The sequence below is a fragment of the Plectrocnemia conspersa genome, unplaced genomic scaffold (assembly GCF_051122295.1).
Source record: "Plectrocnemia conspersa isolate PC_06_02 unplaced genomic scaffold, ASM5112229v1 ptg000002l, whole genome shotgun sequence".
NCBI classification, from domain to species: Eukaryota; Metazoa; Arthropoda; class Insecta; order Trichoptera; family Polycentropodidae; genus Plectrocnemia; species Plectrocnemia conspersa.
The window spans coordinates 17,220,232-17,348,141 of NW_028277166.1; the positions used below are offsets into that span (position 1 = coordinate 17,220,232).

A 127,910-nucleotide genomic window follows, 5' to 3' on the forward strand; every position below is an offset into this window, starting at 1 on the left:
TAACTATACGAATCCAGCTCTGTTAGAATATTTAAGATTATAAGTCCACTTACAAAGTATGTAAACTTTGCGTTGAAAAAATAGTAATTTATTAGTCAAATATGAAAAAATCTGATTTCAACACAGTTTTTTCCGTTGATAATATTCAATATATTTAATATTTAAATTTATTAATTTATTATAAATATTTCGTTGTAATATCACAGGCTCTAGCCTAATGCGTTACAACGGGGTAAACTATTATTACAACTTACAATCAGATATAACTATGAACGATATTTTATTTTTAATAATCATCAATGAAATACGGAAAATCTAGTCTGTGATGATCGAGCTATTAAAAGATTGTTAATTTAATTTATATTCACGTCAAAGGCGATTTTGATTGATGACAGTGGAATTTCGAAACGACGTTATAAAACAATGCAAACTGACCTCAAAGCAGACCACGGACCGAAAACTTTTCTGAGAAGGTACGTCTGGCAACCCTAATCACAAAGCTAAAGGACGACGTATAATTGATTATGAAATTTGCGCAGGGCCGAGCCATTTCCGGCTCTCGGCTAATGAATCTCTCTCGCTGCGCTGGCCAAATCCGCGGAATAAGTTTTTCCGGCCGCCAAGCCAGAATCCCTGATCCGGGTTTTACGATCGGGCTTATCCCCGGGGCCGTTCGATTTACTCCGCGACGCCCATCAAGTGCACATGATTTCTCCTTAAGGTACCTGGCACAGATCCAAAGCCGACAATGCTCCGGCCGACTCTCGGCGGGTGCTTTTTCCATTATTTATGTACGAAAGGTCCCGGAATCAGTCCTTATGCTGAAGCAGCGTTAGATAAATTATTATCTAGTGGGTGATTGATGTTGTTGACGCGCTGCCGCTAAGCGAGATGTGATGCAAATGTTTTTATCTCTCGATTTATGCACGGACTTTCGACAAGGGATTTTAGAGTAATGTTGCGATTTTTTGTGTATCTGGTCAAATATAAGAATATAATATGTAATTTAAGCTTTTATTTTTATTTTCTTATTTCTGATAAAAAAATCTTGGGAAGTTTTGCTTTGACTATATTTTATAATTTTTAAATGAAATAAATAATAATTTTCATCGTTTCTGGTTTATCGGCGTAGACTAGTGACTGTTTGCTGCGCATTGTGGTCAGGCGGCGTCGTTGGGCATTACTTTTATGAAAACGATGAAGGTCGGACTATAACAAGCAACGGTGAGCGCTATAAGCATAGAGTAAAGAATATCATATAATATAGAGCGGCCTATAGGAAGAAATTTAGCGTGCTTTAAAATATTATTCGCCTCGTCTCTAGATCATTCACCCCGAACGCGTGATCGGTGGTGCCCGTCTCCGCACATTCGACAAACTTAATAAAATATGGCTTCCTGTTCGGTATTATCGTGTAAAAATAGTGCAAAACAGCAGAGGAATTGCAATTTATCATTTCACAGGTTACATTTTGCAATTACTAATGTTATTTTAGGATTTTTCATAAAAACACGTCATTATACACGTACCAACTAGGGCTGCGCATTCCATTCTTCGAGGTTATATTTAATTTATTTTTAAATTAAATATAAATGATAAAAATAATATATTTCATTAGTGAATATTTTTGTCACATATAAGGGTTAGTAATATTATACACCTTTTTTAGATTTCCTTTAGAACCAAAATTGCAGAAAATATGGCATGAACATATTTTAAGTCCTTCATGGAAGCCATCCGTGAGAAGTGTCATCTTTTCTGACCATTTTACTCAGATTCCTTTTTTTCATAAAAGGTGGGTTTAAGCGATTAAAACCCAACTCAGTTCCTTTACAAAACCAACCATCGTCTCCACTCCCGTCAACGTCAATATCGCATTCTGATGCTTGCAATTCTCCTAGAAAAATAAATTTATTACGAAAATTAAATCATGTTAGGATAATTTCAAAAAAATGTGAAAAATGATACACGCATCAAGGCAAAAACTTTATCGTAGAAACAAAAAATAATTAATTTGGAAAATATAGTTAAGTCAGTAACAGACAAAGGACTTTTAAGTGAGAAAAACGGTTTGTCACTATTAGAAAATTTTGATTCTGATTCAAAAAAGTTGTTAGCTTTTCTAAAAAGAAAAAATAATTCAAAAGTAGCCAAGTGTTCAGCCCGAGGCGATCGTTTGCATTAACTTTAAGTTTTTATTCTCTCAAAGCTTATCAATATGTTCGACAGACCTTAAATTTTACCCTGCCACATCTAAGAACCATCGGTAAATGGTATCAGAACTTGAATGGAGATCCAGGGTTTACGTTTGAAGTATTAAAAATAAAATCTCAATCGAAAAATTATAAACTAGTTTGCAATTTAGTTATAGATGAAATCGCGATTAGGAAACTTACCGAGTGTAATAATATAATAATTATTGGTGATAAAAGTTAACTAAAAAAGAAAAATATTAATTAAGAAATTACAAATGTGACAACCCTATTCGTTTGTCAAACGTCACAAGGTCATTTTGTCCGTCGGCGTTACAAACACTACCGACCGAGATCAAAACTTGGCATGATTTTGGCCTGTGTCGCCGTCTCTATTATATATATTCTTTACTCTATGGCTATAGACGCATGATAACCGATTATTTTTGACATGTGGTGTCAATAAGACGACACAGCTTACCACACATTGGATGCTATTCGTGATAAGTTCCCGTGTCGCATTATTTCACGTTTTGGTGACGTCAACTGGCCGCCAAGATCATGCGGTTTAACGCCGTGAGTTTATTGCAGGGTCACGCTAATAGTCATGTCTACGCCTACAAACCCGAAACGTTTGAGTACCTAAAAACCAAAACCCGTAAAGTTATAGTTGAGATACCGCCTGAAATGTACAAAAAAGTAATCCAAAATTGCTTCGAAAGGATTGGTTTCTGAGGCGACCTTTCAATTGATATTGAATCATAATTAATGAAATACATCAAATGTTCGATTAAAAAAAATCCGAAAATATCGTTAAATTTGTGGGATTTTTTTGTTAAAAAAGAATCTGATTTGTGGCCCATCCTATGCAAATTAAAAAACACTCACACATTGTTGTGTCGAATTCTGATCCACGCAAATTTAATATAACCAAACGATGTTTTAACAGTATAAACGGCACGCATTAACCTTTGTGTGAGCAATGTGGGGTGGAAAGCTCGTGTGTTACAATTTTCACAAAGGGGAAAATTTTCATTCAAAGTCATGTCCGACCGTGGGCGTCTGTTCGTGACTGTTCTAAAGAGCGACACTTGTGTTTTAATATTGCAAGCGCTAATTCCGAACAATTTTGCGAATACTTACACATATACACACTCTACACGTGCCGTAGTAATATGGTAACAAAACTGTAGACATACAAAATCCGACCAAAATTCATACCTAGAAATATCGACCATTATATATGTACATACATATATACAAAAATTCATATTATTTTATCTCAAGTAACATATTTGAGTCAAGATATCTCTTAAGGATTTAGTCAAACACATTAAGATCGGATCACACAGATTAATTAAAGTTATTATTAATTATTAAATATAACTAAAATACATATTAAATGATACAAATAGTTCATTGGAGTCGAACTTGAACCGTAGGAAATAAACACATACCTATTGTTAGTGTGGTCCCCTTACATTATATGAATATTAAATATGCCCGCTAACCAAAAAATTCGTTAAATATTTCGCTGCGCGGTTACATAATATTCTATGAATTCCTAAATAGTATTTTGTTGTATTTTAAATATTGAAATAACGTGGCATTCCACCCAATGCAATTACATCGCCCAAATGTTTGACATGCCTAGTATAAACCTATAAATAGTTTCAGTGTTATTTCAACCTCGGAAAAAAGGGAATATTTTTCTTTCCGCTGTGCATAGGGATGGGGGATTAGGGTGGTTGCAGATCCTATAAAAATCCTGCGTCAGCCCTTGTGAAGGGTACGCGAAAAGTCGATGGCATAAATCGTTTTCGCGAAGCGAATGGTAGAATAAATGCGTGTTTTAGTTTGTATATTGTACAGTTTTTAATATAATATGAATATTAAAAAAAATGTGTATGCTCGTAATAATATAATATATCTTTCGTTCTTAAGCCTGGGAATTTACGTACAAAACGATCCAGTTATAATCGTTTCAAACGCTTTAATCGCTGGTCCGGATGATTATTATTGTTATTATGATTGTTAAAAGTAATAAAGATTAGAACGTTGTTGTTTATTATCACTTTCGAGAATGTTCAAAATTTAAAAATGGCATTTAAGTATTAAAATAATAATATTTAGACATATTAATTTTAGCTGTTGGCATATATTATAGATAGTAGGTTATATAGTTTTTTTATTTGCACGTTAGTTAAATTTAAATTTAACTACAAAGTTATTTTTTTAAGTTTGAAGTATTCTTAATATACTCTCTGTAACTCCAGCTTTTAGGTTGATTGATAAACTTATTGACATTTCATAAAATAATTATTATTATTACGAGCCAGTTATGATTCGGATGAAGATCAATATTATCAGTGTCCTGATGGATCGTATAGTATGGTACACTATATAGTATTGTCTCCCATAACAAAGGATACTTCCATATTTATAACGTTATAATAATATTCATCATTCTATGATTAACCACTGAGTGTATTTTTATAATAAAAATATACATTTTATATTGTTATTTTTATCTTTTGTTAAGGTCCTAAAAATATTTTTACCTCGGGCATCATATTAACTAGGAGATTCTTGGTAATAAGTTGGTGACCAGACATCATCTTTTGAGGAAGATTGTAGCATTTTCTCCTCAAAAAATTGATGGGCTTTGAACAAAAATTTCTGAAATAACCTTTTATAGCAATAATTATTTTTTTATTTTTAAAATACTTTTTTGATATTTAAAAAATCTAGTCACCTTATTGGTACATAGTTATAATGATGGTGTGATGCTTCACATAACAAAAACATTGTCACATCCCACAACAATTATTTCATCACAAACATAACAAAAGCGGAACCAGTGGGTCGTTGACTCTCACAATTCGATCAAACTCGGGCCCTGTACAACGTTGACCGCTCGCTTTTACACCCATCGAAAACTTCTTCATCTCCGCCATCAATCTGTGCGTTCGGATCGGTAAAAGGGTCATCGTGGTCGATCGAGAGCCGCAGGTTGTGTCCGTCGTTGGCTGGCTGCGTCGCTTGCAGTCCCACAATTTCAGGTCAAATTACATTCTCCGCTGACTGCGGACAGGTTTGTGCCATGATGTTGTTGTCAGTCGCTCTCGTGGCGGGCCACGTCTCGGTCGTGCTGCTGCAGTTCTTGTTCTGTCCTGTTCTTACTCTAGTTCTCTTAATCACAACAACGCCGAAACGTCAGTGGAAAGACTATTTAATAACACCCTTCGTGTGTACGTGTATATACCGTACGTATACACTGATCGTAATTCAAAAATAACAATCGAGTGGTTCCAAGATATTCGAATAACTTTTTTGTTTTGTTTTGATTACAAAAAATGTATAACAGTGCCTCCGAGTGAGTGAGCCTTATAAGTTTCGATCGCATCCAGGAGGAGCAACACCGAGTTTGGCGGTGAGTGTTTGTTTTGAAACGATCCGGGTATATTGCGCAATCTCGTTGAGGTTAATTCGAAAAATGTAACATAACCTCAAATATATGCGCAAAATGGAAACAAATGCAAACATTCAACTTTTATGACTGCTACGTAAATTTTGTGATTTGAGAGACTATACTTTTTTATTATAACATATTCTCAGTCTCAACTACATATTAATTTATAGTTTATATCAATTATACTTATTTATTGTTGTTTCGTTACCGATAATATATTCATGTTTTGTTTCTTATTTTATAGTACATATATTGTAATTTATAATCCTTTTTATATTGAGTTTACATATTCTAAATATGTGCAATAACACGGAATCACCGATTTCGGCACGTGCTTGTGGATTCTCAAAGTTCTTTTTATTAATTTTATGTGTGCGGATATACGATTTTCTTTAAGTCACTATAAACTAAAACTATTTATTAGTTTGCTAAGAAAATAATTGCAACTTAATAATATAAATACACTAAAATTAACACATCTGTACTAATTAACTATGGGGTTAATAAAATATCGCAATGCATTTTTTGACAGTAGTTGTTGTTATAATCTGTGCTAGCTGTTGTTATAACTTTACAATTTGAATCTAATGAAATTTATATAATATATATAATGATAATTATTCCTAAAAAAATCATTAAAATCTACTTTTAACCAATTAAAAATATAAATATACTTTGACATAGTATTTATTTTTATATAAGCAAAGCTCTTAAGCAATATATTATTATTGGTACTTGTTAGTTAGCATGGCGCCTCGCTCAAAAACCACCAGTTGTTACTCCCCACTGCGTTTCTAGTGCTGTTCAAACCCAAACCTAACCTAAAAAAATTAGATGTTATACCGTTAATGTCTTCGTTTAGGTAAGGTTTTGATCTGAACAGCAAATTGACGATTCGCAACTGTCAAATTTGAATGTAACGCCGTGCGAACTAACAAGTAACCTTATTCTTTTTTGTGCGCTCGTTATAGAGCGTTCCCACTGCGAAGGCGCCGACACGATTTTATTGCTTTTGACGTGAATTTTTGACTTCTGAGAAAGGATAATTGTTTTTGCGCTCTCATATTGATCAAAATTCGGTTTGAATGTACTTTGTTCAGCCCTTTTATATTAATAGTTCATAGTAATATCGATACGGATAGCTTACATGTTTTATCCAAATGCAGACAAACTATGAAGTAACATGCGAAATGTCTGTACTTCTTCCGCTTATTTTTCCTTAAGAGATCAACTGGCTTAGTTTGTATTTTGAACTTGACCCAATGAAAGTTACAAAAATATAATTAGGTTAGGTTTGGGTTTGAACAGCTCGGACATTTCACAACTGTCAAATTAAGTTTCATAGATTTTTTGGACCAGCATATAATCAGTTATAATCAAATAATGATAAGTATGTAAATGTATGTATTACTACTACACACAGAAATGTTTAAAACGTATAATTTTACTAGCACATGCCAGATAATTTATTTTTTCACTAATAAAAATATATATTTACTGGTGAAAATGTATTCCGATATAATTTTACTGAAATTACATATTTCAAAAAATATTTTTGGGATAGATTTTCTTAAAATAAGTTCATGAAACTGAATGTATTATTAATTTATTTTGCTGCATTAAATCTAGTTGTCAAATTACCGATTATACAATCTATAAAAACATTAAAATTATATAATTCAGCTGGTGCTGTTGTTGCTTTTTCGTTATTTCTTTGCTTCTTCCTTAGGTATTCGATCTGAAAATTCAGCTCGAATACCTAAATCTACTGCTACTTTTACTGTTGAATATTTTCTCTCATGTGTAATATTTTTAAACGTTTAAATAGCAATAAAGTTAACGATAATTTGCAAAAAAATTTCAACACAAACGAAGCCGCGTCAAAAACTACAATCTGTCCCTTTGAATAATACTTTTTATTGTGAAAGTACTACATAGAAAGTGTGTGCTTTTGAAAGCAATGTTCCGCTTCTTTTTTATTGTATAATATGTATAAAAAAGGATTAAAGGAACTTATACTTGAAATATATCAGTATATAGACACATCTCAAGCAACTGTAGTTTAGATCAGATTCATTATTTAAGGTCGGTTTTACTTTTTTTTATAAAAATATTTTCGCTATGATTTTTTCCCTCCTGCATGTCGATGAGTCGTAGATACTAATAGCATTTTGTGTATTGCGCTTTTAACGCTTTTTTCATCAATAATGCGGCAATAAGTGTTTTAATCTGTCTGATGGTCGCCACAGTATTATTGAAAAATGATATACAATTGTAAGAGTTACCTGTTATTTTTATCTCCTATTTTTTTCATGTTTATATGACTAATACAATAGAGTATAAAATATTACATTTTTTTATGATTTTTGTGACAATGAAGTTGGCAAAATTTATTAAGAAGCTTTGTTGTGATATCTAGCTATTTTGGAATAATAGATTTATATAGGGAACAGAATAGTGAGAACAAAGTTTTTTTACCCAAAAATCAAGCAGATTATGTATCATATTTAAAATTTATATTTATTAAAGCTTTAGTGAAGTTTAAAATAGCAGTTTTTAAACAATTTTGGAGGTTAACTTACGTTTACGACTCGCAACCACCTAGTTGTAATACAAATACGAAGTTATTTTATTGCAATTTTTGCTGATGATCTGTTTAGGCCATCAGCTAGAATCAGTAATTATGATATACATATGTACTAGCTATGATATAGTATCGTAGATGTTCTTTTTAACCCTAATTTTATATTATTACGTATATATTTATACGTGTCGCAGTCAAGTTAACTGACATGATTTTTGTGCTTTGTTTGCCCAATAATACGCTTTCTCATTGCGTTACTATTCGCTTCACTTTTAGAACGATTTGAGCCGTTTGTAATGTTTTAAGCTATTATATAAAAACAACGTAGATCGTTTTTAGCTATGCTAATTTTCACTGGTTTTTGTTAATTTCCACCGAATTAAACACAGATTTTTATCACATGTAGTTAATGTAAGAGATGAGAGTACCGATACTTTACCGTTTTTTGAATTCGTTTTCCTGGCGATGAAGAAGAAGCCTGTTCGAAACGATAAGTCCATTTTAAGAATAATTGAATTAGTGCCGTTGCACTTTATGCGCCGTGGTTCAGCGTTCATTCAATTAGTTGCAGCCGAGCCGTTCGCCATTGTGCATCGCCCCGTTTTCGAAACGACACTGTTTAAAATTGTTTTCATACCAGATAAACATCACTTCGGTTTCTGCCTTTGCTATTGCGAACCGACACGATTCTAATAAGACGTGAAAGGATCAAAGGCCGTGGACCGATCGCATGTCTGGAATGCGCCGAAGAGCTTATTTTTAAACTGCACGGTATGCTGATTGTCTTCACTTTTACCCATATTGTTGCGATTTAATTAGTCGGTTGCACATGACGTTACGGTTTCACTCTCCATTGTTTTGTTGTGACTGATGCACGCGCTTTTTTCCAGTTTCGTTCATAAACTCACCACCGTGACCTATGGGCTAACGCTGACCACGCGCCGATAAACGGACAGCATCTCTCGTTATGATTTTTTTCTCTGCAATCGAATTGTTGCACAATGAATGGAATGATCGCGATTGCATAATGCCATTTTACTCTTGTGAGAAAAGTCGGGAATTGCAAATGAAAATGCGTCTTTAAAGCGATATAATGATACGTTTGGTCGCTCGGTGTTAGTTTTTTTTTGTTATTAGCAATAAGAAGTTAAGTAATACTATGCTATAATATTTAATTGTATACTACACAATACTGTACAAATGTTGTTTTCCGTTACTGTGATTTTTTTTATTCAAATATTCCCCCATTGACTTAAAATAGTTTTTGTCGTATAAAAGATTATTGTAATTATGTTTTAATTAAATTAAAATAATATACGGTAATTAATAATAATATATAATACCCACAGGTTGAGGGTTTTACTCATTTGTATTTTTTGTCAATGAAGGTCACCGCTGTTCCAGAATGCTTACGCAGTTTTTTTCACCGGATGTTTATAAAGTTATTACGACCAAGGGTGCCACAACATTTTCAATGTTTTTATTATTTAAATTCCAGATTTTAATCGTATTAGATATATAGAATCGTTATCGAATATTACTACAAAATAAATATGAAAATATATACATTTATATTGGCTTAATTGAATTTTTAAAACAGATTGTTTTGGATGTCAAGCTTAGTTTTTAGCAAACGTATTTTTATAATATGAACTTTTATGTTATGAACTATTTGTATGCATATATACATACATATGTATGTATAACTTATATACTATCGAAGGAATTAGGATTTTATCAAACGTGATAAACAAAAAAAAGAACAAGGAATATATATTATTTTTATCTTAAATACAAGGGTAAATCGAAAACTTTATCATTTGATTTCTATACGTTACAGTACTAAGGGTCGGCAAACTTTTTTTCTAAAGAGCCAGTATGTAAATATTTTAGACTCAGCGGACCTTTTTTACAAAATTGTCGATATTTTTGAGACAAATTCTTTTTCAAAATTATTGTGGAAATATAAATTATATATGTATGTATATTTGACAGAAATATTAATATTTCTGTTTGTATCAACATTCGTGAATCACCTTTATAACGTGAAATCTTACGGGTCAAACGAAATTCTTCTAACCGCAGCGATGCGAGAAAATCGTGTCGAATTTCACTAGTGTGTCGTATTAGTGTTAATAAGATGTATGATATGTTTCGGTCGTATCAACGAAACATTGAATTTTTTAGCCTTTATATAAATAAATAAATCATGTCTGGCCTACTATAATAGCTAGCCCAAAATGCAAACCGGTGTAACGAGTCAATGGCCGCGGGTCGGGTCCAGTATTTCGGTTCTGCACCATCTCTGGCCGATGAGAGATTCGTGTGTGAATGTCAAGGGGCTCGTTAACTGCTTTTCGTTTTTATAACTGTTCGTTTATATACATATACTACTATATATGTATATAGTATAAGCGCGGCTGGAGGTGATGTCACTCACGTTTGTTCCACTTATCGTTCGATAGACGTAAAAGATGTTCTCTCGACGGACGTTTCCTCTTCTCCTCTTCTGCTACATATTCCACTTCCATTATGGCGTCATTCGACACACTCTTTTTGCATGTGTCTATATGAAATTGAAAGCCGTCGATGATGGCTTTCATTTTTTTGATTGTCGAACCGATTTGCTCTAGTGGGGCAGAATAAAACATGGTTTCCGAAAGTTCCGGGATTCTGAGATTTGAGGGCTAATTTGATTTTTTCTTTCTCTTATGCCTTAAAATCGGCTCATTATCATACAGAGATTCGTATTTTTAGGACTCATGTACAATTTTAATTTTAATATTTAATAGAAACATTTATTTTGCTATGCAACCTAAAATTTACATTATGGCGTAAGCGTATTTGGCCGCACAGATTATTTTTTATATATTAAATTATAAATTGCCATTTCATAAGAATAAACGTTAAGATTAATTTGGTCGCATAGTGTGAATTTTATAATATTTAACAAATAAATACTAGTCGGGATTTGAGACCGAAGGGGAGTGACTTTGCAGCCAAAATAAACGCTGGAAAACTTGGAAAATAAGTATATATTAAATACCACATATGTATATGTAAATATAGCTTTCAAGTTAAATTATCGTCGTCTGTGATTTATCGTGATGAAGTTAAAAGATCCGCAATATATCTCATGCTGTGATTCCTTTGCGTATCTGGTGTAGTCTCTGGATCATCTGTCTATCTGCCCCTCTGCTCCCTGTGACCAAGTGTCCCATATTTTATATTGCTGGTTGGAGACAACTCTGAAGAATCGCAGATGAGGATGTTGCCGGGCCAATTGCATTGCTTCTTGGACACACCCGTAAAATATGTTTATGCCTTAAAATTGTTACTGCCAGATCGTGAACAAAAGAGTAAATTTTTTGTGAAGTATCGCGCATCCTTTCCAAACAATAAGTAGTTTTTAACGGGCGTTTACGTGATAGTAGGTAGTCTGAGAAATATTAATAATTATTAACGTCACAAGTCCCAAGATCACGCTTCCATTGTTAGTCCTTGCTTTCGAGACGACTTAGATATTTTTCACACTTTTGTGTTGAAAACTCCCACACTTCTAAACAAAAATTAGATCACCCAATAGAGGGATAAACCGTCAGGTCTTAAAAGTTTCAGTTCAAATATTAGCCTATTAAATCATAAACACAAAACCAGTTTCGGCATGTGGTATATAAAACGGGGTTTAAATGTCTAAGTAAAAAAATGGGCTTCTTTGTTCAACTAGGATACCACCGTGAGAAAACTTTCTGCAGATTAAGTCTATATACTTGCAATGTATCAGAAATATTAAAAGTCCCCGTCGCAAATGCCTTGAGAAAGAATAAAAGGTGTATTCGAGATTGCCACCAGAACGACCGTTCGTAATCTGTTCTAGTTGCTAACGGAAATTTGTTCCAAAGCTTGCGACCCTTTTGTAATTGGCCGTATCACTGAAGGGGCTATATTTATAAATACGGAAACACGGGAAACCAATGATTACTTCTTCAAATTCGCATTCAAATATCACTTCGGAGTTTAAGGCAACAGAACTTTAAGAACTCTCTTACTTCGACTTTACAAACTTTAACCAAAAAAATTAGGCTGACCCAATTTCGAGACCATCGAATATCGTAAGGTCGCCGCTTCTCCCTTCGATGCACCAATAGAAACATCAACTTTACGTATAACTAACTTACATAAATTGTACGTGACGATCTAAATTGTTACACAAAAATGAAATAACAATAAACATTTGTCTTAAGAAATAAAAAATGGTCAGGACCAAGTATTATATTATTTTCTTAAGAATGTGAATCATATTTTAACTAAGAATATTTCTGATTTAGCATTCATTTTTGCATTTTTAAACTAATATAAAAAAACACCAATATAACAATGCAGAGTTTGGTGAAAGAAAATATAGGTTTTAGAAAGGCTGTCTTTGTAATTGTGGCAAATGCAATTCGACCCATAATGGTCACTTTACTAAGCTTTTTTAAGTACATACATTATGAACAAATCGTATACTATCGCTTGTTATATAAATATTGAATACATATACATTTGTATTAAAAAATATTGCATCTCTGACAGCTCAAATATTTTGTAAGCTTTGTTAACTTACGCGTAAAATTGATTGATAGCACTCTCATTCTTAACCATATTTAAAAAAAATAAAGAAATGGTTCTATATATCATAAACGTAGAAATTTTTAATTTATTATTGCGTACCCACTCACGTGGAAACAGTTTTCCATAGTCGATGAATGGAATGCTCAATAATTAATAATACTGTCAGATGTTTATACTATAATGATGTATAGTGTGGTTTTAAATATTTTGTATAAATTAATTTAGTTTTCTGGAACAAATATTCATGAAACAGGCGATATAATGTAAAGAACGAATAAATGGTAAGAAAGTGTTTTGATTGTTTTATAATTATATCAATAATTTTTATCTCATATTATGTTGGTCATAAAAGTAAAGTGCCTTTATTAAAGTAAACGCTTAAAGAACACCTGCCTTTATTATTTCTATTCTCGACGAACACATTGATTTTTAGCCAGACAGAAAAAGTTTTCTTCTTTCAGAATACAGTTCATGAACTCTTTGTAATAAATCTTGTAACAAAAGTGTAATATCCATACATTTACAAATGCCATGAATTCCAAAATCCTTTCATTCATACCTCTTGAGTCTTGAACTGGGTGCATTCGAATATCGGAGATTGTTGAAAACCTTGCACTCTCCACAGCGACTATGGGAGACAAAATTCCATAATCCGGACCTTTCGGAGGTCACTGCCGCCGTGACCTTGAATTTTGGCGTTGCTTAACGAAATGTGTAAGTGGCACGAATTGTCCGACCATTGTCCGAACTGACTTTGGTGCCGGCGGAGCGAAAAAAGAGCCAAAAAGCAAAGCAGACACGCGAGCATGCCGGCACGCCATGTCCCGTTTTATCCGGATCGGATGCTGTTTCCATCGCCAGATTTGCGCGTAATTATTGTCGAGATGAGAAGAAAGTGGCGAAAGATTTTACGCTCAATAGTCGGCTAAATTTTTTGGCGAAATCTTCTAATCTAAATTATTGAGGCATTTTTTTGCAATTAAGCCAATCGATTGCAATTCGAAACGGCGAATTAAGAGAATAAACGACCGTGATCTTAATTTCGCGATTATTGAAAGCGATCGTCGTGAAATCTCCAAGAAAGTTCTATAATGCACATTTGTGGTTAAGTTTCTTGCTTGAATGTACAAGATATGGACTTTAAATTTCATTCATACCGGTTCACGTTAGAAAACCTCACCTATATAAAAAACAATCAACTTTGCGGTGCATATTTTACAATATATGAACATAAATATTAATAATAAATAACGTATGTTAGTATCAATAAATTCATTGAAAATTTATGAGCTACTTGAAGTATTATCATTATATATCATATTTATATTAATAATCTACCACTGAAATACACAAAATGTTAGCCCAAAGCGTTTTAGCGTTGTAAAAATGCTCAGACAAACAATCAAGTCTGGCAATTTTAGATTAGTCAGTTATTTAATAATTGTAAACTATTTATATGTTATATTAATATATTTCTAATATTTATTCGATTTTTCTGCTGAAAGTAGAACATCTTAATACACGTTACAAACTTAGAACTTTAGTGAACACTGCAATGCTTCGCTATTGTTCAATTTGAGTATACTATATGTATATTAATTAAATAAACACAATTGAAATTCGATATCAATTTAGTTATTCAATTAAAATGACAATTATTGAATTGTGTTAAATACTTATTTATTTTTTAGTTTCATTTCTGTCATCTGGATAAATTACAAAATCAATTGAATATACAATATTAATTTTATTTACCACTCTAAACACTCCCGGCACTAATAGGAATAAACTGTAAAACTATTAGTAAAATTGGTTCAGTAGTTTTTGACTTTCGAGTCCACACACATACCAACATTGCCTTTTATTTATATAGATTATTTCACATATTGACTAGCCAGTAAACTTTTCAAGATCCATGTGCTAAAAATGTAATTCAATTTTAGTTTTGTTGTGTGCTTTAAATCAAAGTATAAAATGTCGAGGTTAAACTATTTAACGGTACACTGCGATAGTTTTGGATACATAGTGATTTTGAAGTCGAAAAAAGGTTATATTATCTACTAGATTGAGCTTCGTGTGCTTCTTCAAATTAATTATCGCCTTTTTTGAAAGAGTTATTATGCATATCGCAAAAGTTTATGATAAATCATTGAGAATGCTCGGCTTTCTAACGCGGAGCGCGTGTCACTTAAACAATTTGTTGGAAAATCGCGCTTTGTACGATACGCTAGTTCGTAGCGTCCATCATTGGGTAAACCTGCAAAGTCATGATGGTCAAATTTGTAATAATAAATAAATAAATATGTAAAACCGGCAAATGAAAACTATGTCTTATGACATTATGCGTTATCTCAAAACAGTCTTTTTCGCATTCATTGTTTGGTAGATAGATTCGTATAACTTAGACTCACATTGCTCGAAGATCGCCAGATGTAGAACTAGTAAATTAAAAATATATTAAGTGCACTTTTCTATGGTAGATAATTGCATAATTGATGATAGGGGTGTGTTAAATATTAAATTGTATGGCTAATATTAGCTTCTGTGAATTCGCGCGTGCTTATCAAAACATATTTCGGGAGGAGAAAAAAAAGTCTGTGATAGAATTAAGTAAGTCATTATCAATATATTTAATTATATTTGAGGTTATGTTATGCACGCTCTGATAAAAATATTGGCTCAAACGTATAATGGCCTCTTAGCTAACACGTTCTTACCTTGGGGGGTTTTCGATTAATTTACAATTTAGTATAAAGCTATCTATAAAAAATATTGGCGTAATGTAATTCGTGGAATACCGTGCTAATGACCGAAAGATACTAGGTTCGATTCCCAGCAGCAGAATTACATTTATTCGAGTCATTTAATTATTTCTTTAAATACCGATCTTGAGCGGTCTAAAATATTTATCACGCACTTAAAAATGTGCTCTGTTTTAAATTGAAAATCCTCGGGGTAGGAAAATTCTATAAATTATTCAGTAAAACCTATCGGATTACCAAAAAATATTCAATCTCAATTTATCCACGACCATGTCGGCGCTTAACCGCCGAAACGCGGAAGGTACGACAATTAATCTAGCAGAGCTGCAATAACTGTTTTTGCTCAACGCGAACACACATGCGCATCGTGTAATGTAACCCGCACATAAATTAAAGTCGAAATTTCATCAGAGCAACTAATTTACGAGCGGCCGGTTTTCACTCGGTACCGCAACGGTTAACTTTAACTCTTTCGGCGGAATTCGAACCGCACGCACACGCACTCGAGAGCGTTACAATTAGTAACAATTAGACGCGCAGTTTAGCCGCTTCTTATAATTAGGCTGCTATTATTATTGCTATTATTTTGAGAACACAATGGACTCTTGATGACTTCGATTTAGCTAAAAAACGCACCCGTTATATTGTGTCTAAACTCGATTTGGGCACAATCGGTGACGCGGGAAAGGCATTCGAACTAGTTAACTTGAACTTGGCACGTTTACCGTAAATTATCTTTTTACGTTATTTTTAAGATTTATAGAACGTCACTTAGACTAGATTATATATTTTATGAATACAATGAAGGCTAATGACAATAATTATAGCCTTCGTGGGAGTCTTCTCAACATTTTTAAATATTAATCATCGCAACTGTTTTATTAATTACACAGTTTTACAGCTTTGCATTTTTGGATCAAAATATTTAAAAAAAGTTCGTTTTGAATGTAATGATTTAAGATTATTAAGGACACATTTTAAATGTTCTAGTTTAACATATTAAGGACGGAAAAGCGCAGTATGTAACGTTTCAGACTAGTAACTCTGGAGTTGCAAGCTCGAGCCCCGGCAGCGGCAATCGAATATTTATTTATTAAAATGCGCTTATATTAAAAACTGACTCCAGCTGCAGTGACACCTATTAATAATAAATTATATTACACATAATGATTTATAATTAATAATATGTATGTTACCGATTCCCAGACTTTTCGTCTGGTGGTTAATACTTACTTATGTATTCATCATGTCTAATTGACATACTCAATTGGTACAGGTTTATCCTGTTGTAACGCATTGGGCTTACGCCTGTCAGGTTACAATGGAAGTTTAAATAAATATTTTTATAAGCAAGTTTTATTTTTTATATTGCTTATTCAGGTTTAATATATACAATTTTTTCAGTATAAATATTTTTTGAATAAAAACAGTTTTTCAATTCACGTAAAATTTGTGCAATTATTATTATGTATACATGATAATTCCTGCCGTAGACTACGTTTCGTAGTTTTTTAGTAGTCGCCGAAGATCGGGCCAAGTTCTTGGATTCCTAACTACTTTGCTGGAGAAGGTCTGACGTGAAGTGAAAATCGGTCTTTTTAGATTAGTCCTGATCGATACTCGGCGTAACGTTCCAAGTTGGAAGCGAAGTGGTAGAAAAATCTAATCTGACATATCTTGTAGAAATTAATTAAGGTAGTGTATTTTTTGTAAAAGTGACTTCAGTACGCTGTGTTCCAAGTTTATATACTTTTTTAGATTTAGAGAAGGTCTTTCGCTCTTCATACTCTTAATTAGAGATTAAGAATCATATCTGTCGTACAGTTCATCGTATTAAATATACATACATATATTCCTTGGTATTGTCACCGACTGTATGGCCAGGTCCCTTTTGGCAAAGTTCATTTCTGCGAGTGTTTCTAATCCGCTCCACTACACAATTAGCACGCGCGCTTGTTTAATGCAAAGGAAAAAATATTTTTAGAAAGCCACAAATTGTGTAAAATTCATAATTTTGTAACATTTTTGCTTTGATTAAATATTTACTAACTTAAAATTGGATCATCACTAATGATCCAATTTTATAAATTAAAGGATTGATGTATTATATTTTTTCACTTACTGTCAAAGGTATAAATAATATTTTTTGAATAGTTAAAATGACGCAAATATGCGTCACCCGCGTTCACACGAGAAACTAAAATGACACAAATATACATTACTCGGCGCTATTTTAAAATATTTTTCGCTTATTTATTATTTAGTAACATAATTCACTTGTAATATTTTGCACTGACTTTTTAATGTCTAGTTCTTCATTATCGACCATTAAATTTTTATATAATTTTAATATCGAAAATTACCTAATTAAAACGACGCATGTCCTTTTCTAACATCTGTGGTCGAATCTCATATAAATCCTAATGTTTTTAATGTCAATCGTGTTTTCCTAGCTTTTCCTAATCTCACGGATAAATATCGTGTAAAAATGTGTGTGAAATATGTCTAATTATGTCTCTTAAAAGAATGTCACATATGTATGTGCATGTTCATATAATAAGATATACATGTTAGGAAAAAACTAATTTTACAAATAAATATATTTGCTGAATATTGGCAAATGGTAGTAAAAAAATCAGGTTTGTTTTAAAGGAAATAATGCATTCTAACGAGCCACAAAATCATAAAGACGATAACAAAAAACCTATAACTTATTATAGCACTATGATATATTTGTATTATAAATAAATATGTAAAATATTTAGAAATATTTTTTATAGCGATTAAAACACAGCCTAAATGAGTTCAATATTTTTTCACATATGTATATATTTCTATAAAAATGTTTGAAAATGCAAAAAATGTGATTCTAACTAAACCTTTATTAGAGTTTCGAATTTTACATAGAGGCAAACAAATTTGCTGTACGATATAATTGTTTGCTTCTAGTTTTACAACAATATGTAGATTAAGAAAATTGTTACTACCCTAAGGATTTCTTGCGTTTATAATTCAGCCACTCAAGCTCATGTATTTATTCTCTCAATTATGAAATACATTATGGAAATCAACGAAGTTGTTATCAAAATTAGGCGGTATTTGAGGGACGTTGTTAAAATATATATCCTAACGTAATAGTATATTATTATCAATAAAATATTCATCCTACAATATCATTTAACGTAATCGAGTGAAACTTTTCTCTTTAACTATCGATTGACATCTAGAGATAGCAAACGTTTAGTTAAGTATGCGTTTAGATCGTTGAGCACGTTTATTTTAATTGCACCCCGTAGTTATTTGTGGGTCAGTGAATTTCTACTGCACATTTTCATCATTTACGTGATACAATTAAAATTAGTGAGCGAGTGTAACTGTCGTTAGATTGTGTAACTATGCATATGTTAATATTAACCCTATAAAGGTACGGTCAATTTAAATTATTCTATAAGTAAAAACAGTCATCTTAATGGTTGTGAGTCAACAAACACCATGATTCATTCATATTCAATAAAATAAATCAAAGCAGAATACATTATTATAAAATATTTTATAGACGTGAAATTAACATATATCTTTTTTGAAAAGCATCTTGTTTTATTATTATTTTATAAACATACACCTCCAACGCACTTATTTAAAATTACAAGCGTTGAAGATAGTATTTCGCTATAACAAACGATTCACCCACGCATCGTAATGGCTTTATTTAAGTTTATTCAGCATCTTTTCCATTGAGTGTTTTATGAAGTTTTCATGACGGGAGCTCAAGTGAAGTGTACGATCGAATTGTTGTTACCTTATATGGTGTCAAAATATACCATGTGCGATCGCGACCTTAAAGACTTCGTGTTGTCACTGTGGATGGATAAAAGCTTTCTGAGCACTTGCAACCTTCCTTTCTAACTTGCAAGTTCGTCGGATAATTATATGAGGTCAGAAATTTTTGTGATAAAAGGAAGATGGAGGTCATTAGAGCGGCGCCGCGAGGATAAAAGTTTTAGATTGGATTTTCGAAAGAATCTCGTTTGTTTGAACGAGTTTTGTTATAATACGTTTATGAGGATTAGGGTAATATTCTTAAGTTACATCGTAACATTAACTACTAGTTAATTAGTTAATTATTACAAATTCAAATATTTTCTTCATAAATCTTCACTAAAATTTAAATGAACGTAGACTGAAAATTTGATTTAATTGAAAAAAAAAAAATGATATCGCACAATGTTATTTTTTGGGTATTTTAACTTTACCAATACACTGCTATTTGCATTAAAAAATACCGTAGAGCGCAAAGCACTTTCGGTATCTATTTCCATGATGCATGTATGCATCCATAGGCGTGCATTAATGCACGCAACTCAGGTAGTAAGTAGTATACTGTATCCAAAACAAATGCTTATCATTAGATAATTGCACATAACTAGAGTAATAAATATTTTTTGGACTGAAAGCAGGTCATCTGATTTTGAACATCTATCAAACGCCAATGAACTCTTTGTATCTCGTCTCGCCATTGTGAACATATTTCGTGTGAAATATATATGGGTTGCTTTTATTGAAAAGACAAGTGCAGCTGGTCTTACATAGCCATTGTTGTTCTCTACACACAAACGTAGATGGTTCCAAAATAAAATAAAAATGTAGACAGACATAAAACGCCTACGTACGGTACTCGGATGAAGTACAAAACGCCTTCTATCTTGCGATTGTCTGATTTTTTATTTATCGTCTTTCGATCCCGATTATGGATCATTGATTAATGTTTTAGGGTATTCTTCTTTTTTCAGTTGTCGTTTATCTATAAACAGAAAATACATTACATTGAATAATTAAATTAATTCTCAGTTTTTATTTCATATTAATTATATCAGTATATCGATCTGGGTATATAGGGATTTTTATATTATTAAGTACAGCTAGTCTCTCACAATGATATTTATATTATTATTTTTTATATCACACTATAAATCTTTGCATATTTGCATAATGATAATATTTTATCTCAGACGCCTACGAGGTGAACAATCTAAGAATCGGCGTTTTTATTTGCTAATTTTACCCATGAAGTAATTAAGTTCGGTTCAGTTAGTCAGTAAAAAAATTACCAGCGATAGATCAGCGTTTTTTACAGCAATTTGTTACATTGTTTCATGCCGAGCTTATTGCATTTTAATCGCAATTTTTTTGCATCATGTGAAAGTTTTTTACAATTCAACCCTGAACTGCACAAAAAATCGACAACGCAACACAATGTTATGCCTATGAACACAATTAATCAATTATTGCAGAATGTTTTTCAATTTGTATTTATAAAGTAAAAGAAAGTCGAGAAAACTGGTTTAGAAAACACTAGTAGTTAACGAACTATCCGTATATTTATTCATAATTTTAGCCATTTGTATTTTTAGTGTCTGAATGAAAAATTGTCATGACTTATAGCGCCACGACTAATAAATCTTTGAAATCGAATTACAAACGAGTTATTGTCGGATGGAAAAATGTTATAAAAGAATCTCACGTGTATGTTGTTCATCATCGACACTTATGGCATGTGCAGTGTCATTCTATGGACATGAGAATTTTATTGTGCACATTCGACGCGTTTCAATGCTTCAATGTGGAGTTTGATTCATCTCTTGAGTAATTGTTATGAAATTTATTGCGTCTCTTATGTATTGTGTACGTTAGAAATTACAAAATAATATTGATCCCTAGATTGAAAGAGAAACGACTTGATAGCAAATATTCTAAGAAAATTAATATTTATTATGATACTCTTCATTTTTTCCATTAAGAATTAGAAAATATAGAAAAACTGAACGATATTTTCAATAAGTAAATCTTACAAACCTTTCATGGCATTGAAGGTTCTCGATAATAAAATCAAAATATATGCTTCGAATCCCACATTGTCGTGTTACTTATTTTAACGGCTATCTAGTTAACCGAAGTTGACGCAATTTTAGTTATTCTATAATTAACACAAATAAAAAAAACCTCACGCGTTACAGAGCACATTATCTAGGGGTAGAGACCCTCGGTAACGCGCCATCTAGCGGGAAGTTTAAGTGTTGTCTGGGTTAATTCAGCTTAGCTCTGCTTGGTACGAGCTTGACTGAACTCGTTTATTACAAGTCGGAAGTGTGGTAGTTCTGGATAAAGGAAGTAATTCAATATGGCAGTGTTTTGACTTATTGAGAACTGTGGGAAAGTCCAACGTCTCTTTCAATCCCTGGTCTTTGACTAATGTTAATTATTCGAGGCATTGTTATTGTCTGATACATTTATTATTAGACTGTAAAACTGTGTAACGGTAGATTTAAAATCAGTGATATTGGCACGCCGTCGTCCTATAAAATTCGTAATATAGAGATGTTGTATTTGTGTACCTGTTAAGCACCACATTCCTTCGCTTTTGGCATCGACCTTTTAGTACATACACTTGTTTGCGGAGATATTTAGGCACTTTGATTTAATTGAGGTCCACTGTTTTTACGCAAGTACTTAAAACTGTTGATGGTTTGCGTTCATTAGACGTACGCTCGGATACGCAATATCGTTTGTTTGAGCAAAAAAAAAAAATTTTGCTTCAAAATAAATCATCAAAAGACACAAATACGTTAGTTTAATGCGACTTTTTAAATATGGTCTATGGTTATTATGAAAGTTTTTAGTAATGGTTAATATATACCTACCGTTTAATTGACGTCAACTCGGAAAAGCAATTTGGTTTGTTTGCGCCGATAAGAAAAAGCTTTCTTAGAAAATCCAAGTGACACACAGCAATTAGTTTTGAGTCTCGCGACTAATTACGTCGAAACGACTATGGGTGGTTTTCTCAAAAGTAATAACCCTGTGTGCGAATATTATACACATATACATATGTATATGTAGTATATTATACGTTACTTTCAGGATTTTATACACATATCATATTGTGGTGACTACCATTTTGATCTGGAAGCGAGGAATAAAACATTTTCGCATGTTTAATCACGTCGGGGTCACCAATGTAGGTTTTTAATAACTATTAAATGGTATAAATTTACGTTATATATTTACAATTATTTATATTTACGTGACAAAGCTTTATTTCAATAATCTCCCGTAGTTCTTCAGAGAAGTTCACGGATTGTGCTGGATGGCCAAAATATCAGCTGTTCGGCCCGCGTTCCAAAACGGTCGGTCTTCGCTCTCCTTCTGGTATGGTTGACGTCCAGGGGTTTTGCGACAGAACGAAGTTCCAGGCAGGCGTCCCGGAAGTCTTCACTGGCGTAGGGTTGACTTCGGTGAAGTTGCCTGCTCTTGTCCCGATGACGGAAGTGATGTAATTTTATATGGGAACTTCAACCTATTATATAATGGATTTTTGTCAATAATATTGTGGGGTATTCGCGTTCAATAATATTGAATGCGATTTCTATTTTTGCTTTTTATTGATACCATTCTCGAGAATATTTGTTCACAAAGATAGGTTGATTGGAATGGCAGCAATCTTTTAATAACTCTTTCACTCAATTCCGTATATTCCTCATTATCACCCATTTCGATCCAAAATACATCCAAAGATTCGTTCTCAAATTTTTTTTCAAAAATTTAACTTGCACGATAATTCAATCAATGCATTTTCCTGAGATAACGTCCTGAGATACATCGTTGTCTCGTTTGTTGGTGAAGCGGCAATGTTAGTTTTAATGTTTTTCGTCTGGATCACATCCATCCGGCTATAAATGTAAATATTTCGACCCATTTCGCACAAAATAAATAAAAAAATAATATCTAAAATCGCAGTAGCTGGTTGTCTACTTCTAACATACGATTGTATTAGTTTAGTGTACGTGCTTTTTGGATAAAAAGTGGAAGCTATGGTGTTCGCTGCCTAGATTTTATTTTTTAAAGTTTTTGCGAATAGTGCTACTTTATAAAATAGGCACAATTTTATTTTACATAATATTATATAAAAAAATATATTAATCATCAGTAGATCTCTACGTAATCATATGTTTCGATAAAAAAAATGTGATCTATTATAATGTCAATTATTTAAATACTCCATACGTTAATTTGGTCGATTTAATTATTTATTTATTTTTATATACAATTGACCTTATTGTTTCTTATTTTTTCAATATTGATTACAATAAAATTAATTTACAAAAATAATATCATTTTGGATCCATAAACCACAAAGAGGTAAAATGCCAAATAAAATTAATAACACCAGTAAACCATATATGTAAGTAAATAATTGCAGACCTATTATTTTACTTAAAATAATGATTACGTGTATCTAAATAGCTACTGACGATCAAATTACTACTTGTAATTAAGTCTATTACTAGCAATCTATTTAACAACTGTTACACATATACGGAAATGTTGATCAAATTGATGTTGACATTTTTCAATCAGATTTTTACAGTTACTGAGTAATTATAAACTACATTTTTCAACATCCTATAATTAATCACATTTGTAACTATTAATGTTTATGATAATTGAAAAAATATCAGTAAGTTCAAGTTTTACACTTAAGATTAATTATATAAAAATAATTAAAGGGTCAATACATCCAATCGAGCGTAACCATTGTTTTCTCAATGATCATTGTAAGTTGAACAAACTTTATTTATATATCCATATAAACACACGACAGTTAAGACGCATCTCTAATAGGAACCCAGTGGGAGGTCTTATTGGTCATCATTATTCCAATGATTTATGTATGTTCTCCATGCTTTTGATGAACACTTCTCCAGTGTCCGAGAAGGGTTCTAGGGACAGTGGGCGATCTTAAAATATTAAAGAATGAACGGTCACTGGAACGCTGCGAATGTGTGTTGTGTTGTCTTCTTGTCCCGTTATACGGCCCAAGTCGGCCCACATCTGCCCGTTGTCCGCTGACTCCTCTGGTCATCATCAGGGCTTACATTATTGGCCACTCAGACCACTATTATAGATGGAGGTAACCTCGTGATCGATCCGCCATCTTATCGGTGAAATACCAGTGTAGTTCTTCACACTTCTTATGCTTCGTGATTACCTATACATAAATATACATATATAGAGAAGATCAATGTTTCAACCTTTTATATATTTTGGTTTATAACGATACTCTTTTCTTCATTTTTAATAAACTAGTTTTAACGATTGTTTTTAAAAGCACATACTCACAATTATATAATTTAGTAATAAGAATAAAGAATCACTTTTGACAGTTATTAATAATCAAGATCAAAACAGGTGCTAATTAAACACACTTGTTATTTGTTAGAGCGGAAGAAATTAAAAGTTCCGTTGACTAATCCTGATTTGTGAATTAAAACGAAAGCTACATAAAAAAATAGTTGGATTGCGCTTGGTTATTTTCGTGAAAATCAGGTCACTTATGTGTAAATTAGCCGAGTCGATGTTGTTTTATGATATAAATATATATAATTGACATTTTGACAATTAATTATTTTCGACAAAATCGAAAGATTTTTCTGTAAAATGGTTGAAGTTATAATATGTCGTACAGGAAAATTATTTTCTGATTGTTTAACTCATAGATTAAACTTTACTCTTTTTAAATTTTCTTAGTAGTATAGACTTTTTGAATATTAACGTAGCAATTCGGCCCATAACTGTCGCTGTCCAATGTTTTCTTGGGACGAACTACATATGGTCGATTCGCCCAGACAAACGATGAAGTTTTTTCTTCTCATTGTGATGGAGAAATGGACTGATAAATAATGAGAAAAATAATATTCTGCAAACATTCGAATTGCAGAGTATACTTTCGATCGCTTTGTATGTCATATAAACTTAGTAACAAGCACTAATGATATACTTATGGATATTGTCAAATAACAGTAATTTATTCTAAGGACACAATCTAACCAGCGAATTTAGTTGTACGATTACTAATTCATGAATCATTGATTAGAGCAGTGCTGACATTATGGTTCAGAAAGTTGAATACTTATCAAGGCTGCCGAGCGCTCACTTAACATATTCGACAGAAAAAATATTCCATGAGATCTATGCGACAATAAAAGGGGGCATTGATTGGTAGAACCAATCATGGAGAGTCTTCATGTGGGCAGAGTATATTGCTAGATCAGAGTATAAGCTTCGGTGGTTTGGATGATGCGACGAGGGAGATATTGGAGCACATTTTTAGCTATTGTGCCACTCTTAATAATGAAGAATATATGTACATGTACAAGTGTCCTGAATTTGAATTAAAATGTCCTATGTACATCCTTAAAATTCATCCATTACGTACGTTCTGAACTTTACATAGGCTTTTAAATAAATGGCTCTGAACATTTTGATTCATTGGATGTTGGCAGATTTCTATCTACGATAATTCTCGATCATAACCTTGAAGCGTGTGGATATCGAAAGTGGTCTGGTGCATCGTTATCGACAATTACCACTTTACTTATCCGTGTCAGATTCATACACACATATCTGTATTGGATTCGCGGATCGACACTTTCGAGAAAATTCAAATCCTAAGACCGTTCCCGTCAGATGGAGGGTCGTCAAGAAGACGATGTATGTATACGTTATGCATGTTGAGAGTCGTTGAGAAAACGATACGTGCTCTCTCGCTACACAGAACGGCGCTTCTCTTGGATTGCTCACGCCCTCCGACCATTTGAAGGGAATGGAGGAAGGTTCAATTTTATTGCTCTATAAGGGAAAAAATCCCATTTGATCTAATTTATGAAGCGCCACTCAAGGGAGAACGTACGCTAAGATATACAAACAAAACGGTCCGTTCGACAACACAATAGGCGAGTAGCCATTTTTGATATTTTTCATGAATGTAGATATTATAGATTCTGAAATATTTCATTTCTATTACATAACGATATGCTGTTTAACTATATACGAGGGATATTCGAAAAGTTATTTTATTCAGGGATTGACTTATAATATATTGAGAACAAACACCACCAAACATTTGTGTATACTTTAATACATTTAGGGTGTTCCAATAATTATTATCAACACAGTAATTAAATTATGGACCAAGCAATACTATTATAATTTAGCATAGTTTCCTAGCATTTGAACGACCTTCTTCGAAATAAATCGACCCTTAAATTCTTTTTGATTGCAACAAATTTGTTGTAGCCTTTGTTTTAGGACTCATCTTGAGCAATTTTTATAATATTTTATTGATCATAAAAAACACTAATTAAATGTGGTATATGGGACACAGCTTCGAAGCAAATTATTCGAGGGGCGCAGACCCTCAAAGTGGGGATTCTCTAAGGAGGACTCTCTCCGTGGATGCAACATAAAAGTGCATTCTTCGATACTGCGATGGAGGCCTTTCTCAGGTGGATGCTTTATTTAAAGCAGTCTTTGATGGAGACGATCGGCCAAGACTTTCCGCTTTTGTGCTTTTGGCTTGCAATGGCAGCCCAATATACTTTGGCGTCAGACGAATACAAATGAGAGTGAGCTGTCTTTCCTGCTCTGGCCGACGACTCAAGATCAATTGTCTGGCGAAACACTAAAAAATGTGTGATAATCTAACGATTTCTATTTTTCTCGAAAAGTGGTTCCGAGAAACGTTGTATTGTTTGCCGAATGGTCGCCACAGAACATTAAACGAACCTCGCACGTGACGATATTAGAAGCACACAACCATATCAATCACTTCAATTATCAATAGATTCGCGAGAATATTTTTTTTTAAAATGCATTTTTTGGAACAATTACTGTGCCTATTTTAATGCTATTATGGCATCTGTTTTATACATATTTTTAGAGTAAATAAATTTAACTTTTATAGCAAATGCAAGATTTTATCGATTTTGTATAACGTGAATTAAAAATGTTCTGTATACATATGTTATATAAATTTGAGTTCGCTGGATAGATTATCTAAAACTGTGTATCCGCAAACAACGAAATTACATTAGCAAGGATTCGTATTATTTTATTTAATATTATTACCACATGACGGTCATGATTTTTATGACAAACCATACCCAAAAATATATTATTTAATATTGCGTTTAAAGTATCTATTATGTGTTGAATTTAACAAATGTAATAAATTATGCAGATTTTTAGCACTTTGTGCAGTTTTTTTTTAATAATAACATATAATTTTATAGATTTATTATTATTGAATTATATTATTAAAAAAAATCTGATACGTCCATATATCAAAATTTATCCGTTTTATGACCCTTTGTTGCGTTGGCGTATTTCGCACAGGGTGTTCCGCTAAAACAAAGCATTTATTTTTACGTCACTTTTTTTATGCCTTTTCAATGAAGCGAATTTAATTTACGATTGTTGATGTATTTTTTTTATGTTTGTTTTGAAACACGAATCTAAAGCCTCGGGCTTCAAAAGCGAATTTTGCGATCGCATATAGATCCAAAATGAGTTTCCTATTGGCTATGTGGAACGACGTCGGTTTCTAATGGTGGAAGTCATCAGGGACGACCTACTCTAAGATATGTATTATACATTAATTTCAGTTATGGAATTTAAGATGCTTAACCACAAAACGACATGCAGCTACGTAAATTTCATTTATAATCAATAATAATCGACGATAATATTTTCAGTATTGGAAAAGAGCTTTCGATTTCAATACAATATGCATCAATATAAACATTTAATTTTTTATGTTCATTTCCTATAATTCAGAATGTCATATTAAATAAAAAAAACTCGTTCGTACACAAATGGTTAACTACCTTAATTGCAGCAATTAATAGAAAATAGCTCATAAAATCTTTCTAATGATTCGACCTTGTGTATCTATGTAGATTATAAATATAAATAAGTATACTTACATTTCTTTTGCTATTAGTGCAATTTATATTCAAGTAAATTCATATACAGATAGTGTAATGCGTTCTAATATTCTTCTGACGTTGAAGGAATGTTTTATTAGTATCAGAGTGTAACAAATGTTTGATAGTAATTAAGCTAATTGAGTTTGTCATGATACACTTTTTTCGTATCTATATGATAAATGTATAAAGTCTGTGAGAATCTTACTTGACATATTCAAGGTTATTCATATTGTGTGGGTTTCGAAAGATGAGATAATTTGTGGCAATATCTCAACGTTTGTCGCTGGGCAATCAGGAATCTATAGAGACTTGAACAAACTTTGCTTTTGCTTTATATGTATATGCATATCTTTCCTAGTTATCGAATGATCCTAGTTTTACTTGTATGTATTATATTACAATATAAAACGTATCGATTATCCGGGCTCAGTGGCGTAGCCAGGATTTTGTCAAGAAAAAAGGCAAGATAATCTTTGTAATTTATATTTAATTAACATAAAATGCCGCCAAGTGGGGGTCAGACTGTCCAGGCTAATGTATTTAAGACACGGATAATATATTTATAATACATATCATATTTTTTCTTTATTAGGAAAATCTGTGATTTTTTTTAATAAATTTCAAATATCAGTACGAATCCTTTTTAATTGACGTAATCTAGTATAGTTTCAACTTAATTCAATGCCATCTTGTGACTAATGTAATTGTACATTTTTAGCATTCTTAAATCAAGAGAAAAGCTTAGAATGTACAGCATTTTATTGCATTTTCTCGAACTTGCTTTAATCTCGTTTGCATTTGATTGTGCGTGCCTCGCATAAGCCGGCGCAAATTATTGCCTCTTCTCGTTTTCCAGAAATCCAATGCTTTCGAGCTGGTAGAAAGTCACCATGAAAATTAACAGAGGTCACTGTGATGGACGAGGAGAGCTTCGTCTCTCGAGAAAAGGGTTCGAATCTGAAGTAGCAAATTTTATACGTTTCGAATGCTGTGTGTATTTCACTTTCTCGCCGACTGGTTTCTTTCGTCTTTGTCCGAGAAATCGCATTCTTCAGGGTTCTTCACTTTATCATTGCGCGTATGCTCGAAATGTTACGGAAAAAGAGCAGTGACATTTGTTTTGGTACTTTTAGATCTCAGCCGCAGTCTTCTATTTGCTTTAGATCGATTAAAATATACGTATACGATTCTCAGCTGCATGCCTTTGTCGCTAAAGTTCTTTTTCTAATTCGAAAATAGTGTTCAGAATCTGAAATTCTATTGAGTAACGGTATCACAAAGTCATGCCTATTTTAAAGCTATTAGAAAGGCATATTAAATTTTTACGATATTACCAACATTATTTTATATTATTTTTCCTTATGCTATTTAGATTTTATGTATAAATATTGTTTATATGTGTACAGAGAACTACTCAGTTCAAGATGACAAAAAATGCCAACTAAATATATATTTGTGAATTAAATATACGCACCAAATGTATAAATATTTATCTGTGACTGCAAGAATTATATTATTTATTTAATAAAAAATATAAAGTACCGATGTTTAATTATAGTGAAAAATATAAAGTTGATTTAAAGTAAATAGTCACACACTTTTTAAATTGATCGTCAATCGTTGCAAAAAATAAAAACATCGTTTCGAAATGAAAAAGTATAAGATAATATTTTTTTATTCTATTCACACCTTTTTTAGCATAAAATGATGACACAATTATTCATTTATGGTATTTTTAATGGCGATTTAATGTAAACATGAATTAATACCGTTGTTCATCAGCGTCGATCAACCATAAAATAACCATTAAATCAGACACAATCTGATGTGCTCATTACAGTACCACTAGCTTATGATATCAGGTGATTTGAAAATCATGTGTTAAAAATGCAATTATTTCACAGATGAGAAATAATGCTCGATATCTCAACACTATTGTATATCTGATTTCACACACTGTATCTTTATTTATTATATGAATTATATATACCCGTACATTGATTGTACATAATTCATAATTATCTACTCTATTTATGTTATTACTTAACGTTTAACGTCTTAAACGTTGGATATATGTATATAATATATCTGATTTAACATAAAATTGATCGTAAATTTTTGTTCAATGTAATTGATACTTTTATTGTTAATGGCGTTTCTGTTATTTTAATATAATTAAAATAATAATATATATATAATTAAAATAGTCTTAGAAATTATAATACATACTTTTTTGTTATTATTATTATTTTATTAATTTATTTAGCTTAATAGCTAATCTTTACATTTAACGAATTTAGTAAACATACATAAAAAATATATAAAAAATACATAACAGAAAGAAAAAATAAAAATATACAATAATAAAGACTTGATATTAAAAATTAATTTCTATATGTACGAAGGTGTTTTTTTATTCCATTTATGAAACCCGTTATATTTTTGCTGTTTCGGATTTCTCTTGGAAGACTATTATATAAATCAAAACCTCCGTACATAACTCCCCTAGCCGTACTCGTTTTCTTATACTTAATTATCTTTAAATTTTCTCTATTTCTAGTATTATATTTATGTACATCTTTATTTCTTATTAAATACTTATTAAAATATTCTGGTAACATATTATTTTCTAACTTATATATAAATACTAAAACATTCATACTCAATATTTCTTGAACATTCAACCATTCTAATCTATCAATTATACTTTTACAATTAGTTAATCTATTTTTATTTAAGATTACTCTCATTGCCCTATTTTATAATTTTTGCAACATTTGTTTGTCTAATTTATTTAACATATTTAATAGTGTTGCACAATAATTAAAATGGGGCAATATTATACTATTGTAAATTATTTTTTTTGTATTTATACTTAATATATTTCTTAATCTAGATAATAAACCTATTTTTCTACTAATTTTTATTAATATGTACTTACAATGTTCTTTAAAATTTAATTTTGTATCAACAATTACTCCTAAATATTTTATATTATCCACTATTTCTATACTAGAGTTATTTATTACTATTTTGGTACTATTATCTAACACATTTTTATAATTAATAAACATACATTTAGTTTTATTCTCATTTAATTTAAGTACATTATTCTTTAACCATATTTCTAATATACTTAATTCATTATTTAAATTATTTACAATTTCTTTAATGTTATCACCTATGCAATACATTAATGTGTCATCCGCAAATAGATGAATTTTACATTTTTTTACGTTATTAACTATATCATTAATATACAAAACAAATAACAATGGTCCTAATTTAGACCCTTGTGGTACTCCATAAGACACTAATTTCTCTTCAGAATATACATTATTTATTTTAACTTTTTGTTTTCTTTTATATAAGTAATTATTAAACCATCTTAAAACTATATCTCTTATACCTATACTCTCCAATTTCTTTAACATTATTTTTCTGTCTATTGTTTCGAAGGCTCTCTTGATATCCAAGAAAACTGCTCTAATGATTTTGTTTGTATCCTTAGCCAACAGCCAATCATTTATCACTACTTGTAATGCAGTTTCAGTGGAATGCTTTTCTCTGAATCCCGATTGTTGTTCACATATTATGTTTTGAGAAGTAATAAATTCCTTTAATTGTTTGATTACTACTTCTTCTATTATTTTTTCTATACACGGTAGCATGTTGATTGGTCTCATTTCTTCAACTTTTTTACTATTTTTTATTTTAGGTATAGGTACAATAGTAGCAATCTTTAAATTTTCAGGCATTTCTCCTAAGGAGAGTGCTTTATTTATTAAATAATTTAATTTATTTCCTATTATTTTCCATGTTTCTTTAATTATATTTATATCTAGTTCATCATTTGTTACAATTAAATACTTTTTGCCTTAATATATGTATGTACAAAATTACCTAATTTTAATTATTTCTCACGATCCTCATCCTTGAGATTTTGAAAATCTGGGAAAATCTCTTTTATGTTAATACATCGGAATTACAATTATAATATCGTGGACTTCCTTCTTTTGTCTTTAGTATTGACCTTCAAGGACTTTAATTGTAGGTAATGTATTTTTCTACGTTGATTTCAGTCTTACGTGTGTTTGCTATAAAATATTGAATTTTATGGAAATTAATAAAAAATAAATGTTGAGCACACCACTAATTTAAGGCTTTGTATATTTATTTATTTCTTTGTACGGTTAACGATCGTACTTTTTTTTACTAAGAACGCAAGGAAAGCGCTCGTGACTCCAAGCCCTTATTTTGACTCATTTTCCTCGCGTGCTGCATGATCTATTTTTCCATCGATTTATTATAACTTCAATTATATTCACGCAACGTCGTTATTTATCGATTGAATATCGAACGTGTGAGTTAATATTTTTTTAAACGAGTTTTCACCACTGCGTAAATCATACGGCATAATTGCATACGATCGAGACGCACAGGGAATGTCTCTGATTTCGTGTTTGCTGGAAAATTTCTACAAAGTTGCTTTCCAAGCCACGTGCATATTTAACGTATTGAATTATTTATCATCGTGGATATTGTAAATATACCAGTGTATATGGTATATCCACATATTTGTGTGTCTAGCGAGTTAGACAAGTTAAAGTGTGCCTTGTGTGGCATGACTGACCTTTCGGCGATGATCTGACGGCTCCTCTCTGTTGACTCATCAAACAATCGACTCGTAGCCATTGAGATCATCCGGAGTCGATATCGAGATGAATCAGAACGGAGGCCTACATAAAATCAATAGCTTAGGATATTTTCAATCGGCGGATTGTAAGTGGTATTTATTGCGTTTTTATTGAACGCTTAACTTGGCGATGATGTACGATTTCGACCCGCTGCTAAATAGATCAACGAGAAAATTAATGTGCGCAATGAAGTGTTGAATCAATAAATTAATTTGGTTTGGAATGCAATATATTTACATACTATTATGTCATTCAATTAGTATTGTTATTTCAGTTGAATTTTTGATGACGATTTTCCTTACAATTTAATATGGGAATGTGTTATTGTATTAGAAGGAAAAATAAAAATGTTAGCTTTGTTGTCTGTGATATGTGATCAATGATATCATATTTGTAAATCAATTGATTTATTTTTTAAATCAAAATACAGTGAAATTTCGGTTTACGAGCATAATTTGTTCAAAATGTGTGCTCGTATATCAAAGCAAATTTCCCCATTAAAAATAATGGATAGTTGATTCGTTCCAAAATTAAAAAATATTTATATTGAAATTTATATTAAAATCACTACTTTCAATCACTGATAAATTAAATATTTTACAGATATTTTTAATATCATTTCTTATTCTCATTTCGAACGAGATCTCCTCTGTAGTCTCGTGCTGTTGCTTTCGATGCAGATCTATTAGTTCCTCAATGGTGAGCTTCCATGTTTCTCCACCAACACTTGAATATTTTCCTTATTCACTTCCAGTCCCATGGTCTTCCCCAAGAACATAATTTTATCGACAATTGGCGGCTCCCGTTCATGAGCAAGCCTGTCAATGCAATTAGGCCACAGTTTTCTCTAATCAGAATCGAGATTTTTGTTGGTAACCCCAACCCAAACTAAATTGACAATCTTGAAATAGCTCACGAGGGTAAGATTTGTTCCTTCGGTAATGCCTGCACTACACTCTCTGGAAGTTGACCAAGGTTGGCCAAGGATGGAGAATATAGTGGGTTACTTCGGTCGAGTTCGGTTCTGCCCGCTCTAAAATCTCTCGGAAGTTGTCCAAGGTTACCGAGAACGGGAGGTAAAATGGGGGTAATTCAGTCGACTAGGCCAGCTTCGGGCGCTTCCGAACATTGTCAGCAAAAGGATCGGTCCCTTCGAAGTCGAAGGGACCGATTTAGAGCGCGAGCGGTGAGATACTTCCGCTTTCGCTCTTTCGCGTGTTAAGTGACGAGAGAGAGATAGATAATGATATGGTGTTTCGCAAACTGAGATAGAACGAGTAACTCGGTTCAATTTCAGTATTCGCGTAGGCGTCCTATGGTTAACACGCACGTCGAGCGCTGCATCGTGGTCACGTGGTCAAGTTATAATACCACATGCTTATCGGGGATTTCAACAGATTCTTACTGACATCTTTGAATATTTTAGGGCATCAAAAGGGATTAATTATATTTTTGATAGTATATTCTTCTAACAGATATCGTTATTATATTTTTTTTCATATAAAATTAAATAATTAAAAAATAATTAGTGGTACTAGATTTTGTTAAAAAAAATCGTTTCGAATCCTTATGTATTTTCCTAGATTGGTTTATATAAATGTCACACCATAACGAATTTTTATTTAGAATCGAAGGCGACAAATTCTAGGATAGTCACAGATGTGGTGTCCGTATTCTGAAGTATCATTTTTATGCCTTATGGCATTTTGCAAAAGCCGACAAAGATTTTGCGTAAATTGAATATTTACGACCGAAAAGTTTTCACTGATATTGTTTTGGCGAGTGCCCACACAAACTTTTATAATTATCACTAGCGTAATTTTAATAATATGACAATATAAAAATTGCGATTATTTGGCACATTTTTCGATCGCGCGCAAATATGCCGGCTGTATGTGACGGAAGCCGCCGTCCGAACGGCATTTGAAATTTGCAACAGTGTGGTCGCTTACTCGAAGTCGTAGGTCTCGGCCGACTTCAGTTGTAACTTCGGTTCGGACAGCTTCCAGAGAGTGTAGTGCAGTCATAATACGTTATATTTAATTTTGTATCTAATAAATATAATGATAAAATTCTAAAAAATGATAAAGTATAAAAATAAAGGTATAAAAATCGTCAGAGAAGTGACACTGATGTATGGATCACATTTCGGCAGTTTTTTACAACCATTTGTGTTTACGTGTGTCTAAAATTATGGATGCTGTAGCTACACAGAAACTATTTAAATAACCATCGCTGTTATTAAAAATACTTTTTAACAAACCCAATTTTGTTTTGCAAAATATAATAATTGTGGGATTAATTATAATAGTACACATGTTATGATTAAACTAAGCTGACGGTATAATTAGCTTCTTGTTATTGATCTTATCGCAAATATTGATAGTCAGAAGCAGAATAATGTGCTTGTGTCATTTGCCGTCATTCGCTGTCTTCCATCACCTTGATTGACGGCGTATTACTTATTACTGGTGTTTATAAGACGTTCGTCGATACATTCGGCCATCGTGCCATTAAAGCGCGTAATCTGTGGGATGAGCTCAGATTTAAATCTTCTCTGTGACATTTGCCGCTGATGACCGTTTTTGCCGACCTACCGCATTCGGGTCACTGTGCTGGGTCAGAGGTGGCGATTTTTTTCTTTCTCCGCTTTTTAAAAAGATATTTTGTGGTTCTTTTTCTCTCTTTTTTGCCTCACCGTCGTGAGGCTTTCTGGCGAATTAAAACCGAAGGTTCGAATCCGGGTATGTCGTCTCCTTTTACTCGCGAAAATTATCAACGTTTCAACTTTCACGAAAATTGTCTCTTTTTTAAGATTGCTTTCTGTCCAAGACGAAATGTTTAAGAGTGCGGTTTTGGAGTTGAAAATAATTATGAGAAATTAAAATGCTGTTTTAATGGTTTAATCACACATTAAAATGTGATTTATGTTAATATCGACCTGTTGAATATTAAAGCTTAAATTAAATTAATGAATTATTTAATTTATAGATAGTCATTAATTAGTAAGAGGGATTAGTTTTGATAATCACAAAGCTTAATATTAATTACAAATTTTAATCAGTATGTGCTAATTTATTAAAGTGATTTATTTTTATATTTACAATATACATATTAGCCACATTTCAAAATTTCTAAAAAAAATTTTTTAATGTAACATGAAAAAATATTAAATATTGTTTATTAAAAATTATTGTTTATTTAGTATATTATCATATTAATAATTTTAAATAAATTATGTATCATTTTATATAATCAAAAATAGTTCTTAAACAGTGCTCACAAACATTGTAACTTTAATGAAATTTTTGTAACATTTCTTCACATAAAGTATTTGTCTGAAAATAATACTAAAATGATTAAAAATATTATATTTTAATAAAAACAATAATACAAAAAATCTAGAATTTGGGATTCTAACTCTGTGAGGTGTGACTAGTGAGAATTTTATTAGATTATATTACATTTTGCGACAGACTTTAATGTGCGAGATGTTTTCTCCCGATTTTGTCGGTGGTAGATCCTCAGAGATCTTGTTGGTGGGGCAGCGGCGGTACTGCAGAGGTTGCTCCTTCTCTGTTGAGGTGCTCGTATGGTGGGGTTGATCCCTCTGGTGCGAGCGTTCATGACCGTATGTTGTCTGCGAGTGGACTTGCGTCTGCTGGTCTCTTCGAGTGTCTGCCAGGTGACTGCATGTGTCTGTCCTTATGTATTCAGGGCTGCAAAGCTTGCTCACCAATCACTGTCATGCAGTGATCATCCAGCCAATTGCTGCACTTCCTTCTTAGATCACCGAAATAGGTATACGCCTTTAGAAAGTGACATTTGCTTGATGAATATCTCCGAGGTGAATTAGGTAACGAAAATATTGTAGCTTTATGGTGCTATTTCTTTTGTTGTGATATATTGACCGTTTCAGAACAAATAAATATTCATTCAATGCACCGGAGAATCCTTGCGTGTTATTTATGAGGAGACCCTTTAGTTCTAGTTGTAATGAGAGCCTTTGTGTAATCGCACTATTTTTAAATAATCACTTTTGGTCACAGTAATTACACGAATTTCAAGAATAAAGGTCCCCCCATAAAGGAGAGCCTGTGTTGTTCCCACATAAAAACCAGCCGCGTAATGTATATATTTAAACTATATAATTGAGCATATGACACATGTTGTTTTTATTTAAATATGAATATGTTGTAATTATTTTTATTTTTGTATGATTTTATTTGTGTATCATTTGCATTTGAAGAACTGTTATAAAATGTGTACAGAGTGCAAACGTTATTATTTTTTTAAATTAATAACCTGTGAAAGAGCTCTAAACAAGCTTTCTTTTCAACGAAATATTCTAAAGTACAATTTTTTGTTGTGTTTTTTTTACAACCATACAAAAAAAATGCTCATTAAAACGAATAAAATAATTTTTATTTGTATATTGTTTTTATAACAATCTGTTTAATTCTAGCTATTTATATAATATAATTTGACAAATAATCGTTTGTGACGCGACGGTAGTATAATTCAATAATAGGGATTACCTTGCTAATTATTTTATTTGAGTACAGGAAACATTATAGAAGTAATATTAATATTCATTTAATTTTAATTATCAAATAATTAATGTATGTTTTTCAAATTTGCATTACAATTATCCCAAAAGTAGTTGCTCTTATCGATCAGCGAAAGATTTAAATAACAAATCAGTGAAAGTAACTTAGGTTCTTAACAATAAACAATCTTGATTACTTACGTATAAATTAAGTGAGTATTGCGTTACAACGGGAAGACATTAACAATCAACGAGCTGATATTGTAACATCAGTAAAGTAATAAATTAATTTTAATAATTTAAAATGCGTTTATATGCAATATTATTATTGCAATTTATAATCTAATTTTATATTTTTTGCAAGATATGCATTTGGTGGACCTGCGTTTCTTGATTTCAATGTCAAAAAAATCTTCACTGCTCCCTTTTTCAGCACCCAACGCGCGACGAGTTTTCGATAGTGTAATTTTTCAGTAATCGTTCCGTAAATACAGTTTGTGGCTATTTTAAATACAACAATGGTGAAACTGACATTTTTCTACAGAAAAACGGTAGTATTGTCATTCAAATAAAATAAAAGTATTCAGTTTCTTGATTCTAAAATCATAAAAATTTGCACCTGTTCATATTTTCAGCACCCAGCGCGCGATGAGCTTTCGATAGTCTTGACACTTATTTTCAAGTTGGTAATCAATAATTATTGCAACAGTTTCTTTCGTACAAAATAAATAAATATCACTTCAAGGGATTACTAATTAATCTTGAACATTCACTGTAAAATCACAACAATAATGTAACTAAAGTTTTATTGTGTAACGGCAGTATTGCTAACAAACTAAAATACTATTATTCGAAAATCATAAAATTTTCGTGCCTGTTTTTTTTTTGGCACTCAACGCACGCATAAACAGGTTTTTTCTTCAGTTGTATGATTGAGTTTATAAGTAACAACCGATGGTCTTTCACTTATTTCTTCATAACGTAATCCACTGCTGTTTGATTCAAATAAATGACACCTCTTTTGCCTCAAGTTTTCAGCAGCAGATTCTCTTTCCGTAACGATCATTAAGCGAACCTTCGTTTAACACATTACAGGATTAAGAATTGAGACGACTTTGCTACGTAATGCTGATAGTTTTGTCAATCAAATGAAATAATATTATTTATTTTTTTTAATCAAACGTCATCTAGTCTCACGTCTGCTTCCTTTTTAAACACCCAACGCGCGCAGTTTATGATAATCGTTGCATAAATAGTTGTGGATACTTTTTGCGATTGTTCATAAAACATGGCTTATAAAAACGAGTTTATCAGTGACAACGGATGACCTTGTTGGAAAAGTTTTCTTGTTCATCACGTTATTTCCACTTTAACGCAAAAGAAAATACGTTCATGAATGAATCTCGCAATTGGTGGAACTAGAAATTAATACAGGCACACAACACATATAATACATTTCTACTTTGATTAGTCATATATTATTTATATATTATTAATAAAAATATGTAATTCATATATATTTATTAATTAATACTTAGTGCACAATGCGTTGTATTTACTAAATACTTATAATCACGTAACTTTCACATTTTTAAATAGTGGGAGTTTAATATTATTCTGTTTTATTTGCAAATATTTTAATATTTAAGTTTTAGACCCCTGAATACACAAAATTCCGTATGCAACACAAAAGCCAGTGTTCATCATACGTCTTGCTCAACAACTAAGCATTTGTTCCACATCCATTCATTCTTTTCCATTCATTCCTCGGGCAGTGTGTTGACACACATGCACACTGCTGGATTATGTCACAGCACGCGAACCGCTTTTTGGCGATACCTGCGGTTATGTGACCTTTCAACGACAGGTGAGCTAGCTTTGTGCGCGATACATCCGAGCAATTCCATTTTTCCTTCCCGCGATTAAGATAAGATAAGCGAAACGAAATAGGTAATTATTATTCGGTCGAAATTATATTTTACGACTTCATTCCCGTGTGGGTGTTTTGTATCCAATTTAAAGTACCGCTCTTTCTATTGTTGCCGCTTTATGGTTAATTCCGTGAGACGTTCGATTCGCACGTTTTTTCGGATGTTGCATTCTCTCATCTTTATGCAACATTGTCGATACGTTCTCAGGTTCTCAAAGCGTTTTTTTTTAATTTTACACGGTCATGCTATTTTGAAGCGTGGGTGTACTTTTTGGGAGTTCAGTTCCTTCATTATTCTTGTCTTAATTTGAATGTAGTCTCATATGGGTTATCTTATCTATGGGGACGAGGAGGCGTGCCTACAGTCGTTCAAATGCTGAATACACATACATAGTATAAGTAAAAAATAGAAATAATATAGAATTTGCGCAAGAAATGTGCGTCAATCTCTGTCGAGTTAGTATTCGTCAGTAGGATAGAGGTGACAAATATTGGGGGACTCCTTTCGGTGATGTTACTCTTTTTATATTATTACTTATTTTTTATAATGGCTATACTTAATATAATATTTTATTGCTATTCCTTATTAATGTAAAATAATAAGACAAAACCAAATAATATATTTTAATACTGGATTTTTCTAGGTTATACCTTAAATAAGAGGAATCTGATTTTTTGGATTTTCGGCGACAACAAAAATTGTCACGAACCGTATATTTATAACTTTTATTTTTTAAACAAACTTTTACTTTTTGTATGCTGCGCATATATACGTTCAATAAACACACTTGCATTATTAATTTCTTAAGTAGCATATATGATTTCATCTATGTGTGTGTTCAAAAATTAACTTTTGATAGTATTCATTTCACTCAATGACTTTCCTTTATATATATGGTCGAAAAATCTGCGGGAACAGGAAAATGTCACAGACTATTTGGGGAATTAGGTATCTGCGGCTTTGTGTGACTGTGTCGTTTTTAATAAAAACTTCACGATTAAGTAGTGCGTTATCCTAGTGCAAAATTAAAAAAAAATTGAAAAAAAATTTTGGTCGTTTTCTTCGATTTGTTTCATGCAAACGGAGTAAAACTGCAAAATAATACTTATTTTTGCTAGCCCGACTTAAAAATAAAAAATCGTGATGCACTATACTGTTAAAATCGAAGGAGAACTTTCACATTCGATCGAATTTGACGTACTTTTTTGGTCTTCGTTATTCAAAGTTTGGACCATACTCATACGTTACCTATTATTATGCGTTGTAGCAATCTTAATTTGTCAGCGACCTTATTCAACAATTAATCAGCTATTTATTTACGATGTTGTTTTTGTTAAAAAATATAACCTGGAATATTTTAGCTGCTATTACTTGGTAAAAGATGCCAACTTCTTTAGGAATTTTTATAATCGTGATTTGGCGATTATTAAGCACATTGTTCTTAATTTCATTAGTGTTAGCTTGTCAGTGTCGACGTCTTTCAACCTTTTTGGAAACAGTCATAACTGTTTATTTTAGAAAGAAAACATTTGCACCACTTCACTGCATCTTATTTGATCGCTAACCCAGAATGTACTGCATTTATAGAATAAAATTCTTTGTCAATACTTTGACGTCAAACACAAACTACGCGTTCATTGTGGTTGGTAGTACAAAATCTGTCACAGTTTAATTTTCAAATGTCGTTACTGTTTGAAACATAAGATTCATTCATTTTACAGATGCATGTTAAATGTTAAATCATCCGATTTAAATTCAGAAACAGGTTTTGCTTTCGAGTTCATAACTTTACTGCAGTGAAATCCACAATATCTCTTTGAACTATTAGGTTGCAAAAGTATTTAGTAACCCTTGAAATTTGCAATGATTTTATTAAATTTATTTCGTTAATGACTTTATATTATTGTCTATTTTAAAAGTAGAAATTTTGATATAGAGTATATTTAGCTAATGTAAAAAAAATATTGGCGATAAACGTCCTTTTGTAAAAATAAATTATTATCTTTATTGCCAATTTAAATTATTTGCAGATTTTTTTTTTAAAAATACGAGAGATTTTGTAAAATTAAACATTCACTGGCGTTTATGCTAGAATATTCCTAAATTACGAGTTCGTTAAATAATTTATCTTTCCGTGCGAAAGAAAAAACTGCAGATGTAGCAGAAAATGTGTAAAATGACGAAAAGAAGTGTAAAACAAAATCGTTTCAATAAGCTGTAAAATATTTTAAATTTAAAACAATTTTAGAAGTTTATTTAACTGTTATTAAAAAATTAGGCTTTCGAAATATTGTCGCGCGTTGGGTGCCGAAAAATGCGTGAGCTCTCTATTTAATCGGATTTAAGACATTCGTTTTTAGGCATTATGTACATCAAGCTCCATAGTGCCTATGTTAAAAAATAGACCAAATCTTGCAAGTACATATATTTACATGTATCAAAATATTTTTTTATGTAATTTATTATCCGAATATTTTATTTAACAAAATAAATTACAACTTATTCTTCTGATCACTAATTCAGATTTCCCAGAAACAATAGTAATTGAAAAAACTAAGTCTTTGAGCTATTAGTTACCGATTTTTATATCATTAATCGATTGTGCTGATCATAAACATACTTATTTATGACATAGTATGGATACAGAATCTAAGTTTAAATGATTTATTAGGGAAAAACCCGATAGCCTTAAGTGTAAATTGTAAATTTTATAGGGAAGGTTATCATGTAAGAAGAGTAAGATGTACTGAATTCTTCTCCCATATTTTAAACAAATATTTTTTCATCACTTCATTCGCATTCAATTTTTTGGGCAGAGTTTTTTAGACACTGCATTGTTGCTTTTAATGATTATGGAGTCGTTAAACTTGTTTTAGAGATATGAGATATTCATAGCATGTATCAAATTTATGGGAACAAAATAATGCATATTAAGTAATCTTAATCCAAAAGGCATTATTTATTACATTTTCATCAACTTACAAGGATGACTTATTACCTTTTTCTTTCCTTTTTTTTTGTTGCTAACAAAAATAAAATAAATACTTTCTCGAAAAAACTTGATACCATTCACAATTTTTGTTGAAAAAATATTGCATAAATTAAAATATGTATTTTGCTTTTTATGCCATAGTTTTTTTTAAATGTGCATTAAAAAATAATGAGTTATTTGAGTTTGTAGTAACAAGACAGGACATCCATATTAGGACTTAGTTGTGCTTATCATTTCAGGCCTTGTAACTATTTTTTAAACGTTTAATTGCATGCATGTGCCATTCATTTTGTCCACATGCAAAATTATAATATATTTGACATGCAAAAATCGACCCTGGCCGAACAAACACAGATGTTCGCTGCAACGTAAAAAAAGATCAGATAAAAAATTTATCAACCTCAGAGCCATTTATCATTCTTACACCTCTATCCAGCTGATAACAATTTTCTTAAGTTTTTTTAAAAGAGGGTCAGATGCAAAGTTGAAAAACTGGATTGTTGCATCTCTTCGCAGAAGAGCCTTGAAACGAGATTATTATGTACAGTTAGTCACTTTGCCGAAAAGCGTATTACGTTATATTATTATTATGTATTCAAAATGTATTTTTTTTCATCTGACCGAGATTTCGACATACTATATAATTTTGCATTCTTTAAAATGCGAACACGAAGAAGGACGGATGCTGGAAATAAATTGAAAATTAGACACGGAGCGTCAGATGATTTTCACATAAATTGATTTATCGGTTAATATCACTATTGATAAATAGTTTTTATGGCAATATTAACTTTTAATCATTTTATGAATAAAATTATATTTATAACTCAATCATTTTATAGTTCAACGGTTCATATTGCATAATATTTGAGATTACATTTTCATGGTTCATAATTTTAATTTATAAAAAGTCTCGATTGTCGACGTATTCATTCACACATGTCACACATACTTTAACCATTTTTACGACCTTGCACGCGTACAGAACGCGCAATAAAAATATGGCATATTAAATTGCAATTCGTAATTCGATACCATAAGGCGCATACGCAACATTACCGACGCAATGCTGTAATCAAATAATTAAAAATAAAACACAATGCATTGCGATGATGCGTTTCAGTTTCACAAGCGATTTCAATCGCTAACTTTTATCCTTCGAATCAAATATGTGTACTATTTATGTAATATATGTTATAAACTAACTGACAATTTATCTTACTTCTATTAAAAAAACAGTTACTGAATATATTTTATATTTTTCAATATCCAAGTAGATACTTGGATATTAATAATTGCATTGCCCTATAATTTCAGAGCAGAACGTTCTATAAATAAATCATATTATTTAAGTATCAGTATTTAAAGAAAAAACGACCCCCTAACAATAATAATCCTTACCTAACCAAACATTTTTTTTAATAATAATAAGTATACAAACACTAGCGAACACTTTGACGCAATATGTTTTTATGCACATCGATTTTAAATGTTCTAGCGTGTACAGAAAACTATCGTTTAGTTTATGTACAGATATTCTCTACGCATATAGTAACATAACATTTGTATAAACAACATAATAAATTATTTTCAAGCATATGTTTATAATACATATTTTTAAATTGCAATTACTGTTGTACTATATATTAAACGATGTGCGCGTTTTAACCCTTTATAAACCATAAATTTTATTATTTCCGTTATGTTCTGTAAAAGTTCATTAAAATCTCATTATCATTATTATTGGTTAAAGGGCCTTTTCGCCGTTAACGTTTATTATATATATATATATATATACATAACTGCATTTAGGGCAATTCAGGAAGCCGAAAAATTGAACTCACGCGTTGAACGTGTCGTCAAACACTTGATCGTGTGCCAAAGTGTTTACACAAGAGATGCAAATTTGTTTATTCATGGAAACTACAACTCTGCATAAAGCGATGCCGAAAGGTCACAATTTGGAGTGTTGCCCAGGGTGCCAAAAATCGTGTAAACAGCGATCCACGTCGGATATTGTAGCCAATTTCGGAGAAACAATTTTATTTTAGATATATAAAACTCTTTTTGATCGAAACTGTGCAAGGATGCGAGAAGAAGCAAAAATGGGAGGTTAAATTCACACCAACAACGATTTGTCAATTTTTCCTACCAATAAATTGCTATAATGTTGTAATTTACAATCTTTTTGTATCAAAAATTAATCTCCATAAATGTTTTAATTAACCAATTAATTTAAAAAATATATGAATTTTCAGTCTGGTATTTTTAAAACTTTTTGTGTCTAATGGATTTACCCAGTTGTTACTGATTAACCCCGTTGTAATGCATTGGGCTTACGACTAACAGTTAATAAACAATACTGATAAGCTTTTTTATTAAATTCTGCTTTATAGTATTATCTTATTCTTAATTTTTTCCTTTGTGACTATTCCCACGGATATATTCAGATTGTTTAACCTGCATCAATAACTGTCTATAATATAATGCATTAACATCTTGGATATTGCTTCTTTTCTCGAAAAAATAATTCTGTAAAAATTTAGTGCTAATTACAGTTTTTAGATATTCGTGATATTCAACGATAAAATATTCAAATACTGGAATATATTCGTAGAGTTGAATTTTCAAACACAGCTAATAAAAAAATATATAAAAAATATCAAACTTCAAGTACTTTTGAAATCAAGATCTTTCATAGTGCCCATCACCTCATCTTATTGTGTCAATATGTTGAATAAAATAGTTCATATTTTAGAAATTAGATAATTGCAATACATAAATAATTAAAAACAAGTTGTTACAATTTACCATTACGTATATACGAGTCTAATTGCGAGCAAAGTTTTTAATGTAATTTTTATAAATAAGTTGTTGATTCATTTAATTTCTGCGTTTATACAAAATAACTGCAATGTCCAATGTATTTACTTGTTTTTTCAGCACTTGTATTATATTATTTCCTGAATTTTTTTGACTACGCATATTATTATTATTTCGTAATAAAATTCGTGTTTTTTCAATTTAATATCACTGAAGTACACTGTGAACACATCACCGAAGCTCGCGGACTTGTTTTGCAACATAAGTAAAAGGTTAACATAATTAAAAATATTTTGACTGCTTTCCTATGTATTTTGAAATAAAAGTTTAATATTTATTTTGCAATCAAATGATAAATTCAAATCAAATAAGCCTTTTCTTGAGAAATGCTTGTTAAACAATTATTTTCAAGAAACATTAGTTCTTGATTTTGGACATTTATTCTACACATGTCAACTTGTTTTTGTGTCTATTGCTTCTGCGAATGTACTAGTTGTGGAATATGTATTAATTTCTGAAATGCACACAAAAGAAAATAAATGTATGCTAAGATTACGGTACTCAATTAATTTAATAAAATCAAAGTTGACAAAACAAGGTTTTCCCATTTTCACATTATATTGAAAAAGTCAAATATGTATGTATATGGCTTTATATAATACATACTTTCAAGTTTTACTAGTCAGTAGCAGACACGTAAATAACCACCAAAAATATACTTGCTTGTCATTTTATTAATTTCTTGCCTATTTTCGTGAGCGCCGTGCTAAAAGTAATTTATAACAAATTTTTCTAACATAAAGAATTGCGTATAATAAATTATTAATGATTTTTCTCTATTATGTACAATACTTATTTGAAAAGTATACGAAGTCCAAAATATATTTTATTTCAGGATTGCAATAATTTTATTTCATGATTCAAATTCAGAAAGATTATTAGACGCATATCAAAACGTTTTTTTTGCCAAGTTCATCAATGACAATAAACGGCCCTTGACTTCATCCTATTCTTTATGAAGTCACATCTTCCAGATTTTATTTCACGACAGTACTTTGCAAGTTTATAACACCTTTGCCAGGAACATAAACAAGCTATCGATTTTTTCCGAATAATAAATATTAAATATTATGAACATTTTGCCTGTTCGTGACGTCATTGTCATAAACTTAAAGAAGCTGGCGATGTATTTTTAATTTATTATTTAATTATAAGCCAATATAATATTATTAAATATTTAGCTTAAAAACATTATATTTTAGTACTTAAAAATTAATTATATATATATTTTTAATCAATAAATTAAAATAAATCGCACAGTTATACATGAAAAACCCAAATCCGTGTGAAAAGTTCTGAAGTTAGCCACGAGTAAACAAATTTACATATGTTTTATTAATGGTTTTCAATTCTACTAAATTTCTTTATCAACTTTTTAGTATTTATTTATGTTCATAGATGTCTACATTTATGTATGTAAGAAAAATAATTATTATGTGTGTATACTATTATATTATATATACATACTGCTTTTATTTTATAAATTCACAAATATTTTAAATTAGTTTCAACATTTTTAATTGAATAATGTATTAAAAATTAATTCCATTTATAATAAGTCATAAATATAGAAAACGTATATTATTTTTTTCAACGGATATGATGTTAGTCATTATTTTTCCTGCATTAAATATACATTTGGTCAATACTATAAATGTTAAATTATGTTGCTAAAACAACAACCAAAACGAAAAATGTGCCTATCTATTGTTGTCAATCTAGGATCGAAATTAAAAATAGATTTTTATCAAAGTGAAATTTCAACTGTTTTAATTATTGAATCAACGGAGCGAATTTCTCTTTGTAAATAATTGTGCAGATGAAACGATAGTTATACAACCGCAATTTTAAACCAGAACATTCATAAGTTGACCACCGAATTGCTCATTAAATATAATAATTCACATAATATGAAATTCTACAAAAAATATTTAAACAGAGTACTATTTTTTTAATAGATTTTTTGTGATAAATATAATATTTATTCATGTGATTTATTCCCAAAAATGAATCTCATCATTCCCATCGCGTATTTATCGTGTGAATATGTTCTTGATTGACTCGTACTTTTTTTGATACGTGTATTGCGTACATGAAATATGCATAAAGCTACCCAAAATACATAATAGTTAACAACCGTTTGTTGTGCCATAGTTCGTGACTAATATTTGCAATGATGACGAGACATGTTATCGTCGTCTGTCGTGATGCAAAACTATAGTCGCTGATTGTCAACAATTGGTCCAACGTCATTAATTATACTCATTTTTTTTCTTTTGATTTGAGCATGTTTACAATTGCTTGATATCATATGTCAACTAAATATAAGTGATTAACTGTATATAATAAATTAATTATTATATATTGAATCAGCAATTCATGAAATGAAATAATTTAATTTTTTGCTTAAGTAAATCCATATACATATGTATATATATAGTTCGTACCTTTGTTTTTGTCGTATGCATTATTCATAGGTACATATGTTATTATTAAGAATCTATAAAAAAATAATTCGATACTCAAATATCAATAAAATGCGATAAATAAAACAAAATTAGTATAATTGTGTTTTGATCGTAACTTAAGATCTTATGCAGGGCTTTTTTTGTCATGTAACGCGGTGGAACGGCGTTCAGGTACCTTTTTTTACGGTACTTTTGATGTTTAAAAATTGATTGACAATTTGCTTAATATTTTATTTCTTTATTTTTATGTAAATATGATGTCATAAGATAAGAAAATACAATTTAAATGATGAATTTTACGATTTTCAATGAGTGAGAATCAAATGAAGCACAACTAAAATTTTGTCCAATAGGAGAGCGAAAAAAAAATTATCTCTTCTCAGAACTAAAAAAATTACGTCAAAAGCAATAAAATCGTGTCGGCGTCGTCTCACTGCGACACGATTTTATTGCTTTTGACGTGAATTTTTGACTTCTGAATATTGATAATTGTTTTTTCACCCTTCTATTGCCCAAAATTTGGTTTAGTTAGGTTAGGTTTGGGTTTGAGCAGCAAATAGATGTTTCGCGACTGTCAAATTAAGTTTTGTATACATTATGGAGCAGCATATAATTTCACCGGTGGCCATCAGTTGAATTATATTTTCACTAGTAGAAATATATATTTACTGGTGAAAATGTATTTGCACTTCGCTAGTGAAAATATAATTTGCCAGATAAAATATGTGTATTTTCACTGGTAAAACTACTATATATTTATCTATTTTTGGGATACTTTATTTTTTAGATTTTCTTTTACGTCCTTTGTTTCAGGGGCGGGGGGGAGGAGCATTAAAAAAATTAAAAAACCAACCACATTCCTTTTTTTATTTTTTATTTTGATTTTATTAAGATTCAAAGCATCTTATCAAATACCATGCGTTTTTCTAGGGGGGATACCTGACCACCCAAAATGATATCCCTGTATCTTACACCCATTACTAGTATTTTTAACGAGAATTATTTCTCGATAAAAATGTCAAATCGAGAATTCTCATTTCTCGACAATTTTTTTATTATATAAAATTAAATTTGTACGAATATTTTTAAAATGTTTATAACCACTGCCTTTTTAAAACGCTGCATAAGTAAAGGTGGGTTTATGCCTCATATGCATACTTCTTGAAAGATTTTAATATGGGTCTGGAAATGACGAAAAATTGTTTACAAATTTTTAATACTTATTTTTGCATAAGTAATAAAAAAAGTCACCCAGATAATAAACCGAAGGTGATCGTGGCAGATGTTTAAAAAAATGAATAGTTTCTCGGAAGATTGAAAGTATTTAAATGACTTTTTATTACTCTAACCGGCCGGCGGATTTATCTTTGCTTTGGTGCTCTAAGAATCCGCTCTGATAAAAAGAAATTACGCATGAGAATCGGCAGAATGCAAAACGATTTAGGTCAGATTTATGAATAAATATCTCATAAAAATTTAGTTTTAATTTTTTATGCAGTTCGTGGCATAGGAAAAGCTACTTTAAATGATATTTGAATATAATTTTTTTTAGTAAAATGCTTGACAAGATGTTCCGACACTTTTTGTCTGAAAAAAGCCTTGGTTGTATGCATAGGTTTATCCTAACGGTATACATTAAATGATTTAGGATCTATAAACAAATATACAGTTTATATATAATATTAATTTGTAGTATACACAGTTTTATTCTAAAGTATAAAAGTTAATATTATTGTCAGTCAATAATTAACCATAAAATTAAATACGTTTATAACACATTAAATTAAATTTAGTAACCATATTTAAATAGTTCTGAATTATTATTATTTTTATTTTATTTTATGATATTATATTGATTTAATAGTTCATTACTACTGTTCAATCGTCATATGTTTGTCTTAATTGTGTGTACAACTGCACAGAACGAACGACAATATTTTCGTCTTTCATTATACGTTATTAATATATTAACATTATACTTTTTACAAGCGTTAATAAAACCCAATATTATATTTACATTTAGCGTAACGTGTCAATCATTGCCGATGTTCGTATCGCGTGTTGTAATATGTTTTTGTGTGATATAATAATAATAATACATCGAATTCGGAACTGATCTCATTATACGGACCGTGCAATGGGAACGAGTGAAAAAATGTTGAGAACACCTGACCTTGTACGATCTCACGGAAGCGATGTCTCGTTTTTAATTTTCGCCGTAGATGATTCACCATTGTGTACATATACCGATTTTAATCTTGAATTTCGGTTTGGCATTGAAATGAAATTAAAGGTTAAAGCATTTAATAGAGAAGTTAGGTGAACTTTTGAATAAAGAAAAGTTTTTATATTATATTTGATACGATAAATTGTTGATCGGTATATGATATGTTATTCTTTTAAAAGTTCACAAAGTCTACCATATGTGCAATTTGCAAATAATATTATATCATCAAGTCGCAGATCGAACAATTTAAGCGTAATGCTTATATTATACCGGATTAATTTTTTTGTGTGTAGAAATGTTTTTATGCATAAAAAAGTCACCGTTATTGATGTTTAGTTCAATCGTTAGATTTTACGATATATTTTAATAATATATGTAATGGAAACGAGCGAGTTGCCGAGAAAGATAGGTGTGGTAGATAAAGTTTGAGATATTGGGCCTGTTAGATGGTAGATAGTTCAGAGAAATAAATCAAAATTATGCAGTTAGAAAATAAATGATCTTTAAAGTGTCAAGTAATTCGTTCTTTGGTATAAAAGTGATTTTATATTATTTAAATGTTTGTATGAAAGGGGATATTTTTTTGGAATTCTATTGACTTTAAATACAGATTCTATAAGTTTTTAATTAGGAAAAGGTATAGTTATTTGATTGGAAAATATAATTGTAAAAAAGTAAAATTTGTTAGCATACACCTAGAAGTGATATAATTTTACGTATTTTTTCTATAATTATTTACTATTATTAGTAAATTTTCAAGAAAAATCAGTAGATCTCAACGTTCAATTGCTTTAATTTTATTTACAATATTTGTGTATTATTATGTTTTATTAATCTATATTACCAATTTTTATTATTAACATTCGCTAATTTATTTTGTTTATTTTTCTTGATTATTTGGCTTTTGAGGTATTTTTTATACCATTTCTGAGGCTCTCAATATGCTTTATAACATGAACAAACCATTACAAAATATAAATTTATCTATTTTTAATTTATTGTGTATCTTCATCAGATACATATGCTTTAACTTCTAAATCAATGGTCACTGTTTTGTTTTATTCTGGATATAAATTACATGAAATATAAAATACTCTCTCACTGACTACTTAACTAGGTTCTATCGTTTTCAAGGCATGAAATAATAAAAACCAATTTGTCTTGTTTTTCACCCTTTGGTTGCCCATACAAGATTTATCGGATCTCGCTACTTTGGTGAAAATTGAATCATATTCATTCTTTAATGAGCTGTAGGTTAAGGGCATGCACATTTACCCGATAAATGTATTATTGATAAATCAGTAAATTTGAAGTTAACCTCATTTCCCCCCTAATTAGCCGGTATTTTTCAATAGTATAAAACTGCAAATTAAAAAATACATATCCATGAAGTTGTTATTTATTACAAAAAAAATATTTAAAGTAATTATATTCCAAAAGAAAGCTAATAAAAAACGTAACATGGATCTAAGCTTAGAGCAGATCACTTTTTCAACCGCCTTATGCATACGAACGAACGTGAAACGCGTGTCTATTACAGGCAAAATACTGCTAACCCATATCGCATCCCGTACGCATTGGGACGAAACAAAATCGATAATAAAAATACCCTAGACGTATTTTTTTCGCCGTAGATCAAAACAGCCTAGACAACTATTTTGATATTAGCTACTTAAAATGTATTTTTAGTAGCTAATGTTTTGTAAAATCATTTTTTTCTTTAAAACCATAAGTCAAACTCTGGCAAGCATCAAGCGCGTACGCTGAGATACATTCCCTTTCGCTCGCTCGCGTGTTAAGTGACGAGAGTTAGTGAGAGATAAAGACGTGCGTTATATGCGTTCCGCGTGCCATTATCACTCACAATTTCTAGAATTAAAATTTTTCACAAATTTCACGAATTTCTAGACTAAAATTTTTTTATTTTTTAGTTAACATATAAATTTAATATTCACAAGTTCATCCAAAAAAATTGAGAAAAATCAATGGTATTATATTTGATAAACTGAAAATAATTATTATACGTTTCTCCATATATTAACACTATACAGGCCGATGGAATAACATGTGTGCCATGGCCTGGACAATGGTTCTCGGACGATGTCACAGCATATGTTCGCTGTACCACGTTTTTATCAGGCATTATTAGCCTGCAGGAATCTTTAATTTTTTTTGACATTTCAATCAATTAATAAAATAAGCCTGTTGTATAGTGCTTAGTAAGCTTTCATTCCATATACTCAATAATATGTCTAAAGTAAATTATCATATATTTAATTTATGTACAAATTTTATTTTCAAGCAATGTAATGTAAGTGAATATAGCGAATATTTTTAAATATTCTTGATTCAATTACTTAAAAATAATAATTTTAGTATATAAAAGCAATTTTTTAAATTCCAATACCGTTTTTCAATCAACAAAATTATAAAAAAAATGTTTTTTGTAAATAAGTCTTAAAACTAAACTAAAAGCAAAAAAATAAGCACTAAAAATTCAGTATAGTATTAAACATAAAATGCATTTTAATAATAATGAATAATAGACTTCTTTTTTGGTTGGAAATTGATTAGTTTTATTTAACACAACAAAATATTAATAAACATAATTTGATTGAAAAATATTTTAGGTACAAAATTTCTGATAGTTTTGTCATAAAGTGCAATTTGAATCTATTAATAAATTAAGTTCACGACTTGATGAACTGCATAATAGTGAGAAAATTAAAAAAAGAAAATTTTATACTAATTTTACTAATACTTAATAAATAATTGCATATTAGCCTTCAAATACCAATAATTTCATCTTTGTACCATAAGATGTACCACACTAACCCACTAATCTCGTGTATCGGTGACTATAATAAAAATAACTGTAAATTTAAATATAAATACCAGCAAAAAATGCCAAAGCACTTTGCTTTAGAAGCTTAAGACAACACAAATGGTTTCAGATCTTCAGTGAAATGTACTCAAACTATCATATTTTTTAAATTTTTTATTACTGAAATTGTGAAAGGCTTAAAAAAATTAAAACCACTGACTGATTTTATATTCTTATTTTTTTTTTATAAAATTGTAGATAATAACAAATATTGTAAGCATGAGAACGGTTATAAATCAGTAACGTGTATTCTTATTTAAATAAAAAATATTTCTTAATGACTATTTAGTTGCACAGCGCGTTTTTTAACCTAAAAAAAATATACTCATTCAGCCGCGCAGTCTGAAAATTGTCAACATTCGAATTTACTGTATTTTAGCAAGACCCATAATAATTTTGGCATATTAAGGTAAACTGACATTTAATTTCATATGTATAAACAAAAATATGTTTTTGGTGTAATATTATTACATATAACACAAATTTCAAAAAATACTTATTTGGGTGCAAAGTTTTAAATATTTTTTTTGATAACAATCGTAAATTCAATTTCACTTTTTAATAAATAAATTATATTAACAATACTAAATTAAAATTATTTTTTTTTAATTTAAATTACTGCATATTTACTGCTCAAATATTTTTTAAATAACGTAATCGTATTTTATATAAAAATACCACCGTAAAATTTAGATAATTTATCGTTTAAAAAATAAATTATCAAATACATGTAAATTTATAATACTCTAATTTCCAAATTAAGTTTTTAAAAAAATTCCGGGTTTCTAACCTCGTTTAAAACTTAATCAGATTCTTGCATTTTTGATCTAAACTGAGTTTTTAATTCAATAATTTGCAAAAAATAAATTTGAAAATAATAATTATCACATTTTATTTTCTAAAGTTTGTAATTAATTTATCAATAGTAAAGTAGTGAAATTTTTTGCTATTTTGTGGTAAATTAATTTATATATTAATATTATTTAAGAAAACGTTTCTATAGACATCTGTTGTGGAACGTCGAAACTAATATATTTTATTAAATATTTACAAAATATTATTTCAACACACTTTTACATTAGGAAATATTTTTTTAATTTAATTATTTTACAGGCGCGTTTTTAATTTAGTACAATAGCCACATTCCTGCGTATCACTTCGTTAAACTTGACCTTATATTATTATAAGTTGTTACACAACAAAACCCGTCAATCATTCTCGCTCTTGGACACGAATCGATTATCGGAATCGTTGCGTATTTCTGACGTTCAAAAAAACCAGTATTATGACTAGACGTGAAAAGAAGAGTGATCTTTCGTTATTATCACAATAGTATTCGTGGCGAATCAATTTCGTACGGTGAATATACCGCGTAGTCACAGTCATTTAGGTTCATTATGCTCATATAGAGACGTATTATAAATATTTTTTTATCGTTGTTTCAGACGCGAATTCCGATGATGATGGCATCGGCTGGATAACCAACTCGAGAACACTCCAAGATCCTGTTCATAATTTATAATGGCGGCGACGACCAGAGAAAATGCCGCGAACGAAGACTTTGTCACAATAGTTTCTGTCGGCAATACCACGTCGGAAGGCGAGACTAACAAAGTGAACAAACCAGCTTCGGACTTGCCTTTCGTGACGGTGTTATCGATCGGTCAACAGGGCGCTGAAGAAGAAGTCACCGTCTACAGATTACCAGGCGAAAAACTGGGCTTTGGTTTAAAATTCGAAGGCGGGGTCCAATCTGCAGAATGCGTCCGAAGACTATTCATACAATCGTGCGCTCCTGAAAGTCCAGCTGGGAGAACAAGAGCAGCTTGGGGACCTTTAGAGCCGGGTGATGAAATCTTGTGCATCGATAGAGTTCCAGTCTCATCCCTCACGCGATTAGAATGCGTCAGATGCTTGAAAGACTCGAATCTAGCAGTTAAATTATTGGTGCGACACACGCCAGAAGGTAAACTGCATCTGAACGACGGAAATCGTCCTCGTGTTGAACACGATAGTCAAGAGTCTGAAAAATCATTGCTACCTCCGCCAGTACCACCACGGAAGATCCATAAAAAGAAGGAGCTTATAAACGGCGATTCAAATAAAACTGTCTTTATTAATGGAACCAAAGCATACGAAAATACGACGATAGAAAGAAAAGTGCCTCTGGGAAAGCAGTCACCTGGAAGGCCAAGAAGACCGGCGCCTATTCATTCTGCCACACCTCCAGAAGCTCAAGTATATACAGATCTATTCTGTCGTGAGAAAGAAAACGGATTTCATATAGCCGAATCTGAATCTGATGATACAGGTAGTTCCATATCTACCGTAATCGATAGATTGAGTGCTTATTCAAGCTTTCCAGGATCAGTAGATAATAGTATACCTTCTACGCCGACTTTAGGTCCGAAACATTTGAACGTCAACGTTCAAAGTGCCAAGATCTTAGAAGAAAGGTTTTTATCGGAGCTTCCGGCACGTATGCTCGAGGAATTCAATAAGGAAGTAAACGTAGCCGTGAGAGCCAACGATGCTCAGATGACAAATGGCGATAGTCGGCCCACTCAAGGGGACGTGTCTATCGTTGTGTCGTCCTTTGAAAGTGGTGCTCCAGTCAAGAGCGATTGCAGCGACGCTAACAACAACACAAACACTATAAAGATTGTGGGGAAAGTCAACGAAGATGTCAAGGAAATTCCCAAACCTCTTCCGAGGAATTTGAACAAAAGGAACGTGGATTCAGCGCTGAACGATTTCAACAGAGTGAATCGTCCCTATGACGATAATCTGTCTCCGACTAAGCTTCAGAATATTGAGACGTGGCTGCAAGACGCTATAGATTGCAACATGCGCACTTTCGATGATGTGGATCATCACGATTACGATCGCGAAATGAAACCAGAAGCCCTGCCCAGATTGATAGACTTTGTGCCAAAGCAGAAAAATGAAAGTCCAGTGCCGACTGAGAGGAAAGAAGTGGATTATAGCGTCAAGCTAGCTATCAATGTGGAAAAGGAGCCTGAAGTTTCAGACGGGATGAGCTCAGACTACGATGGCTCACCTCATCTGGAGACTATTGGCGAAGACGACGAAGACTCGCCTAACTGTCAGACATTACCAATGTGAGTTTATTTTTATTATTTAATTTAATAACTATGTTATAAAGTAACGTGTCTCACGAATTTAATAGTAAATGTAATATATAGTTATTATATCATCAACTAATTTTTAGCAATTTTACAGATTTATATTTCAAGTACATATATCTATAGTTTTATAATATAATTATGTTCTATAGATAGTATGCGCGTACGGTGAGATACATTCCTTTCTTCTCACTCACTCTCGTCACTTAACACGCGAGCGAGCGAAAGGGAATGTATCTCACCGTACGCGTCTGATAGATGGTATGTATTTTTAAATGATTAATTTAAATTTTATGAACAACCCCTTTATATTATACAAATATGTTTTTTTTTTTACTTTTCTTAACTAGTATTATATTAACAATCCTAATTTATTTGCTCTCGCATTAATAATTATATTATATATTTGAACTTCTCGACAATGTGTAATATTCCACTATCTAAGAATTGAAAGTAATAATGCTATATATAATAATATAATCTATTATTGATATTGCAATAAAATTAGAAATTTTGCGATAAAGTAGTTTTGACTTTTATCAAACAGAAAGCTCGTGTATTAGTAATTAAATAAATATCTCAATAATCATCCAATGACTAAGCATATTTGTTCTGCATTAAGATTTTATCTTAGCACCAAATAAAAGTGTTTATATAAATAATATTAATGTTTGCGAAAAATTATACGTTATTAAAACAACGTACTAATTTTTTTAAGATTATTGAATAATATGTTCAAATTACAAATTAAAATATGTAGTTTTCAATTAAAGTTCGCTCAAATATATATTGCTAAAACGTCGCTAAATAAATAGAGTTGTCAGAGAAAATATATATTCTATAATATATACATATATAATATTACAACATATAAATAAATGGTAGTGATATGAAAAGACAATTAAACAAATTAAATTTCGTGATTATCTGATCCGTTTTTATATTTAACTCAAATTTGCTTAAAATTAAAGTTCGTCTCCTTACAAATTTGTTGGTGTGACTAACTGCTTTAGAATCATATGATTAATTAATATTTTTGAACAATGATTTTAAAATATCTTTGTAACGACCTAAAGGTACTAAGATACCGTATTTTATGTCTGGAATTTTTAGGTCCGCAATATTTCGCAATAATCCACTTTTTTAATTAATATGTGACTTCGCATTTGTATTCATTGGTGGCAAATGAAGTTTATCTTAGGTTATTTTTATATAGCATTGAAGAGAAGAAAACACACGTTTTAAAATACTTTTCAAGAGCTCCATATGCAAATTTGCGAACGAATATAATTCGTTTCGCTCGCGAACGTGATCTGATAAAATTAATGGCGACTCCGAAAACGGTCGGTGATATATGGTTTTACCTTATACAAATCGTACATCGCCATACATCTTCAATGTTTTGTATCGTAAAACCGTAAATTAACGTTAATCGCATAATTCATTGTCAGTCAATTCATTTTTCGCATTCTTGTTCTACATTTTTTCGTAAGTCTGCCTCGGGCGGTGTTTAACAGCTCCATAGTTAATCAATTATGACAATATATAATTTAACTAATTTATAAGCAATATAGCAATATTAGGCTGTGGCGTGGTATACATATAATATATAAAAATATTTAAATAATTTTAGTAATAAAAGAAAAACAAGATTGCTTGAAAAAAAATATTTATAAATAAAAACCTAAAATATACACGTTTAATCTCATTCTTTACATAAAATTTAAAACGTTTATTATATCTTATCATTTCATTTGTTTTTACAAAAAAATTGTAGTCACCATTTTGATCATTCGAAGAGAATAGTAGAACTAATGTATGTATATTAAATCTTTGCTAGTTTGTAGATTACCAGCGGTAACTTTTTATTTTGTGACGCGTAAGGATTTTTTTAAAAATAAATATAATTATAATATATTAAAAATAAATGTAATTTAAAAGAGATAATTTCGAATTAAGTTGTGAATTGAAAATCTTGAAAAATATTGAAAATCTATGTAACTATTATATAGTTTATATAATAAAAAAATATTATCTCATTCATAGTTATGCATGTTTTCCAATTAACGTTAACAACGGCTAAAAGTTCCAATTACAGTAATTTGTATGAAACAATGCTCGTTGCTCTAAAACTGGGTTAACCGATTTAATTAAAACGCGTGTTTGTATACGTTATATTTTTATCGGAAAAACTGTTAAAATTTACGGGATTTTGGGAGTAACTGGTGCATCATATATTCATGAATAAATTGAAAGCGATTAATGTGAGCGATTTCAATATCAGGGATAGAGTTAATGGCTTTTCAGCGCTCCCAAAAAACCACCGTCCATTTCCTGTGGTTTAGTGTTGATTGATAGTTTTAGTGATTTGCGGTCGATTCAAGTGATTTTTTTTCTGTATTTTATTTCCAGCATCAAAGTGACGCAGCAGTCTCCAAATTCTAATGGCGAAGTTCAATTTCCCGTCGAAGTCACGATACAAAACGAATACAAACAGCCAGAGCAGCCTAAAGCAGAAGTCGCGCTGCCCAAGAAGGAAAAAGGTAGATTTTTATATTATATTTTACTAGCGGATATATAGATTTTAGTGTTTCAAAGCGACGAGAATCTGTGACATTTTTATTGCCATATTATATTTATACTTATTTTAAATTTGTTGAACCAACCATTACTTGCTTGAAACTTCTTTTATCTAGTCTTCCAATCTTCATGCAAACTAAGAGCATTAGCTTGAATAATTGAAAAACTCAGGGGGACATCGTTTTGACGTTGCTCATCAATCCACGATGACAAAGATCTTTCCATTTCATCCATCACTATGGCGTGTCTTTTGGAAACAATCTTTAAAGATATATTTCCACAATTTTTAACGTATTCCTTAATTTTATTCTTGTTTTTCAAAATTAAATATATGCATGGAAGCGCATTTTTTGCATTATCGACAATTTTTTCTTAAAAATGCGATATAGCGAATTGTGAAGAAGTAGAGGGCCGCTTGTATTATTATGGACTTATAATATGAAAGTATATTCAAATTGAATGTTGGTCAATAGGAGAGCGCAAAAACAATTATCACTTCTCAGAAGTCAAAATTCACGTCAAAAGCAATAAAATCGTGTCGGCGCCGTTGCAGTGGGAACGCTCGGTAACGAGCGTTCCCACTGCAACGGCGACGGCACGATTTTATTGCTTTTGACGTGGATTTTTGACTTCTGAGAAGGGATAATTGTTTTTTACGTTCTCATATTGATCAAAACTCGGTCTAGATATGCTTTATTTGACTCATTTCAATTATAAAAACTCTTAATATGAACGCTAGATAACCGCGCGTTTAAACTGCGACGGGAAAATTTTATTGCTTTTGATTCTAAACAGAGATGTTATTTGAGGGGGGGAAGGGAGAGGTAGGGATTTATGTAATAAATAATAATTAATGATAAAGAACATCTGATAAACATAGTAATTAGGAATTCATTTGTAATTTTAAAAACTTGATCTATCGTTTTTCGATAATATCTCAAGAAAATTATTTTGTCCAGTATATGTGCACAATAGAAAATATTTATTCATCATATACTTTAATTAACAAGATTTGTTATCACGAAGATAATATGATTCGATTTTTATATTTTTTTCTGTAGTAGACTTAATTTTTTTGCCATTTATTATTTTATTTAAAAAAATGCTTATCGATAATTTTGCTTTATTAAGATGATTTTCCCTAAAACCATTTTAAGCACAATAATATATGAATTTTAATTTATGTTAGAACTCCTTATGAAGCTATGAAATTAAACAGTAGCTTTTTGTATAAATGTTCTTATTTCAAAATTTTTTGGTTATTGTAGTAATGCTTAGGATCAATGGCTGAAATTTTTTTTTTTGCATATATGCTAGATTTTTTATGGTTGCGTATGATGCGTAGTTCGCATGCCTTATTAGTAAGCGTGTAATTTTACGTATTAATCTAGTTGTTTTGTTATGTATCAGATAGTGAAAAAATATTCTGTAAGGGCCAACGATTGACAACTACTGACGTTTAAATAGCTTAAATATTATATCGGTGATAAAGTTAAAATGTGCTGATGAAGAAATTCTCTTGAATCAAACTGTTTTTTTCATTTACGTGCAAAGTAAAGATTAAGACCATGGATTGGGGGAGTTAGGTGGGAAAATTTTGCTTATAAATGAATGTCTTCCTATGTACAATTCAAGCAAAAAAAAACAAAATATTGGCGAAAAATAAACCGAGCCAATATTCTTTTTCCGAAATTCAAAATCTAAATCACATGATGACTTTAAACAATCATCTAATTTTTGATTAACGATAGACTAAAACTGGTCGGTCGCGCGAATGGTTAATCTTCTTGTCGACCGACCCTGAGAGTCAGCTGATATCTGGTCTATAAAGACCGTCGATTTGGCAGCAATTTTAATGTCCATTTGATCCATACATCGCCAAAAAGAACAATTCTGCGATTAGCAACAAATTTGTACGTCGGTTATTATAAAACATATGTGGCAATGAAATTATATTTAACTGATGCAACGGATCTTTGTCCGAGTACATAATGTAATCGAAATAAATATGTATTGTTATGGATCAATTAGTAAAAATATGATTTTATAAAATGAAACAATTGTCAATCTATGGCTAAAGATGTCAAAATGACAAATAATTTCACAAGATTTTGCTGGCCCAGTTATGCCTTTGATAGAAATGATTATTTTTACATTGGTGTGACGTACGACGATTAATTTAGCTAATTTTTCTACACCTAATATTAGGTAGTACATCTTTTTTATTAGCTCTTGTCTTATTATAGTATGTGGTAAACGAAAACACGTTTAGGTTTTTTCGCGATAGGCACGTTTTAAATCAAAACGTGTCCGGATAGGGTGGGAAATGCGTTCGCACCTGTCGTAAAATTTTATAATATACATAAATATATGAAATATGACCCAACAACGCCCGTCAAAACTAAATGTGGTTATGGGACGTTTTGAAATAAGATTATTGCTTGTGTTGCTTGTTGTTTATTTATGCGTGCCGTTTCTTATTATTGTGCCTGTTAAAAAATAACTTTTGCTAAAATGGTCGATCGCATAAATAATGCGTTATGGCCGTTGTTGTTGTTGCTCAACTTGAATGGTGAATTTATATATGGCGTAAAAGGTTAAGACTTTATACGTGACGGTTAAACTTTGGAAATTGCGCGAAAGTTATTTGTTGAGCCAGAGGGCAACGAAAGGAATAGTGTTTGTTCGGAAACGGAATTGTACCACACATGGATAGAGGAAAAGGAATGGTGTTATGGTTTTGATATAGTGTCTTCTGGCTTACACAATGTAACAGTGCTTACTAACTTGTGATTCATTCGCGATTTATCTTTTAGCACAATAAACTTGTACTGTTATAAAAATAAGGAGTAGAAAGCTAGCATTTTTATTAATACTCAAATAGTGTTTAAGCAATGATATACCTATATTTTAGCAACAATGACCCATATAATCGAGAGTGATATGATAAGAAATATATTATATATTTTTTATCATACTGTATGTACTAGGTTTTATCGTATTTTTAATATGTACAGTATACACCCATACCTCGCTTTACGGCCTAGATACGTTCCACGAAACTTGGCCGCTAAGCGAAAAGCCGTATAACGAATCAATTATTCTAATACAAATTCATACAAATTCAATGGGATCGGTTCCAAATTTGTTAAATATGTAACATGGTTTATCATTTAAAATGTATTTTATCTTTTTATTTCATTTAAATAAAAAATACATACATAACAAGTACATACATTTGTACATAAAATAATAACAGACTCCAAAAACCAACAATAATCCATAAACAAAAATGAAACAACTTCATGTTACATAAAATATGTGTATGAATACATACATAATTTTTTTTAAAATGGCTTTAATCTGAAGACGATGAAGAAATGGTAACCTGCAGATCACTGTCGTTCTCATTTTTCGCTGGTAAGGATGGGCCTGGCTTAAAAAAATTGTCCAACGTTGTTTGTCTTGCCTTTTTGTCTCTTTTGTTCTTCAGTGATTTATAACAGCTAATGACTGAGTTAATTTCTCCAGAAACTTTAGCACTACGTTCGACGTCAGGATCGTTTTCAAGGAAGATGTTTATTCCTTGTTCGAAATAGGAAAAAGCTTTTGACAATTTTTTCGATGTTAGCTGTTTGGATACAACAGGCTCTGTCTCTTCATCAAATGCCGGTTCTGCTTGCAACTGAATGAGTTCCTTATATGAAAGGGGTTCCCTATCAGCTTCAAGTAGACCAAGCACATCACGTTCGTTCAAACCTTCAAAGCCGAGATCATGTGCTAGATCCAAAATGTTTTGCCTAATTTCAGGAAGGCAATTAACTTCTGCATCAGTACTTTTTACACATTCTGGCCATATTTTTTTCCAAACATGGTTCATTGTTGTTAATTTTAATTCCTTCCATGATTCACTGATGCTGTCAACAGCGTCCTTGATGTATAGCTTTTCCAAAATGTTTTAATTGAAGATTTACCATCGGTTTCCCTTATAAGTGGTCGGAAAGTTCGGCGTAGGTAATATGCCTTAAAAGTGGCTATTGCACCCTGATCCATTGGTTGGATCAGAGCTGTTGTATTTTTCGGAAGGTACTCAATCATGACATCTTCAGATAGTTCGGATAAATTAGTAGGATGCCCTGGTGCATTATCCAAAATTAGCAAAGCCTTGTTGCTTAAGTTATTGTCTCGCAAATATTTTTTCTTTTCTGTGCAAAAGTGATTTTTGAACCATTCCTCTAAAGTAGCTATAGTCATCCAAGCTTTCTTGTTGGATCTCCATATGACGGGTAATTGATTTTTATTTAGTCCTTTAAGAGGCCTTGGATTTTCGGACAAATATATTAAAAGTGGTTTTAGATTAAAATCACCCGCGGCATTTGCACCAAGTAGCAAAGTCAATCGTTCTTTAGACACCTTATAACCAGGCGCAGATTTTTCGCTTTTTGAAATGTACGTGCAATCAGGCATTCTCTTCCAATAAAGCCCTGTTTCGTCTACGTTAAACACTTGTTCAGGTTTATGACCACCTCTTTCAATAATTCCCTTTAAAATGTTGGGATATTCCTTAGATGCAGCCTCATCAGGGCTAGCTGCTTCACCTTTCATTTTAAAATTATGCAAATTAAATCTATTTTTAAATTTTTTTTAAAATCGACATCGAAAAAAAGTTTTTTTTCCGTTATAGCGAAACATTTTAGGCCGTAAATCGAAAACGTGCCTTAATTGAAGAGGGCCGTTATAGCGAAAGGCCGTATAAAGAGCGGCCGTATAGCGAGGTATGGGTGTACTCTATTATCTGGGTTAATATTGTGGAGAAAGGGCACGGATAATCCGAATTAATAATTTTGATTTGGTTTTAAAATATGTATAATATATTTTTTATTAATTTATTTATATATTAAAAAAAAAAACTGTGATTCTCGTTTGACTTCGGGAATCTCTCAATAATTTCCGAATCCCGGTACGAATTTTTGTAAGAGGTATTATATCGTTATATTCGAATCGACTTTGCTCTATGTAGTCCAGTAAGGTTTCAACATAAGTCAGTACCGTATTGTGACTAATGTAATTATTAGTATTTTCTTCGCTTGTATTATTTTAATTTAATTCCTAATAAATATTCTGACATACTTTTCCTCCCTAAGAATGCTATATTGACCACTTAGGGACCATATTATCATTAATTTATTGAAAACAAATACTTTTTGTGCTCTTTGTTGATTTTAAGTATGAAAGTATTTAATGTGGACAGATGTTTGCATTGTTCGTAAACTTTTTATAAACACCACTTGAATTTAACAACTTTGTAACTTAAGATAAGCAAATCTTGCTAATGATAGTAAATCGAATATTATTCAAGTGTTTTTACCTACCCATTTTAAAATCGATTATGATAAAAAAAACTGATCTCATTTTACAGTACAAATCGAAGCCTCTTATTATCATTATTTATCGAACACGAGTTATTCGCTGTATTCTATTTTAAGTGTTTGCCTGAACGACCTCGACCGCACTCGCCATACTTTGCGCTTATGGTGCTTCTTGACGTACTTTAAGCGCAATTGGAATTTATCGGATGACAGCTGTGTTTTGTTACATATATTATCGTTACGATATTTTTCTATGACACATTTAACTCGCTCAGTTTCGCATCTCACCTGAAAGGGCGCACAATGCGCCCAGTCCCCGATGGGTTCACAAGGTTAAGTATCAAGTTTACAAGAATGCCAAGCTCTCGGTGGGTTCAGCTCGAGAGTCGTGAATAGAAGTTGTTGATGGCCGGGGCAAATCTATAAATAAGGCCATTTGAAGCGGGGTATGAAAGGATGCTGACCAGCACAGGATGTTCGGTTGCAAACACTTGAACTTTTCGACTGCTTGGACTGTGTGCTTTGTGCTGTTACTGCTGAATGCTTTAAAGCACTCGTCGAGGATGAATTTGTAACTCAAACAAGCCGGTGTGTATAGTGATTTAATTGTGTTCTAAATTAAGAGGATGCGACTACTTATAGTTAAAGCTTTTGGTCGAGAGTTCGATTCTATGTAAAAGTAAATATGAGAGAAAGAAGTCAATACATTAGGTTAGCGATCAGAATCAGCGGTCTTCCTTCTATTCAACCCTTCATATCATACATGATTTTATTTGGGTAGTTTTAATAAATGAAAAAAATATTACATTGTTTTACATATCCCATGGAGAAGTAAAACAACGAACACAGATGAACTGGCATATCACGTATAATTTTTTTGCATTGCACAATTTATGCCAAATGTATTATCATATCTTTTGATCCTTAAACTTATTTTTATAATATTTATTTTAAAATATAAGGAATGTAAATCATACATGAAACAGAAAAATGTTTATATAGCCGTTACTAGCTATTTTTAAGCAACCAAAGGTTGCATGCTATTTATGTATATATGTAATAAAAATAATATTCGTCTTAATTTAGTACCTTATAAATATGCTTTTTTATACAAATAATGTTTGTATTATATATATTGTATAACCAAATACTGAACCAGATGTAGCTATTATTACTGATTTAGTTATTAAAATTGTTCTATTTTTCATAAGGACTTTTCAAATCTAAAAATAACGCTTCAGATTTTGCTTAATTGTTTAATGAGTTGTATCTGTAGAATGCCTCTTTCAAAACCCTGAAATCTTAGTTTTAAATTTATGGTAACACATGCAAAATTACATTTTGTAACTAAAAACCAAAAAATTATGCGTTACCAGTATTTTTTTTTTTGATTTATGATTTAATTTGATTTATTTTTCACAAATTTGTTACTCTTACAAAATTATTAAATATACTTCAAGTCACCCCCATAATAATTAAGTCAATCTCGTAGGTAAAAATATAATTTATTGATTTAACCTGTGTTGATTTGTTTGCATTTTATTTTATGTTTTAATTTTAACTTGTTCATAAATACTGATATAAATTTAGAAATTACCGTAAACTATGAAAGTTTACCGTAGTAGTCATATACTGCATATATATTTTAACATAATATTATAAATTGACGAATCTCGTTGAAGCTCATCGGTGCAACCGATTTTATGTTGCTATGAATCGTGTGGTAGTAAAGGTTTCGAGAAGGGTCTGTTTTCAATTAAACTCGGTGACTCTTCTCAACTTCTATGTTTAAAGTTTATCACTGAAGTTTTCGATAAGGGTTTGATGTATTCTAATTATACTCTCGCTAACTCCAGCTTCTAAGTTTATTGGTAAACTTATGGACACGACATAAAATAATTAACCAGCACGAGTGTTTTAAATCGCTGACTATTGACCTGAAAGACATGGGCTCGAATTCCATATGGACATTGATGTTTTTTAATTTTTCAATCGTTTCTAGAAAATCGGAATTAGTAATAATTATATAATTATAATTCTGATTGATCATCACAGGTTAGGTTTATCTAAATTTTCCAAAGATAATGTTAATGTTAGTGATATTTAATCAAAATCAAGTGAGGTCGTACATATTATGTATTAAAAAGTCTCTACTAATGAGCTATTTTAGCTTATATAGAATATATTATATTTATTCAAAAACACAAAAATGTTATCGATACGAACTAACTGCGATTCGTGTAAAAATCGATATTATCAGTGTCCTGATGGACTGTATGGTACGAAAATATATATAATTTTGCCCCAAAAAACTATTCATAATTTTATGTTAATTAAAAATGTAGAGAAATCAAGAAGATCATGTCATTTCTTATGCCTGCACTACACTCTCTGGAAGTTGACCAAGGTTGGCCAAGGACGGAGAATATAGTGAGTTACTTCGGTTGAGTTCGGTTCTGCCTGCTCTAAAATCTCTCGGAAGTTGTTTGAGGTTACCGAGAACGGGAGGTAAAGTGGGGGTAATTCAGTCGATTTGGCCACCTTCGAGCGCTTCCGAATATTGTCGGCATATTTTTCGAGTCAAAGGGACCGAAGTCGGAGCTGCTCTTTCGAGCGCGAACAGTGAGATACTTCCCCTTTCGCTCTCTCGCTTGTTAAGTGACGAGAGTGAGAGAGATAATGATATGGTGGTTCGCAAATTGATATAGAACGAGTAACTCGCTTCAATTTCAGTATGCGCGTAGGCGTCCTATGGTTAACACGCATGACGAGCGCTGCATCGTGGTCACGTGGTCAATTTATAATATCACATGCTACAGTGGGACGCATGTTAACATGCTTTTATGTATTAAACCTTATCTCGATGATCTGCATTTTACATATTGTGAATCAAATCTATGTTTTCTTCAGTGGTAGCAGTTGCCAGACCTTTCACTGCGAGGATCGTCTTTATTGCTTTCCATCCCGAATTAAAATTTGGCTGCACCATTTGACCTTTGTGTATGAAAGATATGTTTACCATGTCTGTAAATTTCATTCAGTTTTTGTTGGATCACGTCGGGGTCCACTACGGGGTCCGTCACTCCTAGATCGGTAATTAAAAGATAGAAGAACAATAGTATTATGCGCATCGTAGAATGTATTGTATTGCGCGCGTCTTTTTTAAACAAAATTTTTTTTTTCGGCGATACAAAAAGGTGATTAATGTCTTGAGACGTATGTGGAATATTTCGTATTATTAACGTAAATGCTTGGTTACGAGATCTCTCTTCCATTGTTATGAAAAATCCTTTTGTAACCTTACTTTAGAGACGTATTTTTGTTTGTTTGAAATGGTTGTTAAAATGAATTGTGTTTTTTTTTCTATTTTTTTTAAGTTGCTCCACAACTCAAAAAAATATAGCTAGCAAATTAACAGATATTAACTAATCGCGTAACCTAGTTCCTATTCCTGTCAGGTCGCAAATTATATTACTAGAATAATTTGTAGGTTAAACATTTAATTTATCGAAAAAATATTTATTATTTCAAACAAATGGTAAATTTTGGCATGCTTCCTAATACAAAAGTTCATTTTTAAATCGCATTAAAATGCTACATCATATGCATAAATTTGATTTTATCAACGAAGAATACAAATATCGCAAATCTTCAGAAAGGTCATTGTCACACAACTGAATCATAAACTCCACACAATCTTTCGTGTGATCCGATTTCAACTCGTTTCTACCAAAATGACAAAGACCTCTCTTCTTTCAAGGCGAGCTTTCAGAATCTTGATTTGGCATTAATACATGTTACAGTCTATATTTAGGATTGATGCATAAGATTTTTTTTCACTTTGGATCACAACGCTAGTCAATCGGATAAAAGTGAAATAATAATACGTGTTTTTTTATCTCAAGCACGCTCTTATTGGAGTCGAATCAAACTCATGATGTCGTGCAAAAGTATGAGATAATAGTACATTTCGTCTGGTGAAAGTGAACGTAGACAATCGAACGCTTGTGGAGTGGAATGCTTAAGCAAGATGACAGAATCGCTCATTTGAATGCCACACACAAAAGAAGAGCAATCACCGAACCCGGTGGTGGGTTACGAAAGCTTCTTATTTTTGCTTCGATACCAAAGATTCAAAGCACACAAACAGTTCTCACGTTCGGCTCTCGTTCTATAATACGTATGAAAAAATGCAATTGAATCACACCGTGTAACCAAATGACAGGCGCTTTAGATGACGATCACGCACATTGTCAAGTGTTGTATAACGTTGAATCATCGACAGGCATTTGCATAATTTCGCGACTATTGTAGCGATAGAGACGCCAGTTTGTTTAAATGGAACGTATACGATAGGTAATATTATTTCAGTGAATGGGATTTTAAACTGAATATAAAACGAACTATTAGATACAAAAATAAATAGATTTTAAATACAGATATATGTAGATATTTCATCACTGAAAAACACGGGAAAATTTTTGTTTCAGTAATTTTATTTTAACGAATAATATATAATTTATTTTAGTTTTATCTCTCTACAGCCTTTACGATGATCTTTCAGGATCAATGCATGAAATTATTTTAGTAATTTTCAACGTTTGAAAAAGTTTTTTTTTCAATACATAATATGCTGAAGTGCTGTAAAGTCAAGTTCCCAGTAACACAAGCGAAAACTAAGTATCTATTGTAATAAAATACTTTTGTGTTACCTTTGTCTATTTTGATTTTCTGTGAGTATTTTCCAAATTTAAATAAAAGTTGAGAAAATCAAGGGGTGCTAAAAAGTGCTTGGTTAATGCTGAATAATTTTTCAGTCTAATAAGCTTTTTTCACATGTCGAGAGGTAATAATAGCACGGCCCTGCCGAGAATGCCAAACGAATCCTCCCGTCCTTCCGGGAAAGGACCGGTTGGCCGGCCGAGAAATAACTTTGCGGGAAGTATGCGCGGACTCTTTTGTCCCGAGAAAGGAATCCTGTGGGAGGACCAGGGAATGCGGTCCCAGATTGTGGCAGCGGGGTAACCCATTCACCCTCGGTGCTGACGCAAAACTCTAATTAGTTCTGCAGTTGTTCTGCGTCTCATCGACCACCGCTGAGAGACTATACGACGAAAAAGAACAGGTTCAAATTTAATTACGAACGTGTTCGACATCGTCAAGAAGAAGAAAAAAAATGGCGCGTTAAACTCATTAATTATTCTTCGTCTACATTCCGACACTTGTATCTCTGTCTTGTATAGGATGGATGGGCAAATTCATCTCGTCGTTTGCTGTATATTGCCATAGTTCTTGCGTAATTTTGATTGATCGGAACTGTTTAATTTTATATTGCTGCAATTACATGAACTAACGAGGGGCTAGGTGGTAATTAATGATTTGCCATATAATCACTCTTCACTTAAGATTTTAAATTAAACGTAAAAAATATGAATGTCCTAATTAGTATAATCTATCAACTAGAATATTTTTTTAAATTATACAATAATTAAATATTTTATAACGAAAAATTACAAATTGTATATTTTATTAAAGAATACCAGACTAAAGTCATTGATATATATTTTGATTATTATAAACTATTATTACAGCTAACAATAAATATGTCACTATGCACAATCTAGCTCGATTTTTTTAAATTATTTATCACGATATTCATCCGTAAGATTAGAAAAATCTAGAAAAACCCAATCTGCAACGATTGTTTGAAATTATAATTATATAATAATTACTAATTCTGAACCCCCAGATACGATTGAAGTCTATATGAGATTTGAACCCATATCTTTTATTAGGATTTGTCACCGACTGGTCTATCATGCTTGTAATTTAATGTAAAAATAAACAAAGACTCCATAATTTTGAGACAAGTGCTCCAAATACGATATACTCCCTTACAGCATAGAAAACTAATCATTGAATTTCCCAAAATCAACCGAATTAAAACAGAAACAATTATTTTTACAAAACGTAGACAAGTTTTGCCACCACCTCTCCTAAATAAAAATGCGTTAAATACATGGGCTTACACTTTGACTTCAAGTAATTTAATAAACACATTTTCGCTCTTGCCGCCATTGCGGCCGTTATACCGATATTTAATAGAAAAAGCGCGCTAATTAAAAAAATAAAATTTAAATCTATAAACAATTAATTAGACATATTTCAACATACGCATGTTGTTAGGTGTGGAGTAACACCAGTAATACTATTTTACGAAAATATGCGTGAAATTGGTAATTCAGTTCTAATGACACACATTGCCTGTAAGACAATAGTTTGGATAGTTAACAATTTTTTTAATATATAATGGTTTTGATTTATCCAGAAATAATTTTTTTGTACTGCGTTACTCAAAAAGTCATTATAATCTTAAACAATATTATTTTAAAAAAAAATTGATGCAGTAGTAATATATCACACCTAGGAATTCCACTTGTTTTAAATGAACATATTTTTAATAGTTGTCTTTTCGAATACACCTTACTCTTTATAGCTTGATTTTAATATTTTTTAGATAAATTAGATTGAATTATGCTTTTCATAATGAGATGTGATTTTTCCTATACAGTCTTTGTAAAATTCAAAAATATTTTGCCTGTTTCCAAAAAGTATCAACACTTCTTTTGCAATCAGCCAAAAAAATTGAATATTGTTACTGAATAATATAGGAGAGTATAGCTTAGATATAAAAAATAAATTATATATAAAAAATTAGTCCATGTATCTCTAGATTTTTTCGAGAAATAGTGATTGAGATGAAACTATTGTATAACTATGGTAAAAACGCTATGGTAAATGTATTACTAAATATAAAAGTCGAATTTTTTAGATGTAAACTAATAAAATGATCTCTTGAAAGTCTTTTTCAGTCAACCAGTGTTTTTAAAGCTATTTTATAACCGATTTTTTTTTAATTGTCTCATTTCCTGTAATAATACAATATAACAATTGTAAATTTTGTCATAAAGATATGCGAAATAACACTGATTTTACTTTTGCTTTGATATAATATTCAATTACGTAACATATTTATAATTACTATGTGTTGTTCTACTAAAAAATAATTTAAACCTGATTTTTTTACTCTTAATTTAAATTAAAAATTCCTAAAATATAAATAAGACTCAAATTTAAATGATTAGTAATAGCTACTTTTTAAAATATTTTTATGTTAAAAGGGTTGTACTTTAAAACGATGCACTAAATGCAGTTATAAAGACCAGTTTTTAATTTATGTACTTAAACCTAAAATAAAAACTTTTCAATATGACGTAACAAATAAAATTGGTACTTTCTGTAGGCAATTTTAATTTACTTAAAAAAGTTTAGTGGCACTCAAATATATAATGAAATTAGAGTACAATTTCTAAATACAGTCATACCTCGATTTGCACGGTAGATAGGTTCTGCAAAATTACGCGTTAATTGAATTCGAAAAAATCGAGACATAGAACAAATACAAAAATGGAAAATAAATTACAAAAAATAAAAATTGGGAGATAGGTTACAAAAAAATCGCGTAAAACGAATACATACATTTGTGAATGTACATTCTCGTGTATCAATATAATAAAGGCAATGTGGTAAAAAAAAAATTTATTTACTTTTTAATAACAATATGTACTTAAAAATATTACTTTATAATATTTATACATAATGGGATAACAATTTAAATATTCCTCTTTGTCGCTACTGTATTCTAATCTAAACTGTTGCTTCATTAGAATTGGTTTAAAATCATTATTATCAGTCATATCTAGCCACATATTATTCTGGATTTACTCTTATTAAATAATCTTTTACTAATTTTTGCGTTTTATGTTTTTCAAATCCATAAATTTATATTAAGCAAAATAAATTAATAAATCCTAGCATAACAACGAAGCACCCAAACTAATATCAATTCTTACTCCAAACCATCATCATACACGGTGTAACATTATCCGCGTAATTAGCTATAACGCTAATCTTGTTCGAGTGGTCGCTCTTTTCAATGGACGAATATTAATTTTGGTCAACAGCTAGAGCGGTTTGGCGGCGAACTGGTTTGCGTACGAAAAAGACGGAAAGGAGAAGAGGCTTTGGATGTTGGTGAAAAAAATGCGGTGGGTCAATGCCACTTTTCTGTCACGCGTTGCATAATTGAAATAATAAATTGTCTGCCGCTGCCCGAGCATTTTTTCCATTCAGGTTTGTTTTGGATGATGATGATGTTTTTTTCTTCCACTTCTTCGGAGCGATAAAATGTGTGCGATAATTTCGTTTACTCTAGAAACGCCCGATCGGTTATTGGCGATTGTGAAATGATAAATCTATTTCGCTGATTGAACAGTTCGTTAGTGAAAAACATCGCTAACGATCTCTATATTTATAAGCGTATGAAATGCTAGACCGTTATTGTGAAAATTGCTCAATTATTAATACAAATACAGTTTTTTGTTGTATAAATATATTTAAGATTCATCTTAATTATTAACACAAAAAATAGCATCAAACTGAAGTTATTCAATACATTTTTGTTATTTAAAAAATATATTTAATATTCTTTGTGCAGTAACATTAAACTTTTGGTGACAATGAGGAGCGTTTGCAGTAAATGCAAGATCGTGACTGAAAGTAGTAATAAAAAAATGTAACGTGTCTTTGAAAAATAAGACTGTCCACCAAAATACCGGTCGATCTTGATTAAATAGCCTTTTTAAAAAGTATTCTTTTCTCGCAAAGATTCGTTTCGCTTTTAGGAAGAGGTTAATGATTAAGAAGCGCGCAGTCGCGAACGGCATTGTTCTTTTCCGACCGCTTAATAAATGTTTAATCGAGAATCTGCTGCCTTCCGTAGCCTACTTGGTAAATACTTTAATGAATTTAAATTTAATAAATTTAAACTAAATTTTGCATTACTACATAAAACATGTTTATTATGTTGAATGCAATCCTTTTCAATTTTTTCTTATTCGCATTTTAGTACCTTATAAAATATATAGATTGTATACCTCGTACATCTCTCTCTTCGTTCACTACAACATATAAACATTAGATTAAACGAACTGTCTATATTATATATGTATGTTACAGTGAATGTGTATTTTTTAAAAGTTATATTTTCACTAGTATTATTATAATTTAGATTTTTACTGATAATTATATAATACATTTCTACCAGCGAAAACATAATTTAACTGCGCTAGTGAAATTATATGTTGCTTTAAAGTATCTATTTGGATTGAAACAGCAAATTAACATTTTGCAACTATTACGGTAAATGTGTATTTTTCAGTGAAGTTATATTTACCATAATATAAACATAATTTCACTAACTAGGCCAATGAAAATGTAACAAACAATTCATTTATAATTTCACTGCTCGATATCAGTAAAACTGTATTTGTTTACTGCGCAGATAATTCGGTACACGTTCTTTTGAAATATTTGGCATTAAAAAATACAAAAACAAGACTCATAAATTTAATTGTGTAAACTTATGCATTTAAATATTTAGCTTGATTATTATTACTATCAGAAATATTATAATGATATCCATAAATTGATTTCATAAATGCCATACTAAAATTATGTATTTTCATTGAAGATAAATGGTCCATTAACTTTTTTAACATGGAAATGCCGCATGAACACATTAACTTTCACACAATGTTAAGTGATTGTAAAATAGTGATTTGTGAAAAGACCTTTGATGATTTTCCTTTGAGTTTAATATATTATGTGAAATGATTTATCAGCTCATAAACGTGTTTATATGTATAATAAATAATACAATAATGTTACAGTTAATAAATAATTGCTAAGTTTAATTTTAAATGATGATTTTAGAATTGGTAATTTATTTTGCTAATATAGACATTTAATTTAGTATTCAATAGTTGTTTTATAGATTTTATTTCAATAAGAATTTATAAACCAATTAATTATCAATTTATTCAGACATCTTCAAGAAACATAATACATCACTGTAAATCAAGTATATAAAAATCAAGTTTTTCTCCTCAAACATCTGGTTTCATTGTTGTGAAAATTTGCATTAAAAATCTTAAATTCTAGCATGATATTAACACTTTACTTGAATGCATATTTGTAGACATAATGACACTAACGCGAATATCGAACTTTGCGAAAACATTATAGCCACCGTATTAATAGTATAAAAACCGGTCAGCATTATCGAAAATGCGATAATACTCTGATCTCATCAAGATTGCCACTTTGAAGAAAGACATTCGATCGCTCGAATTAACTTTATTGAAGCGATAAAAAACGACGCTCCAAATTACACACAGGACTGTGTGAAAGTAAGTTGGCAAAATTTTTCACACGTCCGATGAGCGGTCACTTTTAACCGCTTAGTCATCGTAAATTTCTCGGTATTTAGGACCTCAATGTCCGTTTCGAAATTGCCGCAATTTTCCGCATTATTCACAATAAATCTATTTACATAACATATGACAGATTTTTCGTGTGGTTATTTTTATCGATTTGACAGGCAAATCTCGATACCGTCACGTACCGTTGTGATATATATTTATTTTGTCAACTACAGCGTGTTTGTCAAGTGTATGCGCTTATTTATTTATTTTTTATTTCGTTCTTAATTGACCTAAATTCCCGATTTCACGGGTCGAGATTACGCAAACAGGTTTTTGGTAAATATCTTTTTAAAATATATATTTACACGTCGGAACGAAAAGTGACGTTGAGTCAGCGATGCACTGACAGCTCACCTCTGTTGTAAAATGTATGCAATATTAATATTTTTTTTATATAATTATTAATAATAATGAATAAGTGTAGAAAAAATATTAAAGAATTTTATTTTGCATATGATTTTTAATAAATACTTTAAGAGCATCCTTTTGCTTAATCTTCAACAATCATCACGAATCTCAACGAGCTTCTATTAAGTAGTCTATTGAGTACAGTGCTTAATAGACTTATATTTGAATAACCATTTTATGAACCAGGGGACAAAATTGGTTCTTATTTACGAGCCTTTGGTCTTTCTTTTCTAATATCCATATATAGCTTATTATATTTTACTATATTTTTAACTTTATGCGTCTGGATTTTTTTCTCAAACTGCAAATCGATTCGCACGTTTTGGCGGCGATTTTTCTTTGTTACATCTCGTAATGAATGCAGGGTCGAACATACAGCTTATCTTAAGCCATCGTGTTCAACTGTTGATTTATGAAGTTATGTTGATCTATCTGTCATGTAATATTACGTGTCTAATACTTTTAACTATGTTTGTACTTCGTAGAAACGAAGATATACGGTTTACATGTTGAATCAAGAATTAAATTAACCTTAAGTATCATATATATAATTTTATTATTTTGAGTTTGACATTTTTTTGTGGAAGGATTTTGCTAATCTGATGATATATCACGATTTTCTTGTTTAAATTGCGGATATCAAATTATTGTTTCGTGTTGTAAAAATCTTTTCTTGTTGCGCGTCAAAAATATAATTGTTCTGTTTCACTAAAATGAAATACCTGTTTATGAGTATTTTGGTTAAGCGAAATTAGATTCGTAGAATCTATATAGATCCTTAGAAAAACTCAAAAGCCTATAATTATTAGGTAACTAACGTGTAAGCAGTTTGGATTTTCGATTTTTTCATTTCTCGAGAAATGATAATTCTCATTTCAACATTTTGATTTTCTTGAAAATTTTCGAAAAATTTAGATAAATGATAAAGTATATGTAATATATAGTATGTGATGGTAATAATACAATGTATTATTGTAGATATCTTTATATTTGTAAAATATTTTTTGCAATAAATTTTTACAATATTTAAGCATGTATATATTATAATTAATATTATTCATACTAATTAAAATATAAATGATGTTACATATTACTAGGTAGATTATAATACCATATTGGTTATAACGCGAATAATCGAATGATTAAAAGTAACCAATCTATGATACTTCTATTGATTACAGAGCGTCAATATGGGCTCCCGTCAAAATGGCTGTTGCTATTTTACATTTTTTTAACAAAATAAAAATAAGAACATTTTTGTATTACTGATTTATGTTTGTGGACAGGTAATTTCTTTAGCGTTTTATGTAAAGCCCCCATACATTTTTAAATTCTGCTTATTTTCACGCGGAGCGGCTTCTTATCTGATTATTAATGTAGTTCTTAAATTACAAAAGAAAAGTCAAAGCCGATATAAGTAGTTACGAAAATTGTTAACAACTTTTTGCAATTTAAAAGCTTTCATGAAAGCATGCGTATTTTAAAACATCTGGCACGGACTTACACTTGTGTATGCGGTGGTTCAAAAAAATACAGCGTTGTAATTCATTTACAAATATTACAAAAATTATTTAAAAATATTAGATTTTTTGATTTGGCATTTTTCTCGAGAATTAATTATTAAGAAAAACACTACTAACGTCTAACATTTATGCATTCTCTTGTAGTTCTGAATAAACTGGCGCATTCAGTTGATCGTTATCAACTGAAAAAATACGTTCGAGACATTCTTAATCTAGAACCCCAAAAAAAAAAATGGGCATATAACAGGCCTGTAAGTCATGGCTCCTCACTAAAAAATCGGCAGGTGTATAACTTTACCACCTTACACAAAAAAAAAGCATGGTGCAAATTTGCACATCTGTTTTAAAATACGATACAAACAATAGGAAAGGACGGATCATTCTGACCGTTTCTGTTGTTTGTTTTGTGTATAAATCGTATTTTAACAAATATTATAAGGCAGAAAGGGTCTTTAAAAATGTCGGTTGTAGACAAGCACTCTTCATAAAGATAATCTGTCCACCCAGAAAATTGTAATACAGTGAATGAACGTAGGGTGTTTTTTTTTAGAGACATAGAACTTTAAAATGAAATAAAATACATAAAAATCGTTGTAATGGCTATGGTATTGGCTTTATTGGAAACATAATTTTATGTCATTAGTGATTTGGGTATATGGGCGCCGTGGCTGAATCGAATAAATAGCATTCTAGAAGTCCAATTCTCGACCACTTTTTCGAGCCACTGGGGCCGTATATCGGTAATAACGCGGCGAATGTTGGCTCTCAAGTCGTCGGCGTAGACTAGTGACTTCACGTATCCCCATTCGAAATAAATTTGCACAATTTGCAAGTTTTTTTTTTACTTTAGTCTATTCATGGTGAAATGGCAAACCAAACTGAGCACAAATTCGCTGTCGCTGGAAAAAGTTTTGCCAATTCGAAAAACTAACTTCTAAAAAAACATCATTTATACAACTAAAAACTTCTCTTTACTATATGTAAAATAAAATAAAATAAAATAAAAATCCCACAAGTTTTACCAGCTCCCTGTAGCTATCGCGGAAAACATCCTTGTGCATGGCAAGACCTTTTATAAACTAGGTAGCAAGTGTTTGAGGGACGTTCTCGAGCACTGTCATTCTGGCGTAAGGACACTAATTTAATAATTTAACTGTGTCTTCGACATTTTTATATTACAACCAATATTACCAGCGATTTTTTTTATGAATCATAATTATAATTTTTGTGTTTTTTTTTTAAAAAATTATAATTATAATAATATAATAATTGTTTTATGTTTTTTTAGATGATTGTAATAATTAAAAAAAAAACATAATAATAAATTATTTCTGTATAAAAAAAGGATGTAGATCAAGAAGAACCGTTCAAGTGGACTCGAATTCTAAATAGAAAAAAATATAAAGGAATGATGGGTCTCAAGCACCATTGATGCACCTCACTCTCTTGAAGGACCTGTCTTCAGTTTCACATCTCCAGCATTGATTTTTTGGAGCTACCATTGCACCGTACGTTCTTTAATAGTACCCACCCCAAAAGCAGTTTTATTTTACGAGTTGTTTTACCATCTGTTTTGAACTCAAACGAAAACTTGCTCTTATTTGTTTATTTATCATCTTCAATACAGTAGCGTATTTTGAATGAAAATATATAATAAAACTGATTTCGATGTTAACAAAATACACGAAAAAATAGCTCGCTACGCTGCCAAAGCAATCATGATTTTTTTAGTAGCTTGTCATACGATCTTAATCATTGAAGTAGCTCCTTTGCCTAATGAGTTTGAAGACCACTTACGTAGGCGAACATTTAAGAATAATGAAGAGGTATTTGCATTTATTTCTGTATCAATATTTGTGCATAACTTTTTACATAACAATATATCGACGCCACATACCTTAAGTGGTTTGTGGAGGCCGGGCCGATTCTGGGAAAAGTTTTTTTGGGTTTCGGAGATGCACCTCCGTTATCTCGGCGTCCTTCAGCAGTTGCAGTCGGTAGACGGATGAGTAGGAGGAGAGGAGGGCATGTCGCGCAAGGGTTAATAACGGTCGCAGTCTCACAGTGGAGGCTGTGTCGGGGGCCTCGGCCAAGGGCGTTCACTCGGCCCCCGCGGCCCCCTCGCCTCCCCCCACCCCGCGCCACTCTTTGTCTCGCGACTGAAAATAAAACTGGTCAGTCCCCGGCCGACCGCGACTCGCGAATCGCCTCCTCGCGCATGGCCACCTAGTGCACGCCGAGAGATGGCCATCAACCCCGTCAGAGGTATTGAGAACCGTTCCAATGAGCCAAAGTCGACCAAAACAACAAAAAAAGAACACAACAATCGGAGATGTTAAAACAGTGATCTGCAATAAAAACGAGCGTTCGATTATGCGAGATGGAGTATTGTTCTGCGAGAAATGCACAAAAGCGATTTTGCTATTCCGTTACGTTTTAATGGCATTTTTGTGCTATTAGATCGAGGCGGCAATCGTGCGTGTGTGTGTTAGATTATACAAAACAAACGAGTTCGATGATAATACTAATATTTGTGTGTGAATCAAACGAAATTATAATGCATCAGAATTGCAGTGTTTGCGAAAACAAATGAATTCAATGACAGTAATAATAATAATTGTGTATGTATCAAATAATCACTGAAGAATCTTTGCTATTAAATCAAACTACTATCGTGCGTTTTTCTATAATAGTTCATAAAACAAATGAGTTCGAAGATGATAATAATAATAACTGTGCGTGAATCATACAAAACAAATCGATTTATTGAAGTGTTTATAGCAGGGCTGTGGAGTCGGAGTCGGAGTTGGAGTTGGAGTCGTGGAGTCGTGGTGTTTTGGCCGGAGTTGGAGTCGGAGTCGGAGTCGTGAAAAATGAGCGACTCCGAGCATTTTTTAAATTATGAAATTTATGAATTTTTAATTGCGTAATAATGAATGTGTATAGCGCATGAATATTAAACGTGTAGAAAAACACCAAAAATACCTGATAAAATCAAACTTTTTTGAGTCGGAGTCGGAGTCGGAGTGGAGTCGTGTTGTTGGTAAATATCGGAATCGGAGTCGGAGTCGTGTTTTTTTTTAACGACTCCACAGCCCTGGTTTATAGTATTAATAATAATTACAGAATCATCGCTTTTAGATCAAGTGGAATTGTATTAATGTGTGCGTTTATCGATAATATAATAATTATAATTGTGTGTGAATCAAACAAAATTAATGCGCTCCTTAGTCAGATGCAAAAATCGCATTCTTTCACGCATTTAGATTTGAAAAACAAAGCACAGATATAAAAGCAAATGCAGCACTGTTTCATGTTTATGCAATTAATTAAAATAAATAATTATCAGCACGATATAACATTGGTATAGTCAATGACTAATACCCGAAAGACCTGGGTTCGAATCCCATATGAACGTTTGTGTTTTTCAAATAATTTTCTATCGTGTTTGGGATCGATCATTACAGATTAGGTTTTCTTAGATTTACCTAAACATACTGTTTTTATTTTATTTTTTTGTTTTACTTTATTTCAATAATATAAATATTTTTACAAACATACTAATTATATATACTATACATTTTACTGATTCATGACAAATAATAATATAAAATAAAACGTTGGTTATAATTTAATGAAGTAATAATTTGAGTATATGTCACTGAAGATCTAGAACCATTGATATGTTGTCTTTATCATTCGAAGCAACATGTGCTTGTTTTTAAATTTAAAGTTGTTCTTTATCATTGTCACCGATACACGAGATAAGTGGGTTAGTGTGGTTTCGCGAAATATTTTTATAATATTTTCTGGTATAAAATTGACAGTGTTTCTAAATTGTTTCAATTTTAAAAATCTTTTTAAGATTAGTATAAAAATGTGTATGCATATGCTCCTTACTTATTTATAGATTAAAAAAAATAAGTTTTATAGTAAACGCGCTGTTTCTATTAAATATAGGTCTAAAGGCCGCAATAACGTCAAGATTGTTTTCCATTTTACGTTACTGCCCTGTTCATTTTTGAGAAGTGGTGGTAAATTTTTGTAAAAATAAAAATCTCACTGAAAAATATCGTGATGAATAATTTAAATCGAGCTCGTACATATTAGTTAAACGAACAACTTCAGCTCATATAAAATATAATATATGTATAGAATTATAATTAAATCCATATTTAAACACATTTCTACTTATGTAATAAATATGGCGAGTGCTGCTTTTATTACTATCACATATGGATATTGTTATTTTTCATGATTATTGTATAATTAATAATGTTGTTTTTTATGGTATAATTACCCCGCTGCGACGCATTAGTAAGCTTTATTCTAGAATGTATTAATATGTTTTACATTTACAATGGTATAGTGCTGTTTTTGTTTAGTCTTATCATTATTCAAAGTGATTTTTAATAATTTTGTACAAAAAAATTATACATGTATTCAACAGATGCGTATAGTGAGATACATTCCCTTTCGCTCGCTCGCGTGTTAAGTGACGAGAGTGAGTGAAAGATAAGAGCGTACGTTACATGCGTTTCGCACCCCACTTCTCACTCATTCTCTTCGTTTAACACGCGAGCGAACGAAAGGGTATGTACATATCTCACCATACGTATTTAAATATACCAGTGATTTAGTCAGTGACTAATACCTGAAATATCTGGGTTCGAATTCCATACGAACCCCAGTGTTTTTAAATTTCCATCGTTGATGGGAAATCGGAATGAGTGATTATTATATAATTATAATTTCCATCGATCATAACAAATTAGGGTTTCCTATATTTTCCTGATATCACAGATGAATATTGAATTAATAATAAAAATAAAATTGAGTGATTTCGTGCAAAGTAAGCGGTAATAATAGTACTGATTTTAGTCCATTATCTCACAGCTTACTTGTATATGTTGATTTTGCTTACCCCATTGTAACGCATTGGGCTGTCATAATAAAATGGAAAATTTGCAGTTTTTTCTCCTTCCTATTATTTTGCTTATTTATACTTTAGGCTATTGATATTTTTGATCATTATTCAAAATTGACTACAATTAAATAATCAAAAATATTTTTGTCCTAATGAATAAATATTTGAAAGAATAAGTTGAAGAATTCAAGTATTTTTAAGTCTCATTCGGATTCATATGTGAACACAAATTAAATAGGAACCGATTATTTTTATATTAAATTATTGAATTTTTATTTCAAAATTCTAATACCATTTTATTTCATCTTTATTTTATCTCATCTCATTACATTTCGAATTGAAAGTATTTTAAAAAAATATTTGCAATTATTGATCTATTTAATCAATGCAGGATTCTATTATATATTATAATAATATGTTTCTTGTGTTGTATTATTATAAGATTTGCTTTTTTTTACTTTTGCATTTTATTTCCAAATTTTTCGAGATTTTATAGCACGTGGGCCTTTATTATAAAAATATGCAAAACCCCATAAATGCCTATAATAATTTATAAGCCACAATCAGGATGTATAATAAACGTAAATGCGAACAAAACCGGCCGGCGTCTTTCATTCGCTCTTATCTCTCCTTCTTGCATATTTGTCGCCGAATCGCGTTTTATATGTAAATTTCTACAAAAAAAATCGCTTATATAAATAAACAATAAAAAAGCATAATAATAATAATAATACAGTTAAATCGTTGAAACCATCCATTATATATTACGAATTCAGCCGCCGCGGTCTCGGTTCTATTTTTAACATAATGAAACCAGTTTTCCTCCAGTACCCGGCAGTCCCTGGATATATCGACGCCCGCAACAACAATTCTTCGTTTGTGCACATTTTCATACTTCTAAAGAAGTTGAATCACTTTTTATTGATCTATTTATTTATCGCATTATCGCTGGATTCCCAAGCGTGTCATCATCGAAGGTGTTACGCAAAAATGACGAAGCGCACGCAAATACCGCTATCGGTGCTTAACTTTACATGGAAAAAAAAATATAAATAAAAAAAAGGATTCATTCGGTCCATGAACCGCAATGAATCCGGTTTGAGGGTTGCATATTTGTGATGTCACACGAGGTCGCGTGCATCTCTCTTCTCCCGCGGTGCTACGATTGTGCGAAAAATGCATCCGTCTGTTGTTGGGGTGACCGCGCGTTCATGTCTCTCCGATGGTCCACTTCTTGCGCAGAAGTGAAAATTGATTTCGCTGGAATTGTATGTAATTCGGTTGATGTGACGAAGCAGAAATTGACGTACGCAAATAGATTGTTCTCGTTTTTGCTTAATTGATTCGCTCCGGCTGTGCATTGTCGGTTGTTAATTGATAAAAAAAAAATGATTCACACTGTGTGTGAGTATATGTACCACTAGCGTTGTATATATCTTTAATTACTTCTTTAAATCAAATCGATGAATATTTGATAGTTCAATAGCATGGTTTTTATTCAACGAAAAATTTCAATATATAAATAATGGTATTTTTTAATTGAATAAGTCTACTAATATTAATAACACATCACGGTCCGTTCACGCATTTTCGCGCGATAACAAAACTTCACGGTTTACGAGTTTTGGTAGCATGAAAAAAATGTCATCTTTTATCAAAACATAAATATATTCATTTAAATCGTAATCTGTTTTAATAACTAATCAGTCCGTACCAAATTTTGCCTAAAAATAAAATTAATCATAGTTCAGTTATTAATCAAAAAAGCCATTCATGTTATTATTTGCATACAAACATAATCAAAAAGATCATATAGAAAGCATATACAAAAATATAACGCGTCACTGCATTGCAACAATGATGAACAAATAAATATAAAAAATCTTTTGCCACTTTGACGATGAATGTAGTGCAACCCATCTGATCCGTATAAATTAATTTTATTCATAAGAAGTGCCACTGTTTCTCAATCAAAAACAGCTTTTGTGTTGATTGTCCCATTTGATGCATTGTAACTTTGAAAGTCATATGACTAAGGGTAGTCCATATTTATATTTTTATCAAATGTTTTGCTAATGCATGAATATCACGTAAATAAATTCGTAGTATCAATTGATCTTCACCAAGGGTAGATATTTTTACTCTTAACCCGATTTATTGCACCTATTTCGATTTTTTAAGGACTGAACTGATTGACTAATACATAATAATATCTATTTATGAATATATAAGAAATGTTTTCTTTACGAAATCTAACGGTAATTTAGCTAGGTAGGCACTTAAAAACAGTTCCGAGAAATCCAACCAAGGATTACTCATATGTATTAGAAAATCCTTATGATTTCAAGAAATGATACGATTTTTGATTTTTCTTTGGATCAAATGAGATTTACATCAAAAGAGGGTGTCTAAGTACCTATGTATTAAGCAGGGTCCTAAAGTGTAACTATACCAAATTTTATTTTAAACAGTCAAATTTTAAAATATCAAGTAAAGTCAAAAACACAACTTTTAAGTATGTAGTAACGTGCTTCTTCATACATTTAGGTGTTTTTTTTTTCTAATAAAATAAAATATTTTATTAGGACATAAACAATTATGCTTCCACAATGACAGGGTTAGTTTTCAGCTATTTTCGTTAATTAAGAAGTTTGAGAGCATTGTGTACTTTTTATAATCATCTTAATGCGATATATTTGATGGCTCATCTTTTGCATGATTATAAATTAATACAACTGAATATTATATGATAAAGAAAGTTCAAAAACATCTTCTAATACCAATATCTTATATTAAGGGATTCATTATTATTTTCTTCGAAATTCTTCTATACTCTATTTGCGTTAACATAGTCAGTACGAGAGCTATCCATTTCATCATTAGTCATAATTTAGAATGAGATAGCAAGTTTGGATTTATGGCCCTACTATTAGCTTTAAAGTACACAATACGGATATACGTTCGATATACTTATATATATCATATATAATAACACATTTATAGATTTTTTTTTCTTATAAAAAACTTTTATATACAAAAATCTAACTAATTCTTGCCGTCTTTTCCAGATGATTTTTTTTTAATGTAGTGAGATGAGATGACTGGTTATATAGTGTTATTTTGTTTGTCAGTAAAAACATAGTAGTATCGGTCAATTTATTTGAGGCAAAAATTTAAAAAATGTGATTTGATGATAATAATCTATGATACTATTTAAGTTTTGACAATTGTTTTTATATGTTTATCTAACGAAAATAGTACTGATAAAATATATATTTACGTTGGATGTCTTAATATTTACTGTCAAATATTTTTTTTTCTATAATTAGAAATATGTCAATTAAATACAGTTTTTAATGTTTTATTTAAACAATTTTCTTATTGTATTTTTGTATTATTTGCAGAACCTGAGGAGTGCGGCGTCGTTACTAGAGGCGCTCGTTCGCCTCCAGATGGCCGAGAAAATCCGATGACCCATCAAGAGTCGGCTCCGATATTTACCAACATCGCTCCCACGAAAATACCACCGATGCAAGATACTTTCATGAAGCAAAAACCGAACAATTACATCAAAGAAGCCGCTTTCGCTGAACCCATTCAGCGCTCAATCTCATACGACCCACCCACGTTCAAAAGCAACACAATTTCGACCAAATATGGCGGCAGAGGAAAGGACGCGAAGAGTGAAGGCAGCGTCAAAGACAAGATCGCTATGTTCTCTTCTAACAAAACACCTGAAAAAGTACCCGAGAGGAAATCCTCTCTGCCGACCAAACCGCTCGACACTAGACCGCCACAGAATCGCTATTCGGGCCTATACGCCGATTCTCTATCTAAATCTTACGAGAGCTTACTAGACGCCAGTAAGACGATTAGCAAATCAAAGGTGACAAAATCTAATCAAGACTGGAACGTCAACGGCTCGTCGATCAAAAGTCGCGATACGCCTAGCGAAACAGTCACGGCTTTACCTTACGCAAACATTAGCTACGATAGCAGAAACGCATCGGAAGTTGACAGAGCAAAGGACGTGAAAATCACGCCTTTCGAGATAAGGAGCGATAAGAGCAAAGGTGATTCGCATAGATCTACGATCGACTGGCTCATCGAGCAGCGGCGCAAATCTATGACGAAACTAAGATGCTTAGTCATTCCCGATTCACCGTGTCTCCAACATCATATATCCAACCTTCCAGAGATTAAAAGCAAAGATTCACTGAAAAAGTTTGACGCTAATCCAATAATCGATAAGGCGAACCACACGGATAGATTCTCGTCCAAAAAACAAACGATTGCTATGACGCCAATGTGGGACACGCAACCCTATTCCAGCAACGTTCCGAAATACTCACCAGCCTTCAAACGCAAGCCTCTACAAGTCTACGGACCTAAAGTAACAAACGGCGTCGATAAAACAATAACCAAAACACCAGCTCCTTCAAAACCGCCAAGAATCAGCATCGATACAAAACGAATTTACGATAGAGTGGATGCCACCAAAAAGGTTAGCACTCTACCGATGGATTTCAGGAGTTCAAGATTCTCTCCTTCGTCTGAAATTAAACGCAGAGACGCGTTCTCTTTAGATAGTGTCGACAGCGCTAACATCAAAATGATGAAGGCTTTTTCAGACGCTGCTGATAGTGATAACGATTCTGCTTTGAGTTCCACTCAATCTTCTTACTTATCTACTGTATCATCTCCAACGCCGTCCTTAAACGCAGTAGATAATTCTGAATCGGATTGTTCTAGCAGATCTACGCCGAAGAGTAGATTCGAAAATGGTTATATGAAAGCAGATGTGTGTAGATCTCTGTCGTCCGATACGAGCGCTTCTGGTTCTTCGAATAGTTCAACGTTGACTTCTGGATCTCAAGCTAGTTGTAGCTCGGCCGGTAGCTCGAATACCGATAGTCATCGAGTGTTAAAGCCTAGAAGTATCGAGGCAATCAATAGGAAGAATATATTGGCGTCCGCCAAGTGCAGGAGCGGTAAGGATAATAAATTTGGTTCGCCGCTGATCGAGCGTAAATTTTCGGATGTTGATAGTGCTGATGATGAGTGTGAGAGAAAAGTTGTTGCTAAATCGGAGATAGTGAGGTATAATACAGTGACGTCAAGACCGTCTTCTCTGGCTGCCGATTCGGTGTTGAAGGTGGCTTATGCCACGCTGGTGGAAGACGAGCGTTGCTCGGATAGTGCTTGTTCTGAAAGTGAGGGTCATGAAGAGGTAGTCACGGTGGATGAGTTTGAGCCTAGGAGACCCGTGGCTAACGGAGTGTCAAGGGACGCGAAAGAGGTAGAGGCCGTTCAGGGCAAGGTGGACACGAGAAAGGAATGCGAATCGAGCGAAGAGGAGGACTTTGAGAGGTTCGAGGTGCGCTTATCTAGAGGCGGCGGAGGCAGCGTGGGCGTCATCCTGGCGGGCGGAGTCGACTGCGAGGCCAAGGAAGTCACCGTGAGTCCTTTCGTTTTTGCGCTGAATACCCGCGGCGAAATCTGGGCGGTGCTTTAAGTCGGGCTTATTAAAGCACGCTTGACGGGGTCGCGAATTTCGCTAATTGTAGATGGCATACTTGTAGATTCGTTCTCAAGCTTTTTGATACAAAAACATATCCGCGTAATGATTTGACATCGGGTTTTACAGTTTCGTTGTATTCTTTAGACATCAATATGTTATTAGCTTTAATTTATACCACTTTTTTATTTTACACGTAATTTAAAATAATCGATATAATAGCCATGATCTCAAATCTATATAATATTTTTGTAGCATGTTAATTGATCTTACACCATTATTTTATTATATGATTTATCATATATTATAATTTGATATATTGGATATAGACTTCAGATTGTGTTTTTGGTTTAGAAGTATTTCTAATTTATTTAAAGCATTACTATTTTATAGGTTTACCAATGCGTCATATTAGGTTATATACACACAGATTGCTCTTAAAAATCCGCGTTAAAGCTTAGGAGGAAAGGCACAGATTATTAAAAAAAAACATGGATATTCCGAACTTTTTTTATTTTAAAATATGTATATGTATTTACAATACAGATTATAAATTTATTTATTTACTTGGAAAATCTGTGATTTTAGTTTGCTTTTGAGAATCTCAATAATTTTAAAATATCAGTGCGATTATTTTTCAAGATATTTTATGTCGTAAAGTTTTAACAAAAGTAAGTGCCATCTTGTGACTAATATAATTGATAGTATCTTCTTTACTTGTATTCTCATTATCACTCCTATCCTTTTTTGTTTGAGTGACAATATAAACAATATTTTCATTATTCAAGCACTTATTTGAATCGCGATCAAACCACTCCAATAAGTTTTCCCGAACGACATTTTCAAAGCATTTCAAATTTTCCACGAATCTGCATTTTTTTATTTATATCACTTCTCTCAGTTGCTTCAGAATCCAATACATATATTATCACGTTAGGAATAATATTTCTCTGCGATCGAACAAGTGTTACTGATTTTACAGTAGTGCATACAGGCTTGGCAAAATAATGGGGTTCCCCAATAAATGGGTTACAACTTAAAAAAATCGTGAAATTTTAAGCTTATGTAGGCTCACCCTTAGCTGTAATTACAGCTGCAACCCTTTTTGGCATATTGGTAATTAATGACTTGCAGTGGACGGAGACAATTTTTTTTTATTGCATTTGCATATTTTCTCGCAGCTCAATTTTGGATATGTGTTGGGCAACTTATCCTTTTAATTTTTCCCATAAATTCTCTATAGAGCTTAGGTCTGGTGACTTTAGGCCATTCTAAAAGCGTCCCTTTGACGAAAACTAACCTCTGTATTTTAGCGAAATATGGCACGGAGCATTTTCTTGCTGGAATCAGATGGTAGTGTGATCTGGGTTAAAAAATATTTTCCAGTAGGAATCCATTAAAGTGGATTCCAACATTAAAATGTAAATGGTTTCCTACATCTGGTGCTGTCATGCAACCCCAGACGCTTCCGCCACAATATTTGACTTTAGGTACTACGTAATCAGCTAAATATTGTTTTCCGACTCTTCGACGCACGTGTACTACACCAGGGTCTTAAAACTTAAAAAAAAATGGTAAAAAGTATGATTATTTAAAAAAAAAATTTGGAATAAATATTTTTTAAATTAAACAATTTTAGTTTAAAATTACCTCAAAGTTAAATTCATCGGACCAAATGACTTTCGCCTAATCTTTGCGTTTTCGAGCCCACTCTAACCTACGAGTCTTATTTATTTCTGCTGCCACGGTTTGTTGAGAGGCCCGGCTTACAACCTCTGAGTCTCACATCGTTGACATTCTTCTCACCGTACGCGATAAAATGGATGGACCTCTGCTTACAGAAACTTAGAAAAAAGGACTCGCAGACCAAAATCTAATCTTTCTGAGCAGTTGTCTTTCGTTTTCTTCCAGTTCTTGGTTTTGATTTGTAAGAACCACATTAATTGAACAGCGTGTCGATTTTTTCGCGGAAAAAATCGACGATAACCTAAGTCAACGAAAACCGAGGTACCACTGTATATTATTAATAACAAAAAAACGAAAAATTTTTTTTTTGTATTTTTACTTTTATGAAGGTCATAAAATTATGGAATCTCCCTTTACATTTACATGAATTTTTTTTATTTTCTTACGGTTAATATACTTGATTATAAATTAATTTATTTCTAAAATCAGGAAAATAACAGCAATAGCTAATGTGTTGAACGTTGATTTAAATAATATTGTACTAACCAGTTTTATTTTTATTAAAGTGTTAGAAGATAAAAATAAATTTACGGTGTTAGATAAAAACAAACAAATTATATCAAATTATGCTAAGTCTTTTTCCCATGTTAGCAATTTGTAATCATCATAAATTACCATATCAATCGAAATTTGATAATCTGACTGGTCCTTAAGAATTTATATAACGGAGTAAGAAAATGTCAATAAAACTCGATTTCATTTTATTATTATTCTTTTAGTGGAATGCAGTTGATTTTTTATTACTTTCCTAAGAATGTAATCAAATTTCCACTGTTACGTTTAACTTACATTGACGTACATATTTGTTTTTCTTGATCGAAACGGATGCAAAAACACTTGTTAAGTGTAATTTCATTATATGGTTCGTATGGTATCAATAATACAGTACTAACAGTCTTGAAATGCTCAAAGAAAAATCTATGTATGATATGTTCCTGTAGATTATATTATTAACAAGCTTTTAAAGGATCGTCCGCTCTTAGTTAAGAAAAATATTTTGTTGTAAAGCCGTTGTTGCAGAACTGGGATGATACCAGTGCACAAATGGAATCCGCATATAGTAGATTAGCACCGTATACCGAGTCATATTCCTGTTTTAGAGTCACATAAGAGCACGCCCGCGCCGCTCCAAATGTTCGACATAAACAATTTCCCGCAGAGAAGTCGAGAAGTAACAATGTTGTAAGTGAGGCTGCGTACAAGTCTAGTGTCCCTTGGTGTACCACGGACCACCTGGCACAGAGAATGGCATGTGTCTTATACGACAGAGAGACCACCGGCAGGAGTCGAATTTATGGAAACCGGCCGGGCTATTAATCGGGTTCGAATCCGCGTAAACTAGAGCCGCGGTTTGCATACCGCCGGGTCTAATCGGTATTACCATAACCGCATTTATATTCCGCGAAAAGGCCGGCGCATGCACCTCGTACAACATAGTATCCATTTGAGTATGTGCACGTAGTATATGTGTCGATGTGGAGCAGAGGTACAGAACTAAAAATAATCTTCTATTTGTTTTTGATATAATTGGCTCAGAAGCCGGATCTTGCTCTTAGCAAATACTTCATTTTGCAGGCGATTACTGTAAGTTCGACTTTTTGCTTTTATATACAAAGTTTTGTGGGTGCTTACTAGGCACTTCTCAATGCTTTTCCTTCAGTTTTAAAATCGTGTCTAATCTGTATCGCATTGTATCCAATTGTCTTATTTAAAGATCGGGCTTAAGTCTTGAATTTCAGACTTCATAACTAGAATAGGTTTGACGCGAAATGGAAAGCGGCTGCTTCCTTGGACTTCTTAGAGTAGCTTTGTTCAGTACTCGACATAGTTGCGCTAGGTGCAAGTTCTGATGAACTCTCGTGTATCCCAAGTAGGAAGCAAAGTAATTGAAAAGTCAAGTTTTGACTTATGAATGTTCGAATAAAGAATCCGAATGAAAGTATAATTCAAAATGTGATGGCGATGTTTACTCTGATAAGGTGTGAGGGCGACATATTTTCTGGCGACCGCGCGTGCCACCCCACATCACCCCTCAGAAATACCTGACGTACGGAAAAATTTCTTTCAAAACATTGAGTGAATTTCTGGGTTGTGTGAGATGTAGCCCCATCCTGGTGGAACGACAAGTCTCTAAATTCCTCTTCTTAAACAATCTTTCGTTCCGGGCTGCAGACAATTTTCCAACATTAAATTTACCGTCACAGTCACGCATTACTCAAATAAGTATCACGTCAAATTGTGATACAGCACACCACATTGTTAGCTTAAGGGAATGTAGCGGTCTTTCGTGAATAATTCAGGAGTTATTTTCAGCCCAGTAGCGAAAGTTTTGCTTATTCACAGCCCCATTAAGGTGAAATAAGATTTTGGCGGTTGGCGTAGTCTGCTCGGCTCAATTCTTGAGACATCATTATTTTAAAGGGAAAGTTCAAATCGAAATGCAGAATCCTCCTTTAACTGCGGTCTGACATATCCAAGGTTACATAATGATCGAGCAGAACGTCTTGGCGATCGCTCGATAGCTGCTCTCACCAGCTTCACATTCTCTGATGTTCTGATGAATCTGCGTCGGCCATGTGTATCTTTTCTTAGTGTGCTACCAGTTTTCTCCAACTGTCTAACCCAGGACCGAATTGTGTTCGCATTAGGTTCTCAAAGGTTTTTCATATAAAGACTGAAGATAATCCAACTAAAAATTTTAGCGTATTTTGATCATGTTCTTAAACATTATTTTCCTGATAATTTTACGAGTAATTACTAGAAACGCGATATGATCATACTTAGAAGTTAATACATATTTTAATTCATTAGTTTAACCTCTGCCCTTTCGATTTTCAATGTGTATGTTTAGGAGCAGTTAGCTTGTTTTTGCTTAATGCAGATTTAAGCTCAACGCATTTCTGCAATGCGTATTTCTAAAAAAACATCGGCTGAGCACACTGACAAAATGTTTTGACAGCTAATTTTTAGTGGTTCAAAACATTTATGATTTCTGATATTGTCACCCAATTATTTTTATTAAACTACTGCATTTTTATACACTATATTTTAAGAATATAAATTGATCCAGCATACTATAAAGATTATTCCATATAGTTTCAATGTCTAAAATAATAAAAAAAAAATTTGTAGATGCGCATCGTTTTTAGTTGGTAATCTTTTAAATATTGTCACAAATTTTAGATAAAAAAATATCTTTAGTTACACTGAATTATTGATAATTTTCATCTTTTCTGTTTCTCCATATGATTTGAAGGTTCAAAATTCTCCGCCTATTCTTCTATTTCACCAAACCCATTTAGAGATGGGTAGTGAGAGCCGTGTATAGAAGGGACAGCAAATATCTCTTTAACAGTCCGAAAGTGTTGTTTCATAATGTAAGTTTTATGACACATTTCAGTAGTATTTGCTCAAAGTACACACGGCATACTCGGGGGACGGTCGTACACAAAAAAACGACATTCAAGTATATTGTTATTATTTACTGTTAGTGATTTATGTTCATTAAGAGTCTCGATCGTTCGTTATTCATTCGTTGATGTTTAGCTCTCTGGCAAGAGATGTAAACATCAACCAATTTTTTTTTTTTTAATAAAACAGTTTTTTTTAATACTGCAATAAATTTTTTTATTGATATTACTACTAACTTCTGATATGAGAATATTGGTCAAAGTATATTCAAATCGAATTTTGGTCAATAGGAGAGCGCAAAAACAATTATCATTTCTCAGAAGTCAAAAATCCACGTCAAAAGCAATAAAATCGTGTGAACGCTCGTAACAAGCGTTCCCACTGCGACGGCGCTGACATGATTTTATTGCTTTTGACATGGATTTTTGACTTCTGAGAAGGGATAATTGTTTATTGCGCTCTCCTGTTGATCAAAATTTCGTTTAGATATGCTTCAATCGATTCGCTAGACAAACATGCGTTTTCACCCACCCCCCCTCGAATTTGGCCAAAAAAATACATGTTATTTAATGAAATACTATGAATCTTAAGAAAATAGAAATATTAAAAAACACATACTGACCGACTGGCCTACTTCCCCCCCCCCCTGAAAAACTGGAATGTCGTCCCTGTGTGTGTGCATGAATATATATAAATAAAATAATAACAATTATTCATTTGTTATATTATAATTTTCTATTCAAACATTTTTAAATACTGTTTGAGCAAAACACGAAAATCGAATATTTTAGTTTATAATTTAAATTATTACGGTGTATAATAGTTGACAAAAATTAACCGGAACCGAATCGGTTACCCGGTTAATTTAAGGAAAAATATACGAGGACCGGTTAATGCTTTTGGCCGGGTATTTGGATGCCCTAAGTATACTTCTTTTGAGCTTTTTTTTTCAGAACATGATTTTAAAATTAGAGTTGGAAACTTTTTGTGAAGCACTTCAGAAAATTTCTGACCGATTCATAAATGGTGTTCTGGCGTGAAAAGTTTTTCATCGCCTACCATGACAGTTGCACTGTCTGTTATAATATAAAATGAAATACGGTACTTTTTTTAAGCGTTGCTTCAATTATTTTATATAAATATCGAACTTTTTATTGACAAATAAAAATCGTTGCATATAATTTTATTAGATTATGTATAGTTTACTTATCACGGGATTCATAACTATCGTAAATCGTCTATGATCCTGGAATTGTATACCTTAGGTTCGACAGTATTAAATCGAATTTACTTATAGAAACCCCAATGACAGTTCTTATAACCTCAAAAAAATAATGCGTAGGATTGAATTCTTAAAGTTGTGTGATTAGTGTAACTCTCCAATATCTTATAAAGTCTTTTAGTAGCACTCCTTTACGCCTTGGCTGTCAAAAAGGCTCTCTACCCCTGACCTAGACAAATCTTGCGGAGGATGGCGTTGTCTACGCCATTTGAATACGATTTGAATTCAGAGCGAGCGTGGCGCGGGATAGATCCGCGTTTGATTTTTTTTACTCAGCATCGTTATTCCATCTGAAAGCTCTGCAATTGTCGATGTATGTATGTATGTATGTAGATTGCGTCTGGTTCGGCGCGTAACGGTCCACCGCGAACCAAACATTGCCGATATTGCTTATGGTTAATGGTGACCATTTTTCTTTTGCGCCAACATGGGACATGAGAGCATTCTTTCATATCTGATTGTAATGATATGCGATTCATAACCCACTTAGCCATTATATATTTTGACCAGTTATTTCAAAAATTCAGCGTGCAAATGCCTAAAAACTAAAATACTTTATTAAAAAATTGATCTAGATTATACATTTATAAATTAAAGTAGCACTAGCGACCGTTTTTTATTAAATTAACTTTAAATCTTCTTGAGCTTCCTAATCAGAGATAAAACAAACATGTATTTTAACAAAAAACAATGCGTCATTGCCAGCATTAGTTTTTTTTATCGATGTATCGTATAACTTGTTTATTTCATATACCTATTTAAGAAATTCAAGGAAAACTACAATGCTCTATATATTATTGCAATTGTGTAAAAAAACTCTTAAAGCAGCCATAGGTGGTCCACCAAGTGATTTCTGTAGCCTATCAACTATAACATAATAAGATAATAACCCTATTCAAGCGGCCCCTGAAAAGCTTAAGACTTCGTCACAATTCAAACGATGATGAATTTTTTTGCGCTTAAATCAAACTTTTCAATAAGTGTTTTTTTTACCTTAATTTTATGAACTCATGAAACAGATATATTATTTATATTGTTTGCATAAACCATGTACACATATAAGTTAAATTTCAGAAAAAATATTTGTGCTGCGTAATCCTAAATTAAACATTTAACTCTTTGAATGCTAAACAACGATATATCGTTGTTCGTCATTATGTAAAATAAATGTTAACAAAGATTGCTGTTGAAGTCATGAAGCACTTCTTACCCAGTTAATATGACAATGGCATGAGTTTTATAAAGCTTTAAATTAATTTAATTAAAATAATGTATATGAAGAACCAATGAATTTGTGGATTTTTTTTTAAATAATGTAGCATCCAAAGGGTTAAATAAAATAACATATTGGAACTTTTTGCGCCACAAAATACAACTTAAATGGCAATTCATAAAAAAAAAGTATCGAGTTTCTGGAGTTTTTTTAAATAACAGTCAATTTATAAATAGAAATAAAATACAAAAAAACTTCTCTCAACAAAATAAATTATCCCATCATAAAAGTAAACATTTTATTTAACCTTATAATTTTCTCGTCTATAAAATAAGTCAATCTGAATTATTAACTTTATCGAATGTCATGTGTCATATTTAAGATTTAGATAAAAATCATTTGATTAAGAAATTTATCTTAAAATTAATCTAGGAATGTAGTGATATTTTTTTATTTTAATATTAGTTTTAAATTTAACTTGCTTATAATCGAATTTCATTCTTTATGTCAACGCACAGTATATAAAATAGAGTGAATGTCGCATAAATAATTTTCCAAAATTTACATTCATTACATTTGAACGGTTATGTTTGCCATAAAAATTATAAATATTGAGCTTTTGACGTTCGGAACGTGGGACATAAATATAAAATTTTGCACGGTGCCCACAAATTGGAATTTATGGACATCTTACACTGTCGCTTATTTAGACATCAGCCAAATAAATATGTCAAACGCTTATAATATGGATCGAAGGCTGTTTAAAATATACGCGACGTCTTAAAAACCTTATACGTTTGAATATAACTTATTTGAAACATAATATTATTTATAAATTTATACTGAAAAAATTATTCCGAAGACCTTTGAGACAAGAAGACGGATTTAATAGCAACCGGTTTTTTAGCAATGCGACTGTCGAAAACGACTAATTAACAGTACGATTATTACTGACGGAATAATTAACGTCTTGCAACGCTTTCTTTCAGGATCTTAACTTGAGACGAAAACGAAAGTCACATGTCTCGTTTGGAGATGACTAAAAGGAACTTTCAATCGAGCAATTATTATTATTGATGCTTTGATGGTTAACGACGATTTAAAAATGTTACGTGTTAAGGAAAAGTGTAATAAGCAATTAGTCATAATGTGTCATACTTGCGAAATATGTATATAGATTGTAAATTATCTTATGGCATTTGAATGTCATTCTTTACGTAAGACTTAAGTTTAAAAGGGTTTTTTGCAATACATATGTATGTATCATATATAAGAAGATATATAGCAATTATATATTAAAATCTTATAAAAATTTGAGGTTACTTTGGGATCTTTTGAAGACTCACAATAGGCGAAGTTGTATAATAAATACTTTATCAAATATAAACCTTAATACTTCAAATTCACTTTGAAACACAATTGTTAATTACGTTTTTAAAACTTATGCTATTTAATTAGATAAAGGATAAAAAAGTTTGGTAACTTCTAGATTTGTCTGGTTCTTTTAAATCTTATTCTTTTTACGGACAAAATTTTAATCAGTATATACATATAATACATATATATTCTTTTCTGTTATTTTCGGTTCTGAACGTACACATTTTTCAGCGTTGCTTTCAGAAGAGGTGTCAAATTTTATTTTTGAAATAGACTTGCAGGACTAAATATTTAAAGATTTTCTTAGCGTATGTATTAGAATGGAAAAAGCAATGTGGCGTTATTTTTTTTTATGTAAAAAACAGTGTAAAAAAATATTAAGTCTGTTTTTTGGGCCATGCTATTTAAAAATAGTGAAAAAAAAAATTGGGCTTATTTTATTATTTTGCCCCAATATTAGTATTAATTAATACGAATTTATTTTTAAAGCTTATATCGATAATTATATTTTTCTGGTTTTGTTAAAGAGCATGCGATATGACGAGCTCATTATATGGTGGGTTTCGCGCTGAAAGGGTTAACTGAAAGTTAAAAAAAATTTTGAGTGCGAAACGCGATAATATATGCGTAAGGAGTTCAAAGTTCAAAATTACCGGCGCTATGTATTTTTTTATGTTTATTCTACGTACAAAAAATATATACTTAAAAATTAAAAAAATCTATACAAATATGTGTTATGGTGTATATTTTCTTGTTCTGCGTTTGAAGAATCCATTCGTCTTCAAAAATCGGGATTTTGGATGTCATAGCTGGACCAGGGTTGACGTGAAGAGAGAAGCGGCTACTTTCTCAATCTTCTTAGTCTCTCTTTTTTTTGGGACGTTTGTATAGCAAACTACAAAGTGCCCATATGAACCTCTCAGCTTGTTTCTAACACTTCTAGTGCATTTGTAAAGTTCTTCTTCGATGTACTCTCTGTCGATAGTCGGCATAGCTATCAAAGATATCAGATTTTAAATGCAAGTGAATGATATGCGCTTATATACGCTAGATCTAACTAAAAGAGGTTTTCTTTATCGCCCTCTTTAGACGCGTCGGACAATTATTAAGATTTAAAGATTGAATTGTATTTGTTTATTTTCCTCGTTTTTTTGATTAAAATATTTGCTTAACCATAAGAGTTAAAACAAATAAAGATTAGGCATTTTGTATTTGTATTCTTGCGCTTGTCAATTTAATACAATAGAATTTGTATTTTTAAAGGCCCTGAACGTCCGTTTGGGATGCCCTCACTTGTCGGCGGGTCGTAAAGACTAATGGCATTTTGTTTATTGCTCTTTTAACGCGTATTTTAATGCCTGGTCGATGATCACCACACCACAGTATGATTCTCACGCATTTTAATTAAATACAACAATTTTGCAAACAATAATATAATATATTATATTTAGGATAAGATTAGTTATTCTTTTTTATGAAACATTGGTTAATTTATACTACTTTAATGTACTTTATATTAATTTTTCAACATACTAGTAAAATAAAATTTGTAAAACATTATCGATTAACTGTATCAATATTTTATTGTAGATAATGCGTTAATCTTAAATTCTATAATAGCGTTGTATTATCGTATATTTTAATTTTTGTTTCTATTGTATATGATTACCCTCGAGTTCTTGCTCTATATATTTATTATTGTTTATATTTATCCACTTTATAGTGCATTGGCCTACGTTTATACACAACAATCGCTCGAGAAATCTCGCCATACGTAATAAAATGTGCTTTTATTCAGCAAGCGGTATTATCGTGCCATACGCGGAGATGACTTCACCGTCCAAGAATTTACCTTCGTTTCTCACACGAGCTGCACTATAACTATACGTATATAATAAATATACAATATAAGACCGCTCTCGTTTATGACCGCTCCGGATTCGATTAATCTCGTTCGGTTTTCACATAATGGAAAACGTTGTGTGTTTGTGCGCCCGCTCGTGTGGGAAATCGTAGCTCTCTCGGTTTGGTTTTTGCGCGGTGCCGAATTATATTAGCAGAAGAAGTAGAAAATTGACCATAATCAGAGCAGATGGCCGGCAGAGAAACGAGTCACGAAATTCTAGAGCGTTTTAGATATATTTTATAGAGGGAGAGAGAGAGAGAACAGGTGGGCGAGAAGTGCACAAGAATTCCACGGTGGCAGCTGAAGATGGCTCAACTGTAAAATTTTTGCACTACCCCGGCTTGAATAATCCGCTTTTTGCGCTTTACGGTCAATACGCACGCGTGTTTGAGGTTTATGTACCGTGAAAATGGTCTTAATTTTTAAGGTATCTGGCAGAGTTGTAAAAAACGCAAGAAGAACGAACGGGTCTTCTCGTACGTTGGCGGCGAGGGTTGCGTTCGAAAGTTAAACCAGAAGTGCTTTTATATGTTTATTGTCCATTAAATTATAAAAATTTACGGTGGCAGATTTTTATTCTGTTACTTTTTTTCAAAAATTCTGAAAGCTTTAACTCGTATCTTCTCGGAAAAGTGAAATGAATTATTTTAATGAGATCATTAAAACCTTTTTATATGAATTGCATTCATAGCAAATGTCATGGTTGCAATTTAAAAATACCATTAAAATGTTGCTGTCCTTAAAATAATTTAAAAAAATCAAAAAAAAATTTTTGGGTTCATTTAATAAAAATAATTCACATGACACATTGTCATGTGAATTATTTTATTGCCAATATGTATTTTAATAATGCATGTGATTTATTTATAATGTAATAAACATATAAATAATTAAAAGCTTATATTTATTAGGACAGTAATTTAAAGTTGAAATGGCCTAATCTGTAAGAACTGGTAATCCAGAAGTCGCGGGTTCGAGCCACGGCAACAGATTCAAATTTTTATTTATAAAAATACGCTAATCTAACCTCAAATTTTATATGGTAGTCCCCCCTATAACGTAGTATTTCTATAACGAAGTCCAAATCTCGGGGTTGACTGTATTTTTAAAATAGTTATAAAAAAGTTTTAGTATTTAACCCGCTACAAAAAAAAAAGTTATTACATTTTCAAAAATAATATTTTTTTATTATACTAAAAGTTTTCATATCTATTTTTATGCATGCTTTTACTTACTTAACCTAACCTAATTAATAAATTATTGTGCACAATTGTCTTGCGACACTTTTTCTTTAAAAAATATAGTCATTTTTATTTTTTATATTCATTGACTGATTACTTATAGTAATAAATACTTATATATTATATATTTGATCAATTTAGATCTGATTTTTATGTTTAAGATTATAATTATGAATTAAGAAAAATACTTATATAATATAAAATATTTTTAATATCTTTCGTACTGCAATACAAAAAAAAAACAAACTATAAAGATACAGCTAAAACACACGTAATTCAATTTATCTCATATTTGTGGCAAAAAGATTATTGCACAGTTTGATTATAGCGATATATACTATGAACATAGATAAAGAAGTCAAGTAACGTTTATTGTTATATACCTTTATACTGTAATGTTCAATTTTTTGATTAACTCATTAACCGGTTAACCGAAGCAAAATTGCCAATCATCCAATAGTTTTATATTGACAGTACAGTTAACTACTGTATTGTTAACTTTAAATACCGAATAAAGCAGTAAAAATATTTAAATCTCAGATTTTTATCATGTTAAATTATTTTGAAATTTTATAAAAATTAGGTTTTCATTAATATTTTTACATCAATGAATAATATAAAAATATGTATTTATCTTTGCAGTTGCAGAATTTTTATTTATATAAGTTAAAAATACATAAATAATGCATGTATTGAATTACCATTGTTATATATTTTTAATCCATTTATATACAAAGCATAAAACAATACCATACAATAATTCATATAACTTTACGTTTCTGCCATTGACTTCCGTGATTTACAAGCTCATATAAATATACATTTATTGTTTTATATATTGCTTTTGTAATCAATAACCATCATCATATTAAAGCTTATTGGTTTTAGATTATTATATGCATTTCCTAATTGAAGTCATATATTAAGACGATATTTCTAAACTATATATTTTTATTGTAAAAGGTGTTTACTACAGATTTTAATAGTTTAAAATAATAAGTGATAGTTGAATTGAGCCGTTAAAGTTTAACTGCACGGCGATTAATTTACTATAAATACTTCAATTTATTTCAACTATAAATGATCGTCGAGCATAGGATTGTAATACCTATTACGGTTTTATTGTACACTAGAATCAGAGATGCTTAATATGGTCTGAAAATACTTGCTCGAGTTTATAAATAAAATTGGGCATATGTGTTAACTTAGAAATCTTCAACTATTATAAATATTGAATAAATTATAACTGTTCATAACTTTGATCACCTATTGCGCTAATTTAGCCAAACTATTGTTTTCTTATTAGCGTTTATAATCGCAGCTATGCTTGTTTAAATGTGTTTCAGCTGAAATTATTTGTATTCCCTTTTATTAATTAAATATTAAAAATACATTTTGACAGTGTATCAAAATTAGCATAAACATTTACTTAAATAACGGTTTGTTAATATATTTATTTTATAATATGTTTTTTTGTATGCCTCATATGCGTAATCATTAAACAAAATAAGAGAATTATTCTTCCAAGATCGTATGGAAATCTCGCAGCCTTATAAAAAATGTTACAGCATGGTCAAGGTAAACCATTTATCGAAGCCCATCTCCACAATGAATCAAAATAATCTTAATAATTAATTATTTTATATATCTGAGTGAACCATTGCTGTGTTAACGTCATATAACGTCACGTTAATAGAATAAACAGCAGTGTGCCAAAATTTGATCTTTAGTGTCTCGAATAATAAATGCTTATTTTTTTATATATCTTACATTTGCATTTTTCTTACACACTATTTAGCGATTTTTATGGACACCGGAAGCTTTCAAATACCTGTGACAATTTGCACTAGAAGTTTTGCGGAAAATGTGGTCAAAAAATATCATCATCTTTCGCAAACACAAAGCGGCGTGCATCTCAAAGAGCAGGAAAATCTCTGCGTCTCTGGTAGTCGGCGCATAAAACAAACGGCGGAATTCGACCTATCGACGCAAAAAATCATTGTGATGATGATGATGATTCTTTCTTCTTATTCGCTCAAGATTCTCTCGAAGGGTTCATTGTTCGTTTTTCCCGCAGCTGCGGAGTCCGATCGAGCGTGGCCGAGAGCTCAGCGTCCGCAGATAAATCACACAATGCATCTTGAGAGCGAAGTTGCATTGCAGTCGTGTCATACGAACGCGTACCCCTCGGGGTGGGTCGGCATTCCGCAATTACAACTTGTTCAATAAACCGACCGTGATACAACCATAAACGTTTCCATTAGTTTATTGCGCACTCTGGACGATGCGAGCGCGAGGTATTATCTTGGAAAATGTGCCCGACGAAAACCGTGACCCAATTATCTGAGAAAAATTGACCCATCTTCTTAATATGTGTAATGTTCGATTCCATTAACTTGATAAATTCCTCTTGAGTTTATTATCGATGTGAATAATCATTCTATCCAATGAATTCAGTTTTCATGTTATCAGTACAGTGGTTTCGACTTTTCTTCTGTTATTAAAATTGTTCTAAAAGTAATGTGAATTAATTAATTAATACACGAGTCTTCATCTAGATTTAGCGAATCCATGAGGTATTTGATTCGCTGTATTGTAAACATAAGCATTAAATTTCCTTCTAAAATTAGCATCTGATGATGATGGTGATTCACGTCACATTATTTACGTTTACCGCTGCAAAATTTAATTAATTACTTTCGTACGCTGATCGCTTTTGTATAACACTAGTTACATATTGGAACACAAATATACGTATGAAATTACACCTTGTATCTATCAGATTTATCTTTAGTTTTTTTTTTAGAACATTGTCAAACTTCTTAAAAAATCGTACTATAATATTGTTTTTATCTAAAATTCACAATGTCACATTGTTTTTATCTAATTTTTCATAAAATTAATTGTTTTTATAATCGTGTTGTAAAAAATCTACTGCAATTATTCATTTATTCGTTATTTTTTCTAAATTATTTACGGCTGAGTGTGAGACGTAACTATATGCTATAAATTCGCTTGAAGTGATTTTTTTAGTCTAATGTGTGGCGTGCCGAGTGAGACGCAATTCAAGCCTTGAAATTCAACAAATTTATTATGTTTACGTTACATTTTTATGAACTGGTATTGGTCACTAAAAGGCGCTCAAACAGCGTCGGTTTTCCGGGACTCAAACTCTATAAGAAACTTGCAGTCTGCTAGCGCCGGTGAGGGCCCTTTTACGGAGCTAAAGGCCTTATGTGGGAGGTCTAACTAGTCAATGACGCAGCCCCGCTTTTTACCTGATGGAGCCTAGTACCAGCTTTTCTGTTTGTTGTCTTCTGTGGGGCCTTCGACCAGCCAAGGGCAGAGCCCTGGTGGCAGGCACTATGCCTACGTTCGTCCTTAAGAGATTTTTTCTTCAAAAAGATTTCACCAACCGTCGCTGGTTGATGATCGTGCGGGATTTACTAAAACTAAAACTGCTTATTCACATTTCTTCTTGCCACTTGACCATGGTCAGCTCTGGCTTTTTCCTTTCTTCGCACATTGTAAATTTCCTGTCTCTAAAAAGCGAGCAGGTCGATGGGTGGAATAGGGCCTGAAGAAATGACGCATATTCGTCTGAAACCTGAACGGCCGGTTCAGCGGCTTCAATATCTATCAACATTATACTACAGGCCGGTATTCCGGCCTGCAAAGAAACATCTGGGAGGATACTTTTGACTCACCAAATGACGTGATTTTCCAATACCCAAGAAAACAGTGTAATGGTGTAAATTATGCTAGGTGTCCCAATTATCATTTTCAATTGAGTTTAGATTTGAAAACCATTTTGAGATTGAATTGTAGCAATAAATTGATTTTTATTGTTTTAACCTTTTATATGCAATAAATATTTTTGCATGAAATAATTTTTTTTATCGTATTTATAAATTGCGTTTTTAGGCAAACAATTTGTCCAAAGTTACTTAGGAGCTCTGAGCTTAAAGGGCTAAGGGCTACTCATCTGCAAATGTCTGCCCAGATCACCAGTTATTCATTTAAACTTAAAAAGTCTTCACGAGAGGGTCGTATTCGTATTTGTATCGTAATGATTTTTTACTAGGAGCGTTAAGATATAATTCATTGCATTTTCGACGTAGCATCTACTTAATGAAATATAAAGTTGCTAAAGGGTGGTGTCGACAATCGCGTTCTTTATTCTTGCCCGTCACGGTCAAAACGTGTGCTTGGAAACGTTCCTCTTTCACGGGCCATCCAGCTTCTCAACGAGCTTGTATAACACAATGATGTTTTCGGCTATAAATAGCTATGGGAAACTGTAAAAAATATGTGGGATGGTGCTCATCTATTTTAGCTGTGCACCATAATTGTTTTTTTTTATTATTTAGTACCATTTAACATTTTGTGTGAATCTTTAATAATATATCGATTAAGCAGTGTGTGTGTGGATACGTATGTATTCTATTATATATGTATGTATGTGAAATGTCGAATAAAAGTGATTTGTTTAAAGGCTATCATGATGCATTAAGGAAACATGTCAAGTCATGATGGTTAGATTTGTAAATAAAATACAATGACAGGCGTGAGCCCAATGCGTTACAACGGGGTAATCAATCAACGTATATGATACATTAGATTAGTGGGTTAGTGTGGTTACGTTAAATATTTTTAGAGTCTTCCAGTATGAAAAGTTGTTGGTATTATCAAGTTTTTTAGGCATAATATAATACGGTGTGTAATATTATATTTATTTAATTGTATTGCTGTTGCTACTCCACCCCGAGCAAGCATATATTAAAACGAATTATATGTTTTTTTCTTCGGTCCCGTGAGCTTCGGTATACTCAATGTATATATGTAGATTTATAAATCTAGAATAGCTAATACATGACAAAATAAACCACACAGGTAGCAATGGGGTGTAATGATTTTCTGGAAATGATCTAAACAAGCTTATGATTAATACATAATAAAAAATAACAACATTAGATCGTGTCCAGTAAAAAGCTAAGATTGCACTGAGAAAAATAATATTTTATAAATATTGATTTAAAACCTCTTACTTAGTGATTTATCAGATGTTGAAGACGAGAAGCAGGAGGGAAAAAAGGACGATCCGGCGTTTACAACTATATCGAACCTAACGCTCGGCAGCATTCCAGGCAACTTGTGATGGTCAGTGAAACAGGAAAAATTGCTCGATCGTCACTCTCGCGTACAGACCGCATGCCAGGGTAATCAGGACGGGGCAATGTCGAATTCCAGGGCACTTTTGAGCCATTTATGGAACTCCGCGAGACGCGACTGCATTTTTGCAAAGAGCGACAATTAAAAGCGGCTTTTAATAAAATTTATGGCCTTGCGGTAAAAAAGGCGACCGATTAAAAATGCGATATAAATGCTTTATGAATGAGCCGAGCAAATTTATCGTTCGGTATTCACAGAAGACGCTTAATATTTTATTTATATGTGCAGTGGACGCATAAAACTCCTGTTGCGATTGGGAGAGAATAATTAAATTTATCTCTTCCCGTTCACAGGATATTTTCACGTATTTGAATACGTATAAAGTATACATTTCATTTACCGTTACGTCTTTACAGACCGTATACAAAATATAACTTATGTATGTATATATATTATTATGCTGCATATGCGAGAAGTTAAAATTACGGTACGAGTCATACGAATGTAAAGAAACAATGATAATTAGTATCACTGCCGTTTCCGATATGCTCTGCGTTTACCAGGCCCCATTCTCAGCAACATTATTATGATAGGGATGGCTGGCGAAATATAACCAAAACCGATATTATTTGTACATTTATATCTCCAATCAGACATTTATCCAAATAGTCGTTGAATATTAGTCATAAATATGTCTCAATAATTATATTTAAATAAAAAATGTGTTTTAAAAAATGCGCGATTTTTTTTTCAATAATAAGAATTATTTTTATTCAAACAAATTATTAATTTTCTACGCACTCCTTTCTCGTAAGGTTCTTTTGGATAATCGCAACTGATAAAAAATAATGAGTAATATATTTTATTGGAATAAATTAGCGAGTGGTGCTCTGGCTCCTGGTATAAACATTTTGGAGGCATCCAGAAGCTGTCGATCAAAGACAATGTCCTAGATTTATTGTTCCAAAACTACCAAAACCGGTACTCGAACTATTTTTTGGTCAATTAATTAAAATAATGATAATAATGTCAATACCGGTATTAAAAATTCCGGTATTACTGCAATCCCTAGTCCATACACTCATGATTTGTCACCTGTTCTGACGCGTTGAAGAAATTCTGTGTCATCAGCGACTTTATTCAACAATTGCTCAATATTATTTTTACGGTGCTGTTTTTGTTAAATATTTAAGATTATTAGAACACATTTTATTGCTACTCGTTTTATGCCTAAATTTCAGTTGAAACTACTTAGCATGAATCTACGAGGCATCAGCTTCTTAAGCAATCTTTCTAATAGTCATTCAGCAATTATAAAAGCACAGCACCCTTAATCCCTCAACGCTTTCCTCGGTGCTTGTTGTGCTAGACCGTCTTATCAATAAACCCTTAATTTATCTTAAAGCATATTTTAACATTTGAATCACTTCACTGCAATTTATTAAATTATTAACATCAAATTTAATGCATAAATCGCTGAGCGTGAGAAAATACGTTGGCAATACTTAATTGGCAAATACAAACTACGAATGCAATATGACTAACAGTTGACATGTGTAATACAGGCAGTGGTATAAACGTGAACAATTATGAGCTCAATGCAAATCGAAAACTTGTCTGTTTTTTACATCATATATGTATGCTAATATAGTAGTAGTTTAGTAGTTTTATATTTCTCCTCTTTTATCCAGTGATTTGCCATTTTAAAATAACCCTCTATTACTTTCCCAAAAAGCATATCCTATTAGAATTTTGTGAACTGCAGTGCGGCTAGGGGAGGAGTCAAGTAGTGCGTGGTTAATAATAAGACATAATACACTCAGTAAATATAATTTCTAGTACATAATAATTTAATAGATTTTAATTATTAAGTACCTATCTTATAAAAATAAACTATAAGTATAAATATTCTTAAAGATTCCAAGATAGAAAACCGCAACATTCATACACTATAACTTTAATCTTATTAAAAAAAGTTATTAAGAAGATCAAAGTATATGTTTTCGTTTTGTTTTTTTTTGATTTCTTGTGACTTTTATTTGTTTTTTAAGAATATATTTGATTATTTTTAGTGTAATAGTCACCAATTCGCCACTGGTCAGCAACTAACCGACCATGGGAAAACCTCTTAAGATCGCGCTCATTGTCGGAGGTTGTGTCAAGGAAGCTGCGATATCTCTCGAGTTTATCTCGAGCCAGATCGGGTACGGATCTGGTTCTTCTGCTCGGTATCGCATCTGTATAATAATAAAATAATACTTCTAAAACCAGAGTGTTTCTGCGTATACATACACTATATTCTTCCGATGCTGTTGGGCATTCCTATTGCGTTCATCGAACCTCGCCGATGTACAAAACCATACAATTAACCCATTCGATATTTTTTTGCAGTCTCCGTCAAACTGGTCCGTTCGTAGTGTGTGGGTACTTTGATGATGTTGCAATAACGTACACACATACGTATACAACATTGTGTGTAAAAGAGTTAACAAAAAAATGTATGTATGTGTGTGTTTGTGTGTAAGGAACAACATCTCACGGAACCGATCTAGATCTAGATCAATTTTTTCTCCGACACGAAAAGATCTTCCACCTGTGATTTACTCTTTTGCGAGGCGTTTTCGATCATTTTCCGCCTCAAAATTGTCGATAAATAATAATAAGTCACGGTATTATCGACCGTTTTCGATCTAAATTGCGTCTAAAGTCTATCAAGTGTCGGCAATAATGGGCTGCTAGCTCTAATGTAATTTTATTGAGTGCTAATCTGTATCGAGCAAAGTATCTATGTGTTCAAGTTAATTTGTTAAAGTGAAAGATTAGTGCTAGCATTAAAAAAGCATATTCTCGAATATCAATCTATTAATAAAAAAAGATTTCTAATTATACACATTATATTTATATATTTAGATTTAATATCCATAAATATGTGATTCAAATTGACATACATGTGTATGCATGTACATTAATTAGAAGGCAGTTCTTCAGAAAGAGTACGCGAAAATTTTACTCGTTGCTTTAAAAAAAAAACAATAATACTGCTTTGCTTAAATTTAATAGATAAAATAAAAAAAGTTTTTTTTTTTATTTTAGGGGTAAATATAATAACATACAAATAAATAGTAAGACACCAAACTGAAACCAGTCCTGAGTTATTTAAATATATTTAATTAATTATTATTTCTATTTTATTTCGGTTTGATTTTAATTATTCATTACAATATAGAATTATGAAAATCTAGGAAAACCAAATCTGATATGTTCGATTGAAATTTTAATTATTCAATAATCAGTAATTTTGATCCAAACATGATAAATATTGAAAAACATTAGGATTTATATGGGATTTTAACTTAGATCTTTCAAGTATTAGATACCGATTATACCACTAGTCTATCGTGCTGATATGTTCCCTATGTTTTTTTGTGTGTTATTTATGAAGGGTATCGATAAATGCAAAACTTGGCTATAGTAAAAGAATAAAACGGCTGATAATGGAACGGAAAGGTCGACAACTATATTTTACTAATGGATCCTGGAGTGTAACTGAGCAAAAGTTGAAATGGATGGTATCAATATTATATACAAAATGGTCAAATTTGTAACATATGGCACTCAATATATTTCAAATTTATATCAATGGGAGAGAGTGGGATGGCTTTGAGCATGATTCTAAAGATCAACTATTGAAGAAATAAATAAAACCAATCAAAGGTTGTAGGAATGTGTAGGGAATGAACATATATGCAGATACAAAGATAGACATAAGTTTAAATTTATTTATGTACATAATAAATATAATTTTATTGAACAAAGGAATACATTATTCATTTTTTTAATATAATTATAAATAGAGACCCATATCTCCTAAATAAGAATGTATTATTAGCCACACATGCTAACGCCTATCATAACACCGGAATGACTCGTAACCCGTGAGTGGTCAATTTAATGTGACGACGTAATTGGTCGTCAGAATTGCATGCAAAACAATACATTTTGTTTCAAGCTATACATTCTGAGATGATTCAAAATAAACATACAAATCTAACCGTGTATTTAATATTATCATAAGATACACTCTATTATTAGTTTTTATTAGTAGTATTTTAAATCATATATCATTTATGATAAGTCAACACAAGATAAGTTGAAGTTATGACACCAAAAAGTTCCTAGAATAGAATATAGGCATATAAAGAAAACCAGATTACTAAGAAAGTATGAATTATATTATCACCTTTATTTGTTTCAATTAATTTCTTTATGTTTTTAATATTCCTTAAATATTGAATCGATTTTTTTTATAGGTCGAATTTGAGTAGCAATTTAATTTCCTCTTTATTAACGTACTACATTTGATATGAATAAGGGACCACAACCAAAGATGATATCTTAAATTCAATAGCTGTCAAATTCATTGAGCGAACAAGAATTTCACTTCTACGAATCTGTTGATCATTAGTAATACATTTTTGTAATATCTCAATTAAGTAAACTGACTATTTGATGAAGCATCTTCTATTATTCTCTTTTTTTCATAAGTATTTAGATGTAATGTTATTAATGGTAGAATACCTAAATCCGTTCCATGAAATATTTAAACGATATATTCCAAACCATAGTTTTAACATTAAGTTATAATATTTACTTTATACTGTTTTGTAATTTATTCCTATTAGCACTAATGACATTTGTTTATTTATGTTTCAGATTCACAAAGTACTACAGGGGAGTGCTGCTGAAAGAGATGGTAGACTTTGCAAAGGTGACAAAGTGATATCGATTAACGGACAATCAATGAGAGGTGTCACGCACGCCGAATCAGTTGCCATTTTAAAGGTATATATTCTATTTTCATTGTATCTATTGCTATATATATTTATTTAAATGCCTTGTAAATTCCACTGAAGCTCATAAAACCATACATTTCCTTTAAAGTATTAGCTTATTTTAAATACATTATTATTTACACATGTAAAAAAATTGTGACATCTAGAAACCAAATTAGACTATAGTTTAAATATGTATATTTAACACATTCATCGAATTATAGCGTCAGCTTGTACATAATCATACCTTCATATGCCATCTTTTGCTTTAGGATCCTCAGCCAGAAGTTAGCATTGTCGTACGTGGTAAACATCCTATCGCCGAAGTTCAAAATAACTTTACTTGTAAGTTCAACTTCAATCAGTTCGTTCGACTTTTATAAACAAATTAAATATACAATTGTTAATTCATTCATTTCAGCTCTCACTAATGGTTCTGCTGCTACTTTATCTGTTCAGCTTGAGAAAGCCGATGCTCCCGGTGGAGCTGGATTAGGAATTTCTTTAGAAGGAGGCGGAAATAAACCGTTGTTAATAAACAAATTGTTTACTGGTGAGAATATCATTTTAATATAATATAATCCCTGAGCCTCTTTCACTTTATCTTATTCTGCCCGCATAATCTCCAATCCTCTCTTATGCTTTTCTGTCCAATTGTGCCTTCGTTTACTGCGGCACCTATCGAGTGTTTCCTTCCACAATTTCCCGAATTCCGACACTATTGAATCTCTGTAGGTAAAACAGCCACCTAAAGATTTATTTAATAATATTGTTGTTGAGCCAATGTCACTCGCCCGTGGACTGGAACAGTGTTACCATTAAGTCACGCCCTCTTCAAGCACAAAGTGATGTGATATTTGCTATATCGCTAATTAGCTAGCATACCCTACATAATCTCTCTGTCATAAAGAACCTAGTTCCGACTCCTAGTTTCTCAGTGGTGGCTCAAATAATTACCATAGTACAGAAGTTATTGATTAAGAATTTATTACAATGTGAGAACAAGATAATTCCTAATCAATTTTGGTTTCCACTGCACATTGAGATTATGTTATGCTCATTCCTCCTGATAATAATATGTTAGTTATTATCAGGAGTAACAAACATAACCCCATTCGATAAATTCTTGTGATCCACAAGGGAGCCTCTTGGGACCAACTCTGTATTTAATGTACACATCTACACTTACTACTACTACTATAAACGAGGATACCATAGTGAAAACATGCGTAAAAGCAAAATTTAGGACTGAAACAATTGATAATTAAAGTTATCTTAAATAACATCGCACACAAAAAGAAGAAACCGCCCTTTTGGATAGTGAAACTATGAAGACCTTTCATAAGAATATAAAGTAAAATACCTAAATATTCACCTGGATAGGCATGGCGGACATAAAATGAACTGTTTGTAATAACATATTTAAGTTAATTTAGACATAGAATTTAAATCTGAAGTGCAGCTACAAATTTTAATATCAAAATAATTCAAAGATTTCAATCATTTAAAAATTAAAATGCAACACAAGTGCCACAAAGGTTTCATGTGGGTATAGTAAAATATGAGATAAATCTCCACAGATTAGGGTTGTATCTGGTTGAAGTGGCAACGAAACTTCTAAAACAGATGCAAAAAATTGAAGCGATTTTGATGAATTTTCTGTGCCGTGTAAGCTCAACATTTTTTCATTCAAGAATGTTTCTAAATCAGAAAAGGTTTTTACTTTCAATTCAGATTTTATCAGGTTTTATGTTGTCAAAGTATGACATTTTATGGCGTTTCATAATAGTTTATTTAATACCCATAATATAATTTAATGTTTTAGTAAATTTACTGTTATATATGTATTAAGGTAATACAATACAATTTTGTTAAAAATTATATTTATTCACAGGTGGCGCAGCTTCTAGAAGTGGAAAAATTACGTCTGGAAGTGAATTAATTGCTGCCGGCGGTACAAAATTAGTCGGATTGACACGTACCGAAGCTTGGGGACTATTGAGAGCTTTACCACCAGGCCCCGTGACTCTTGTTCTTCGACCTCCTTAATATTTTTAGAATTTAATATGAAAAGGAACTGTTTACCTTAACGAAAAAGTGCATTTTCATTATATAAAACATATATAATTACTATATATACTATCAAAAGTCTGAATTAGTGGATTAACTCAGTGTGCAGTTTAATTATAAATTGATATTTTTTTAATTTAACGGTGTCTATATTGAATATAATAAGTCACTAGAATTTTTTCTAAAATATTGTTTTTTTAACATAAGGTCACATTGTATTTTATTTTATATTCTCATGTCTTATATTTGGGGGTTTAATTACCAGTTTCTTAAAATTAATACTTCGTTTAATATAATTTATTATTATACAAATCATTAGTCATTTTATGTTATAAACGAATGTAATAATGTGATTAAATCATTAAGAATATTGTGCCAATTCTTATATATAAATATATTATCGTGTATAGACTGATCGTGTGTGCCTTGGAGATCAGTGTACTTTTTTTTATAAATAAAATATAATATTCTTTAATATATACGAAAGCCTTAAAGGCCGTATCATATCTATATAATAAACAAAGCGAGCTTTTGATATTATTCATATTAAATTGAAACGTATTGGGATGGATCTAGTCCTGCAAATTCGTAAGAGAACGAAAATATGTTTTGTGTAGTTTTATTTAGCTCAATTGAGGTAAATTCAATGTCTAATTATACAAAAGTGTAACTTTTATGTGACGTCTATTAAAAAATCTGTCTTGATACGATTTTTATTGTTTGTTGATTATTTTTATTAATTAAACCTTTTTTCTCTTAAAAATTGTAATTTATTATATTGATATGTTTTTATAATTAACTTCATAATATGTTAATCGAATATTATTTTTTAGATCATGATTAGGAATCATGTCTCTTATTAATGCCATATATATGTTAATTTATATTTAATTTTAATTACCATTATAATTATGTAATATGTGTATGTTAAATTGTTCTCTAATCTTATATGATACATATAATCGCAGTTTCTGGTGTTGTCGTTAGTTCCTATGCATATATTATACAATATATATATTGATAACATTTTAAATATATTTTTATATTGACGCAATTTGATACTTATACATTTTATATATTATGATACTTATATCATGTGATAGATTACAAATTATTTCCTTAATAGAATAATTGATAATCATATTAGTACTTATTAGAATGCTGTTTTATGTATGTATATGTGAAACATTTTTTTATTTAATTTTTGCTATGTGTTAATGTTTTATGTAACAACTTAACAATCTTTTGTGATTCTATTTTTTGTTTTTGTAATTTTTAGTGCTTATCTTTTTGCTTATTTGTGTTTAAATTATTATTGTAATGATACTTTTTTTAAAGATTATGAACAGTGTGTGGTATTGAAATAAATTATAATTAAAAATATATATTTCTTTCTATTTTTTTTAGAAATATATCCTTTACTTCTATTAAATAAAATTAACTTATTAAGTATATAGTTAAAATAATTTATTGAATTAATTATTCATAATATAAGATATTGCTATTATATTTATTAAACATTAATTATTAAGACCTCAATGTTATACAGTAAATATCAAATAAAATAACTTTTACGTTTGATCAATAGATGTAGTTATTTTACTCTACACAAAGTGTATTATTAATTGTGCAACCATAATACCATATCATTAAAAATATTTTTTAATAACATCATATATATTATGCTTAAGTTCCAATAAATCTAAAAAATATTTTTTTAGTTATTGCTATTATTAACTTAAGTGTAACGCATTGGGATTATGCCTTTCAAGTTGCAAGGTAAGTTTACGTTATATTATTTAATTTAATATCCATATTTTTGTACAACAGGATCTGTTTTATCGATACATAAATATTACTATTATATTCCTATATCTTGAATTTTAGAGGTATACAATTTATTTTATTAAATTAAAAAAACTATTCTTATGCATTATCATTGACTATGTATTATTGAGCACCCGTCGGTATTTTTCTAATACACAAAAATATTTTTAAGCAGTTCATAAATATTTTGGAGTAAATTAATACTATATTTATCACTTAAAACAATTGTTTAATTTATACTATTTATTGATTTTTTTTTAATGGAAACCATTGATATGATAATATTACTATAATAAACCGGATTTAAAATATTATATACAATCATATATTTATAATTCAACTTATAAGGATAATCTTTGGATTTATTAGATAGACAAAAAAGCAATTTTATATGCAAATTTTTATGGCTTCAGAGTTAATTTTTAGCAAACAAAGAATTTAAGCCGAAGCAATTATTATAGCATTGTATAATGATTCATCCCACACAGCACTTCTGGTCATTAGCATTGGTCGACGAAGATCACTGTACCATAACCGATTTTCTTAAAGAGATAATAATGAACGGATACTTTTGCAACAAAAACTTTTGCACGAGATTCTAACATATACATATGTATGTACGTTTGATACTAATCGTCTGTAATAAAATAAAAGCGAGTGTCTCAACAATATAATGTCAATTGAATGAGTGTGATTAATTAATTTATGCAATACTGAGTTAATTAATGAGACAATTATATATTTTAAAGCATGTATTTCTTCACAGTAATATTACATACATACAAAGCTTAATCCAGATATTGATCAAAAGTATAGTACAGACACAGTGGTTCAATATTTTTCGTAAAAACAGGAGATTGGTATCCTATTGTTGTTACATTAAAATTAAACAAAGAGCTTACTCCATATATAGTAGTACTACATATATTTTTATTTACTAATTTACACGTATTAGCGTGTTTAGCAAGATAAGTGATACACCATTTATCTTGTCAAATATTCAAGATTATGTGTATATATTTGCCAAATATTCACTAGTGGGCGAATCAAAAATAGTAAAATACATATACCTTAACTACGTAATTAACAGTTCCCCTGTTTTAAATTTGCGGGTTTTGATGAGTTCCACCGAGACCACCAATGTTATGTTGACGGACAAGTTTTTGAGAAGGGTCTGAAGTCTTCGACGAAATTCGGTGACATTAAATAATTGTTATCTCAACGAGCTAGCTCGATATTATTAGTGCTCTGATGAACCATATTGTACGAAGTTCTATAGATGATGTCATTTTAACGTTATGCTAATTAAAAAATCCGGAGAAATCAAGGAAACAAAAAGAAATCTCTGGTGATGAACGTTCGTTAAAAATAGAAGTAACTTGTATGAAAAACTCTCTAAAATTAAGTAAGCAACGAAATAATTCATTTGCATTTGCATAAAGTCATGGATGCTGAGCAAATGGGTCTTACATACATTGACTGATGAGAGCAAAATTCAAAAACTACCAAAATGTTCTTCCTTGTCACGCCATACAAATATAAGCTTTTGTGATCGTTTACTTACTTGTGATGAAAAATGGATATTATACCGTAATATCCAAACAAATGGAACATGTTAAAGATGTGTTACTACTACAACAACCAGGGCTAGTTAATCGTAGAAATGTTTGATTCTTGCCCTCCACATGTATCCAACCGACTATATGATAATCTCATGATCGTATAAAATCTCAGAGTAAATGTATTTTGCGACGACACGTTTTGTAAAAACGGTGTTTATGAATTATTTTTAGTATGCACTTCGCTAAAGCGATATTCCGTCAAGGATGCGCGGTTTCGTTATGAGGAGCGCGTGCCACTATAATAATGTAATGGCAATTCGCGTATTGTACGATACGTTTGTTCGTAGCGTCCATATATGTATATGTCTGGGATACCAGCGAAGTTCTCATTGTTAATAGAGGAAATTTTGAAGATATATTTAAGAATAAGGGATGCAATCGCGACTATCTAAAGTACTATTAATGATTATTATATAATGATAATTTCGATCGATCATCACATATGAAGTTTTCCTAGATTTTCCTAATCTCGCATATAAACATACAAAATATAAATAAATAACAGCAGTATGTATTATTTTCAAGGTAAAGTCATTATATGTACCTTCCACGCGTTAACTGATCATAGCAAATATTATACACTTCAGTTAATATTTGCTCAATTGCAAAAACAGTCCAGTCAACTAATGCTTAAGCTATAATTTATTTTCAATACGCATTTAGCGATTTCATCAATTATCCACTTTCTAACTGCAAGTGATCCAACAATCATCTACTGGGCAGTAAATTCAACATTGCAAGACTTTTCCTCAAAGAGCATCAACTAAGTTCCTTCGCAGTCGTCATTATGCAAACCGACATAGTCGAAGATGTCGAAAGGCTGAAAGATCACACTCGATAACAATGCAGACCATCGTTTGCGACATGTGAAAGTGTTATCGAGATCGTTTAGCAACTGCGAATAAATCTAGATAACTGTACAATTCCCGTATTGCGAAACGAAGGCTAAATTGGCGGAAAAATGCAAATTTATCAATCTGAGATACAATTGATTGCGTTATAAAGATGTATACACATATGTACATATAGAGGCATATCTATGCTAATTAACATTTGATGTATCACGAGTAGAGCAAACAAGGTTTACCACTTTAAAACACTTCCTTTTAGTAATTAGATGTGTGCTTATGTAATAAATAATGCCTCTCATTCGACATATGTTTGTATAATAATCATTTTATAATAGAAAAAATATTGTCAATGTTTTTATGTTGTATAATTTTTCACCTAAAATTAAATCGGTTGACTCATTGAATAGATCTGGAAATAGATGATCGAGAAAAAACACTTTATAATCTTTATAATTAAAGCAAATTTTTTCAAGATTCTTTCCCAAAACGCACAACTTTAATTCATCTACCCAACAGCTCAATAAAACTTATTTTAAATATATATATTTATAATTTTTTGTCTGATAAACTGTTTCACAGATAGTCAAACACGATCTTTTAGATATCACCTAATATATTAGGATTGAAATTTAGGAAGACTTTTTTATCGGATAACTCTCATTTTCCCTCTATGAATTTTTTGATACAATATCTGCATGTTATGATTATATTTTATAATAACAGTATTTCTTAGTAATATAATAATTACCGTTCATTTATCGTAGATCTACGTAGCTCCAAAATAATTACACTTTCAATACAAACAAACCGATCAAAATTAATTATTTGTTGCCATAAATAATAATAATGCCCCCCACATAGCTAATCGTCGTTGGCTAACCTTATTTTTTTAATTATTGACCGGCCTTCACCGACCTCAACATTCTTCTCGTCTCATCTAAGAGACCGGCCAACAAAGATACGAACGTTTTGTTGCAGTCGGCTGCAAAAAAACTTATTTTTTTCAAATCCTAATCAAGTCATAGGGGGGCATATTGGGAAACCAGTTTGACATATCAAATGGTAACATAATTATAATGGTCCTTCCAAGTCCTCGGACATGGCCCAATATGGACACTTGATCTAGAAGTCATCGCCCACGAAGGTATTTGGCGAACGTCAGACTGAGTGTTGTTGTGTTATATAGCGAATGATATTATATATCAATAGCCACTTTGTTGTAGTAAATGTCACATGCTAAAGACAAAGAGTGGTTCTAGTTATTGAGTCCCATAATCTATGAAGGCATTGTTCGTGGACCTAGTGAGCTTTCAGAAACATAAATAATAATTAACACGTTTAAATAATATTCACATTATTTTATAAAATATTTATATATTATTATAAAGTTACTACAGCACATCATAAGAATTTGATGTTTGATATTTGCGTATTTGTCAAGCGGGTAGATGCGCTTTAATTAATGTGTAAGATAGATTGACCCAAATTACATCAAAGTTTCTCTTATCTTTGTAATTGGTCTAACCGCTGGAAAACGCAAGCGAGCTAATGACTCTTCTATAAATATGAGTTTCACTTAATAACTCGAGAATCACGATGATTCAATATTAGTAAATAAATCACATCTGTTGATTCGTGCTCTGCTGTTAAATTGCGAACACTGTAAATTGCTGAACAACTGATTAACGTTTCACTTCAAAGCCTCGCATGATGGACACAAAAGTGAAAATTATTCAAAAGTGAAAAATATTATTACTATAATAAAAAAAGTCATAGTTAATTATAATATAAACAACAAGTTATTAAAAATTAGAAACCTACTGAACGATAGATTATTATTGAGTTTTGTTCATAAACCTCAACTATTTTTTAGGTGGTCTTACAGTTGACAAATTACTGTAATTTCTTTCTTTATGGTTTTACACATCTATCAAATTCTGATCATCTAATGTAAAGTATTGTCTTACATTTTTACAGCTTCTATGCGATGCCATTTATCTCTTCCGCATCCTGTGAACACTCTTTCGCTGACCAAAAACACTACCATCAAGCTTCTTTAGCAGATAAGTTTATTTAACTGAGGCATAAATTCGAGTTTCACTTGTATAGATTGTGTGTTAATGAGTTATCCGATTTATGCGTAAATTAATAACTATATATCTGATTTTTTCCTTTTAATGTATCTGTGAGGACAGGGCTGACGAGAGTGCGCTTTGGGCCAACGGGGCGGGACGACAGCGGGGGGCTTAGGACCGGAGATTGCAAGGGACGAAGGACGGAAGCCGACCACAAGCTTTTTCGGCGCGATGACGGACGTTAGGTTGGTGGACGTCCCTGGGAGGTTCGACGGCAAGGGCTGCATCGAAGACTGGTTGACATTAAGAAGATCGAGGAGGCGGATCGAGCGTCGACGTTTGCGATGTTTTTGTCGGGGATCGCGATGCGTCGATATGCCGAACTGAGCGCCGAAGAGAAGACCGACGCTAAAAGAATAAAAGCAGTTCTGTGGACAACGAGGAAGTGTCAGAGCGGAGAAAGACATCCGAGGCGCCGAGGGAGGAAAATGCCGAAGTAGCAGCAACGGGACCACGTGGCGAAAGGGGCACCAATATGACGTGCTTCCGGTGCGGCGGGCTGCATATGGCGCAACACCAAGGCGCTCCAATGCTGGAGGTGCGGTGAGAAGGGGCACCTAGTAAAGCAGTGCCAGGGAAACGAAAGGAGAGGCTCTCGCAACAGGGTCTAAAGGCACTGCCGATCGTTGACGCTCTCGTCAGAGCAGCTGTTCTCGGTTTGCGGAAAACTCGTGGGACACTACCCGGTCGCCGGCTGGTTGCGCGTGGCCTGTAGCTTCGTGAAGAGAGAGGTGCTGGTTCGCACCTGGGAAGATCCAGGAGATTGTCGTAAATATTTTAGAAAGGGTGACGAGAGTAGATCCCGTCGAGGGTCAGTGGACGCTGCCGGGCACGAACGAGGGCAGGGTCTGGTGCGATGCGAGTACTTCGGAGTGAACCGCACTCTACACTTGACGAAAATGGTCAATCCGAACACCAAGCGAAGAGTGGTGGAGGAGTGCGTCAGGTCGTACATCAGGTGCATCTCGGGTAAAGGTGACAATTAAGTTGGCAGCACTATATTGCACACACACGCACACATACTCATTCGCAGTTTGACGGAATGCTGCGCGCGCATCCATAATATGACATTTGTATTTTATTTATTTTGTCGATAATTTGTAATTTTTAAAAATGTTCATGTCTAAAATGATTTCTATACATAAATTCGTGTAGATATAACTCGAACAGTAGATAAGGATAAATTATGAATATGAATAAAAAAAAATATTTGTTTATTTATTTTATTGATATTTTTTTGAATACGTCCTCATCTCTGGAGGACACCTTCCTTGTCAGAGGTTTTCTCCAGCAACGTCTTAAGACGCCAGGTTTCTTCACTTCGGATCTCTTCCAAAATTAAAAGTTTCACAAACAGTAATGCAATGTCACTCGCGCGATAGTCGCCAAACGTCAAACTTTGAGTAAGTGTGTGTGCATGTAGGTCTGTGCCTCTGCAGTGCTGCCAGCTTAACAATATCGAACGCTAACGTCACCTTTACCGCACTTCGATCGATCCGGCCCATCAGCGTGGAAGAAATTTGGCGAAGATTAGAAAACACTATCTTACGGTAGTCGATTGTGGCCCTGGTCGCTTCGCAGTATGGCGAGAGATTTACAGGCACGTTCTAGACCTGAGGGCGTTCCCTGGATCGAGCAGTGGTAATCAGAGTGAGCAGCTTGACGCTCAACCTGAATTGCAGTCAGGCGACGGACGGCTTGGCTCCGTCGCCTTGATGAACTTGAACGACGGGCAGCCGTCGAAAGAAGTCTATCGGCCTCCTCAGCGACCCCGACGACCAGAGGCTCAAGGATTACGTCCTCTATGATCCTTAGACCAGGAGGGCGTATGAGGACAGGGCTGACGAAAGTGCGCTTTGGGCCAACGGAGCGGGACAACAACGTCGGGCTTAGGACCGTAGATTACGAAGGACGAAGCGGTCGGTGTCGCCGGAGCGGCGATACCATAGTATCTAAAAAATCTTATTTTTACTACTTATAGTATTTTTTATAATAGTGTAGCGTTAGTGGTTCTTAAACGACCTGTTTTAGAGAGCTGGCGAGGACCTGGGGTGTTAGACCGTTGTCATATGATGAGTGTGAAAAAAGAAAGGAATGTATATTTTAACAAATAAAAATTAATTTAAAAAACACCCGCTTCACAAGTTGAGCGGTGGTGTGTCAACACTGAGAACCGCCACAATAGGTTATGTTTTACATTAGACACACTAAAAGCCGAGTTTTTCGCTTAGCAACATAATCAAATATATTCAATCAATATACAATAGTATTTTTGATACAAAGAATGACATTATCCGGACCTCACTTAAATTACTTGAGAATCGGATTTTTTTGTCGACATAACAAAATAGGCGCGGATGTTCATTAACGTTATCTATTAATAGTGTCGTTTTTTTGCCAAGCAGGATCTGAACACATAATTTCAGAAGTTAACTTTTACTTTCCAAATTTATCTATTTTTAATCTACTGTTATGGCAAACAATGTGAAAATACCAATTTTAGATAAAAACATAAAGTTTGATTTCATCTCGAATCATCAGCATTGATGAATGAAAGGGATTTATATTTATCGCTTGTATTTATAAACCGGAACACTGCCGTAATTTATCAGAGTTAATAAACAGGAATTTTAAACATACACCGCAAGTATAAAATTGTTTTGACTTAGACGTGATAAACTCTGTCACGTTATGCGGACCCTAGCGGAAACGACACTATCGCTAGCACAGTAAAAATATTGTATTATGTATAAATATAAATAATTTTCGAATATCTCTCGTTCATATTGCAAATTTTCTTAAAATTTGGAATATGAACGAGATCATCATTGAACATTTATTAAATTCTACGTTTTCTTTACCAACTGAAAAATTCCCACTACTGGTTACTATTCTCATAATATGAACAAATTATGTATAATTTTAATTTACATCATCCTGAATGGACTGTGTTTTTCGGATCATCGTCTTACGACACATACTTTTCAATCCATGGCCTCAATCCTAACAGCTATTTATCTCATTAAAACCAAGAAATATACATATAAATAAAAAATATGTCTTTCAATATAATTCGTTACGCAAAAAATAATTTGTTTCTTTTACTGTACTACGTAATATATTAAGACATTAACTATAGTATATAATTTAATTTAAAAACACCCGAAGTAAAAACATATGTAAAATAAGATAATACAGGAATAAAAAATAATATTCCCTATGATTTATAACTTTTTAGATTTATTTTTTAATATGACGCAATGTTCTCTTTAAAAAGGTTGAACACAACTAGAATACCATGCATTCTTTTTTTGTTACCCTTTATATCAGGCATGTGCCATATCGTTAGACACGCAATCGAATACGTGCGCAACTTTGAACTCTTCTTCCGTTACCGATAAGCACCTGTCCCTCGAACCCTACCATATATGTATGTACTCATTAGATACGCGCAGCACACCTGTTTCAAAAAAATCATAATTTCAAACATTCTCAGAAGTAATTTCGAGCACAATCAAGAAAAAACAAGACTTACCAATTCTACCATTGTCTGTGCGCGAAGAGCATTACCGTCAATTAAAAATTGCCGAGAAGAGTATCAAACGTATCGTAGCGTGGCGGTCAGTGCACCGGACGCACGGGAGTGATGATACATCCGGTAAAGTTTTACATAACAGAACTTAACGGACCGAGTGGTCTTTAAATGGTCGAAATTGAAGAAACAGGATCGCTCGTCCTTCCTTCAAAGTCCTTATTTGGAAGGGTCGTGGAAGTATTCGAACGCCGGTAGTTAGTTAGTTAAAAACCAGTTGCGTAACTCGAATATGAATATACTCGGTCGATCAGTCGATTGATAACGTTAAATGGAAATGTCCTTATAGAGGCAACTGTCTATAAAGTGTGCGTTGAGTATTAATTTAGGCGTTGAGTTCGTGCTATCGATTGGGATTATAATTGAAACTGTAATTAAACTGGTTTTGGATGATTAAACATTGTATGCAGGAATCAATATCGTGATCTATTACTGTATGATTTAATTAGAGAAGTATAATTAATATGGTAGATGCAAGATGAAGCTAGTATTTAGATTGTTGTATATTTATAGTAATTAGCTGCAAGCATGGAATAAAAAATACGTGTGAAAAATTGAGTCAAAGATAATTTTTAAAATTGAGTCAAAGAAGCAAAAAAAAATTTCAAAGCTAAATTAATACTTTAATATTTTTTTTTAAAACTCAAGTGAGCAATTAAAAACGACAAATTTTTTTGTATAGTTCTTAGAATTACAATCAAAAATACCTGCTAAAATATTTCAGTCAGATTATGAACTTGTAAAGAGTTACACACCATTTTAAGGGGTACCCCATTATTATGGCCAAAGCTATGTATACAAAAGTGAAAATAAATAGGTTTCTCGGGATCGTTAGAACACGTCACGTGGCACACATTTTGGCACAAGCTATCGTGTCATTTGAAGGAGAAGGTGATGCAAATTTCTAGTTGGCCCTCACTCCGTGGAGGCAGCTCGAAAGGCTGCTGTTTTGATTGAGGGCGTCGATGAGGTTTCTTTCCGGAGGATGCCTCGGTTCTTAATGCAGTGAGGTGTAGTCGAACGAATGACGATTTTGCGTAGAGCTCCTGGCTACCTTTTCTAGTGAGAATTTCGCATTTGTGAACACAATTGCGACGCAACAGTCTCCAAGTCTTTGAGCTTTAGGATGTTAAAGGTGATGTTGTTGTTTTCTTTAAAAAGTCGATTTGTTGAAATGAGAGTTCAGACTGAACTCTATCGTATTCCAGTTTAAAAGTAAAGTTTTGAATCGGGGGGAAAAGGAAAAGAATGATACAAACAACCATTTCTCTATTATGCTGATGAATTGAGAGTGGAACTGAAATATTTTTTCAATCTGATAAATATATTATTAAACTTACCAGTTATCTTTACCAAAGCATTTGTATTAGGTTTGGTATATTTGGCAATAATTGTTTCGCTACCTGCTTGCTCAGTGACGGTTATATTTAAGACTGCATATTATTTCATTATAATAAATATATTAAAATAAATATAATGAAATAAAAAAAATCTATATTTTTTCACGTATGTTGTACAGTATATACATAAAAAAACACAGGACAATATACAGCTTGGGTACATGTAGGATTTAAGTATACAATTATTACGTAATTATTCTTTCGTATATGTTTTTTTTAAATAATAGTTATTTACAGTTCATGTATATGATTATAAATGATAAATATAACCGGGTGTTATTTATTATGTTGGTTATTTTTAAATACTAAAAGTTTTATGTTAAGATCCTAAATCCAACATATTTTATCCGGCACAATTCGTAGATATATTTCAAAATCCCCATAACCCATATGGTCATTACAACCCATTGATACTACAGAATATCGTGTATCACCACCATCCTCCTCATGGTGTCGTAACGATTAAGAAATAAAATCTACTACTACCTCACGATGTGCATTCGTTATTCACGCTCGAGGTGCACCACTCGCAGTGATGCAGATGTAGTCAATTAGCATGGGCGGGATGGCCGTATAAAGTGCCTTGAAACGAGGAAACCAATAATATGCAAAGGAAACGTCTCACTCGTCGCCTGACCTTAAATTATGTATGGTCACCCTACGCAAGGTGTGCGAACGTAGCAGCAGCTGTTGATTGCTTTTTGTTCATGTGTCATATCGAATGAAGCGTGTATTAATATTTGGGTAATGTAAGCTAGTCAAACATATATAAGGCAAATAAAGATTTTTTACACATTGCAAGATAAAATTAATGTTCTCTGATATGTTTTGAAAACATGTACATATATGATGCTAAGAATAATTTATTTAAATATATATTATTAATAGGAATAATTCATAATATATGCTTTATGTATTATAGTACTAATAAGTCTAATATAAAAATGACTAATACTCATTGTGTGATCATAACAATGGGTGTAACGAAATGCGAATTAAATTTTGCCGCACGTTGCAATTGTTTCTTACACCTTTCCATATATCCTTATGACTCAACGCGTGATAATTTTGGAATGTTTAGAGCATTATGCAAGCTAAAACACTTGAATAAGTTTATAATGTACTTCTTTTACTGCCGATATCTTAGTATTTTTTTATCTGAATAATAGTATGATAATTGTACCGGTATTGATTTATAAATCTATATAATGTTTTGAACAATATGCAGGCTAATTTTTAAGAGCAATTATACATTTTCATAAACGCTGTAATTAGGACTTTAGATTAAGACGAATATGACATACAAATGTGTTAAAAGATACTGCATTTTCTTTATGTAAATGGGTCGAAAGGTCAACTATGCTAAACAACAGTCGTCATTAGAACCTGTCGCCTTTTTGCGTATAGTTTGTTACACACGGTCTGGAATAATTGCAACGCGGAACTCGAGCGGTTATTACGAACAAGTGTTAAGATTTTTGCATTGTATTGTTTTCGTATTAAGAACACAGCACACGTTAAAAGATGTTTGTAAACAGACTGTCGGATAACGATAAAATAAGCTTGCAAATATTAATATCGTATATATTATCATTTCATTATTCATTTTTTTTCAAGTTTCTTTAAGATATGGCAATATACATTCACATATTATCGATATGTGATAAAAATATATATTTTTCAGAAGAACGTCATTTGAAAATTTCATAAATTTGGCACATATAAATTAGATTTAAATAATATTTTTCATACAAATAAACTTCAAATCATCGACATTATATTTTTAGAAGGTCAACATTATTGCAAAGGTGACCTTCGGGTCACTCTCTCATTAAAATAAATCGAATCAGAAATAGATATTCTAAAAATAAATCAACTAATTTGCATTAAAATAAATAGAATTAGAGATAGATATTTAAAAAATAGACAAACCAAGATACGACTCTACAAGGGTTGTCAACCTTTGATAAGAAATATTTTTTTTTGTAATCTGAGGTGCATGACATTTTGTATTTTTATGATTTATTATCCATGAAGCATAACCTTCAACTTGTCTGGATGCATTTAGAAATATTTAAAAAATCAGTAGTTTTGCGACAATTGTCGTTAACTGGCGTGTAAACTGTTTCGTTATATTGTTCTCGAATAAGTGTTTTCGTTCATATTTTTTATAATAATATCTCTTTCTATGTTTTTAATTATTGTGCATTATAAAGTGACTGTGTATAATAAATATTTAACCGTTTCAATTATTTTTAAATTAAAATAGTGCTTAATTTTGTGTTATTATTCTAGTGTTTTCATTCATCTTCTTATATATAATTGTTCTAAGCGCATAACTTAAAATGAAACATTCTCCGTTTTTTGATTGATTTTCGAGCCGCCAGTAATGCATTCGGTTGTTTCGACCAATAAAAAACAAGCATTTAAATATAAAACAAGATGGCCGACATCGACATGACAACAGGTTTAAATAATTATTATTTATAAATAAAATTTTGCTACGCGACAATAATTTTCATTAATTCGTCATTTGACTGAATATAAATAATCGGATTGCAAATTAACTAGGTGTGTTTTAACTATTAAAATTAAATATATACATACTGTGTTGAGGATTAGAAGAATACATTGATTAAATTAGATAAACAATCATAAAACAATATACGTAATGAAATCTTCAAATATTGAATTCCCGGCGACGGGCTCCGAGACCAAAAAGTGAGTTTTTCTTTTTATAATACATGAACATTATCATTGCTTCCGATTTAATGCGTACATATATATGTTAGTTTTGACTGAACCAGGTTCGTTTTAAACGTGAACATGTAATATATAAGATTGAGGTTCATGTCGATCAAATCATATAAATATAAATAAAAGTATTTTTTATCTATTGATTATTGCGGATACTATCTTTCACGACGATTGCGTGACAATGATTGTGATGCAGTCGGAAAGTTTGGTTATAGCAAAATAAATTAAAACCATTATTGCAGCAAAAAAATCACCTAGATCGTTCCCTTCCGAGCGACGACTCACAATATACATATGTGTAGTTTCTTGGATGTTATCTAATAGATGACATTTTACAATAATTAAAATATGTGATTGCATACCTGGAATAATCGATAACCAAAATATCTAAGAGTGGCTTATTTTTAATTCCGATGTGGAAAAATACATCATGGTTTTTAATCAATTTTTGTTCTGTGCCATCATTCCTCTTTAGAAATAGCAATATTCAAGATATTCAGTTACATCAAACGTATGTAGTATGTTCTTTATAAAAAGATAATACTTGCTAACAGTGACTACAACATGAGAAGATTTACTCTTTGTTTATATATACCAATTCTACGTTGTAGCCGTATAGGTCATCAAATTGTTCCATCATTGCTTCTGAAAAATAATTAAAAATAATAAGACATTTATCAAAAGTTAAGCATTGAACACATTATTACTACCAATATAATTCATAAATTAAATTTAAACGACAACCGAAAGTTACACATAGATTGGCATCACTTCTTAAACTGTTAAGTTGTACGTCGTATTTTAATTATTCGCCATACGTAAATGTTATTAGATCTCTCATTGCTTCTGAAAATTAACTGTAAACGACGCTATATAGTGGGTAAAATGTAACTTTTTGTTTACACTAATATGAGATTTTTCATTATTACTACCATTGTAATATGTTTAATTAATTTTGGCATGTATATCTTTAATTGCCAAATAACTGCTGTTTGTCTTTTATTATTAGATCCTAGAAAGTCAATAGTAATTTTGTTAGAATAACCGTGATATATTATTCATACAACCAAACACTTTCTGGCACATTCATAATTTAAACTTTTGTTTATATTGTTTATAATTTCAAATGCTACACCATTTTGAATTATCTTCAACTAACACTTTGTAAGAAAAATTCTGTAATTATAACATATTTCACTGTTTATTTAATCGCACTAAGCTGTATTCCAGCGCGCGCTTGACAGATGACGAAAGTGTCTTATGTGAGCAAATCTGACGGTGGGGATACCGGGTATTGGCGCGCTTAAAAACGATAGACGCTATTGATTTTATCGATTTAAATTGTAAAACACTTATTAAAATATGTATAAAAATCATAAAATTCTAAAAAAAAGATGTTTAGTTTATACGGGATTTAAAATATAGTATAAATAATGTGGATGTGTATTAGCTTCTCTATACAGAAAAAACATGTACTTAAATTTTGGCGAACATTGGCAATTTAAAGTTATAGTTTTTAGAGAATTTTTAAAATTTCGCATGAAAAAACATTTTCAACAAAAAGGGGCAAAGTCTCAAAATAACTACTAAACACACAGTGTTGCAAAAATATTTCTTACTGACACCTTTGAAAGGAAACTACACAAAATTGTATAACACTAATTTAAATATATAGTTTCAAAATAAAATTTCAAGATTTATTCAAAATATTTTTTTCAACCTTAAAAATAATTTTATTATGATTATTAAATATTCCTAATTATCTAAATTTTTATCTAAGTTAAACGATAAACATTAAATTGATCATATTACCTTTTATTTATTGATCATGATTAATTCAAACGTTGATAGTTAACTTTAAGTGCCACATGAGAAAACGATTAAATCTAGATATACAAACATTCATTCTACTCGTCAGTCTTATCGGCTCACCGTGCGTCAAAATCTTAATGTGTTTTGTGCATTTCTTAATTAAATTAAAAATTCTAATAATTTTATATAAATATTCATTTACCTATAATACAAAAGCAGTGTTCAATTAAATACGATTACCTAACATCTATAGTTTCCTTGTGTATTTTTTCACGCACAATCCTACACAGTTCGTTTGGCTATAATTTTTTCATAAATGCACACATGTTTGAATTTGTGTCAAGAACAATAAAGAATAAAATTAAAATCATTACGCCATTTCATCACATTTCGCACGTATCAATCATAAGCACACATATACCCATAAGGCATAATTGTACTTTTCCCACGATCGTTTTAACAAGCGTCCAGCGGCGAATGCAAAGATGACACAATGGATTTTCGGAATTGTAATCAGTGTATTGTGCTTCTTCAAGAATCGCGTAATCGTACGGTAAAATTGTATTTAAACGTACACATAAGAGGGCATTGTGAGACTTTAAAATATCATTAGGGTTCAATGCGGATAGATATAATTATTTATTATATCACAAAATTTAATTTAATTAATAACATTAGAAATAATGACACTAATTAAATACGTATTATTCTTTAATAAAAAAATATTAA

The 127,910-nt window shown here is 31.6% G+C and overlaps 1 protein-coding gene across 4 annotated transcripts; it reads left to right on the forward strand.

Moving 5' to 3' along the window:
* The first annotated feature begins 5,309 nt into the window (after window positions 1–5,309).
* LOC148237897 (uncharacterized) lies at window positions 5,310–112,568 on the forward strand. 4 transcript variants are annotated; one of them, XM_088205787.1, is made up of 9 exons: window positions 53,278–53,488; window positions 54,193–54,438; window positions 54,525–56,201; window positions 58,638–58,768; window positions 84,822–86,875; window positions 108,997–109,125; window positions 109,388–109,460; window positions 109,537–109,668; window positions 111,010–112,568. In XM_088205787.1, the coding sequence occupies exons 3-9, from the start codon at window positions 54,601–54,603 to the stop codon at window positions 111,162–111,164; spliced, it is 4,275 nt and encodes a 1,424-aa protein (XP_088061913.1). In that variant the 5' UTR covers window positions 53,278–53,488; window positions 54,193–54,438; window positions 54,525–54,600; the 3' UTR covers window positions 111,165–112,568. The 4 variants fall into 4 exon arrangements, with proteins under 4 accessions (XP_088061911.1, XP_088061912.1, XP_088061913.1 ...); XM_088205785.1 differs by lacking the exons at window positions 53,278–53,488; window positions 54,193–54,438 and adding an exon at window positions 5,310–5,625; XM_088205786.1 differs by lacking the exons at window positions 53,278–53,488; window positions 54,193–54,438 and adding an exon at window positions 8,812–9,019.
* The last annotated feature ends 15,342 nt before the right edge of the window (window positions 112,569–127,910 follow it).

Excerpts from the sequence above, each read along its gene's own strand:
- LOC148237897 (XM_088205785.1), top strand. The coding sequence starts at position 54,601 with ATGGCGGCGACGACCAGAGAAAATGCCGCGAACGAAGACTTTGTCACA. Across the intron at positions 56,202-58,637 it reads AACTGTCAGACATTACCAAT|CATCAAAGTGACGCAGCAGT; the intron begins GTGAGTTTATTT and ends TTTTATTTCCAG. Across the intron at positions 109,669-111,009 it reads AATAAACAAATTGTTTACTG|GTGGCGCAGCTTCTAGAAGT; the intron begins GTGAGAATATCA and ends ATTTATTCACAG.